The sequence below is a fragment of the Schistosoma haematobium genome, chromosome 6 (genome assembly GCF_000699445.3).
Source record: "Schistosoma haematobium chromosome 6, whole genome shotgun sequence".
Lineage (NCBI taxonomy): Eukaryota > Metazoa > Platyhelminthes > Trematoda > Strigeidida > Schistosomatidae > Schistosoma > Schistosoma haematobium.
This window is the reverse complement of record NC_067201.1, coordinates 25,123,023-25,267,201: the sequence shown is the minus strand read 5'-3', so window position 1 is coordinate 25,267,201 and position 144,179 is coordinate 25,123,023. Positions and strand designations below refer to the sequence as shown.

The window sequence follows — 144,179 nt, the reverse complement described above, 5'->3', positions numbered from 1 at the left end:
TAAATCACACCATTCACGCTCAACGGTATTATTCGAGCTTATTTTGGTAATTTAATGTTTTATACAAACTTGTAAGTTATTAAAACCTGAACGCGATAAAGGGTTTTCAATGTTTACAGATTATGTTATGCCAGGTATTTCGTCCTATTATCAAATGTGGTATTGCAAACTGAGTTTGACCAGTTCACATTTACATATGAAATCTTTGTATAGGTGATTCAGCAATAGATATAACCGTAAGCTATTAATGTTTCACATGGTAAATGTTTATCCAATTATTGACGCTAATACACTTGTATCTGCATATAATAGTCATTGTACAAGGAACCACTATTAGAACATCAAAATACTTACGGTCCTGCCACAGACAATTGTCTAACAAAATAATAATTATATTTGTTAATTGAGAAATAAATTATGAATTGAATTTGATGGCAGATACAAAAGGTGAACTCAAAAACAAGATACTAAATTCCTCAGTCATGTATGACTGCGAATATTAGTGTAATTCGAAAGCTGATGTTTGGTCTGAAATGGATAACTGAAGGAAATTTTGTGACAAATCCACAACTCATGATGAGTAATTTTAAAGAAACTCTGTAACATTCGAGTGTAGGTAACAGTAAAAGAAGTGACATAATTTTCCAACATTCTATTCCTCTAATATTAGTTCTCCCTTTCTAATATGGAGAACTCATTTACCCATCTTTAAATGGGAGTTGATCATTAACTAAGCATTTATGGTACATTTATGGTTCAACACTGATCCCAGAAACAATTATGTGACAAAGTCATGAACAATCAGTCACAGCTGAACATTTGTACAGAAATTGTAGGATGATTCAGACGAATGGCACTGACAATTTACACAACTGATGGAAAACAATATTAGACGAATGGATTTCGAAATAACTTTCAAGTCAAACATCCAATCAAATTTTGTACAACTAACTCACATTAAACCGAAACATACTCCAACTATCTTATAATAAATAATACATTTTGTGTGACATTTTAGTACAAATAGATGTTTTCGTATTGCATGATGAAATGTAGATCGGACTAGATATAGTCTATTCCTAATTTGATGGTACCGGTAATATTTCTTTTCAATGGATATTTTGAAATGAATTTTATACATACTTTATTATGCACACGATGTATGAATGAGTTAGTTTACCGGTGTAGTTTTAAATACTAAGGTGAGCCATTTTGTGGATGACCTCCTGAGGTTAATCATAATTGCTGAAATGAAAGTAATGTCTTCTTATCTCTTCATTGAAACATTGACGATGATTGTACTTTGTAATTTCTCTATTGGAAAACAAATTACAGCTTCATTCTGCGACTAATTTTGTGAGAATATGTGAGTGAATTTATTACAGATTACACGTAGTTGCATATAACCCAACAAACAAGAACAAATTTGAGCTTAAAATTAATACGCACATAAATGGTAGTTATTTCGGAAATCAACTGACATGAACTACTTACCCATGAACCTCTAAAAATAATTTGTAGATTAATGATTGAAGATGGTTTATTCAACCTTTATTATGGTGGAACTGTTAACCTCACATTCTATAGCTATTCATATTATACTAATACAAATACGTTATATTCTACTAATATTTGCATATTTGTGGCTGATTTTCACTTTTACTGTACACTATAGATGTGACAAAATATATGTTGTTCGATTGTGGTTCTATATTCTCATGAAGGGAAAGTAATATATTCATGAGAATCGACATACGACGTGGGTAGTTGGTAAAGAAATCCTGACATAGTGAACAGTTTCATCACTGAAATGTTTCTTCAATTAAGTTAACATCAAACTTATCAAGATCAACCTGTTTACATTTTGTAATAATAAAAAGGAATTTTTCAGAGCTAATTCGAAATTATTCATGTTCACTTCATTATTTCTTTCTCTATCTAATATTACTAGTAATTCAGTACGTTCGTTTGCCAAAAGAACGAGACAACTAGTTACTATCAGTCTGAGACTTACCCACATATGAATTTTGCAAAAATGAACAAAGAACTATCATCAATGCAATGAACAGAAACATTTTTGTAGAAATTAAAGTAGTTAGAATAACTGTGTTTATATACACTGTTAAAAGTCAGATTTAGTTAGCGATAGCACGTATACTGTGAATCTTGTGACAAACTAAACGTCTCATTTTAGTAAGCTTTCTTCATAATTTAATCTCACACAATGCTTTGATTGACAGATACCATTGAGAGTACAGTGATGTTGTACTCTCATATTTGAATAAAACAGATATTCACCTCTGCAATATGTTGACAATAGACTATGAGTACTGAGTTTTGTCAAAACACACCTAAATTTATTATTTCATGAATGATTTCACTTCAGATACTGTCATCCATGTTACCCATACAATCATTTAAATTCTGAATCATATTTTCATAAATCCACATTCCACACGTTTATCAAAAATCATAATAATGATATAATTCTCAATGTTTAAGCGTTCACGCGCCAGACTAATAATCCAGTGGTTCGAGTCTCGCTGGAAACAGGATCGTGGATGCGTACTGCTGAGGAGTCCCATATTAAGAGGAAATGGCCGTCCAGTGCTTCCAGGTTTACCATGGTGATCTAGCTCCAATTCACTCATGTTTCGTCAATTTTTGTTATTGTTTACAAATAAAATTGACTGATCACCATTGAAAATAGAGTGGTCGATAAAATCACTGAATTAGCCGTTATATGAATTATTGTATAAATTTTAGTTGAAAATATTTTGATATACCTCTATAGACGAAATCTTATAAATGATAGTGCTTTATTGATTCTGTGGTGTGCTATTGATGTCTACAGATATAAGTAGTATGTATCATCAATCGGAAGCGAAACGCCTGGTGGCAGAACGTCAAAAAGATTGAAGACAAGTGAAGGAGAACAGAGAATGACTGGAATGAAAATGAAGGAACAATGAAGTCTGAGACGATTGATTGGAATTTTGCAACTAAAGTATTTACTGTGTGGATCTCAGATTTTACTTAGACGTTCGATAAATGACTACAGATAAATGAAAAAACCTAGTCCCGTACATACGTGATTAATATAGTTAATATTTCCTTAAATATCAGTATCATGTACCTTGTCTTTCAATCTACTTTATTTAGGTCTAGTGATGACTATCGGTATCTCATTCAGAGCATAATAATACTGATTGTTAAATCTGTAAACCCTTCAAACTATTATGTTATCATTGAGTAAAACTTCACCATGTTAGATTTATCAACATTTAAATATTTTAATCATGTGATGATATATCCTTTGATATGCGTGTGATAATAGTTGTAAGAATTGTATTTGAGAGATAATCGCTTATCCAAACACGTCCAAATGTTGCTGGTGAGTAGCGTAAGATAATGAAGCGTGATAAATCAATTAAACCATATTGATAGTAGGCCCAGTAAATCGGTGCCGCAGACTCGAAATTTTGACGGAGAGTTTGGTACAGGCTGCAGGAAAGAATAAACTGGCACGGTGAGCAGAATCACCGCAAGAACGACTGCTCAAATGTGTGGAAGTGTGTGGTGTGGGTTGCTGATGTCGACAGATGTAATTAGTATGAATCATCAATCGAGAGTGGAATTCCTGGAAACAGAAGGTTTAGAAGATCGAATAGAGCTAGAATGGAGAACGTTTGGTGTGGAAATAAGGAAATAAAATGATTCATATCTCAGAGGCTGAGACTTGCGTTCTGGACCCAACTGACTGGGCTAGACAGGGAAGCAGGGCCAATCATATGAAAATGTATTCACCTTAGAAGATTTGCAAACAGCAGTCTTTGAGTCTTTATTACGAACATCAAAACAGTTCTACTATGCGGAGTTGAAAATCCCAAAACTACTTTATAAAAAAATTGTCTGTGCAAAACGATCAGTGTTCAATGAACGAATACCATCAGTAACAGTGTGCTGAATGAATCACCAGACCGCATCATGAAGCAAACGTCAAATCGGAATCCTGAAGGGAAACGGAAAATAGAATGACCAAGGGATACATTATGACGGAGATTCGAAGCAGATATGAAAAGAATGAGCTGCTACTAGAAACAATTAAAAAAAGAATTGCCTGGGAGAGATGTTGTTGGAGATTCCTGATGGACGGTTAATGCTTCTTCAACAGGGGCAGCTGGTGTGGGTAAGTAATTATCAGGAAATGAAAGTAAAATTCATGCGGACCGAAGATGAGAATGTATTGAAGAAAAAAAGAAAACTTCAACCAGTTTAAACAGCGACAGGAATAGAAGAACAATGGCGTTTGCAAATGACAACCAAAGGAAGATGGGGAAATAAGCTATATAATGTATGGCCTACATGTTTGATAAATAGTATGTGACTTTGCATAATACAATAAAGTGGTTTTCTCTCAGCATGACTCCATTCAGTACACTAGTATCATTTTGTTATCAACTCATTGTCAATCAAGTTATTGAAATATCGACATACATTCATCGATGTAAATTATAAACGATAATATTCATGTTATTGAAATTCACATGTGATTGTAGCAAAACCACTTGAGTATATTTTATCCAGATGGCTCATTAATATTTAGTTATATAATTTACTGTTTTACAGGCAGAAGTGCGGAAAATGCTACTAAGGTTGCAGACATATTTCGCCTTGTATTAAATTGTTAAAGGAGTACTACTTTACTTATTGGAAGAAAATAATTAAAAATTCAATTCTCCTGAACTAATCTAAATCCCAAAAAATCATCATCGGATGATGCACACGTATTTAGCTGGCAGTTTAACGGATTAAACAATTAAACCACAAAGCTCAAGTAAAGATTATTCATATGGCCTTCTTTATCATCTACTCCGATTGAGACATTTGATTTCTGATTTTGCAGGTATTTCGCATATGTTCAGTCACTCCAATGTGGCAATCACAATAATTACCAATATTTACCAGCAATTCAAATATCACAAGCTTGAAGAAGCGTTTTGATAAAATATTACCGCACATTTTATATCTACTCGCTTATTGTATTATTTACAACAAGGAAGCTTCAATGTGTACTGTAGTATCAGTAATAGTGGTAAACAAGGATATTCAAAACAGGTGACCCGAATATCCAGTTCCTATAGAACATAGAATAAGTTAGTTCTATCGAGATTGTTAACACACCTCAATGCAGTTTTAAGACCATATCCAGAGTTCCGAAAGAACAAAGAAAAATGACAATTACTCAGTGTTATCTGTCAAACAAGTGAAATTCAAAGATGTTTACGTGAAAAAAAGTGTGCAGTATATTCTGTATGACGTTAGTTATCTGTTCTAAAACATGCACATTCCCAAGTTCATCGGTTCAGTTCTTTTGTTTATTTTTAGCATACCTTACTCGATCCATCTAAAATATACTATTATTTGAGTGCATCAGAAATATATAAGTGAATTATAACCATTTGTTTGGTATATAAGGGTGACATTAAACATCAAACATTTATAGTGACTTACTTTTATCAAGAGAACGCGATTGGTATAATGGAAACAATTATTATTATAACCAACTGTACCAGGGATTGTTTTACCGTACTTGTTTGTTGAACTGTACCAAAATAAATATATTCTTCCTTTGATTGTGACCTTGCAGGAATTCGGTTACGCTCAATAACCACACTTGTTCTCCTTTCGCCCGAACTCGGTATTTTTTCGATACCACGAGATTGCCAACAAACACATCTCGACTACAGCCATCAACTGCCTTCTGATATTTGGCTTACAGGAGAGCTTATCAGTTAACTGGCACGTAGTCTTCATGTAGTGGTGATCATAGTCAACCACGACTCGACGCCAAACTACACATTTAGTGCAAACCTCTTTTCAATGTTTGTCTATTCTAGAAGTTCTTTATATATGTAGATGTGTCCTCTTAATCTTTCATCCAGAAATGTACGTTTACAAAATAAAATAACAAGAAAACTATTATAGTCGCATTTCAATAAGAAACACACAATCCACTATCTCTATTCATTGCTAATTATGAGTTTATGGTTAACTGTCAGCACATATTACTGACATACATTGTGTTGTGCCGATCGACAACACTGTCAACATTTTGCAAACTATAACTTCTTATCCAAAAATTAATTACTCTAACACACATTATTCAAGTAGTTTGCAAATTCTGTTGAATATTACGTTTAGGTTTATTTTACATTCGATGTTATAAACACTTTGAACGATTGCAATTAATGCAAATATTGCATGTTTCTTTCGACCGTCAGTCATAGCAAGCTATAAATTACAATGACAGAACTGTTCATAGTATAATTCACTCATTATACTACTCCAGGGTATACTCCACTAAGTAAAATGAAAACATAATACACATCGAACCACTAAATATTTACTGATACCACTGTTTTTATTATCTAACTGACAGTGGTAATTATATCAAAAGTCTCACTACAAAGGTTTGCTCTTTAATCTATGTTTATTAGATGAAAATGATATACAGTTGATTGATTCTATATATCACAAAGTCCATAAGCGCCTTGGCAACTATATATGGTCTTAAACCATAACATTAATAAATGTGCTCCATAAGTCAGAATTCATTTTAATCAAAGTCACGTACTAAAATTAAAGTTATCAAACACTTTGTGATATTTAAAATGTCATCAATGAAACGATCTCTCAACCGTTATGTTATTGTCAATCAGTTTCTATTACAAAAGTTGGTTTATTACATAAGGTTCATTAATGACAAAATTATATTTCTCGGTGGGATTCAGGTCAGATACAAAGTGATCTGCAATGAAATATCGGCATATTAACGATACAATATAATTTGTTGAACAATGTTATGAAGTTGAAGTAAATTAATGAGTAAAGTTAACTACGTTAACTATTGCATGTCAGGTCGGATGGACATGTTGCGTTCAAGAAAAGTGGTCCAAGTCAGTGGCATTCAAAATATGACATGACATAAACTGTAGTTTCACAATATCCACTGATCATATTTAGGCGAACCAACTGTTGTATGTGAAACGTATCAGCTATATCCAGCATGACGTCTAGATATGTCTAACTCAGCGATTAAATGGATGTTTCTCAAGGCCGATAATCTGAAATTATGTGTTTTATACTTTCGGTTAACACAACCTAATTCTGCTTGTGTATTAAAAGATATTGTAGTTGGATTCTAATTTGTTCGTAGATGTACAACGTTGCATAATTTTAAATTCATTTGGTATTGTTTGACTTGTATTTTCTTATTGAGGTTTGAGACTTCAATTGATCAGTCTGTTATTGGCATATGTGCATACAAGCATTTTGTAAGCAATGAGTGCACAGCAACTCTGAGATATAGGTACATCTAACTGACGAGTCCCAAATAGGACGGAACGTGCGTCCTGGATTCCACTGCTAGTCACTATTCATGATTGCTTACAAAAATTTGCGTAGTTTTGTTCACTTAAATTCTGTCTGACATTTATATAATGATGAAAGAACAGTAGTTTACTTCTTAGTTTTCACAGCAATTCTATCGCCTTATTTATTCATGAAACGTCCTGATTACAAAATTGAGTTGTTGAATGTGGTTTTCTGTATTATCATTTGCTATTCTGAGGAACGATGTTATTGGAATAATTTTCATGACATTGATGAACGACCGTTTCATTCTATTCTGCGCATCCATGGCCTCGCCCCTGCGAGATCCCAACCCAGAACCTACTGGTCTCGCGTGCGAGCGCCTAACCACTAAACCACTGAGCCGGCACGGGGCGATGTGGTGGATGCGCATTGCTGAAAAGTCACAAAATAGGATGGAACGGACGTCCAGTGCTTCCAGGTTTTCCATGGTGGTCTAGCTTCAACTGACTCATGATCTTAACCATTTAAACTATATTTATTAACGAATGCATTCAATTAAAACATCCCAACTAGGACCTCCATTCCAGACACACAATGGCATACACTGCGCAGCACCCTACCCCCACCCAATGGCTGGCAGCGACACCAAATGTAGTGAAGAAGAACACAGGTGAGGACAGCCGATTATATTTAGCACGAAATTACAGTGTTACATGATAAAATAGAAAAACCATACTCCAATACTTCATTTGCAAAATGTTCATTAATTCTCTCAGACTTCGTTATTCCTCTTCTTCCCTCCTTGATCTTCTTATTCTCCTGTTCCCAGACATTCTATATCTGACTCGCATTATATACTAATTATGATTTGATAATCACCTTATCACTCACATTAAAACTTGAGATTTTCTGATTTTGTTTGCATTCATCCGATGGTTTATGTGGCAACACGACTCTGAATATAGTCCTAGCAATTCTTTCTTTCATAAATTTAGCTGGGAATTTCTCATCTAGAACGATAGGATTAAATGTAGTTCTGTAAGCCGTTAAGAATTTCGTGACTACCTGATTTATCTTTTCGTTCCCCACTTCACTAATGCTCTTTTAAATATGTCAACAAAACGCTCCTCCTGTCCACTTGATTGAGAGTGATAAAATGGAGAGCGTAAATGTGTAATTCTATTATTGCTGCAGAAGAACTTGAATGATTCTGTAGAGAATCAAGAAGCGTTTACGAACACAAAGGTTTCCTGAATAACAGATCAGCTAAGCGGTTCAAATGACTTGCTGGTTTGTTCACTGGCTGTGGAATTTACCATGGCATAGATAAATGGAAATTTCGTGAGTGCGTCCTCCACGACAAAAACATTCTTCCGCGAACTCTGCCGGCGAAATCTGCGTGCAGCGTTACGCAGGGACTATTAAGCTTTTTATATTGCTGTGGTTCATATTTCCCTGGATTTTTGGTTGACTGTAGGCATTGTGAAAATACTTGTCACATAGTTTTGATATCTTGAAACTTTGTTTGCCAGTAAGCATAGATTCTTTCAAACGATTTCACTGTATTAACTTCGGGATGGCAGCTGTGGAATTGTTTTAAAACGTTAGGTGTGTTGTTTCTGGAACAACGATTCTGACACTCAGTGGCTGTGTAGAGAACGTGAAGGCACTTTAGTGAATAACTGGATAGTATATTGTAATGTCATTTTAAAGTGAACAGAAGCGTAAACTTTGCCTACTGTCCATATAGCTTAATTCACGTATCACGCTTCATTATCTTACGCTACTCACCAGCAACATTTGGACGTGTTTGGATAAGCGATTATCTCTCAAATACAATTCTTACAACTATTATCACACGCATATCAAAGGATATATCATCACATGATTAAAATATTTAAATGTTGATAAATCTAACATGGTGAAGTTTTACTCAATGATAACATAATAGTTTGAAGGGTTTACAGATTTAACAATCAGTATTATTATGCTCTGAATGAGATACCGATAGTCATCACTAGACCTAAATAAAGTAGATTGAAAGACAAGGTACATGATACTGATATTTAAGGAAATATTAACTATATTAATCACGTATGTACGGGACTAGGTTTTTTCATTTATCTGTAGTCATTTATCGAACGTCTAAGTAAAATCTGAGATCCACACAGTAAATACTTTAGTTGCAAAATTCCAATCAATCGTCTCAGACTTCATTGTTCCTTCATTTTCATTCCAGTCATTCTCTGTTCTCCTTCACTTGTCTTCAATCTTTTTGACGTTCTGCCACCAGGCGTTTCGCTTCCGATTGATGATACATACTACTTATATCTGTAGACATCAATAGCACACCACAGAATCAATAAAGCACTATCATTTATAAGATTTCGTCTATAGAGGTATATCAAAATATTTTCAACTAAAATTTATACAATAATTCATATAACGGCTAATTCAGTGATTTTATCGACCACTCTATTTTCAATGGTGATCAGTCAATTTTATTTGTAAACAATAACAAAAATTGACGAAACATGAGTGAATTGGAGCTAGATCACCATGGTAAACCTGGAAGCACTGGACGGCCATTTCCTCTTAATATGGGACTCCTCAGCAGTACGCATCCACGATCCTGTTTCCAGCGAGACTCGAACCACTGGATTATTAGTCTGGCGCGTGAACGCTTAAACATTGAGAATTATATCATTATTATGATTTTTGATAAACGTGTGGAATGTGGATTTATGAAAATATGATTCAGAATTTAAATGATTGTATGGGTAACATGGATGACAGTATCTGAAGTGAAATCATTCATGAAATAATAAATTTAGGTGTGTTTTGACAAAACTCAGTACTCATAGTCTATTGTCAACATATTGCAGAGGTGAATATCTGTTTTATTCAAATATGAGAGTACAACATCACTGTACTCTCAATGGTATCTGTCAATCAAAGCATTGTGTGAGATTAAATTATGAAGAAAGCTTACTAAAATGAGACGTTTAGTTTGTCACAAGATTCACAGTATACGTGCTATCGCTAACTAAATCTGACTTTTAACAGTGTATATAAACACAGTTATTCTAACTACTTTAATTTCTACAAAAAATGTTTCTGTTCATTGCATTGATGATAGTTCTTTGTTCATTTTTGCAAAATTCATATGTGGGTAAGTCTCAGACTGATAGTAACTAGTTGTCTCGTTCTTTTGGCAAACGAACGTACTGAATTACTAGTAATATTAGATAGAGAAAGAAATAATGAAGTGAACATGAATAATTTCGAATTAGCTCTGAAAAATTCCTTTTTATTATTACAAAATGTAAACAGGTTGATCTTGATAAGTTTGATGTTAACTTAATTGAAGAAACATTTCAGTGATGAAACTGTTCACTATGTCAGGATTTCTTTACCAACTACCCACGTCGTATGTCGATTCTCATGAATATATTACTTTCCCTTCATGAGAATATAGAACCACAATCGAACAACATATATTTTGTCACATCTATAGTGTACAGTAAAAGTGAAAATCAGCCACAAATATGCAAATATTAGTAGAATATAACGTATTTGTATTAGTATAATATGAATAGCTATAGAATGTGAGGTTAACAGTTCCACCATAATAAAGGTTGAATAAACCATCTTCAATCATTAATCTACAAATTATTTTTAGAGGTTCATGGGTAAGTAGTTCATGTCAGTTGATTTCCGAAATAACTACCATTTATGTGCGTATTAATTTTAAGCTCAAATTTGTTCTTGTTTGTTGGGTTATATGCAACTACGTGTAATCTGTAATAAATTCACTCACATATTCTCACAAAATTAGTCGCAGAATGAAGCTGTAATTTGTTTTCCAATAGAGAAATTACAAAGTACAATCATCGTCAATGTTTCAATGAAGAGATAAGAAGACATTACTTTCATTTCAGCAATTATGATTAACCTCAGGAGGTCATCCACAAAATGGCTCACCTTAGTATTTAAAACTACACCGGTAAACTAACTCATTCACGTATTGTGTGCGTGATAAAGTATGTAGAAAATACATCTGAAAATATCCACTGAAATGAAATATCACCGGTACCATCAAATTAGGAATAGACTATATCTAGTCCGATCTACATTTCATCATGCAATACGAAAACATCTATTTGTACTAAAATGTCAGACAAAATGTATTATTTATTATAAGATAGTTGGAGTATGTTTCGGCCTAATGTGAGGTAGTTGTACAAAATTTGATTGGATGTTTGACTTGAAAGTTATTTCGAAATCCATTCGTCTAATATTGTTTTCCATCAGTTGTGTAAATTGTCAGTGCCATTCGTCTGAATCATCCTACAATTTCTGTACAAATGTTCAGCTGTGACTGATTGTTCATGACTTTGTCACATAATTGTTTCTGGGATCAGTGTTGAACCATAAATGTACCATAAATGCTTAGTTAATGATCAACTCCCATTTAAAGATGGGTAAATGAGTTCTCCATATTAGAAAGGGAGAACTAATATTAGAGGAATAGAATGTTGGAAAATTATGTCACTTCTTTTACTGTTACCTACACTCGAATGTTACAGAGTTTCTTTAAAATTACTCATCATGAGTTGTGGATTTGTCACAAAATTTCCTTCAGTTATCCATTTCAGACCAAACATCAGCTTTCGAATTACACTAATATTCGCAATCATACATGACTGAGGAATTTAGTATCTTGTTTTTGAGTTCACCTTTTGTATCTGCCATCAAATTCAATTCATAATTTATTTCTCAATTAACAAATATAATTATTATTTTGTTAGACAATTGTCTGTGGCAGGACCGTAAGTATTTTGATGTTCTAATAGTGGTTCCTTGTACAATGACTATTATATGCAGATACAAGTGTATTAGCGTCAATAATTGGATAAACATTTACCATGTGAAACATTAATAGCTTACGGTTATATCTATTGCTGAATCACCTATACAAAGATTTCATATGTAAATGTGAACTGGTCAAACTCAGTTTGCAATACCACATTTGATAATAGGACGAAATACCTGGCATAACATAATCTGTAAACATTGAAAACCCTTTATCGCGTTCAGGTTTTAATAACTTACAAGTTTGTATAAAACATTAAATTACCAAAATAAGCTCGAATAATACCGTTGAGCGTGAATGGTGTGATTTATTTTGGATTGTTTAGTCACTTCATGAATGAATGGTCACTATGACTGCAATTTTATTTTCAACAACGTTTACTATTTATTTTAGTCAAAGGCTGTTTGAACAAGTGGTAAGTTTGTATAGTAGAATTTTATTGTGTTAATTTAAATCATGAAATGCTTTAGTACAGAAAACTCTGAAATACAAGAACACAATATTTCATTACCATTGTAAAACATTCATTTTACTCATTTGCTTCTTAGTACATTTCAGAATTGATTTCAACCCCTTATCATTAATCAATTTATTAAACGACTAGATGTCATTCAATCGAAATGCCGTCAGACACGGTTTAGGTGAATTTAATCAACACTGAATACAAAACGGCTAATTGGGTGTTTTATTCAAATAAATTGGAGAAAACATGTAACTTATAATGGAGAAAATTGTAATTGTGAGAATCTCAATTAGGAAAACACTTCACTCGATCGTGTGATTTAAGCGTTTTCAAGGGAAATGAGTGAGGAACAATATCATCTATCATGAATAAATAGTTCATAAATTATCCATGTGCTAGACAAACCGTCCAGACTTTTAATTTATATCCGATTGTCAAGATACTTGATTATTTCCATTGAAGAAGCTTAAATCAGACTCCTGATTTAAATGTTCATTCATTGAATGTTTTGCAAATATGAACTCAGAGACCAACTATTTTGAATGTGTTAGTTCGAATTCGGACGAACATTCATATTTAAGTTACGTAATGTCTCGTTTAAATTTAATTTATTTCCTGTTCAGTATAATGCATCAGTAGATCAAGCGAAAGAGGTACGTTCTCTGTCATTTCATACGATCAATCTTGTTTTTCATTGTTTCGAACGATAATTTATATCAATTTGTCGAGATAAATAATTTCTCATATTGAAAAATTTTATCTGTTTAATATTCTGTGTTAAGTACTGCAGCCTCACACGTATCACCTTTCATGATCACGTTCCTGGTACACATCACTTTTATTGAACACCTAATTTTGCTTCAGTATTCCATCTAGTACATACTTAAATTCTGATTAGACTGGTCAATCTTACAATCAGCAGTATCATATGTTCAGATAATGTGGTTTTACAAAACATCGGCAGGTTCTTATTACTGATGATTGAAATCGAAACTTCTAGTATAAGTTTGAACTTTAAGGAGACATTAATCTTAATAAAAAATAATCGACTACAACTCAAAATCCAAGATAATAATACAAGAAATACGTTGATGAAAAATAATCCAAATACAGACAAACAGTAAACATGGAGTCGTTGACTTCTTATCCAAAATCAACGTTATCAATAAAGTGAAGAGCAGATCAGTTTTATAATTAGAGCCTTAAGCGAAATCTAATATTTAAGAGTACAGTTATATTGATTCTCCATATTTCATGAATTTCATCATTTGAAGAGATTCTAAGGTTCTTCTGGATTCACTTGAACGTAATTTACACTTCTAATTGATTTTGATGAATATCTACTTTTGTAATGTATATTTCTATTATAGAAAAGTGATCCAAATAAGGTAAATTGAATTTCATGTTGTTTTGACATTTTGTTGAGATGCTCATAGACACCTTTACAATGATATATGAATACATGAATGGATAAGAAATTATGATTTATGTTTAATTTTCCCTCAGTAACTTTTATATTCAGTCACCAAATAAGTACAACAGCACGTGTGAGAACATCATCCGTGGTGTAAAAATCTACGAAAATTTCATATGAGAATAAATTCCTTGCAAATTTCAAAGATACTTCATCGTTAAGAAATGTGCCTTATCAAGCTTAATCGTTGAATTCATTTGGTTGAACATTTTCTACTTTTGATGCAAATCATCTAAAATCGTTCTTTTACAACATTTTATTCATCACTAGGTGATGGTAAGTTGCTTACATTTTAATGACTCTTGACACTCTTCATGATTTTGCTCCAACTAACAAACAAATTGATCTCAGGTTTAATTTGAGCATATTCAATAGCTGTTAATCATGTTTCAGTATTCAAACCGTAATCACAAGTTTTAGGACTGGAAAACAAGATATTGTATAAATTTCCCTAAATATGTCCCCAAAACTGACGAATTCTAATGACCGAAATCTTAGAAATATATGAAATGATAAACTAGAGTTAACCGATAAACGTCTATGATATTATTTAAAAATCTCACCTAGTCTTTCTTATACTCAAATGGATAGTTCTTTCCTTCCTGAGTGTAGTTCCAGCTTGATTTTAGTGCAATTTGCAAATCTTACGTGGAAATTTCAAATTGTTCAGTGTTGAAGCTCTGGGATACATATATCTAATAGGATTTCTAGGGGGCTGGAATAAGAATACTTTCGAAATGTTGTTCAGACTACTGCATAATTTCAACAGACTGGAAAGTTGGTTCTCTCACTATTACGTTGGTTTCAGATATTATAGTTAAATAGTTTTACTGACAGCCTAATGTGACTGTGTAATTAAATTCCAGTCTCCGAACAAAAATTTAGACCCAATTCTTTATGTGTACTTTCATGAAAATTGAGGCATCTTATACAAACAGGTTTTAACAAACCCCTTATTCTCCACTGAATCACACTTTTCCAATGTTTATAAACATAATCGAGTTAATTTACATTATTTTTCATTGTATTTAGGCGTATGGAAGGCGTTGAATATACAGAATAACTATTCATTGTTTGACCCAACATTCACCAAAATGACAACTAAGAACACAGCATCATTTCACTTTTAAAAATTTTTTAAAGTAAAGATTTTGCAACAATAACAGACTTCTTTCTGTGGCCTACTGAAATATAATGACAAGAAAATAAAGGTAACATACGTTATTTAGTTGAACCTAAGGATTTCGGAATCTTTCCTTGACTTCAGTGATACGAAATTGTGGTAGATAAAATTGCACGATGGAAATTTACTCGGCAAGTTCACTGTTACCTCATAACATCATAAACTCGTTTTTTTGAGAAAGACGTTTAATTAGCCTAATTGCCAAAATGAATCTGATTGGAGAAGTGAACTGGTTTGGGTATTGATTTGCACACACATGATTAATAATTAGGGTAAGTTCACATATATGAAAAATACTTACGGTAATAAATCACATTCTAAATGTCATGATGAGTATAGTTCGTGTTAACTTAGTACAGGAATATGGTATGTTATACAGAACAAAATACCACAATGGGAAACAGAAACAGAAATCGCATTGGGTAGTCATCAAATTGAATTAAAAAACATCAGTTAGCTACATCGTAGGACCACGCATATATATGTAGCGGTTCAAGTTGCCATACCACATTAGCACAAAACTGGAATGATAATGAAAAAGTCATAATGAGTAATTCAATCTCATTTTAACTTTCCTTCCCGTAATTTCAATCGTCCCATTCTTTACTAGTCCATAGAGGAAATCTCTTTTGTTGCCAAATATCTCGACACTTCTGATGAAGCATTTCAATAATAAGTAACTTACTGTCTAAATAACTTATATGTAACTTCAAATACTGAAATATTTAAATATTTTTGTTCCCTTCATTTAAACCATTCATAGATTGGTTTACCTATTTCGTGTTTGTATACCTGTCGGATCCTTGTAAATTTAATTCAATTAAGTATATCTCAGCGAAGCAGGATTATGTACCCAAGTTTCGGGGACGTTAGATCCCCAGAACGCATTTGGTAAAGGACCTAATTTTGTAATTTTATTTAGAAAACTTGAATTTTTTTGTTTTCGCGCCAAAGGTGCTCTTGTCACCTTCATGTCGTATTTCCCATTTGAAATATCTTAAATGCTATTGGTCCGTTGTGTTTTTTAGTATGCTATTTGGCAACTCTCCCCAAGGACGGTTTTGCACTGTATATATACGTTTTGAATTATGTTTGTTGTTGTCGCTTGTTTCTTGCTGTTTTGCAGAATATACTTCCCATTCCAAGCTTGGACTTCTCCCTCTAGTTAGCGGGGCTGGGACGCATCAATAGCTAGCTTACTGGTCTTTGGGCACCGAGTCTTGTTTCTCGTTCACAGATTAAGTGAACTCGTGATAGCTTCAAACCTAGCACCAAGTCTTGTTATTTGATTAGCTCATAGGGAATATGAGCAACAGTTAGATGACATAAAATTTTGTAATCACATCTAGAAGAGGTGGTGATAGCATTTGCTGATGTAGATATAAAATGTTAATTGTGATAATCTCAACAGACTTCACAAATATCCTTCGATTATTATTGCAATTAATGTTTTATTAAATTAAATTCTATTTTACAATAGAACACTATGTATCTGTAATGAATACTAATCAAAATAACACGAATTAAGATTTGGCATTCATCACGCTGACTTGAGTCCAGCCATCCATTTCATATTACATCATAATACCTGCACCGCTTCATCAAGCTGTTCACTGTAGTCCATAAAAATGAGTGGTAAAATTTCAGCAAACGAATGAGAATGAAAATATAATACTGATAAACGAATATCCAAGGTTATCTTCAGTGATGAATGTTGTTCATTCGTCAAACTACAACAAATGAAGGCAATGACAGTCGTAAACTCTTTTTCTATGTTTAAGTATTAATGTTCTCCTTTGAGTAAAGTAACCCCAACCATAAATGTAACGTCGTTGTTGTGTATTTTGTTCATTTTTGTTTCCAAATAAGACAATTACTACGCATCCAAATCACCGTTCCGGTTTTCTTAAATGGTCAAATTATTCTTTGGAATTTCATTCGCCGTCATCAATTTGCTATGCTTGACCATCGGACTCGATGGCAGTCACCTTCACACCACTGATTATTCTCATAATCTGACATTTGATAACACGTTTGTTCCTAAAGCGAAGTGGTTCTAGTTAATCATTTTAATTTCATGTGAATTACAATTGACAAGACCGAAGGAAAGAAGTCGGTGAAAATTACTTGATTTATGTTTGAAGGGTTGATTTTCAGGTGGAAGAAATAAGCAGGAAATAAACATGTTAGGTAATCAGCTCAAATGTAATTTATTTGCGAGAGAATTCAAATCGCTTTCAAATGCTATTGTATTGAACAAGGTTACAAACTGAAACCATTGATATTTCAACCATCAGGTGATTGACCGACAATGTAAAACAGACTAGTTTATGATTTGTTTTCTTTAAAATTTCCGAAACTTGGATGCGAAAATTGTCTATATGAAAGACGTACAAGTCTTCACATTGGCGAAGTGTGAGTAGAACCTACTATTGTCAGCTGTGAACGATTAGGTCAATCGTAAAAGAATCTTTGCATCCCCACACGTAACTTTCATTGACCAGTGTGTATGCAATAATTTATGTATTAAAAATAGTACTTATTTACGATAACAGCGTGTAATAAATTCATTACGATGAACCAACATTCCACCAATTCCTGTTTCCTTAGCAGTTTGTAATTACGTATTCAAAAAAGATGTGCTGAATTGCCTGGTCTATTTCAACATTCGACACAATGATTACAAATTTTATCTTTCAGTTTTTCGGTGAAATAATCTAATTTCCTCGAACATTTGTATGATTAACTTGTACTGAATACTGGTTATTCAACACTTATTAATGCCATTTAATATTATTCAATGATGCTGCGCCAATTCATATGACATAAAATATTCATCACTTGTTTCATTTCGTTCTGCTATCTGAGATTTCTAAACCAAAACAGACTGAAAATAGATGATTCAGCTAATCACGTTTTTCAGTTATGATAACACTGAAGTACTATGCACTGATAACTGTATTGCATGTTAATATGTGATTGTTTAATGTCAACAAAATGAACTATCATTTGTCAGTTACTTTTATATGTATTTCACTCATTAGTTAGTGACTTGAGTCAATATGATGATCTGTAAGTGATCTATAAATATTTGATGTTACTATTGCTTTTAAGCTTACGTTGTGTTTATATCAGCACTTCTGTTTAGTTGAAATAGTTTTAAATGGTTTAGTGCAAACGCTAGGGCATAAAGTTTGGTATGACCCAGTGATTTCGTTTACGGGTATCCAACATAAACAGAGTACGGAAATATTGTTTTTTTCTCGACCGCTAATCAAAACAAGCTATACATTACGATGAAAGAACTTTTCTTGGTATAATTCATTCAATATACTACTCCAAGGTATATTCCAGTAACTACAATGAGAACATATTACACATCAAACCACCAAATATTTACTGATACTACTTTTTTATTATGTAACTGACAATAATAATTATACAAAATGCCTCACCATAACATTTGCTCTTAAATCTATTTTTATTAGAAGAAAATGATATCCAGTGGATTGATCCTATTTATCACAAAGTTCATAAGATTTTAGTAATAGAACAATAACATAGTTATGGGATCCCCTCTTGGCCGGTTACTAGCAGATTGGTTCAGGGACAGTTTAGAAAACAACCAACTTAAAACGATTAAAGGAAACACCCACTTGTATAAAAGGTACGTAGATGATATCTCTATTATTTGTGACAACAAATATGACTTGAGTCATATTCTAAAGACATTTAATGAATGTCACCGAGCAATAAAATTCACACTAGAAGTTGAAAATAAACAAAAAAATTCACTTCTTTGATGTGGAAATGAAAAGAAAACAAGATGGTACCTCTAAAAGATTTATCTACAGGAAACATATGTGGAATGGCCAACTATCAAGTTTCCACAGCTGGGTCACCATCAGTCGAAAAAGAAACTAAATAATAACATTCACTACAAGAATACAGAGAATCTGTAGTCCCGAATTCATAAATGAAGAATTGGGACTCTTGAAGGAGAGACTCGATATTCATTGATAAGAACATAAAACCCAAAACACAAATAATTACAGTAGAAAAGAAAACATTATACATGAATATCGACCTTTAGGGTGACAGTGCCATATACATCTTAGAGAGGAGAATTTCTGATTCTTTAAAACGAACATTCTTCTCAGCAACATCGCGAATAGTATTCTCTAATAGTATTCACCAATAATCTCAAAGATAAATTATCGCATCTGACCAACTCAATGTGCATTTACCAATTTACCTGCTAATGTGGAGATAGGTATATAGGTCGTTTGATGCGTACTTTATCCAAAAGAATTCAAGAACATTATCCAGCATGACTAAAAAGATGAGGCAAGGGCTCAATAAGAAGTTCAATAATCGAACACTTTGTGAACACAGGTCACTCAATCAAGACAGTCTCTGAGTTCAAATTAATCTACAACGTAGGTAGAAGTCTTTCAAAGACAATTAGATTGCATTATCTTTGCATTGTTCAAGCAATAGGCGTAAATCTGGAAAAATCGAAATTGTGTGTGCGAAATAGATTGGTACAACCTCTTCTTCCATCTTCCTCCTAATGTCTCATTTTTTTTCTTTTTTCTCCCTGTCTTCATACTCTTCTTCCTTTATAACCATCTGCTTCACCTTCCATCTTCCCCTTATATCCTCTAACCCCAACTGGTTTATTTTGTTTCCACCATCATTCTGGTTATATTTAATCTTAATTTCAACATTCTATCTTATCATGCCGAGTCATCCTTTCCCAATGATTATTTCTTTATCTATCCTTTGATGAATACTTACACCATTGTTAATCAAACGATTAATAAACTTTCCTTGTTTTTTAAAAAAATGTTTTTAATACCTTTGTTTATTTAACCTCGCTGTCACTATGTTTAACAGAAGTTCATTATCAGTATTATTCTAATTATTATCATCCTGTAAAATAAGTGTCTATATTTGCTGTTGTACAGCGTTCAATATGAATTCGCCGAGAAGTGAACTGAAGACGAAACAGGTATTCAGTGTTTGATAACGCTTCTACCAGTAACACCTTCCAATATGATTCGTTCCCACCCAGAGAAATCAAAAGACAGAGTCGAGGAGATCGGAAGAGCATATTTGGCGATAACCAATATATCGGAATTCTCTGATCTAATCTGGCTAGCGATTGCGGTAGATGTTGAGCACGGCGTTACCACACGTGATCTGGTGCGGATGCCTGCCCGAGCGCCTTTAGCTAGATGAGTCCACTAAAACATATGGTCAGCATCCAATGTCGAAAGCTTACAGAGCTATTTATTTTGGGGATTTATTTACCGCTACAGAACGTTTCGCTGAACTAATCTTTCTTATTTATTGAGGAATAACCAGGTTAGTAACGAATTATAACGCGAATGTAGAAGGATGATAAAAATGTTTTTGTTATTAAAATTAATGGCTGTGGGGATAGGCACGCCAAATTTATTTTGTAAAAGGTTTTCAATATAATTTGCCTTCATTTTGTCAATTCCCATAGTTTGTACATTTAGATATAGTTGGATCTCTTCCATCATTAACCTCCTTCACACATATCCTTACTGCAGGAGACAGATTTACCAGGTGGGCGATAGCATGCCCTATCAAAGACATATCTGCAGAAACTGTCGCATAAGTATTTCTGGATCGCTGGATATGAAATTATGGAGTACCATCAATTATCACTACAGACTATGGTCTCAATTTCCAATCCGTCCTATTTCAGGAATTTTTAGACTCCTGGGTGTGCACAAGATCAAAACAACAGCTTATCATCCAGTAGCGAATGTTCTGGTTGAATGATTTCACCGCCAACTGAAAAGCTCACTAATGTCACAGGCTGATACAACGAGGTGGAGCGACGCAATATCACTTGTGCTCCTTGGAATACGTTCAACAATCAAAGAAGTTATCGGTTGCATATCAGCTGAACTAGTTTATGATGCAAACTTAAGATTACCGGGACAACCAGTCAACTCACACACAACATTGCCAACCGACCCAAGTCATTTTGCTAGTCGCTTATTGAAAACAATGCAACAACTGAAACCAATGCCTCCACGTAAGCATAGCAGGAAGAAAACAATTTCTGTAGATAGAATCAAAACCGGTTTCTGCAACGATCAGCTAGACAACAAAAATACTAACATGAACAAACAATCTCTACCATTAATTACTACGAAATCAAGGGAAGATACAAACTCAATAAGTACTGCGTCATGTTTAACACCGCTCAGACAGAATTGTTGAAGAGCCTAAGCATTCTATTCATTTTGCACAATAACAAACCAAAACAATCAACCATTTATATACATGATACTAATAAATTTATTCAGTTTTTTAATAATAAAACCAAAACTGTTTTCATACACAATGTGTATACAATTAGTTAGATTTCTCCAGAAATACTCGTTTTACCATTTCTTTTTTGTATAAACGAAATTGTTACAATAATAAACGACAACTCACTTTATTTGCGTATGTCGGTTCATCAATAGTTTTGCACCTTACTATTATTAGCAAACTAAGACATTTTATTTTGACCGCATTTTCATCTTTTTGTTGTTGTTGTCGTCGTTGTGTTTGACAACATCCGTATAACTCTATACACAAACACATGGTGTATTAATAATGTGCATGTCTAGTTTACATTTAAAAAGAAGTGATTTTCATTTTTTTTCTGTAAAATGTCATTACATACCCATTTTATGTTCCGTTCGTTGTTATTTTCACATGCATGTAGAATACTTTTCTCACATTTTTGTTACAACCCAGTATTACCTCCGGATACTCTGGGGTGGGGGAGCTATGTGGAGATAGGCACGACCAATTGATTTTTTAGTCCGTTTTTGATATTATTTGCATTTATTATGTTAATTCTCATAGTTTTTACATTTACCATGAATGTTTGTAAACTTTGTTTCTGTGCATAACCTTGAACTCACTCTCTCTATCTTTTGTTTCGAATCGCTCATAGCATGATACACACTGCTAACTGCTCGTCAATGCACTGCTACTCGCACATCTTCCGTTTTCAATTATTTTTTGTTATGATATCTGAACTCTGATATATCTATTATCCACATTTATAGACTACAGCCATATTGCCATTATATAATACATCTGATTATATTGCTGGAATCACATCAGTCTCATTGGAATTATTAGTTATCTATAATTGTGGATTATGGTATCAAATGAAACTCGAACACGCCAAAGCCTGTTGATTTAAATTACGTCCCATAAGTTTCCTTTGTGTTTATTAATTGTAATTCGTATATTATAACACTGATTTTATTGTCAATTTTGAGTTGATATAAATTTTGGTGCACCATAAGGTCACAGAGATGTTAAAATAAAGTGATATCATGAGCAATTATGAATAATGAAATAAGAATATCAAAAATAAGTAAAATGAGAAATGCAGTAATAATAATATTAGTAAAAATTAAGGCCAATGTGACGATAACGATAGGTAGTAATTCTTTTGTACGAATATTTCTTGTTTGAACTCATGAATGGTGTTAGATTTATCGAGGCGTCCAAGTCACTCGATTGAGATAAGCGCAAAACCGAAGTTTCCAAAACAACGATTTGTCTACAATAGTGGTTCTTTATTGAATAATACATAAAATTTAGTTACAAACCTCAACTTGTGAGGCGTCTGCTGCGTTTAAACGCGTCCTTCAAGTATGAAAATAAAAAGGCATCCTGTAACAGTAACATAAAGAATAATTATGACATACGATAGTACAAAAGACAGCTGATAGCTGTGTCTATATTTGACAACAGTTTATGAACAACCGAAAGCCGAATCAAGAGCAATACTATATGGAAAATGTTGCGTTTAAACAAATGCACAAAACGGTGGATAACCACTACAGCGATCAAGGTACAGTGATTATAATGATAAATACAATGATAAGTACAATAAACATTATAAGTATATGTGAACATTTCAGAATATTGGATTACAACATAGGTGTAAAAATTGTTGGTAATACTACTACTGCTTACTGAATGTAAATAAGTAGTACAAAACAATATACAAAAGAGTGGATAGGGAGCAAGTAGGAACAATGTATGACACACTTAACAGGTGGTAAGTGCTTTGCCTGTGTTTATGTTATATCTCGACAAGAATAATAAATGGTAATTTTTGGATCCATTTGTGGACCAATACTTTATGTATATTTTTATCGTATAATTGTTATCACTGGAAAATTCCCATTATATTAAAACACAATCGTATGAACGAAGAGTATTCTTTTCAATAATTTTTCATCACTTATTCTACAATTATCATATCCAAATAAATCATTCATAACATTGGCCAGATTTAAGGCAGAGTACATCATTTGGAAATTGTATTATGTGAATTGAGAATTGCTGTTTGTTATATAAAATCAATTCAGATCGTTAATATTGGGGCTGTTTAATATAAAGTGCAATAATCTATCGTGTTAACAGCAGTCTACCTAATTCCGTCAGACTGTGAATCCTATCGACGGCTGAAACAGCTGCTTTTCGGATCAAAAAGCCAGCGCTTTGTATCCAAAAGAAGTATGTTCAACCACTCCTTTTACCCTGGCCAACTTTGGGGCCAACTAGTTAATAATTAATTTTATAATATGGTGACAAAATCAAAGTAATGATCATTTTATGCCCCAAACTTATTATTATCATTATCTTTACACTTGATAACCTTTTGAGGAATTTATTCAATATCCACCCTTAAATCTACTATATCTGACCTAATTCATATTATTTTACAGATTACGTAATTTCTGATTTTTATTCCGAATGATGTACTCTCTGCCTTAAATCTGGCCAATTTCATGGATTATTAGTTTGGATTTATAATTGTAGAATACGTGATGAGAAATTATTGAAAAGAATATTCTTCGTTCATACAACTGGTTTAATTGGTAATTAACTAAACTATTCACATTCATATCTCTCTTATTATAAGCTTTATTTTGACCCCTAAACTATTATTGTACGTTTTACCATTCTTGAGTTATACCCAGTATATTGATTACCTCCCTCATTCAAAGCCACATCTGGCTAATTTTTGTACAAATGTTCTTTCATATTTTATTGGTACGTTGTGGTCTGTTTGATTGGTATATAAACTCAGCATGTTTGAAATATGATGATTCATATTGCAGAGGCCGAGATTGGTGTTCTGGACTTAACTAGCTGGACTAGGCGGAAGGCAGAACCAATCAGAGCTCTAGGCTGCTTGCACGTGTTTTACGCGACCTTTGTCCGATCAATAAGTCGCTGTTGGTTACAATGAAGTCTAGGTAGATTTGGACTAATCGTATGTACAACCTTAAAATCAAACTGTGGATTGATAGAATGATTACAGTCGATTAGATGTTCAAGTATGGAACTCATGACTGCTTTCCTCTCTCACTTGTAGAACCACAATGGAACATGTTCCCAGGGATTATTAAGTTTTTCCGATTGTTGTATTTTCACACTTCCTCGGAATTTTAGCCACTTGCAGGCTGCTTGCAGGCTCGGTGAAGAATTGCAGCATCTAGTTTCGATATCCTGATGCATTGTAGACCAATAAGCATAGCTTCGAGCCAAAGATTTCCTCTTGCTGATGGCGCGATGGCCAGTATGGAATTGTCTTGAAACGTTGGTGTAATGTTTCTGGAACAACGATTCCGTCACAGAACATAATGTATTAATTGACAATCATGAGTGACTTAAGATGGCGGAAATATTGTGGCAGTTATTCTTGAATACGACAGTTCGTCGATGTGATGAGAAGACAACCCCTCATTCCTCTTAACATCTTATCATCTTCCGTATCTTCTTTGATGGCTCTGGAGGTAACTGGTAGACCATAAACTGCGTCTTCCAATACTCCGTTTACTAATGTTTCCGTTTCAATCGCTGCAACCAATGTATCTTCTACCCATTTCACTTGTGAATCCACTGAGTTTTTCCTCAACTTTCGTCGTACTGACGTTATCTCAGATCGGGGTTATGGGACTGATGTGTGGGCGAGAATGATGATGGTTGGTTATCTCCTTAGTCAGACATGTAGATAGTCTGAAAGGCTTCAGGTGAGTTATATATTCCCTAATCCTTCTTCTTTTTATTATTGGTTGTTCATTGTTGTTGGATTGTGTCGAGTTTGGTGTGGAAATATATTTACGTTCTAGTCAGTCTAATCACGTGTTCTTGATCTGAGTTGTGTTGAGGTCCTGCAGAATAGACACTGTGAGGGAATCTAGTGTAGATATTCGTCTTAGTTGAATTAACGCCCTATACGTGTATGCAACAGTAAACCAACCGTTTTAACAGGGACAGTTTGTTATGTTCAGATTATCTATCCAGTCATGTCCTAATAGGTCAAGTGATGGATGTACTCTCAAAAATATTACTCCCTTCTCTTTGACTGTGATCTCACAATGTATCTCACTAGCAATGTTTAATATTCCCCCAGATACACTGTGAGTCACCCAATTTTCTCCCACGTTCTTCTACTTATCAGTGTTATATCGGAAGCTGTGTCTAACTGCATGCAGGCATCATAACCATTAATCTTGAGAGAAACATATTTTCTACGGTTACAGAAGACGGTTCTGTTAAAAGCTATTGTTACTTTGGCTGTTTGCGGCTTCAATATTTTAGAATATATTTTCGGTTGTTAACGATGTTTTCAGATTTTATGTTTACTTTCTTTATGCTTTATTCCATCACATGATATATAAATGGAATTCTCACTGAACTCATTTTTGTATATTGTTTTATACTACTACTTGTTAATATTAAGTAAACAGTTTCGTTTTTAATAATATTGGAAAGTATGATGTTATACATTTATTTGTTGTGTAATATATGAGATTAACTCTATTTGTTATAGTAATTACAATCTTTCAGATTGTGTCCCAGTTATTTTCAGCTTTGGTGAACTGACTGAATCTATGTTTAAGCGCAAGTTATCACATATTTGTATATTCTTATTTCGATTGTTCGATTATTCGATAGTTAGAAGTCAGCATAAACATTCCGCACTGTCACATAATGTGATCAATTTTGGTATTGTCATTGTAGGTAGCCCATTTCATTTTAGAGATATGGACTTGTTAATCGCGACATTGATTTCACGATTGTGGTTTGCAACTAATCTAAATGATTATGTGGTAGAACACTACACTTGGAACTCAATAAGCAACTGAATAAATTTCATGTTCAGTATATAAACAGATCACTAAATGAAGCACCGAATGTCTTAATTATTTTTGTTATTGTCAGAATGTGTGCATTTGAAAATATTCTCCAACTGATTATAAGATTAGTCTAGTGGAAGTGATAAATACATTTCAATAAATCAGTCCACATTATGAGATCTCGAATAAGATATAGTGGGTTGGTTCCCTCAAATATAATATTTTGGCTTGAAGTTGATGTCTTTGGCTTTCTGAAAAGAAAAATCAATCAATATATCTAAACATATTTACATAATATTCACGAGTTTGTGAATATTCTTGCAAAGAATCGATATTTACGTAGTGTAATTTATAATGTAGTCTGTCTAACCAAGAGATTGTATTTGAAACCATCAGAGGGCTTTCAATTATCTGTTTATATACTGATTTATTAGAGCACATCAACAAACGAACATCTCTCCTGACAATTTTCACAATTCTGATAGATTTTGTCAATGCTTCATATTGATAATAATAATAATAATAATAATAATAATAATAATAATAATAATAATAATAATAATAATGTGCTTGGTACAGTAAGCGACAATAAACATTAGGTTTAATAAAGTGTTTTTCGATATACATTTATTTCCATAAGTTTTTATACTTTACTTACTTACTTACGCCTGTTAATCCCAATGGAGCATAGGCCGCCGACCAGCACTCTCCAACCCACTCTGTCCTGGGCCTTCTTTTCTAGTTCCATCCAATTCTTGTTCATTTTTCTCATGTCTATTTCCATTTCTCGAAGTAATGTGTTCTGTAGTCTTCCTCTTTTCCTTTGGCCTTGAGGATTCCATGTGAGGGCTTTGTCTTGTGACGCAGTTGGGTGCTTTCCTCAAAGTGTGTCCTATCCACTTCCACCACTTCTTCCTGATTTCTTCCTCCACTGGGATCTGGTTTGTTCTTTCACACTGTTGGTTGTTGCTAATAGTGTCCGGCCAACGGATCTGAAGTATTTTGCGTAGACAACTGTTAATAAACACCTGTATCTTCTGGATGATGGCTTTCGTAGTTCTCAGGGTTTCTGTCCCATACAGTAGAACTATCTTGACATTTGTATTGAAAATCCTGACCTTGGTGTTGGCTTGAGAACAGTTGTTTTGAGTTCCTGATGTTCTTCAATTGTAAATATGCTGCTCTTGCCTTTCCGATCCGCGCCTTCACATCTGCATCAGATCCACCGTGTTCATCAATGATGCCTGACAAATATGTAAAGGTTTCTGCATCTTCCGAAGCTTCTCCATCAAGTGTGATTGGATTGGTGCATGCTGTGTTGTATCGGAGAATCTTGCTTTTCCCTTTGAGTATATTCAGACCTACTGCTGCTGAGGCTGCTGCTACACCGGTCTTCTTCTCTCGCACTTGTTATTGCGTGTGCGATAGAAGAGCCAGATCATCTGCGAAGTCTACATCGTCCAACTGCATCCTAGATGTCCACTGTATCCCATGCTTCCCTTCAGATGTTGACGACTTTATGATCCAGTCGGTCACCAGGAGAAAGAGAAAGGGTGAGAGTAAGCAACCTTACCTGACACCGGTCTTTACTTCGAACGAGTCTGTCAACTGTCCTCCATGCACGATTTTGCAGTGTAGTCCATCATAGGAATTCCGTATGATATTGACTATCTTCTGAGGCACGCCATAGTGTCAAAGAATCTTTCATAGTGTTGTTCTGTCCACGCTATCAACTGCGTTTTCGTAGTCAATGAAGTTGATGTAGAGTGATGAATTCCATTCAAGTAATTGTTCCACAATGATCCGTAGAGCTGCGATTTGGTCTGTACACGATCTATCCTTACGGAATCCTGCCTGTTGGTCACGAAGTTGGGCGTCTATGGAGTCCTTCATCCTGTTTAACAATACCATGTTGAAGACGTTTCCCGGTATTGAGAGAAGAGTGATGCCCCTGTAGTTATCACACTTGCTGAGATTTCCTTTCTTCGGTATTTTGATCAGAAGTCCTTCTTTCCAGTTTGTTAGTACTTGTTCCTCATCCCAAATCGAATTGAAGAGAATGTGGAGTATCATTGCACTTGCCGCTACGTCTGTTTTCAGTGCCTCTGTTGGAATGTTGTCTGGTCCTGCTGCTTTGCCACTCTTGATTTGCCTGATGGCCATGCTTATCTCTTCAATTGTTGGTGGGCCAAAATTGATTGGGAGGTTCGTGGGTGCTGCTTCGATGTTGGGTGGGTTCAGTGGAGCTGGTCGATTCAAGAGTTCCTTGAATTGTTCTACCCACCTGCTTCGTTGCTCTTCAATGTTTCTATACATCGCTTTTTTTACATCAGATACATCAAGATAAATAGATTCTTAGCGACACATTCGTAAAATTTAATTTCAGTGAATATAGAATGAAACATTTGCGGTTATGTCTCAACCATACATAAACCGATTTCTGCCTTTCTTCAGTACTGCATGCAATCGACTGTAATTTCTAATATACATCACTTTTATGCATAACAATATATCAACTGATAATATAGTAGTACATGCTATGAATGTCGGTAGACATGAGTAATATGTATCACCAATCGAATGTGGAATGCCTGAAGGCAGATGGTTGAGAAAATCATAGAGAATAGAACGACAACTGAGAATGATTGATGTGCTAACAAATGAACAGTCAAGTCTGATAAAATTGATTGACATTTTTCAACTGAAGTATTTACTGTATTGTTCTTGGATTTTAAGCAAATACGCAAAATTGTGTATGATTGAGATAAAGTAATTATAATGATAAATACAATCAATGTTATGTAAATTTATTACACAACAAACTATAGTAACAACGTAAACTTAAAATTTGACAGAAATGTAACTTTTTACTGAAAATAAATAAGTAGTATAAAACAATATACAAAAGAGTCGAGGAGAAGACAAGAAGAATAGAGAATGTTAAACAGACTTAACTCAAAAATAAAAGGTCAACTACACTGGAAATGGTGTAAGAGAAGACAAGGATTATAAAAGGAGTATAAATAATAGTGTGAACACAGTTTGAAACCTAGTCACTCTGGAATATAATCCAATATTACCAGTGTAGGTTTAAGGTGAGAACAAAGTGTTTTTGAATACACAAAGGGGATTTGAATTTTCGTGATCCGATTGTTCGAAATGTATTGTGCTAATATATCACATAGTTCTGATAATCTTCGTTATCATTCAAATTTATCAAAGGTACTAATTGCTTTGTACGAAATTCACAATGAATTATAACATCAATCTCCAATGTTTGACATACTCTTGTTTGTGAAGTTTAAAAAATTTTCCAAACTTAACCAACATCATAATATTTTGCACAACATGACACAAATTGCATGAATAGACAGAGTTAAGGGCAGTGTGTATGTGTCTTGAAATGTAGTAAGTGTTATGTTTCTTTATTGCTTGAATGCGATTACTGATGCGTCTTACTCGAACGAACGAAGGATCAATGATTCAGCGACTCGATAGCTATTCTGGTTCGTTGTCCCCAACTCTGCTAACTCGATCAAGAAGTCTGGGTAAGATGTAGAAAGTGTATTCTACAGACAAACAGCAGATAACAAGTCAAATCAAACACACAAATCAAGCGTATTTATACAATTATTTACAATCGATATTGTCATAGAAAATTTTTAAACATTAATCAACGAGTTCATTAATTGACCTATTTGCGCATTTAATCGATAGTTCATCAATTGACCTATTTGCGCATTTACTCGATAGTTCATCAATTGACCCCAATAAAAATCTCTAGCATTTAATCGATAAGATGATCGATAAGATAAAATTTAAATATATGAGTCTGGGGATCTATCGTCCCCAACACTCCTCCCCTTTTTAATAGTGGGCTTTCCTGGGGTCAACCTGCATCCTGACTGTTGCTCGCCGTTCTCGGATAGGCCACCGTCTGGGACGTGTTTCAGCCTGTTGTTGAGGTTTTTCTTTTGGTGGAGTTGCCGGTAAGTTGAATGTGTCTAGCAGGATGTCAAGAGGGATATTTGATTCTGTTGATGGGCGGTCTGGGGCTAACCGTTTGCGTAACTGATTCCGATGGCGTTGCCACCTGTCACTGCCTACCTCAACTTCGTACATGACTCGGCCAACTCTTCTGACCACTCGCGCTTCTGTCCATGGACTATGGGTCGGTCTGTAATCACGGGCAAACACCGGACATCCCACTTAGTACGTGGATTGCTTTTCAAACTTTGTCCGTACTGGTGTAGTTGCATTACTTGGATGCATCAGGCTGTGGATCGTCTTCAGTCTTCTTCCCATTAGGATCTCTGCTGGGGACTTTCGCTCAGGCAACGTCTCATTTGGCGTTGTTCGATACACGTATAAGAAATTTTGCAACGCGTCTGCTGGCGTCCCCTCCCCTTTTGACTTAGCCAAGGCTCTTTTAAACGTATCCACAAACCTTTCTGCTTGCCTATTCGACTGCGAGTGGTATGGTGGCGAGCGTAAGTACTTTATGGCTAGTCGTTGACATAATGACTGGAATTGGCTGGCGGTGAACTGTGAACCGTTGTCAGATGCAATAGCGTCTGGTATACCATTTCGGGAGAAAATTTCTGTGAGGATCTCTATTGTTTTAGTTGTCGTTGGCGGTATGATAGGGTTGATTTCAGGCCATTTCGAAAGGGCGTCGACTACAACTAGATACATGGTTCCGTTAATCGGGCCTGCAAAGTCGACGTGTATTCTGGACCAAGGATGATCAGGTTGTGGCCATGAAACTGGTGGAACTTTGGCGTTCATTTTTGCCGCTTGCTGACACTGCATACATTTCCCAACCAATTCTGTTATATGTTGATCCATTAGCGGCCAATACGCATGACTCCTGGCTATGGATTTCATTCGTCTAACCCCCGGATGACCAAGGTGGAACTGTTTCAGTACTTTTGCACGAAGGGACTCTGGCACAACCACTCTCTCTTCGAACATCAAGCAGTCGTTCACAATGCATAGAGAATCCCACCGCCGATACAGCTGTTTTATATCACCATCAAACTTCTTAGTCGGCCAACCGTTGGTGACATAGCTCATAGTTCTCTTGATGATGGGGTCGCTCTTAGAAGCATTTTGTATGTCCGTTGCAGATACCGGCAAAGTTCGTATTGCGGTCGTCAGATAACATTCGGTGTGGTCTTCCGCTAGCAGAGATGCAATTACCGTGTCTTCCTCAGCCTCCAACTGGTCACTAGTGAGTCGTGATAAGGCATCCGCCTGACCGAATTGTTGGGTGCGTCGGTACTGGATCTCGAAATCATACCCCAAGAGTGCTAAAGCTCATCTCTGAAGACGATTTGCTGAATGAGCTGGAATGCCAGATTTCGACCCGAATATTGCGAGTAAAGGCTTGTGATCTGTGAGAAGCGTGAATCTCCGACCGTACAGGAACTTGTGGAAACGGCGCACAGCAAACACAAGTGCAAGCGCTTCTTTTTCTATCTGGCTGCACTTTTTTTCTGCTGGGGTTAGTGTACGGGCTGCATGCATAATGGCTTTTTCCGACGCATCCGGAAACTGATGGGAGATAACAGCGCCTAGGCCATTCGCTGAAGCGTCTGCAGCTACGATGATCGGCATGGCTGGATCGTAGTGTGTCAACAGCAATTCAGAACAAATAATAATGGACTTCAGTTTACAAAAGGCAGTGTCACACTGTTTAGTCCAGTTCCAAGAGCTGTTCTTCTGCAATAAGCTATTGAGTGGAGCGCGAATATCATGCATCGATGGAACGAACGCTGAGTAATAGCTGACAAGTCCCAGGAAGGAACGTAGTGCCGAGACATTAGTGGGAGTGGGCATCAGTTTGATAGCTCGGATATTCTCAGGATCCGGCCTGCGGCCGTCGGCATCGAAAATGAACCCCAAGTATTTTACCGACTGCAAATAAAACTGGCATTTCTCTGGGCGTAACCGGAACCCGTTGTCACTGATGCGTTGCAGTACCAATGTCGTGCGTTCTCGTAGCTGTTCTAATGTCGTTGCTACAATTAAAATGTCATCCAAATAAGCCGCGACTCCCGAGATACCTGATAGGATGGTATCCATTAGTTGTTGGAAAATAGATGGTGCAGTTTTGACTCCGAAAGGTAGACGGTTATACTGGAACAAACCACGATGAGTATTGATAGTTAACAGCTCTCTTGATGCTTCGTCTACTTCCACTTGCAAATAAGCATCAGCTAGATTCAGCTTAGCGAAAAATCTTCCCCCATTCAGCATGGTAAATAGGTCTGCGGAAACAGGCAAGGGATAATGATGTTGTTCCAGAGCTGCATTGAGACCTGTTGAAAAGTCAGCACATATACGTATCGTGCCATTGGCTTTCTTAATAACCACGATAGGTGCTGCCCATACAGAGTAGGAAACGGGAGTAATAACTCCTTGTTGTTGAAGGCGGTTCAATTCTTCATCTACTGTTTGTAATGTTGCATAAGAGACAGGTCTCTTTGGGCGAAAAACAGGCTTAGCCCCAGTTTTCAATCGAAGTGTTGCCTTCATGACAGAGCAGCGACCCAATCCAGGTTGGAAAATAGTTGAAAACTGCGTCATTAGGGTCCTCGTATATGATTCGAAGTCATGTGGTTGTTGTCGCAGTTGGGGTTGTGATACCAGGTTGCATATGGTATTCAACGGGACATCAGCTAAATTTAAGTGATCAAACCAATCTAACCCGAGCAAATTTAGATCAGCTGGCGTTATGTAGCATACCCCAACAAATGCCAAATCACGGAAAGTAACTGTACATTCCATTTTTCCTAGCAGGTGAAGGTAATTACCACACGCAGTACGAGGCTTTTGCGTTGTATGCTGCAAGTTTGGGCCGCCCATTTTGATCCAAGTCTTACGAGAGAGGATAGTGACATCTGATGCTGTATCTATTTGCAATTTAGATGAATGCCCATTAATGTTAACAGTAACAAATTTTCTCTGACTTGGTGATGAGCTTTGACACGAAGATACTAAGCTCAATGAACTGGTGCGGGATCTAGGACGGGTCTTTTTCGTATTTCTGGATTGACTTGGAGTCTTCTTCCTCAGACAAAACCCATCCTTATGACCGATAACCTTACACTTCTTTCATCGATGTTGCTTAAATGGGCAGTTTCGAACGTAGTGCCATGCACCATATTCCCAGCAAGGAGCAGGAGGAGTTGCTATTTGCGATGCCATCTACTGATGGTGCCGTGGTTGAACTAGACGTGCTTGGCTGTAAGGGAGGCGTAACCTTGGTCTCCATTAACATTTCATCAATTTTAGCTGCTGCTCAACTAACAGTTCAAGTTTGGCAGGGTCCATAATCGAAAAACCACCGTCGCCAATTTGTTATGTTTCGTTATTGCTTGAATGCGATTACTGATGCGTCTTACTCGAACGAACGAAGGATCAATGATTCAGCGACTCGATAGCTATTCTGGTTCGTTGTCCCCAACTCTGCTAACTCGATCAAGAAGTCTGGGTAAGATGTAGAAAGTGTATTCTACAGACAAACAGCAGATAACAAGTCAAATCAAACACACAAATCAAGCGTATTTATACAATTATTTACAATCGATATTGTCATAGAAAATTTTTAAACATTAATCAACGAGTTCATTAATTGACCTATTTGCGCATTTAATCGATAGTTCATCAATTGACCTATTTGCGCATTTACTCGATAGTTCATCAATTGACCCCAATAAAAATCTCTAGCATTTAATCGATAAGATGATCGATAAGATAAAATTTAAATATATGAGTCTGGGGATCTATCGTCCCCAACAGTAAGGCAGAGGCAACTATTTGAATTACTAAGCAAAGTTGGTTGGTGGCTGGTAGTGAAATCCAGAACGCGCGTTTCGTCCTATTTGAGACTCGTCAGCTAGATGTACTTTCATCCCAGAGTTGATTTTCGAGTCATGGAGTGAAAATAAACTATCGGAAGCAGGTAAATTGTTAGACACAATCCATCTTTGTTAGTAATGCTTGTAAATTAGGCAATATCGAGGCAATACGCACATTATGTACATACACCGATAAGACACTGATCCATTGCAGTCCTAAATATCAATGTGAAGATTTAAACAAACTATATAAACTGTAATTAACTTCTTTTATTTAACTGGATTGAGTAGACTTGAACGTTAACACAATTGAAGTGCTGTAGTAAATGAGTTCAAAAATAGTGATCGCTTACCACTTATACTCGAAAACAAGGAACCACTGAAATTCCCACGACGCGAAAATAAGATGACAAAGACTGATACAAGTGAAGATTTATTAAGGACCAAAACATTACGACGACCGCCCTAGTCGAAAAGACACTCATTTATATATTGACTGTATACTCATTTTTTTAATAATTAGGAAAAAATCACATATATGAAAAATACTTAGTTATAACAAATCACATGCTGAGTGTAGTTCATGTTAACTTAATACAATAATATCGTATGTTATACAGGATAAAATATCACACTGGGAAGAACAAACAAATACTACACTGAGTAATCATCACATTGAATTAAAAAAACGTCAGTCAGCAACAACGTAGTAGTAGGCATATATATGTAGCGGTCCAAGTTGCCGTACCTCATTAGCATAAAACGAAATTAATGTTGAACAAAAATCATGATGAGTAAATCAATCTTATTATAACTTTTCATCCCGTCACATCAATCACTTCTTGTTATGTGACTGTCATTTCATATTACAAATTAGGTTTAGCAGGTGATTAATCACTGATTCATGACATGACTATTCTGTAATTTCCAAGAATTCTCCAAAGACATGCATCCAATCAGCACCAACAAACGTGTGAATCACTTGAGCTACAATCTCTTTTGAAATTAATTTTATCAAACTAATTTAGATTCACAATTAACATATCTCATATTTTGCGACTGAATATTGTTCTCAATATTGGACTTAATTGGTGAGTATGGATGACAAGACTTAAAGACAAAATAGTGATTGCTCTCTCACCAAGTGATTATACCGTCGTTTTCAAGGATAACTGCCACTATATTTTCACTGGCATGACTCACTCATGTATTATGTATTATGTAATGTTATCAAAACAACATGACAAAAATTTTCACAATGCTTACAAGAAGCCGAAAATCCAGAGAAATATGAACCAGATGTGCATGCAGATGATGTCGGCCCAGTACGAGGAAGAATGTTTTTAGTCATGGTGGACACACTCACGAAATGGTCACAAATTTATACTATGGTAATTTGCACAGCCAGTGAAACAATCAGCAAGTTATCTGAACCGCTTAGCTACTTCGTAGTTCCGGAATCATTATTGATCGACAACTGCTCACAATTCACTTCAGAATCATTCAAGCACTTCTGTAGCATTAATAGAGTAACAGATTTATAATCTCCACTTATCACCCTCAATCAAATGAAGAGAAGGAGCGGTTTGCTGACATACTTAAAAGAGCATTAGTGAAAGAGTGGACGAAAGAACAAATCTGGTAATCACGAAATTCTTAACAGCTTATAGAACTACACCTAACTCTATTGTTCCAGATAGGAAGACTTAGCTGAATTTATATATGGAAGAAGTACTAGGACTACATTCAGCGCCATGTTGTCACCTAGAGTAATGGATATGTGCGGACAAATTCAGAATATGCGAAGTTCTAACGTAGGTGATAAGGTCACCATTAAGTCATACAATTGGGAAAATCGATGAGGATCTGGAATTTTCGAAGAGAGAATATGAAACGTTTTGTAGAAAGTGCATGTGACATTCAGAACATGGATTAGATACATCAACCAAACACATTGAGTAAAAAGGACATTGAACAGGGCTGACAGGTAAGTGAGTCTTCTACGGGAGATAATCACAAATGTTCCAAGTATAGGAACTTCGGAGGACACAATGAAGAACAATAGGGGGGAAGTTCGAAGTCGAGGACACTAAGGAGTTTGGATTGCCGTCCAAAACCGTTCATGGGGCTGAATGTAGTCCCGAAGATATCTTGTTTTTTGAAAGGACGGTGCTGGGGAAACCGTCATGGAATACCTGAAAGCACTGGATGGTCGACTCATCCCATTTTGGGATTGCTCAGCAGCGCGCATTTACGATCCCGCCTCGCGAGATTCAAACTCAGACCTATCAAACTGATAGATAATTTTATAATAAAAGATTACGTCCGTATGTTGTAACTTTTAGAGAACATATACACAGTACTGAGGATTTCAGTTCGTTAATAGTTGAGATCATGAGTCAATTGAAGCTAGATTATAATGGAAAACCTGGAGGTATTTCTTAGAGTTCTAGTGAGAAGCAGTGTCCAATCGAGTTTAACCGCGTATGTTGTGAGATAGTAACTAACTCAAGACAATGGTGGATGTATTGCTCAATTTCGTGGATTGGCTGAAGTTAGATATAACCATATTTGGATGCAGGCTCAGTGGTGTAGAGTTTGATCGCACGCGCGCGCGACTCATAGGTACTGTGTCGGAGTCTCGTGAGGCGGGGTCGTAGACGCGCACCGCTGAGGAGTCCCACAATAGGATGAAACGGCCGCTCAATTGACACATGATCTCAACTATTGAAATTACTATAATATCCACAAAAATCCCTTCTGGTATATGTAATTGTGAGATTGTAAAGCAAATATATAAATAGTTACTTTATTGACATTATGAACTTCACGACGCATCGCAACTATCAATAATTGTCATCAGTTATACCTCAATACGATTAAAATGCAACAGTAAATCATGTATACATAATTCTCGATAATATTTTTTTCTGTGTATTATATAATCAATTAAGTACATCAGTAATTATTATCGGCTTGTGGAATTCATTGAAAATCACTTTCAAATGTGGACATCAATATTGCAGCATCAGAATAACTTCAAACCTATGGGATAGTCCTTTATTTGTGATGGTTGAATCTCATTTTCTACAGTTGTATATGTATGCACAAATAAACTTTAGTGAGACTTCGTTTTGTCTCCCAATATCAACACTTTTCTGCTACGATCAGTGATTACTTTTGTCGATAAAATGAGAGATAGAGATGCTCTGAGTACTGAACAATTGACATTACAATGATATTTCATCAATGATCACTGAAATAATCATGCTTAAATGGATGGACATTACAATACACTATTTATGAAAAGATTTATCACGATTTATCTTGATGTAATAATAATAATAACTTGAGACGAAAAGGCGAACTAAGAACTTTTTTCCCAAAGTCAGCGTGATCGTTGTTGAATATCACTGAAGTGAATAAATGTTCACTTGAATCAGTCTTTGATGTTGTTACTTTGAGTCTTGTGAATTGTAGTGGTTCTTTGATTTTGGGTATAAGTAGTATGGCTACAAGGATATAATACTACTTAATAGTAGTCGAGTAAAAAAAAATGTACATTCTTCGTCAGATAAACCATATAAGCGTGAACTACTGTATTATAACGGCTGATAAAAGTATTATATTTATGCGCATATGCTATTAATACATGCTGAGCAATCCACAAATGTATTGATTCTCGTATCTCGTCGATAAAACTAAGGAATCAACTGGCATTCTAATTTGAACACGTAACAGTAAATGTCTTCACGAAATATGTAAATATAGGTTGAAGAAAACATCTATTGTGTCGTGGCTGTTAGTTACATATTATCCCTATTTGAATTACACTTTTCCTTGAAAACACGATATTATAACTCTGTGTTCCGATACAACTGAGTTGTATTTGAGAAATTCGACCTAAGTGATTGAGTAAATTCAAGACATTGTTTACTTAATTGGTGATTCATTCAGGAATGAATTTACTCAACGTAATGTAAGAAATATGCACTATAATCTGTAGATTATATGAAGATATTCACGAATGTGCTTGTCTCTCACTCCTTTCGCTTAATCTTCCTATTTGTTCACCTACATTTATAAGAGACTTGATTCATACTAATGTGAATAAATCGTTTGTTCAGGTAGTAAGATTGTTTAATATTTTACGTGATTGTTATATACTACTGATTAATTCAACAGTAGCTGGTGTAAAAACATAAAATTCACAGAAATGATTTTGTTCAGCGTATAATTTATTACAGATGGAATAAAATCGAACAGATTGGAAATGTCTGAGTGAGAAATCTCATTGCAAATCCATTTGTACTTGAACACAAATTCAGTCTCAAAAGGGTCACAGTTATCTCCTTATAAACAGTAAAACTACCAACACGGCGTGCTATTCGTCTCGTTGATGGTATTGATGAAATCTACCATGCCTACCAAATATAAATTATTTGATAAATCGATGTAAAAGAGAGTATACAGTACTAATACTGCTAACGTCCAATGTGGAAAGAAGACCCGCACTTCTGATTTTCCAACAGTAAATTGACTGAAACAGATTGTTATCTGTTAGGAGAAATTCAAAAATATACGTGTCACGAATTTCGATTAATGCAAAAGCTGAATGTTATGATACTCCACAAATAACACATGCATATATTAACACTAAAAATATTACATTGCTGAAATGGGTCATTGAAACACAGATCTACATCCATATGCAACCATATAAGTAGTATTTTTAGTTTTGCAAGTAAATGCAAATATATGTAATGGTAATTCATTTTTACGTTTAAGAAAACAATGTCTCTTACTTAAAACTAGAAGAAAGAGCGAAGCATGATATTAGGTGAATGAATTTACTACTCACATTCACACTTCAACAAACCGCTACTATGTGCATACAGTAGCGAATTCTCTTATCATTCTAAACGACTGATTGTACAGTTGACCAATTAGGAAGACTAGTTTTGCTGTGTATATAAATACATAAGTGCATGTTACTCACAAGAAATAATAATATGTCAGCACCTACATCGAGAGCGATCAGTGCAACCTAAAATCCAAAGAGAAGTTAACATTTAACAAATGGATATGATGTAGACATTTATCAATATCAAAATGTGACTGAATCAAACGAATTGAACTGCCTATTTAGGTAGAACTCATCTTTAAATTTCTGTAAACTCACACGTTTACTGTTTAAAAGAAGAATAATGCATCTCATGTAATGGAGAGAATTGATTTCAGTCCGCCTGATTTATATTGTTCTACACATTATGGTGTGCGGTAGTAGTAAACATTAATCACAACTAATTTCCATTTACTGATGGAGGAAAGACGTTTAGATGACGACCGTGATTCAATCGTGTACATGTATCATTTGCAATGTGTTATGGTCACGTCAGTGAAAATTGAAGGAGTTTGTTGATTGAATATGTGAATGGAGGAAGTATTATTGAGCAGTCCTTGTTAGTGAAAAATGTATATCTTATACACAGAACTATATTTGTAAAATCTTTTATACATTCATGGAAATCAATGTGCATAATAAAGTTTAAGTTCAAATGAATTGATGTGTGATTACGTAACGCATTCTGCTGTAATCGAGAAACGTATTACACGTTGAGAATTATCAGAATTGGTTGAACGTAATCGATAATTCCTAAAAAAATTCTATCGAATCAATTCTTTGTTCGTTATTTTCCCAAAACTGATTACTGACCTACCTGAGATAAGTATTATATAAGTATGTCAGTTAGAAAACTTCTATAATTCTATGTACATAGTTAAGTAAATTAATACAAATGCCTTCTGAAAACAAACCAGCTTCATAGGCGTTTACTTAAATTGAAAACTTGTGAGTAGACTCAGTATTCAATTGTCATCTACTGTGTATTGGGAGTATTGTCCAAGCCATCTGTGTTTGAAGTGTGTGTTTATTTTTCATGGATTTGCATGAAACAAGTGTTTATATTAATAATAAGTAGTTTGTTAATAAAACAGTTTCATTCATCGACATACCCAAAGCTTTAAAACATAAAATACAATCGCAGCTGCCACAAAAGCAGTGGAAAGAATCATAATGTGACGACGGACCACCGGTGAACTCGAGGAAGCTGTAAGAGGCTCAGAAGGAGCCGAAGACGTTCCACCCAATCACCTTTCGGAAGAATGTTCTAGAATTTCAACGTGTAGCTTCCCGATTGGATAATGCTAATAACCCCCTGTACGCGGATTGAAAGACCGTAATGATGATTTTGTTCTCACTAAAAACTATAAATACCTGACAATTTTGTCCTATGTTTGACACTGTTTGGAATAATATTCCTTTCGTTAGTCTTTTGTCTTCTTATTGCGACTTGGAAGGGTTTGGTGTTCTAGTGCTCGGTTATACGCGGTAGTATCAAGAAAAATCAGCTTTTTCAAGTTATAACACATAATATATATTAGAATTAACAGGAACTGATCAGCTAATCGTGTTCGGATTGCAGCTCCAATGAATATGGAACAAATAAAAGATATCAATGTGATTGCGATGGCAATAACTTTCAAGTACATGCATAGTTTTAAAACCGAAATTCCAATCGCTGTACCGATCCATATCGACTGAAATGTAACACAATTCAATAAAAGTTAAATCATTGATCAACGTTTAGTTAACTCCATACAGAAAGGTTCTTGTACAATATCTATCGACATACATCATGTGTTTACTAGATTATGGTGAGGAAATGTTTACAAGACAGATGATATTTATTTCCTAATCTCAAATAGATTGCTTTAATTTTCATGATATCATTTTCCTGAAAACAATAATGACTTCCCTAATTCAAAAGTCGTTCCATATCTAAACAACATAGAAAGACACGGACGTGTGTTCTTCCCACCTGAACATACATTTCAACAATAGTATTCAGGAAATACATTATGTAAAGTCATCCACCTTGTGACAACGTATGAACAGTCACTCTTGAAGTTTATATATGTATATATTATCATTGTACGGTGTATCTCAACTGATATTTTCGTAATGAGAAAGATACGAACCTACAAATTAAATCTCTATTCCACTTACATCATACTACAGTGGGAAAGTGTATGCATTTATAAAACTGTAAGTCCAGGAGTAACGTCAGTCGTTAATGTTGAGTGGGCAATCTCCATAAAGAAACACTATTCAATATTCCTAGATTGTGCTTAAGTATAAAGGCAAATAAATATGCAATTTTTCAAACATTCTTGTTTGTGAAGTGCAAAATCGATGGTTTGAATGATTTTTACAAGACAAATATAGATGAATGAAACAATGTGAGCCACTTCAATTGATGAGCACTTGGGAGTTACATTATAAATAATTTTTAATACAGTTTTTCTCAAATCATATGTACATCATTGCCTAATGAAAAGTTTAAGTGTTAAAGTAGGTGTATAGATATGGATTCATCTTGAAATATTTGTCCTGAGGATCATCGTTTAATGCATATTTGCTTTTTAATATCGGTAAAAATGTGAGTGGAACTGAGTTCTCTCATATTTTGTTGCCTGACTTGTTTGATGTTTATAGATCAAAGAAAGATTGTTCTTGAGATCAATAAGTAAGTTAGCTTTATTTACATACACTATATCATAATAAGGAATCATATTATATTCATGAGTGTAATCACATTCCTAGTTAAACACAAATTTTCATCAAAGAAGGGTTGGGGAGTTTATTAAGTTATTGATTGAGATCATGAATCGGTTGAAAGACCGTTTAGTATTATTGTGGGACTCCTCAGCAGTGCGCACACATGATCCCGCTCGCAGGATTCGAACCTACGCCCTTCAGTCTCCCGCGCGAACGCTCAACCTAATAGACCACTGAGCCGGCATCCAACGGTGATAATGTTTAACTTCAAACAATCCACAAAATTTAACGACCATCTTCGATTGTACTGAGGTAGAAACCTGTCTCTACCTAACACGGATTAGCTCCACTGGTCACGGCTATCTCACTAGAACTCCGAGAATTCCCTCATGATTTCAATCAATAACAAATTTTCATGTATTCAAAAAGTTCAACAACTGGTAAAGTAAATACAAAAATTGACAGTTCTTACGTAAATAACCAGAAGATAAATATTCAATGGATGTTCATCTCTAATTTTTCGATAGAATATAATCAACATTGCTAATGCAAAAGCAGACCAACTACAAAATAGATCAAAATGAATTAGTGTAATATTTAAATGTCATTGTCATATGAATGTACTTCTAAACACAAGTCAATCATACTAAATAAAACCACTTATTATTACAATATGAGCGAATAGTTGAGATAAAGCTATTCAGATGATTCATTGTTCATGCGTGATATTAGACGAGAATATATAATGTTATCTTGGTCAATTATGAATGTTCCAGATATAGTTTGATTACTATCTTGTGTTTCTAAGTAGCTGTTCTATTCAATCTAAATGGCCTGATTGAATATGACTTTGACTAAGGGGTGATGACAACACTGAATAAAATGAGGCTTTTAGTTCAAAAATAACATGTAGATTAAAAATTAAGACAAGCACCACACAGTATAGAAAAGGTGAACTATGGTTTATTATGAATTGTAATATAGGTTATAAGATTTTTTGAATGGCAAGGCTTATACGAATGGTAAAGTTATCGTTATTCAGATAGTATGCATGTCCGACTGTATATTTGACAATGAGTGACTGACAGCTAACAATAGTCTCCAAAACTCATTATCCGTGGATATTTCAATATTTCGATTCAACACCAATCAAATTTTCATCAATGTCTTTGAAATACTTGAATTAAAGTAATAATAAGTTGATAATTTGAAACCAAATGACTGGCCAAAACATCATTTAAGTGTGTCATGCTGCCTAATTATGAGAATAAGAAGCGATTACAACCATACTAGGTCATATCATTCTACAGTTCAAAGAAAGATTTTATACAAACTCTGGATTGATATGATGAGTTAATTCTAAATCTGTGTTAATGAAATAATTAACGAAGTGTTCTCTTTCCTTATTTTATGTCTGAATGGGTATATTCCGTTTCATGAAATAGTTGTCTCTGCTTTACAAGCTCTTCTTCATTATAAATGTCAACCCGCATCGAACTTGATTCGATATCACTAAATAAAATGCGTCAAACAAATCTTATAATAAAAATCATGTAATACGTTTACACAACTCAAAGCCTAATTGTCAAGTTATGTAACACTTAGACAATTCAATGACATTCATACATAAGATGAAGGAACTCACTCTTACTAACGTAACAATGACAGATTAATGTTTAATATTAAACATTTGATTGGAATATAAAATGAGAAATGACATGAAAGTGTTCAGTACTACATCATTGAATGGTTTTATGAGATGACCATGCTATGAAATGTGAGTATAATGCTTTTTAACGTTAGTTCAATTTCAGATGTGCATTACTCCATATTTTACTGATCACCCACATCCGCCTACAAATGTAATGTGGGATTCAAAACGTGCGTTTTGTTCTATTTGAGACTCGTCAGCTTGATGAACTTGCTTGTGATGTAAGTTAGTATCGAGGCGATCCACATATCTGAATAAAAGACTGATCGATCACAGTCCTGAACATATGATGATATACGTTTATGACCTTATAGCTGGGTACACAGACGAATGCAATGAGCAAACTTTCGGAAAATTTGATTAGAATTTGTTTTATTACATTTAACTCAACAGTTGATGATAATGATAAGATTACAATAATAGAAAACGTACGCCAATACCCAAAGAAAAACTGTCCATGAATTCCATAGATATCCAGCTATGAATCTACAAAATATTTACTCTCATATGGCTTATCGAATAACTTACAGGATTGATAAGATCATTATAATCAACAGAGGAACAGCTATCTCAATTGAGAGAAATATGAAAACCTGAAATCAATAAAGAACTAAAAGTAATCATTGTACCTGTTTCGTATAATATGGTATAATAGAACTATTACTGATGTTATATATATTTGTAATTTTACTTCTTGATTTGTACTTCCATGAACTATTGGAGACATCAGGAAGCATTTTGCGTCAGTGTATCTAATAATAGGAATAATATGATACCATTTTTTTAAAAACATGTTCAAAGATATAAATATAATATCAGATGTGTTTTGTGGATATTATAGTATTTTCAATGGTGGAGTTCGACCAGATATGTTGTGAGATAGTAACTCACTAAAGATAACGGTGGATGTGTCGCTCAATTTCGTGGAGTAGTTGAAGTTAGACATTAACACTGTTGGATGCCGGTTAAGTGCTCGAACGCGAAACCAATAGGTCCTGGGTTGGAAACTCGCGGGGCCGGGGTCATGTGTGCGCACTGCTGAGGAGCCCCACGATAGGACGGAACGGCCGTTCAGTGCTTCCAGGTTTTCCATGGTGATCTAGCTTCAAATGACTCATCATCTTAACCATTGAAATTAATATAAATATAAGACGATATGGTATAAAACATTAAATCATTTGTGTGTGATCACTATGTATCATACGACGCAGTCGGAGTTCCAATACATGTATTATATATGATTAGGTCTATGTTCTTAAGTTGCATTTATAATTAGTTTATATCGTAAAAGTTTATGATTATTTGGTAATAACTGATCACTGTAAATTTTTCTTTGTTGAAAAAATGGTTATCATAGGTCCTTAAGAATTCGACTTTCTTGATTGATAATCATAAGTAATACGAGCTCCTTTGCATGCTTCTATTGTAACAATGATTGGTCATTAAAGTTCTATTTCTCACAAATTTTAAACTGGAAATAATAACCAAAAAAACAAACGGTAAAGCCATAAAGAAGAATATCTAGTTACAATTGTATGATATGAACTACTAATATACTCAGAGTATATTCCCCATACTGTAGGATTCTTTTATACATGTGGAAATAATCTCTTACATATGAATCGGTAACAAATAATTTAACGCACATAATGTTGAATGGTAAGAAAATTCTAAGTATAAGCACATCTAAATGTATTCTTTAGTTGATATGTTAAATACCACTAACATAACTGCACCTGGAACCCCTCTGGAGCTACTGCCGGCTCCAAGCCTGAATAAAGGAGGAGGCTTGAGCATGAGGTTACCGACCCAATCCTGTAGAAAATTAACTCGCTAAAAATACGATAACCAGAAATGAAATACTGCTAACACTAGTATTTTTTCGTTTCCCGAATCGCAGTAAGAGCACGAAGAGAAGACTGAATAAAATTTGATATTTGGCTTGTTCATTGTTTGTATTGAAGTATGTTAATTTAATAGAAAAAACATTGAATAATTAACTGATATTAGTAGTTGAGATTATGAGTCAATTGATGCTAGATCACCAAGGAAAACCTGAAAGCACTGTACGATCGTTTCGTCCTATTGTGGAACTCCTCAGCAGTATGCATCTACGATCCATAATCACGAGATTCGAACCCAAGACCTATCAGTATCGTGTGCGAGTCCAGTAAATATTTATTCATCTATCATTATATAATATTCATTCAATCATTATAGATTAAGATGACAACGACTGAAACGTTTTCGAGTTTTTGATTTACATTCCCATTGCTAATGATGCATGATTTCTTCTCTATGAAAACATGAAAAATTGTGGTTCATGGAATTTAGGAAAAGTAATTTAAAGTAGATGTGATCCATCATTACTTGCTTGACAAATTACAGAAATGTTTATATACATCACAGTCCTACTTGGTTTGTTTATGCTACCACGTATATTAGATTATTCAAACAGATGGAAACAAAATCTTCTTAGAATTCTATTGAGTAATGAAACATTAAACTGCAAATTGGTTAATTTGATAAGACTAACCGTTTGTTTGTGTGTGTGTGTGTTTGTATATTTTTTTGTGAATGGATGATAAACATTATATCTCTTATTGGTATCTCTTATATACAAGATTCCATCAGCAATCTAGTTTAACTGGTGATTAGGAAGAACTATGAACTGTTTAATTGTTTTTTTTTTTGTGTTTTAGTAATCATTGTAATCTAATTTACATAGTTCATCCTATTTATGATTATTGTTTTCTATTTGATGTGTAATAAACCTTTCCGGTAATCTTCAATGAATGTGCTATTCATGTCTTAGTCAACCATGAATTGAGTTTTTCATAGATCATTTTGTAGTTTATTTTGATTTTTTTATTATAGACTTTATGCATAATTCTACCATAAGGATTTAGGTCTTAGGTGGATCCGATGATTATGAATCATTAGTTCTACTACATTATGCCTATTAGTCTCATAATCTATTCAGATGCATTTGTGAGAAGTTTTTGCAACATTTCTCTATACATTTTACAAAAACGCTCATTCAAAGACATCGTAGTTGTTGGCAATATTCATCGAAAAGAATATACATTAGTCAGTTATCTATTTCTGGATCGTTAACATTTAACTGACAGCCACTTAATGTTTATCGCAAAGATCGATCAAGAAATGAAAAAAAGGAATTTCTTAAAATACTTTGTGATGATAATTGAATAATAACAACAACAACAACAACTGAGGTACAATACAATGAGTGGTTTTATTATCAGCTGCTAACAACCATATTTATATTCAAGTGTAATATTAAGATATGATACAACATGATGTAATAAACACTGATGACCAAGAGAATTTGAACAATAATTATTATGAATTGTAACTGTAAATAACATTGAGTAAACAATTCAAGATCATTTAGAGATAGAATTTGTAAAAAGAAAACAGTGATTGAGGCAGTATTTAAATGATGTCCGGGAACTGATAAGAATACAGTTATAAGGCTGTTTCGGATCAATATCTATAGTTCCCAGGAACTATTCATGAACGGTCTTAACAAATGTATTCTTACTGCATAACTACTAAGTGTCTAGATTATGTATATACACATTTCTCTTATCATAAGCTTTCATTTAATCTATTCACTGCTGGTCAAACATTGATACTGAAATCGAAGAATATTTTGTATAGTGTCCTGCATGTGCAAAAGCCGTCAAAACCCCCTTGAAAGACGGAAATACAACTTTGGAGACCTCCGACAAATGCATGGTCAAGAAGGTACGTAAATTTTGCCAGCCTCAGAAAAGAGGAAACAGTTCTTAGTAATTGTTAATGCTTTCTCCGAATGGCCAGGAGTTCACTTCGTGAAGTCTGTATCAATGAAAGCTACTGTGGGAAAATTGGCACAGGTATTCAGCTGTTTTGCGTGTTTGGATGTATTTGTACGGGAGAACGGATCATAGCCTATCTTTGAGGAATTTTCCAAGATTTGCATCATCAATACCGTTAAGCATATCGAAACACCATATGCCATCCGCAGTCTAACGTGTTAGTTAAAAGGTTTGAGGAAACATTTAAAAAAACTCTACGTCAAACTGAAAAGGAATGAGAAAGAATGTAGCGTAACGACGTTTGCTAATCTATGGCGCAACGCCGAACCCAGTAACAATTATTCAATAAAGCGCAGTAGAAACAATGTTTCAAAGGGAAAGTTGAATACTAACAGAACAAATAAAACCAAAATCTAAAAGTAGACTCTACATTAACAAATGAGTGCAAGTGTATGTAATATTAGGAAAAAAAGAAGACATTTCTACCAGGTTATCAAGGATGGAAAACAAAAATGTACGGCGGCACTATAATCTATGGACGAACCAATCAGAAGCGTTTGAGAGATTTCACGATCACGGCGCCAATTTCAGTACCTGATGTTCACGTACGATCAGTTCACAACGGATTTTAGAAAAGACATAATAAATGAGCGGCAACAACAAATAGGACTACTAAGAAGTTACTTTATTTATGACTGGGGTAATCAAATAACTTATGGATCTTGTGCAAAATACAGTGATGATGTTATCTTTCGATGGAATATATGTTGGAGGAGGTCTGCTAGAAGAAGAACTTTTTTCCCTCGATCCAGACTGAGACAAATTATGATATTGGTCGCGAAACGAATAATAAAAGCACCACTAACACTGACTGCAACATTTTTAGATGTTACTGAAGCTTCGGCCGTTATGTGGTATGAGCATTGTAGAGATATATGCGTAATAAAAAATGACAAGTTTACACAACCGGTGTGCACACAAACAATACTAAAGCTATGTAGTCGAGGCTGAAAGAGCTTTTGCGACCTTATCATGGCTACAGAGGCCAACTATTATAGATTCATATGGATGAGTGTCACTACCGTATGCGTCACGATTTTAAAACCTCAGAACTTTTTCCTAACCATGACAAGATTTTGAACCATGTAAAAGAAGTGTAGCCACTTTTATTCTTTGGTTTTGTATAATGTATTATTACTCTATACTAACTGTTCCTTAATTGGCTAATATTTCTCAAGTTCACTTAAAATTCGTTCAAAGGTCTCGCCTACAATCGGATCATCTGTAAATCATATATACTTTGAGCTAATTACTATAATGAACGAGATTTGAGTGGTTATAACCTATTTATTATTTCATACAAAACTGCAGAAAATCTTCGTGAAATATGAGAACCATACATTAACTGTTTCATTTGCAAACCTCCAATCAGTTGTCTCTCAGATTCTGTATGATTCTTCCACTTCACAATTCCCTTCTATTTCAATCCCTGTTTTCTTAAACTCAAGCTTCTTAGCCTTCCGTTACCAGGCATTCCTCTTCTGATTGATCTTACATGCAATTTATGTTGAAAGATATATGTAGCATACACCACAATACTAGCGCTGTCCGGATAAATAAGAATCATACTTTTCCATTAGTATACTTTATTGTGTGAAGACTGAGTGGGTATGAATACTTCTCCAACTAATATTTTTTGAGAAATGTAGGGAACAGAAATGACCTGTATACATCGATTCGAACCGAGAAGTTATCTGATTGATATTCTCAGTATATTTGATCAATTTTTATCATTAGACAGTGGTGTAAATTTGATTAAACGACTGAATAATCGACTATTGATCTTGTTTATTCCACCCAGTATTTAAATAATGCAAAGTAACATCGGCATATTTGATTGAAACAACGAAATAATGATTTTGAACGGTTTTGCCTGATAAGAAATATATTTAGGCTACGATGGATTGAACATATCGAAAAAGGTCAATGGTAAACTTTTATTTAAATAACTAATTGACTCGAGATGGTGGAGATTTGTAGCTCGGTTGAATGATTTCGACAGAGTTTTGTTCTTTGATCTGGATTGTTTATTTGCGGAGCTTTCATCTTTCTTCTAGACGGCATCATCAGCACAAACTTCAGGTAGTAGAAGACTTTTATAAGGACAGATAGATCAACTTACAATTTGTCGAGTGTTATGACTTCAAAAAATAAAAAAATAAAATTGACAAATGTACCATTAAGATATTGATTGTAAGGTGTCATTTATTGCAATAATCTTCTAAAGAAATTCGATCAAGCAGTACGCACAAGTGATATATTTGTCTGTTAGCTTTTCTAGCAACAAATTGTTTGAAATACATCAGAGGAATCATCATCATTACCAAACCATTAAACGTAAGTCGTGCAATTACAATAATGGAATATAGAACAACACTTGATCTTAAAACACTAAGATAGGTCCCACAAGTTGCTTCGTCATTTAAATCTAGGGAATGGTGTATATGAAATAATGTAACTTGTTATTAGCTAAATCCAAAGGCTACAGAAGATACTCAATTAGACAATAGTTAAATGTATTTGAAAATAATGCTGTCAATATTTGGTGTAGATTATTTATAGTGTAACGTTACCCTCCACTGTTTACGAACAGAGATCAGCGTCTTAATTTTGTTGGAACCTCCAGTGTTTACAAATTCACAAATACTTCATAATGTTCATGTCGTTTTAAATGCTTTTTGATTATGACATTGTAGGTTATGTATTTCTCATTCTAATACGGTGTCTAATACAGTCTTTTGATCTATAAAATTTAAAAGAAACAGGCATTTCCAAAAACAAAATGATTGATAAATATTGCTATAAAGGAGATAACGGAGGAGGTAAAATCAGTAAGTCAGCAACAACGTAGAAATTCGTGCATACGTATGTACATCGGTTAAAGTTGACATACCACATTAGCGAAGCGATACAATTGTCGATTTAAATCCCATAGAGGTCGAGGTAGTAAAAGTATAAACATTAGGGTTTGAAGATGTTATTCAATGAACATAAACCAGTGAAATAGCTATGGGAAGAGAAAAAAGGGACGTGAAGAATTTAGAAGATTAGAATTTGAGAGAACACAAATAGTTGATGCACTTGCGCCATTTCAAACGATTTAGAGCCATGTCACATTCAAGGTCTCTAACCATCGGCTGCTACTGTCTCGTGGATCCCAACCAGGTAGTCTACCCCCACGAACATAGCTCAGTCCGCTTATCAGTGACATAATGGATTTGTGCCATGTTTTGAACTGACCGCCCCTAGCTTTCTTCTAACCTACTCCTACACCACAAAACATCACTCATCAAGGCATTCAGTGGTTAAGAGTGACAAAATACGAACATTTCTATCACTGTTTTAAATATCATGTATGTAACTGCTCTGTCATTGTTTCACGACTGATGATGTTGGAAGTGAACAGGTTTATACTGTAAACAAAAGTCTAGTATTCGTCATAATCTGTTGTCAATGTGAATGATGGATTAGTAAATTCATAATAAAAACTAGTGTAGTACGTTTCAAAAGTCACTAACTTGACTTTATGCTTCATCAATGTCATGAAAATTATTCCAATAACATTGTTCCTCAGAATAGCAAATGATAATACAGAAAACCACATTCAACAACTCAATTTTGTAATCAGGACATTTCATGAATAAATAAGGCGATAGAATTGCTGTGAAAACTAAAAAGAAAACTATATTGTTCTTTCATCATTATGTAAATGTCAGACAGAAATCAAGTGAACAAAATTATGCAACTTTTTGTAAGCAATGATGGATAGTAGCTAGCAATGGAATCCAGGACGCGCGTTCCGTCCTACTGGGGACTCGTCAGCTGGATGTACCTGCATCTCAGAGTTGATGTTCACTCATTGCTTTCAAAAAGCTTATGAATTAAGGCAATATCGAGGCAATCCGCACAGTATGCACATATGCTAATAACAGACTGATCAAATGCAGTCTTAAACCTCAATGGGAAGATACAAGCCAAACAATATCAAGTGAATTTAAAACTATGCAACGTTGTACATCTACTTACAAATTAGAATCCAACTACAATATCTTTTAATACACAAGCTGACTAAGTGAAAATTACTCAATTTGCACGTTACTGTGTTTCAGTGGAGTTATATTATCAGATATATGATACACACATTTTGTTGTTTTTCAACTTCACTACCTACAAATAATGTAACAAAAACTGACAAAACGATTTCTACATGATGGGTGTTATGATTTCACTGACAACTCTCATATTGTTGAAGTACATTAGATATAGATTCGGGCTTTTCTTAAAATATTAGTATTAATATGGAAACTTGTTCCATTGTGGTTCTACATGGGCTAGAGGAAAGCTGTTAAGAGTTCCATATTTGAACATCTGATCGACTGTGATCTTTCTATTGATTAACAGTTTGATTTTAAAATTGTATATACAATTCATTCAAATCTATCTAGATTTCTTGGTATCCAACTCCTAAAAATAGCCGATGCTGTAACTGCCTATGAGTTCGAGCAAGAACTATGCGTCCAAAAGAAGTAAATCCTATTGTCATCGTTACCTTCACCTTAATTTTTATCATTATTTTTACTGCATTCCACTTTACTTATGTCTCATATTCTCATTATTTTATTCATAACTGTTCACGACATCCCTTTATTTTTCACACCTCTATGACATTTATTAATTATAACAAAATCGGTTTAATCATTTTACTACATTCACGTTATAAATCGTCATAATTTCTTAAGTCTATTGTTATTATTCGTATGACGTGATCTACTAGTATAATCTTTCTATCACGCCATCTCAGTTATTCCTTGTTCATATTTCCTCAAGGAACTAGTACTTTAACAAAACGTTTCGTATATATATATATATATATATATATATATATATATATGCGATTGTACAATTTGATAATCAATTCGCTGAGAAGAGATCCCTTCTCCGCACTTCGTACCTTTTTAAGTTGAATCACAGTTTGGCCGAGCAAAGAAAACATGTTGAAGAAATTGCTGGATCCCATTCGTATGTGTCTATTTGATTATTCTCTGAATTATACTTTTGAACTAGTCGATTATTTGCATGATATTAATATTAACGAAAGGCTTATGTGTTCTTTTGACGTAGATACCGTGTTCACAATTTTCCCTTTAAAAAAGACAATTGATGTTTTATGTGGCTATATGTCCTCAAACAACACTATATTACCTATCAGTTTCAACAAATTCTTAATGGTTTGTCAGTGTTATGTAGTGACCAATTCTCTCGTTCTTCAACTTCACCACATATAAATTATGTGACAAAAGCTGACAAAACGATATCTATATGGTGGAGAGTATGATTTCACTGACTAATTTCACATTGTTGGAGTTAATTAGATACAGATTCAGGATTTTCTGAATGTATTAGCCTACAAAATATAATATACCAGTTAGTTGATAGTAAAAGGTAAGTTTGAATTAACACAACCTAAAGTATAAAACATATAATTTCAGCTTATGGGTCTTGAGAAACATCCAATTAATCGTTGAGTTAGACATATCTAGACGTCATGCTGGATATAACTGATACGTTTCACATACAACAATCGGTTCGGCTTAAAATGATCGGTAGATATTATGAAACTAGAGTTAATGTCATGTCATATTTGAATGTCACTGACATGGACCATCTTTGTTGAACGTAACATGTCCATCCAATCTGACATGCAGTAATTAACGTAGATAACTTAACTCATTAATTTAATTCAACTTCTTAACATTGTTCAACAAATTCCACCGTATTGCTAACACGCCAATCTTTCATTGCAGATCACTTTGTATCTGGTCTGAATCCCACCGACAAATATGATTTTGTCATTAATGAACCTTATGTAATAAACCAACTTTTGTAATAGAAACTGATTGACAATAACATAACGGTTGAGAGATCGTTTCATTGATGACATTTTAAATATCACAAAGTGTTTGATAACTTTAATTTTAGTACGTGACTTTGATTAAAATGAATTCTGACTTATGGAGCACATTTATTAATGTTATGGTTTAAGACCATATACAGTTGCTAAGGTGCTTATGGACTTTGTGATATATAGAATCAATCAACTGTATATCATTTTCATCTAATAAACATAGATTAAAGAGCAAACCTTTGTAGTGAGACTTTTGATATAATTACCACTGTCAGTTAGATAATAAAAACAGTGGTATCAGTAAATATTTAGTGGTTCGATGTGTATTATGTTTTCATTTTACTTAGTGGAATATACCCTGGAGTAGTATAATGAGTGAATTATACTATGAACAGTTCTGTCATTGTAATTTATAGCTTGCTATGACTGACGGTCGAAAGAAACATGCAATATTTCCAGTAATTGGAATTGTTCAAAGTGTTTATAATATCGAATGTAAAATAAACCTAAACGTAATATTCAACAGAATTTGCAAACTACTTGAATAATGTGTGTTAGAGTAATTAATTTTTGGATAAGAAGTTATAGTTTGCAAAATGTTGACAGTGTTGTCGATCGGCACAACACAATGTATGTCAGTAATATGTGCTGACAGTTAACCATAAACTCATAATTAGCAATGAATAGAGATAGTGGATTGTGTGTTTCTTATTGAATTGCGACTATAATTGTTTTCTTGGCAATTTATTTTTTAAACGTACATCTCTGAATGTAATTTTAAGAGGACACATCTACATATATAAAGAACTTCTAGAATAGACAAACATTGAAAAGAGGTTTACACTAAATGTGTAGTTTGGCGTCGAGTCGTGGTTGACTATGATCACCACTACATGAAGACTACGTGCCAGTTAACTGATAAGCTCTCCTGTAAGCCAAATATCAGAAGGCAGTTGATGGCTGTAGTCGAGATGTGTTTGTTGGCAATCTCGTGGTATCGAAAAAATACCGAGATCGGGCGAAACGAGAACAAGTGTGGTTATTGAGCGTAACCGAATTCCTGCAAGGTCACAATCAAAGGAAGAATATATTTATTTTGGTACAGTTCAACAAACAAGTACGGTAAAACAATCCCTGGTACAGTTGGTTATAATAATAATTGTTTCCATTATACCAATCGCGTTCTCTTGATAAAAGTAAGTCACTATAAATGTTTGATGTTTAATGTCACCCTTATATACCAAATAAATGGTTATAATTCACTTATATATTTCTGATGCACTCAAGTAATGCTATATTTTAGATGGATCGAGTAAGGTATGCTAAAAATAAACAAAAGAACTGAACCGATGAACTTGGGAATGTGCATGTTTTAGAACAGATAACTAACGTCATACAGAATATACTGCACACTTTTTTTCACGTAAACATCTTTGAATTTCACTTGTTTGACAGATAACACTGAGTAATTGTCATTATTCTTTGTTCTTTAGGAACTCTGGATATGGTCTTAAAGCTGCATTGAGGTGTGTTAACCATCTCGATAGAACTAACTTATTCTATGTTCTATAGGAACTGGATATTCGGGTTACCTGTTTTGAATATCCTTGTTTACACTATTACTGATACTACAGTACACATTGAAGCTTCCTTGTTGTAAATAATACAATAAGCGAGTAGATATAAAATGTGTGCTAATATTTTATCAAAACGCATCTTCAAGCTATCGACATTTAAATTCCTGTTGAATAGCGGTAATTATTGTGGTTATCACATTGAAGTGATTGAACATGTGCAAAATAGCTGCAAAATCAGAAGTAGGAAGTTTCAGTCGGAGTAGACGATAAAGGAGGCCATAAGACTAATCTTTACTCGAACTTTGTGGTTCAGTTGTTTAGTCTGTTAAACTGTTAGCTAAATAAGTGTGCATCATCCGATGATGATTTTCCAGGATTTAAAACATTCCAGGAGATTTGAATTTTTAATTATTTTCTTCCAATAAGTAAAGTAGTACTCCTTTAACAATTTAATACAAGGCGAAATATGTCTGCAACCTTAGTAGCATTTTCCGCACTTCTGCCTGTAAAACAGTAAATTATATAACTAAATATTAATGAGCCATCTGGATAAAATATACTCAAGTGGTTTTGCTACAATCACATGTGAATTTCAATAACATGAATATTATCGTTTATAATTTACATCGATGAATGTATGTCGATATTTCAATAATTTTATTGACAATGAGTTGATAACAAAATGATACTAGTGTACTGAATGAAGTCATGCTGAGAGTAAACCTATTTATTGCATTATGCGAAGTCACATACCTCTTATGAAACATGAAAACAAAACATTATATAAGCAGTGATGGATAGTGACCAACAGTGGAATCCAGGACGCTCGTTTCGTCCTATTTGGGACTCGTCAGCTGGGTGTACCTGCATCTCAGAGTTGATGTTCACTCTGAAACTCGCACCCAGTACCATTCGCTTCAGATGCTATCGTGTTATCCACTCAGCTACCGAGTCCTGATAGCCACTTGCTTGTGCAATGGGGTGAATTTAAATTCACTTGATATTGTTTGGCTTGTATCTTCTCATTGAGGTTTAAGTCTGCAATTGATCAGTTTATTATTGGCATATGTTCATCCTGTCCATTACTGCTTACAAAAGCTTGTGAATTAAGGCAATATCGAGGCAATCCGCACAGTATGCACATATGCCAATAACAGACTGATCAAATGCAGTCTTAAACCTCAATGGAAAGATAAAAGCCAAGCAATACCAAGTGAATACATTATATAGCTAATTTTCCCACCTTCCTTGTGCTGTCTTTTGTAAACTCAATTGTTCTTTTATTCCTGTCGCTGTTGCATTTTCTCTTCACTACCTTCCCATCTTCGGTTCGCATGAATTTTACTTTCATTTCCTGATATTTACTTTCTTACGCCAGCTGTTCCTTTATGAGGAAGCGTTAGCGTCATAAGGATTCTTCAACGATATCTTTTCCGAGCGATTCTTTCTTAATTGTTTCCAGTAGCTACTCATTCTTTTCATATCTGCTTCAAATGTCCGTCATAATGTATTCTTTGGTCATCCTCTTTCCTGTTTCCCTTTAGGATTCCCATTTGAACTTTTACTTCGTGATACAGTCTGGTGATTCATTCAGCACACTGTTACTGATGATATTCGGTCATTGAACATTGATAATCATGCGTAGACAATTTTTTTAGAAATATCTTTGATTTTTTTATGATGGTTGTAGTAGTTTTGGGAGTTTCACATCCGAATAGTAGAACTGTTTTAATGTTCGTAATAAAGACTTAAACACTGCTGTTTGCGAATCTTCTAAGGTGAATACATTTTCATGGTCATGAAGCAATTATGATACAAATCTACTGTCGATGTTTTTCAGTGATTATTATACTATATCTCTCGATTAAAACATCGTGTGCAGTTTCTTCTAAGTTTGGTAATAAGTAATGCAAAATGTATACCTCACAATCTACAATCAGATAACATTAACATCAATGTTCTCTTTAAAAAGGTAGTCCTACTATCAATAATTGTGTATGAAGGATGAATTACTTGTTCACCAACATACGAACATATGTGATATAATACGGATAACACATAAAACAATAATGCTGATAAGCAATGTAATTGATGGTTGTTCAAATCTGTCAGGAAATTCTTTGAGAGAAATATCAAATATATATGCTTAGCCAATTATAAATGTTTTCGAACGGATCCGACCATTGTACTTAATTAGTATTCACTTATTCACAAAACATAAGAAAATGAAGTCTACTTACAATACTTCTTAGTAGTATGTTTATTTCAAAGTAAAATCTCTGTTCCGAATAAAGTATAATTGAGTTTGAAGTTATATAGGCAAGTTAAATTCACTCCGTAATATATCTATCTATCTATAGCAAACTGGGATGCAAATTGCTGATAGTTTCACAATGTACTTTAACCATCATAAAGCTAGAATAGGATAGTGGATTTATTTCTTTTGTTCCTTAAATTTACACATTATGGACTGTATAAATGTATAGCTGAAAGTAAAACTACGCTTTAATATTAAAATTTAGTTGAAGCACTAATAATCCACATTTTTAAAGTTCTTAGTTCTTTATGATCAATTATTTGAGACTCGATCTTTTGGTCAACCGGTTGTACTCAGATTAATTGATCTTAACTGAATATTAACATTCGATCACTACACTTTCCATTTAATAACCACTTTAAATAACTAAACAGACAGACAAATTGGCTTCAAAACTGTTTGAATTTTACAGACTTAATTTTAGCAATGTTGAAACAATAAACAAGAGTGTCAATCGACGTGGTTATCAATAAGCGTCTGCAGGTTGTATATAAACTCATAACAAAAACGTATATTCGGACTAATATATTGTGTGAGTTATAACAAAAGGATCTCATAGTTTTCTGCATCAGTTTAATCTTATTCATTATACTGATTTGTAGTCACTGACATTTGTACATGATTTTTGTATTTCGAAAGTCTTATCCTAATTGTATCTAGTGCTAATCAAAACTGATTGAATGTTTCCCCCCCCGTGCATTACCGCGGAAAAAATAAAATAGAAGTAAGATGTAGGTAGTAGTGTTAAGTGCGGATCGGTAAAGCAAGAGCAGTATATTTACAACTGAAGGACATCTAGAACTCAGAACAACTGTCAACCAACACCAAGGTCAGGATTTTCAATACAAATGTCAAGACAGTTCTACTGTATGGGGCGGAAACCTAGAGAACTACGAAAGTCATCATCCAGAAAATACAGGTGTTTATTAACAGTTGTCTACGCAAAATACTTCAGATCCGTTGGCCGGACACTATTAACAACAACGTACTGTGGGACAGAACAAACCACATCCCAGCGGAGGAAGAAATTAGGAAGAAGTGGTGGAAGTGGATAGGACACACATTGAGGAAAGCACCCAACTGCGTCACAAGACAAGCCCTCACATAGAATCCTGAAGGTCAAAGGAAAAGAAGAAGACCAAAGAACACATTACTTCGAGAAATGGAGATAGACATGAGAAAAATGAACAAGAATTGGGTGGAACTAGAAAAGAAGGCCCAGGACAGAGTTGGTTGGAGAATGCTGGTCGGCGGCCTATGCTGTATTAGGAGTAAAAGGCGTAAGTAAGTAAGAGTTAACAGATGAAGACGTGGATGTAATTACTGAAATACTTAACTGGTTTCGTTCGGAACAGTGAATTATTAGTATTATTATATCATTCACATCCTATTAAACAAACATAATCAGTTTTCGAATTTCATTACGAATCGTTTAACAACACAGCTCAGTAGGACCTTCAGTATATGGTGTAAAATCAACCAACAGACTATTGTGAAATCTTAGTAGGAAGGCAAGAACTTACAGTGTTTTTAATAGCTCTCACACTATCCTGATTGAATGTTTCTCTTTATTGCATGTCAAAGAAACCTGATTATTGGACATTGAGGTTGTAATCAGTTTTTGGTGTGTAAAGTCATCATCTACTCTCTTATTTCCTTAAATGAAATCACATGAATTTAATAATATGGTTGGTTTTACTATTTCACAATCACATCATCATAATGAACGTGATTATATATGGTCTATTGAGGCTTTCAGATTATGGTGGTAAACCCAGAGAGTAATATATGAATTTAATAGTTTAGATTAGGTTTACACGTAGGGATTTGACCATTCTTAAAATTAAAACAAGTCACAGAAACCGGGTTACATTGGAAGCCATATTCATGAAATCTGGATAGTAATATATACGGAGTGTTTGTATTTTGTTAAGAAAATAGAGTTACACACACAGATGGACATGGGAGATGATGATTTAGTTACAAGACTAATTCACCTACTCTTTCGAACTCATTTATACTTGAACTTCATTTACCACATAGCCATTAAATCAGTCAATTTGTTTGACAAGAATATTAGTGTTTCAGCATTGAGTTCGACTCTCGCGGGGCAGGATCGTGAATGGGCAGTGCTGAGGAAGCTCACAATAGGACAAAACAGATATTCAGTGCTTTCAGGTTTTCTATGATGGTCTATCTTCAATTGACTCATGATCTCAAGTATTAAATTACTATAATATCTACAAAAAGCCCTTTCTGATAGTAGCATTATGTAATTTATGTGAATGGTTTCAAATAAAATGAATTGATTTCGTCAACGTTCATTAATACACAAGCTTTCGTACTTACTTTTTTCTACAATCTAGAGATGACTAAATTACGAACAAGCGCTTACTCGTCTTCAGGACAACTATTTACAAATACTCGTGACATTCTGTGATGGATCTTCAAGCGAACAACAGTCAACATAAATGTCTTAAATGCTCAGATTTGCCACAAATCTTTTGATCAAGGAAGTGATGAAATATATTGCACAAGAAGCATCCACTATTCCGATCAATCAACATTACTAAACAAGCATTTTATTTTGAGGATTTCGAGAAATCGAAGTTTCAACACTAATTAGAATTAACACATCTACATTGAGTGTCAAATAGTCCAATCATAAAATGTAAACTCTGTTCATAGTTCCATCTATTTCACCGATAAACTAACGATTTTCACACTATTTCTTATCAAATGATAAAGCTACTTTAAAACTTAGTAACAGATATTTTCTTATAGAATGCTACTTACGCGCGAACACTTAAACTCTAGACCACTTAGCCGGCATCCAAATGTGTTAATGTCTAATCTCAGCCAATCCATGAAATTGAGTGACACATCCACCATTGTTATCAGTGAGTTGCAATCTCACAAAAGACCCGGTCGAACTTCATTGGTTACTGCTTCTCACCAGAACTCTTGGATATACCTCTTGAAGTCAGTCACAAGTGAGCATATATTGATCAGTAACCTAACGAAATCTAATCAATAAGATGATGGTTGGAGGTAGTCAATAGGAAATTCTGGACCCATGTTTCGTGCTACTTGGCACTCGTCAGCAAAGTGTACCTGTAATCTTGAGGGAACTGATACTTCCTGAAGGATTTAATCCCGTGTCACCCAGCTTCATATTCAGAGACGTTACCGCTGGGCTATTCGGGCCACGACTAACCTCCTGTAGGACTGAGATGTAATCACAATTGATTGATCACTGGGTGTTGATCATTGTCATGTGTGTCAATTCATATTATTCTTCATTTATGTTTGTTCTGGCTTCATTTAATTTCATTCAAAGTATGTAAATTAATTTTCATTTTATTTTTATGAGTAGTATCATCCATTTATGGACAAAATTGTATGATTTTAATTAAATTATATATTTGTAGAGTTTGGTAAATATATCATGCACATTTATCATTTATATTCATGTATACTCATTAATGTGGCAAGAATATAATGTTTGGCCATTAATCAGTTCATTTAATTCACGTATCTATATACATATATATATATATATATATAGAGAGAGAGAAAGCAATCAACATATTCTATTTCTTGTACAATGAGTTTCTATGTTACATTATTTATGATTCTGGCTCTATGCTTTCAAATTTCAGATATCGGTAAGAAACCTATAAGCTGTTTACGCTTTTCATATTTGAATATACATCATGTACTGACAGGATTCTTTTTGGTATTCAAGCAAAGTAGTTGTCAACATTGTAATGAGTCTCTAGCCTCCAAACCCTTTGGTACAACAGAAAGTGGAGAGAGTTATCTCTACCTATCAAAATGCTCTCACACGGCCACGTGCATACAACCACTGACAGGAAAGTCCTACTCCCTGTCTTCTCGCACCATGTGTGTTGTCTACGAAATTGAGAGGACGAAAAGTGAACGTCCAACACTTTGACCGGCTTGGTGGACACGCAGAGTATACATAGGGCAGTTGGAAAACCCTGATTAAAAAGTATTGAGATACATAGGCTCCAGGATACTGAAGGAACAAATGATGTATGAACCAATCGTTGATCACTGGCTACCATGGAAATGCATCTCCAGACGTTGCTCTACGGCCTTATGGATCAGACGTTTAGGTTATTGGCTCTGAGTGTGCCTCACTAAGTAAAACCACCTGCCTTGATTTCGGCACCCGAGTAGTATCATAGCGTTCAGACAAATCGAATGATTTATGTGCATATATCTATTTGGTGTCTTCTTGTACCAATGTTTATGTGTTTAAGTAAGTCAAAATGATGAGTCTCTTATTTGAGAAATAGTTTAATCTTTAATTATTATTGAAAATAATTAATCTGAATAGATTTTTTGTCATCAGCATAATAATAATTTCCATCAAAATTGAAAGTATTAACTCTCACCTCGCCATGGACTATCGAATATACTTTACCGAAAAAAAAATTATCTTCAGACGGAAAGAATTGGTATAGTAACAATTTTACTGATGTAGTCAATCGTATAAGATTTAAAATATTCTAAGAATCTTAAGAATCCGCCAGTAGCCCCTCTGGATCTACCGCCGGTCACAAGCCCAGACAAAAGATGAGAGTCGAGCATGGGGTTAGCGACCCCATACAGTAGAAAACTAACTCGTTAAAAAAGACGCTAACCAGAACTAATCGATTAATACTTACGTGAAACACAACAGAATAACTGTCCACTTTTCATAACCTTTCTATTATTTTCAATGTTGTGATATCATATTTGTCTTTTCCTCAAAAAAGTTTTAAATTTTTATTTGATACAAAGCTATCGCTATGCAAGTTCTCCGCTTCTTATCCATTTGCTTTTAAAATTCATTTGTTTAGTGACTGAATTGTTTTAATGATTTAGTTCAGAATATACAGTAATAAACTAGCCGGTTACTTAGTAGGCAATATTACACTGTTTGTCTAGCACGGTAGTATTCATTGAATTTCGTCAATAATGCTACAGCACATTCACTGCGCTGCTATGTCAGGTGGTTGGAGGAGGTTTTAAGTAAACCCTGGAAATTTATCAGAGTAAAGTATTCGTAGTCCCAAAAGAACTGATCCTTTCATTTTGACTCAAACTGTTGTCATTCGGATTTGGGTTCTGAAACTAATCTTAGGCTATTCTGGTGGTAAATGAACTCATATACGTTTGAAATATATACAGTCGAGTAAGCAGTGGATGGTCACTAATGCTCTGAGTAAATAATTAAAGTTCGAACCCTGCAAAGAAGAACAATTACTTCACAATTGCAAGTTTGGGTTTCTGTCGAGCCTCAACAAGCACGAGATTTCAGTCGAGGGTTTTTCTTCAGACATACTAAACAACAAAGCAAAGTATTGAAGTCACGTATATTATTTTTTCTTACCATACTTTTGTAAAGATCTGTTTAAAGTAAAAGTCACTCAACAGTAAAAACTTCACTATAACCTAATTTTCTTATCAGTGGAATATCCGCACATTCAGTTAGTCAACTAGAAATAAGCAAAATAAAATGTTCCACAAACATGCATTAGCTCGATTTGGCATCTTTTCAATTAACATGCTTTTCAGAGAAATACTACCAGATCCCTTCTTGAAATATACGTGTTGACTTGCAATATACCCCATACTGAGAGGTTGATTAGCTAAGGAATTATCTATGATTATTGTGTGAAAAATAATTCTTCTAACGACAAACATTATGCCGGTATGCAATTTTGTACTTTTCTCGAACACAGAGGTTATCAGTTTGTTTGAACGGTGGACACTGTTTTTCATAAACTCTAAAAAATGACCGAAATGACTCTGAGATAGAAATGCCATAATAAATGTGCTTTCTAACGTTGACTGTCTTACATGATATGTATTCATTACTATTGTGGTGTATGCTATTGATGTCGACAGATATAAGCAATATGCATCATCAATCGAAAGTGCAAGGCTTGGAGGCAGAAGGTTAAGATCGAAGAGAATAGAAGGAGAACAGAGAATGATTACTGTGGAAACGAAAGAACAATGAAGTCTAAGACGATTGATTTACATTTTGCAAATGAAGTGTTTACTATAGAGTTCTCAGATTTTACTGAGATGTTCCATAATTTAGTATTCTGACACGTTCGTCTTTGTTGAGAACAAAGTGTATATACATCTTGTTTAGTAGAATGTTCAGTTTCCGTAGGGTTACTTATACTAAAAAATCCCATTCTAAACATATCATCTTGAACACTAATACAGACATGATAATAATCATAAAATGAAGTAGTGTAAATGTAACTATATTTTTAAAATGAATGCAAAGTCACTAATGACTTTAATAATGAATTCTCGATATTAATATGTAAAAATTTAGACGAATGTACGTGCAGTGTAGGTAAGTGCCTAATTGAACAACAAATGAATAAATCATTCAAAGTAATTTTATTTGTATCAGAAGGGGTTTCGTGGAGATTGTAGTAATTTCAATAGTTGAGATCATGAGTCAATTGAAACTAGACCACCATGGAAAGCCTGAAAGCACTGGACGGCAGTTTCGTCCTATTATGGGACTCCTCAGTTGTGCACACTTACGATAACGCCTCGCAAGACTCGAACTCAGGACCTATCGGTCTTGCCGGCATCCATCGGTGTTAATATCCAACTTCAACTAATCCGGGAAATTGAGTGGTACATCCACCATTGTTATCATTGAGTTACTATCTCACAACGGACCCGGTTTAACTCCACTAATCACTGCTTCTCACTTGTGAGCAGATGTTGGAATCCTGCGAGGCGGGGTCGTGGATACGCACTGCTGAATAGTCCCATGATAGAACAAAACAGTTGTCCAGTTCATCCAGGCTTTCTATAGTGGTCTAGCTTCAAATGGCTCATGATCTCAACTATTGTAATTTTATTTGTTAACCGGAAATATATAAGAAGGAATGTTTGATTTTATTGAATACAATTTGGTCATTCAAAACAAATTGATGTACAAAACTTTAAATTAGAACTACTTTAAGTGAAGACTGAAGATTGTGTGGAACAATTTAGGTAAGGAATAAAGTCTGAAGATTAATGGTTACAAAGTATTCGTCCAAATTGTAAACCAATCACATTATGTCTGATTGAAATAGGTTTTATATTTGATTCAAATCAGCTGATTTATAAGTGGATAAACTTCATAATTCTATCAAATTCTATCAAAGTAAACTTTTTCCAGGTAACTTAACTTCTCGCTTATCTACCACAGTATTTGGTAAATGGACTGTTACTACAGTATTTTCATTATTGATCATATGAATACAATAATCATCGTTATCACTCTGTGCTTTTAGTAGCATAACTGTTAACAATCAAAAAGTAGTGAACACAGATCCAGATACAAATGTATTGACAGTATTCAAAAGTTGATCAATCGCAGATCTCAATATACGTAAAAAATAAAACTACAAATCTTTCTAATGCATTTATACTCGTTGTAAAGGTTATTGGCTCCTTGGAGTGAGGAGCTCAGTCGGTGAAGGGTTTTTGTTTTGAAGTGTAAAGTTGAGGGCTTCGAGTTTTAGTGTATACGTCAACAAAAATATTTACACCCGTTGACAAATCCGAAAAACCGAATGGATTACCTGAATTCTACTGGTAGCTATACGACATATATTCTTAATACTGATCCATTATCACAAATCTAGTCAAATCATCAACGATCGGTTTCTGCATCCAACTCCATTGTTATTGAACTACCGACCAATTTTATCAATGCCGAATTTTTTGACTCTATAAACATTAAAGCTAGTGCACTGTAAATTGTTGATATATAAGCATCAGATCAGAAGATATCATATACATTTTAACTTCATTTGAAAGTCCATGTTGTATAACAGAAACACGATTAACTTCCATGAGATGATCAAAGGTAAATAAATATGTACTTACTTACGCCTGTTACATCCGGTGATGAATCATAGGCCGCTCACCAGCATTCTACATCCAACGCCGTCCTGGGAAATCCTTTCCAGCTCCTTCCAGTTGTTATTCATCCTTTTCATATCTGCTTCTATTATCCGACGTCATGTGTTCTTTGGCCTTTCTCTTCTACGCTTCCCTTGAGAATTCCAAGTTAGAGCTTGCCTGGTGATGCAGTTTGATGTTTACCATGATGTATGTCCTATCCATTTCCATCGTCTTTTCCTAATTTCTTATTCAGCTGGAAGCTGGTTTAATTTCTCCCATGGTAGGCTGTTGGTGATGGTATCCGGCCAATGGATGTTCAGTATCTTGCGAAGACAGCTATTTATAAATACTTGTACCTTCTTGATGGTGGTTGTTGTAGTTCTCCAAGTTTCAGCTCCGTACAGTAGAACTGCCTTGACGTTCGTACTGAAGATTCTGACTTTGATATTGGTTGAAAGTTGTTTTGAGTTCCACATGTTGTTCAATTCTAGGAATGCTGTCTTTGCTTTACCAGTCCTCGCCTTCACGTCTGCATCTGAACCTCCTCGTTCATCGACGATTCTACATCTTCCAGAGTTTCGCCATCAAGAGTGATTGGACTGCTGTTCTCCGTTTTGAATTTGAGGGCCTTGGTTTTCCCCTTGTGTATGTTGAGGTCTACTGATGCAGAGACTACTGCTACATTGGCTGTCTTTATCTGCATATAAATCTAATATATACAAACGTATTTGGAAATTTTCCCTTAACTATAAAAAGTCATGCACTATTTTTGTGTAATTTCACTATTTTAGTTCTCGAGATGCAGGCACTACAGTAAGTTTACTAAAAGAATATATGGATGATTTCTCATAGCCTATACTTTTTATTCATTGATCTTATGACTGAAACTATTTTCCTCTGATAGTGTATGAACTCACTTAAAATGTAACTTCATTATAACTGAACTTTTACCAGTTGATTATATGTTCTAGATTTCTTAACCCAAGAGATAATATGTGTAGCGAGTTAAAAATTTTTCTGTGATGATGGTTAAAATGTAACAAATATGTTAGCAGAAGATTGAAATAAATTATCTATATTTTCCTCTAAGTTACTTTGTGATTTATTTGAGTATAGTCAATTTTCTGTCCTGGTAACTACTGTACTTTATGCTGTCAAAATAGCCGATTAAATGCAATGTTACTGTATTCGAAAACCATTTTCTTTGTTAGGAATTATCTATGAAGGATTACATAGTTAATTAAACTAACAAGCTAGATTAGTTGAAGAGTACTGTACAATCTTTTTCTCAAGATAGAAACTTGTTTTAGTCAATATAACAGTCACAGACAAAACCAACGAGCTCTTTGAACTCATGTTAACCAGTATAATGATGAAACACTAAATATTAAAGCTATCACATTACCCCAGTCTTTATAATTTGTAGAATTCTATCAATTATGATTATTACTAATAAATTATAGAATATAAAAGTATTTTAAGAGGTATATGAATCCCTTGTCAGAAATGCGTATTGAAACAATTATTTTATACTTAATAGTCGAGTTCATGAGTCAACTGAAGCTAGATCAACATGAAAAACTTGGAAGCATTGAACGGCCGTTTCGTTCTATTGTATGACTCCTCAGCAGTGCCCATCCACGGTCCCGCCTTGCGAGATTCAAAATCGAGACTTAACGGTCTCGAACGCGAATGCCTAACCTAAAGACCACTAATCCGGCATCCAATTGTGTTAATGTCTAACTTCCACCAACCCACGATATATCTATCATTGACTTCAGTGAGTTACTATCTCAATTGACTCATGATCTCAACTAATAAAAATTACTATAATATCCATAAAACACCTTCTGATATTGAGATAGTGGAGAAGATTTGTAGCTCAGGTGGATGATTTTGGTGGAGTTTTGTTCTCTGAGCTGGATGGTTTGATCGTGGAGCTTTCATCGTTCTCTGAACGACATCATCAGCACAAACTTCAGATAGACTTCTATCTGAAGTTTGTGCTGATGATGTCGTTCAGAGAACGATGAAAGCTCCACGATCAAACCATCCAGCTCAGAGAACAAAACTCCACCAAAAACCTTCTGATATTATTTTATTGTTGATTATTTATATTGATTCTAACAGATAGACATTTCTGAAAAAGGTCAAACTACTGTGAGTTTACTGAAAATATCGATACTGTTTTCATTTTACTACTGAAATTTCAAATAGGCCTCTAGTTATTAGAATCAACTTATGTTAATAAACTAGTAATTTGTTGGTCAAAATAACAACCTAAACCATAAACAAACAAAAGACAAAACCACTGGTTACCATGCATAAAATAGTATAAGTAACTTTTATTGTATACTATAACGCATTAACGAGTTAATGCCGTTTGTTTCAATGTTAATAAGGAATAAACAAGTATAAATCGTATTGTAAATAATATTGCCTTGCTTTTGATCTTCATACTTACTTTCAACGCTCGATTTAGTGTTTACCTTAATAGGGCTTCTAAAACGGTATTATTTAGTTGATATGGATATTAAGGGCTTTATTTCTCAAAAAAATTCTTTGATCCAAACGTATATTTAGTTACCTACTGTTCATACAATAGATGGTATTTGATTTATTGACTGTTAAAGACATACTACCAATGAAAACTTAACAGTTCGCATGTGAGAATTATTGGATTCTTATTTAGAGTAATGTTTAACATGTATGGAATTTCCAAAGGAGAGAATCAACTGACGACCAACTCCATGTATTACTGAAATAGTTACACTAATTGATCACTCAGTTGTTACTACATCGTCCTCATTGATGACAAAATTTTATCATTTACTTTGTACTACTGTTATCAGTTTAAGTAGTATATTATCGCGAAACAGTTTATTTGTGGTTGGAGTCAACAATCAAGATTTATTATCTATGGAATTAAAATTATCTGCATTTTATCTAAGTAATTGAGATAAGTATGAAGAAGGATAAACCATGAGCTGGTTTATTCTTCAAATACCCGCAATAACGTGTGGCATTTAGAGAAAATTAACTCCGTATTATGTACATTAATCCATCTATTTACTTCAATTTAATTTCCACCAATAACATTTATTTATTTTATTTAAACACATAAATATGTACAAGAAGGCACCAAATAGATATACGCACATAAATCATTCGATTAGTGTGAAGGCTATGATACTACCCGGGTGCCAAAATCGAAGCAGGCAGTTTTCTTAGGGAGACATCCAGAGCCTTCGATCTAAAGGTCTGATCCACAAGGCAGTGGATCAACGTCAGGAGATGCAGTTCCATGGTGACTGGTGGCCAACAATTGGTTCATATATCATTTGTTCCTTCAGTATCCTTGAGCATATTTACCTCAATAATTTGTAATCAGGGTATTCCAACTGCCCTATGTGGATCCTCCGTGTCCACCAAGCTGGTTAAAGTATCAAAAGTTCACTTTCCGTCTTTTTAATTTCGTAAACGAGACCGATGGTGCGAGAAGACAGTGAGAAGAACATCACTGGCAGTTGTTGTATACACGTGGACATGTGAGAATATTTCGAGATTGAGAAATGACACTCACCACTCTCAGCTGTACCAGGGCATTTGGAGGCTGCCAATAACATATTGTATCATTGAATAACGAAAACTGATTTGATTTTTTTTAGTTTCCATATTAATTCATCAGATTACTATTAGTAAGATACCAACAACACATTGTATCAATTGAATCAATTACAAAATATAAATCAGTTTTCTATAATCAAACCTTTGAATTTTAAGTGAGTTTTAACGTCAGAAATCTGTTTTCCTGCAAATTTATGTCATCAAATGTGTTTTATTAAATTAAATCTTATAGAAACAAGTTTCTGAAACAACTAACACACCCGTAAGTTTTTTTTTGTCTTAAACGTCTTGTGTAAACAAAATAGTTAATTTATTTTATTCGTCTTCATGTTTAGTCTGGTAAACTTTCGATAATGCTTCATTTTAGCAACCTCAGTAGTTGTCAAATCTTTCATGATATTGACACTACTAATATGTTCAAGACTACTAAATGATCTTGCTGTGCTACAAAAACGGGGGACAGAATTTCGGATTGTATTGATGCTCAAGTTCTAAGGTCATTTTCACGGAATTAACTGTACTTTCCGGTCCAAATATAATCTTATTTATCCATACTTTCTGTATGGTTGATGACATGGTGATGTGAATCGTGGATACGCACTGCTGAGGAGTCCTAAAATAGAACGAAACGACCATTAAGTGCTTTCAAATGTTCAATGGTGGCATAACATAAATCGGTTCATGATCTCAATCAAAAACATATTAATTTCCACAACTGCATACTGATAATAACAATTATGCCTAAATTTAATCAAATAGTTTCACAGTATTTAAGTAACGAGTTGATGCGTGATACTAGGGAAGAAGAATGTATTTGTGAAATCTCAGCAAATAAATTCGAAGTAAATTCAACATTTTGCCTAGCAATCTGGTTCAAGATTTTTCAAGAAAATATAATCAAACTTCAAAATTATCAAATACAAATACAAGAATATTAGTGTTTCAGCATTGAGTCAGAATCCCGCGGGTCAGGATCGTGAATGGGCACTGTTGATAAATCTCACAATAGGACGAAGCGTCCGTCCACTTCTTCCAGGTTTTCAATAGTGGTCTAACATCAAGTAGTTCATGATCTCAATCAATGGTCGTAATGAGTATGGTAGTAAATATTTCAGTAGTAAAGTATTACCAAAACGTTTGTGGAATACAAATTTCGCTGGTTATCTAATATTACTGTTATATTATACTTCTATTTACGTTTAAATAAACAGTTTGTTGAAAGATTGGAGATAATGTTTAAAAACTATATGAATCTAAGATTTGTCTAAGTACTAAATAATAACCATTGTTTAAATGGATCCTGGTTTCAAGAGAACCTTGTGATGATGATGATGATGATGATGATGATGATGATGATGATGATGATGATGATGATGATGATGATGATGATGATGATGATGATGATGATGATGATGATGATGATGATGATGATGATGATGATGATGATGATGATGATGATGATGATGATGATGATGATGATGATGATGATGATGATGATGATGATGATGATGATGATGATGATGATGATGATGATGATGATGATGATGATGATGATGATGATGATGATGATGATGATGATGATGATGATGATGATGATGATGATGATGATGATGATGATGATGATGATGATGATGATGATGATGATGATGATGATGATGATGATGATGATGATGATGATGATGATGATGATGATGATGATGATGATGATGATGATGATGATGATGATGATGATGATGATGATGATGATGATGATGATGATGATGATGATGATGATGATGATGATGATGATGATGATGATGATGATGATGATGATGATGATGATGATGATGATGATGATGATGATGATGATGATGATGATGATGATGATGATGATGATGATGATGATGATGATGATGATGATGATGATGATGATGATGATGATGATGATGATGATGATGATGATGATGATGATGATGATGATGATGATGATGATGATGATGATGATGATGATGATGATGATGATGATGATGATGATGATGATGATGATGATGATGATGATGATGATGATGATGATGATGATGATGATGATGATGATGATGATGATGATGATGATGATGATGATGATGATGATGATGATGATGATGATGATGATGATGATGATGATGATGATGATGATGATGATGATGATGATGATGATGATGATGATGATGATGATGATGATGATGATGATGATGATGATGATGATGATGATGATGATGATGATGATGATGATGATGATGATGATGATGATGATGATGATGATGATGATGATGATGATGATGATGATGATGATGATGATGATGATGATGATGATGATGATGATGATGATGATGATGATGATGATGATGATGATGATGATGATGATGATGATGATGATGATGATGATGATGATGATGATGATGATGATGATGATGATGATGATGATGATGATGATGATGATGATGATGATGATGATGATGATGATGATGATGATGATGATGATGATGATGATGATGATGATGATGATGATGATGATGATGATGATGATGATGATGATGATGATGATGATGATGATGATGATGATGATGATGATGATGATGATGATGATGATGATGATGATGATGATGATGATGATGATGATGATGATGATGATGATGATGATGATGATGATGATGATGATGATGATGATGATGATGATGATGATGATGATGATGATGATGATGATGATGATGATGATGATGATGATGATGATGATGATGATGATGATGATGATGATGATGATGATGATGATGATGATGATGATGATGATGATGATGATGATGATGATGATGATGATGATGATGATGATGATGATGATGATGATGATGATGATGATGATGATGATGATGATGATGATGATGATGATGATGATGATGATGATGATGATGATGATGATGATGATGATGATGATGATGATGATGATGATGATGATGATGATGATGATGATGATGATGATGATGATGATGATGATGATGATGATGATGATGATGATGATGATGATGATGATGATGATGATGATGATGATGATGATGATGATGATGATGATGATGATGATGATGATGATGATGATGATGATGATGATGATGATGATGATGATGATGATGATGATGATGATGATGATGATGATGATGATGATGATGATGATGATGATGATGATGATGATGATGATGATGATGATGATGATGATGATGGTTAACTCAGTTGAATAACGACAAACCTCTCAAACTAAACACTCTAACTGATCATTCAACCAAAGTTTACATTAAATGAGTTTCTATTTATTTAAGAGTATTGTAATATTAAAACATTTTGCTGAACAATTAAATTATCCAATGTAAATCTGTATAACTATTATGTTAGATCATATCATTCACCTTATTGAACGTCCAACTATTAGTTGTCAGAAGTCTACAAGATGTAATATAGATTATTCGTTTTGACAGTATATTTCCGGCTATTGGGATTAAAGACAAGCTTAATAATTGTTTATAAGTGGATATGATAGTGTGGTGTATACTATTTAAATTAACATAAGTAGTATATGTCGCTAGTCAAGAAGAGAATGTTTGGCAGCAGAAGCTCAAGAAGATCGAGGAGGAATGAACGGGAACATAAAGCAATATGTATGGAAATGCAGTAACAATGAAATTTGAGATGATTCACTGATATTTGCAAAAGAAATTGTCAATTTTGAGACAATTAATTGACATTTTGCAAATGCAGTATTTACCCTATGGTTGTCCCCATGTTTTACAATTTCACCAATTAACCTTGTTCTAGTTTGCCAAATGTTAAAACAATGTACTCACATTTTGTTTTTTAGATTAAATGAATACAAAATAGATCAATCTGTTATTACTTCATTACTTAATAATAACACTATGATAATAATAATAATAATAATAATAATATATCATCGTATAAATGCAATTGTACGACATTGTTTGACACTTATGGAACATTTTCAAGTTGTCTAGTCTTAGCCATGTTGGTAGATGCAAATTACTTGATTTGGGGTCCGCGTGACTATCGTAACCAATGGTTTGAGACTCTGGGTGACATGGCTTAGAATCGATCACAATGGTGTAGGTGTATACACTCTTTGTCTTCCCTTAAACTATGAGATCAAAATCAATTTATATCTTTCTTTCTGTCAACTAATCCTTTCTTTCTGGACTATATCCTTATATACAATCTTTCCTTTATATATAACCAACATTGAATTAACTACTTCTATGAATTTGGTGTTCATCTTGTCGTGCTAATGCGGTACGGCAACTTGAACCAATGCATTTATGTGTCAGGTCCTACGTTGTAGCAGTTTGACCGACTAACAAGTTTTCTGTTTTTTGATTTTCAGAAATTTCTGCTAAAAATACGATCACAGCTTCTGTCATATTAACAGATTTACTTATAATGAACGCTTCTTTTTATGATGTTAATAGGATTATAGAGGATCAGAATAATAAGTGGGAGTAGGTAATTTGATTCAAAAAATGACGGAAAAAATGTGGATAACACAGAGAAATACATTTATGTCTGTGGTGGAAGGTATTTCGCAAGTAGATAGGAGAGCCGTGACTAAATATATTTGAAAGTATCTTTGTTTACCTGATAGTATTATGGTGGCTGTTGTAACATGAAGAAAACTGAAAATCATTATAAAGTGAATTATTGTACAATATTATTATTCCTTCATACACTCATCCTTTCTTTAATCATAACTTTTATTCAGTAATCCTACAATTCTGATTTTCATTATCCATGCCATTATTACTGGATTTTGATAAATCTATATCTCCATTATATAGTTCGGTTGTTGGATTATGACAAGTCATCAGAATTAAGATCATGTTTGGTTGAACTCAAGAATAAGGCGTGGTTTGGCGGATGATTGTTGACCACTGACTGCTGCAAACAGTTACTCGAATACTTGCAGATAAGTATTGGATCCTATCTTGTTGCGGTTATTGATTTTCAGACGCCATATATATATATATATATATATATATATATATATATATATATATATATATATATATATATATATACCTTCATATGCTTTATGACTCATAAGCAAAAACATTGAAACCACTGAAAATATCCGACGGATAAATGCTTAAAGCTTTATAAGTCTTTGTATTCAAATATGTTAATATGATTGCTCGTAGGGATATTCTGCTTTTAGATCTTTCACGTTGTTAATTCTATCGAAGCGTCCAAGTAACCCCGATTGAGATACGCGCAAAATCGGAGTTCCAAAACAACGATTTGTGTACAAAAGCGGTCCTCTATTAAATAATACACAAAATTTAGTTACAAACCTCAACTTGTGAGGTGTCTAGGCGTTTAAACGCGTCGTTCAAGAATGAAAATAGCAAAGGCTTCGATAATACAAAGACAGCCGATAGCTGTGTCTAAATTTGATAACAGTTTATGAACAACCGAAACTCGAACCAAGAGCAAACAATATGGAAACTGTTGCGTTTAAACAGGTGCATAAAACTGTGGATAACCGTAACAGTAATTAAATTACAGTGATTATAATGATACGTACAATGATAAGTAAAATAAACGTTAAAGATATATGTGAACATTTCAGAATGTTACAACTTGACTTACAACATAAGTGTGAAAATTGTTGGGCTACAACTGCTTACTGAATATAAATAAGTAGTATAAAACAATATACAAAAGAGAGGAAAGGGAACGAGTAGGAACAACGTAAGACAAACTTAACACACGTACTCCCGCTCGTTAAATCTAATGCTCCACTTCACATTATACGTATTTCGTCTGTGCAATAATGGAGAGTCGAGCAGTTTAAAATGTCTTCAATATTATCTTCTTTATATGCCTGGTTATTCAGCTGACATTTAAGTCATATCACAATGTATTCTTAGCAAGTTAATCTAAAAATTATCACACGCAACTGAAAAGGCTTAATCTGGTATGCGCATGAATGATGATTTTAATAATTACTATTTTTTACTAAAGTGTTTGTTCAGTTGTATCACTGCTACTGTAGTGAACAGAACACAGGATGGGGACAATCGAATGTATTTAACACAAAATTACAGGACTTGTTAATAAAATCTAACAATCATAAAGTAAATGCTTAATTCTCAAAATGTCCGCCAATTGTCTCAAAATGACTCAAACTTCATTGTTTGTGTATTTATCATACAAATTGCATTCTGTTTCCATTCTTTACTGTTCGATCCTCTTGTCTCTCTGCTGCCAGACATTCTGTTCGCAAATAACATAATATACTACTTATGTCAATATAAGTAGCACGCACCACACTACCACTCTTCATTACATAAATCTAGTAATGATAATCAGTATTCTATTCAATGTTTTATCGTAATTACTATTACTTCGGTAATAAACAAAATCAGAATAACACATGTAAGCGAACAATTGTTTTCAATTAGATCGTCATTAGAATTTACTCTAATATACATGAATATTTATACGGTTATGTTGAACCAATCAAGTCGATTTGAGTCATTAATCACAATGAGAAACAGATTACGTCACAGCACATAATAGGTAAAAGTAAAAGTTGATAGTAAGAAGATATATGTACTGATAGTAGCAATAATAATAAAATATGATAACAAAAGTTTTATCAATACACTTGGTATTGTTTTGATTGTATCTTCTCATTGTTATTTAGGACTGCGGTTGATCAGTCTCATATGTGCATCCTGTGCGGATTGCCTCAACATTGCCTTAATTCACAAGCCTTTTAAGCAAATATGGATAGTGGCTAACAGTAGAATCCAGGAATTTTTATTTCGCCATCGCGATGGCGTTCGAAGCGAACGGTACTGGGTTCAAGTCCCATAGTGAACATCAACAAGTCTGGGATGTAGTTACGTCCAGCTGACGAGTTCCAAATAGGACGAAACGCGTCCTGGATTCCACTGCTAGCCACCATCCATCTTTACTTTAAAAATTTATATTTCAAATATTATCAATAATATTTAAACAATAATTTATAAGATTACATCGGATCTGTACACAATTACATTTAGACAAATAAACAATACAAACTTCGGTATGATCTCGATCAGATGATATTTTTGTTTACATTTAAAACAATCAATCCATATATACGAACATAACAGGATTGTGTATATTTCATGCACTAAAATTTCAACTTCAAAACATCATTATGTTTGTTTATTTACATTCATGGAATGAAATTCGTCAACTTAACTATTTACACCGCGCTATTTGTGATTGGTCAGTTCATGATATACATTTAAATAGTATTAAACTATGATGTAATCATATACGTAACTGAACTCCTAGTGAAAATGTTATTAGATTTATTAAATGGTTTACATTTTATTCTAACAGAAATTATATTATTGTTACTTACGGTAAGTTGAACTGTTATCAATATTTTTGTAAATATGCCGCGCGAGAACGATAGGTTTTGGGTTCGAATCTTGCGAAATGAGATCGTGGATGCGCATTGCTGAAGTGTCCTACAGTAGGACAAAACAGTCGTCCAGTGCTTTTAGATCTCTCATGGTGGTCTAGCTTCAATTGACTCATGATCTCAACTATTGAAATTACTATAATATACATGAAAACCCATCTGATACAAATACACTATACGTTTAATAACGCTAAACGTTATATATTGTGATTATAAATATGATCATTGCTTTAAAATATAAAACTTATATGAAATCGTGTGTATTAGATAATGATCCACTTAAAAAACACTTTTGTCAATGTATCATGTTGTAGTGAACGCGAACACAAATGTGGACAATCGAATGCTTTTGAACACAAAATTACAGAATATCATAGTAAAATCAGACGCGAAAGTGACTTTGATAGTGTCCACCTAATTACTAGGATCAAATGAGGGTTATAAACCAGTGTGAGAAATTAAAATTATGATTTACAGTTGGTGGTTAAGGTTAGGAATTAGATTTAGGGTTATCTTATATCCTATTGGTTCGTCCATAAATTATAGTCTCGCCGAAATATCAATACTACTTGCTTTAGTAGAACCTTAATTTATTTTCATTTCATACACGTTTATTAATAGCTAACCAATGTTAACATGAGTTATGGAAACAGAATAATGTTATGCAATGAATCCGAATATTTTCAATTTTTTGACTGACTGACTGATAAACATTTCATCTTCATTTCAATTTCAGTCTCATGATGAAGAAAAGTAAGTTCATATGCATGAAAACAGTTTCTGTAATGTCCAATTGGACTTATAATCGTTGAAATTATTATTTAGCATTCATTAATTCCTACTTACTTACATATGCCTGATACCCCTAGTGGAGGAGCATAGACCACTCACCAACATTTTACATCCAACTTTGTCTTGAACAATCCTTTCCAGTTGTTATTCATCATTTTGATGTTTGCTCCCAATTCTCAACGCAGTGTGTTCTTTCACCTTCTTTTCCATTTATATTTAATAATAATTCAGTGTAATACTAATTCTAAATTCGAAAATGTATCTTTATTTTCAAAAATTGATTCCCACCGTTGAGTGAATATTCAATCAAGGTAGTCGTTTATACCATAGAAAATATTTTGAATATCTACTTGAATATTTAAATACTAGAAATACTTGAGTTAAAATGGCTATGAGTAAATTCATCAGAATTCATGTTGACAAATCCATGATTAATATTTTATCACAAACGAAATAAGGAATACATTATCGATTTGATTAGATAATATTATATGTCAGAACAGTGAAATTGAAACTAATCCGCGTCTGGTAGAGACAGGTATCTACTTCAGTACAATAGAAGGTGGTCGCGCAATTTAGTGGATTGTTTGGGGTTGGACATTAACACTGTTGGATGCCAGCAAGTTCAGTGGTATAGAGTTCAAGCGTTCGCGAGGGAGACTAGAGGCCCTGAGTTCAAATCCGGCAAAGGGGATAGTGGATACGCACTGCTGAGGAGTCACACAAATGGACGAAACGGTCATCCAGTGCCTCCAGGTTTTCAATGATGGTCTAACATCAATCGTCTCGTTATCTCAATCAAAAACTTAATAACCTCCACAACCCATAGTGAAAATTGGTAACAGAGTTCATTTCTTCACAATATAAATTATGATTGAATGGAATGCAATTATCCAATGAAAATTATATATTGACATCATAAAAAGTAGATTGTTTGATCCTTAGTAGTCCGGGACCTGACTCCAGTTTGATCGTTTCTGATTACTATTAAGACATACGTATCGTCAATCCTCATATATAGTCATCGACATAAATCGCGTTAGTGAATATCGGAATTAAATAAGTCAAATACGAGAATGGATTTTTCAATGCGTATATTTTGTACACTCATAGATCTGGGCTGGAAATCAGAGGCATGAAGCGAATCGAGGAGAGCGAAGGTAAATGACGCGCAGTAGAAATGGAGGGTAAGCCAACTCCATTTAACCAAACATTAATCAACGGTAAACATATATTGCACGGCCATTTTTCTATTTTTTTTTTGAGTGAAATTTTTTTTCATCCCCATCTTCCAATAATTTTCATTCTGTTTCGTCCAATCAAATAACTAGTTTTGAGTTCGTTATAATTGGTCGTTTATTTCTTAAAATCGATATAAAATACCAGGACGACGACAGAGCACATTTTCCTACAATTGTGGGTGGTAGTAACATGCGGAGCGCGAGCTCCGTCGTTCCTCATGTTGTCACAGAAACCGATAACCTGTTCGTTCTTGAGCACATTGTATGTCGTAACGTCTCAATCACTTGACGAGCTCCATAAGAACTTATGAAACAGCTGCGTACTGCCATTATGTGGTGAGGGATTCTCATTTACATAGAGATCGGAAGCCGTATATTAGATTGGTTTGTTGGAGAAATGGTCGTAGAACATCTAGCGGTTCTTCACAGCCGAGTAGACGAACGAGGTAATTTGATTTGTGTTATTATAATTTTTCATTAAGGACTACCGTGAACACTCAATGTCCTTCCTTCATATTTTGTAAGTTACCGACTATCAAAATAACGCCAATATGGATACAACGTTAAGCAATGAAGAGGAAGAAATTGTTTCGATTAGCTCAGAGGAGTTCACTGAACGAGACGACGACAATGACGAAGACGCGTATGACAACAGACTTTATGATATTTGCAATCTTGCGCAACCGCCACATGAAACTGCTGATGGAAGTACCTGGATTTTTTGTCCATGCGAAGCCATGCTTCATTTATTTTGTGCCTACGACCCATCAACACACGTCCATGGAATCCACTGTCCCATGTACGGAGCTATAATGGAATAATAGCAACGCCTTTGTTCATGAAACTCGGAACTGTTAAGAGAACGAGTAAAGGCCCTTTTCAGGGCCACCCACAATTTGATTTAAATTCTTTTGTTTCAATTCCTTATTTCCATAGCAAAGGTCAAGTGATCAAACCATCAAAATCCATTTAAGATTAATAGTCATTATGTGATTAGCACCTACGTATTCGTAAACGCTTTTTAAGCATTGTCAAATATACGGTTTAAGTAAACGATTTCGTATAGGAAATGTCATCTAATGAACACTAATCTGTCTAACAATAGTACATGCAAAACTTATTCAGAACGTTTCAGTGTTTTGTCATAAAGTTAGTTACTATAGGCGAATGTAGTACTACCAGTTTACTAGTACAACGACATCATTTCTATAGGAAAGGTCAACTGAACCAACATCGATGAATTCTAACTAAGCCTTAGTGATTAAGCAATATAATCAATTGAGATTTATAGAAATTTCGTGGATTAGATCATTAAAAGAGAATTTTGGAAAAAACTTATAACTGGTTTTAATAGTTGATGATAGTAATAACTGACGTTGAAAGGTGGTCAAATGTTTAATACACAATTAGTAAAGAAATTATTCATCGAAGTATTTCCATTAGTTTTTTCTTAACACATCGTATGTTATTTTAATAAACGTTATATGCGTAGCAACATATCCATAAATCATCATGATAAAATAATGAATACGGCATGCATAAATCACGCTAACCGTTAACGATCGGTAAATGAAGTAAAATAGTAATAACTTCTCTCAGAAAATAGCAAATAATATTTATGATTGGGCACTTTTCCAAACAGTAATTCTTAGTCGAAAAGAATGGTGTCATAAATAAATGCAAGATTGTCAATTGTGTTATTTTGCTAATCCATTAAAAGCGTTACTTGTTTTTAACTGTACATTCTTTGCAGTTGAGCTGTTTAAAATTATGACAAAAAGTACTTGTCTATGTAAGTAGTCATGTGAATAGTTAGCTGTGCTCGTCAATTAGGCTTGATATTTTTTGCACGTAATGTCAACAGCATATTTGCAGTTTAAAAAAATCTCCATAGAATATTCTATGTTGTTGAATAACAAGTTTTGACAGGTATTTGAAATATTGGTTACATTAAGTGTAAAAGTACAAGCCTACGTCTGACAAAATAAATATCTATCTCAATTATACAGCTTAATACGAACAAAGTCAATTTTATCAAGTGACATTTGGGTATACGTACGTTTAATGTTAATGTAATAAATAAAAGCCTACCATTTATGTACCAAACGTCAAAATGATCCATTTCACTATATTGAAACATGGTGCTCCAGCTTCAATTCACTCATGATCTCAACTATTCAAATAAAAAATGTGACTACCTTTCACGTGATGGTAATACATTTATACGTTTTATAAAATGTCTATATCATTTAATGTGGCAATTATCTGTAACAATGTTACATGCAAAATGTAATAAGAGATTTTTTTAAACTACAAATATGCTGTTGACATTACGTGCAAAAAATATCAAGCCTAATTGACGAGCACAGCTAACTATTCACATGACTACTTACATAGACAAGTACTTTTTGTCATAATTTTAAACAGCTCAACTGCAAAGAATGTACAGTTAAAAACAAGTAACGCTTTTAATGGATTAGCAAAATAACACAATTGACAATCTTGCATTTATTTATGACACCATTCTTTTCGACTAAGAATTACTGTTTGGAAAAGTGCCCAATCATAAATATTATTTGCTATTTTCTGAGAGAAGTTATTACTATTTTACTTCATTTACCGATCGTTAACGGTTAGCGTGATTTATGCATGCCGTATTCATTATTTTATCATGATGATTTATGGATATGTTGCTACGCATATAACGTTTATTAAAATAACATACGATGTGTTAAGTAAAAAACTAATGGAAATACTTCGATGAATAATTTCTTTACTAATTGTGTATTAAACATTTGACCACCTTTCAACGTCAGTTATTACTATCATCAACTATTAAAACCAGTTATAAGTTTTTTCCAAAATTCTCTTTTAATGATCTAATCCACGAAATTTCTATAAATCTCAATTGATTATATTGCTTAATCACTAAGGCTTAGTTAGAATTCATCGATGTTGGTTCAGTTGACCTTTCCTATAGAAATGATGTCGTTGTACTAGTAAACTGGTAGTACTACATTCGCCTATAGTAACTAACTTTATGACAAAACACTGAAACGTTCTGAATAAGTTTTGCATGTACTATTGTTAGACAGATTAGTGTTCATTAGATGACATTTCCTATACGAAATCGTTTACTTAAACCGTATATTTGACAATGCTTAAAAAGCGTTTACGAATACGTAGGTGCTAATCACATAATGACTATTAATCTTAAATGGATTTTGATGGTTTGATCACTTGACCTTTGCTATGGAAATAAGGAATTGAAACAAAAGAATTTAAATCAAATTGTGGGTGGCCCTGAAAAGGGCCTTTACTCGTTCTCTTAACAGTTCCGAGTTTCATGAACAAAGGCGTTGCTATTATTCCATTATAGCTCCGTACATGGGACAGTGGATTCCATGGACGTGTGTTGATGGGTCGTAGGCACAAAATAAATGAAGCATGGCTTCGCATGGACAAAAAATCCAGGTACTTCCATCAGCAGTTTCATGTGGCGGTTGCGCAAGATTGCAAATATCATAAAGTCTGTTGTCATACGCGTCTTCGTCATTGTCGTCGTCTCGTTCAGTGAACTCCTCTGAGCTAATCGAAACAATTTCTTCCTCTTCATTGCTTAACGTTGTATCCATATTGGCGTTATTTTGATAGTCGGTAACTTACAAAATATGAAGGAAGGACATTGAGTGTTCACGGTAGTCCTTAATGAAAAATTATAATAACACAAATCAAATTACCTCGTTCGTCTACTCGGCTGTGAAGAACCGCTAGGTGTTCTACGACCATTTCTCCAACAAACCAATCTAATATACGGCTTCCGATCTCTATGTAAATGAGAATCCCTCACCACATAATGGCAGTACGCAGCTGTTTCATAAGTTCTTATGGAGCTCGTCAAGTGATTGAGACGTTACGACATACAATGTGCTCAAGAACGAACAGGTTATCGGTTTCTGTGACAACATGAGGAGCGACGGAGCTCGCGCTCCGCATGTTACTACCACCCACAATTGTAGGAAAATGTGCTCTGTCGTCGTCCTGGTATTTTATATCGATTTTAAGAAATAAACGACCAATTATAACGAACTCAAAACTAGTTATTTGATTGGACGAAACAGAATGAAAATTATTGGAAGATGGGGATGAAAAAAAATTTCACTCGAAAAAAAATGTTTACGGAATAGATTGTCTTGTCCGGAAGCTAGAATAAATTATATGGGCTCAACTTAACAACCGACACTACGGCTGAAAATCATCGATAGTTTGTTCCGATTTGTAGAACCTAACAAATTAACTACAATTTCGTTTACTTTACATATATGAATATGTTGTTTCGACTAATGTACTAAATCAGATTGTGTAGTGTCCTTTTAAAATGTTATTAGCCTTCTAATTATAACCTAAACTTCGATAACTTCTCTCATAATGTGACTGGCTAGTGTTTCTATAGCCAGGCAATGAGTAATATATTTATCTTCACACTATAAATACCAAATTAGAGATAAAAACAATTACGAAAGCTTTTAAACATGTATCTTCACTTATGATGTCATCGTTGATCGAGTACTTGAAGAATTGGAGATTTTTTGAAATGAATATTTATGACTTTATATTTTTAGCTGACAAACAGTTGTTATTTAACGTCGTTAGGTCTTTGTTCTGTCAGATACTTGAACAATATCAAACGATTTTAATGCAATCTGATTTGTAATGAGAGACCTGTAAATCTGTTCAAAATACAAAATGGTGATGAATAATCTTCAATTAATTGATCACTGGGTGGTGATCAGGTCCTTGTTAGTGCAAATTGAATCCTATAGACCAAGTTACAATGTGGCCATTAGTCTTGATGACTCAGCATTGCATGCATTATGTCGTTATAAGATGGTTGTCGGAGGTAGTCAACTGGAAACCCTGAATCCAGGTTTCGTGTTATTTTGCACTCGTCAGTAAGATGTACCTGTTGTCTTGAGGGAACCGATACTCTCTGACGGGTTCGTTCCCGTGTCAACCAGCTTCACAGTCAAAGACGTTACCACTGATCAATATCATGTATGTCTTGTCCTTCTTAGTGCGGATCGAATCGTACCAATGGATAATGTTACCCTAAACCTTACACATATTGCTTGTTAAGTAATATAGAGGTCTATGATAAAATGCTTACTATGAACATATAAAGATGAGACAGTAAATCATTTCAAAGTCACTAAGTGCTAATCATAGTTTTTTGCAAAACAGGACCGATCATTTCCTTACAAATCTAATCAGAACCGGATCACTGTCAATTCATGGAAACGTTTTTTAAAAAACTGTTTATATATTATTTGAAATGTTTATTTTGAATCTACTTCAAGTTCTGTCACTGACAACTAGAAGATGACTGAACAATGAAATACACTTTTAACACTGAAACAAATGATCTTTCAACTGTAATATGAGAATCATAATATTCTGTTGAGGGTTTAATTTAAAACTGTTAAGTTATCACTAGGATCCAAAAAGTAAATCTTTCATAGAAGGCTCAACGATGTAGCCTAGACATGCTTATAATCTTAATTTTATACATTGATAAACCTAAATCCTGTCGATTGTGTGTCAATAAATGATATTACAAGAAATAGTTATAACTTTTAACTTTGGTTAACTAGCTTTCTTTCGTGTCCCCGCGTTTTAAAACTTTTATATATTTATCTATTTAAGCACATAAACATTAGTACAAGGAGGCAACAAATAGATGCGCGCCACACAAATCATTCGATTTTTGTAAGGGCTAGGATACTGACAGTGTGCCCAAACCAAAGCAGGTGGTTTTCTTAAGGGACCACAACTGGAGACTTTGACCTAAAAGTCTAATCCACAAATAAGTAGAACGACGTCAGAAGATGCAGTCCCTTGGTAGCTGGTGAACAACGATTGGTTCATACGCCATTTGTTCCTCCAGGATACTGGAGCTCGGGTGCACCACGAGTTTGGAATCAGGGTTTTCCAACTCTCTTAGTTGAATCTTCCATATGCACCAAACCGGTTTAAGCGCCTGCCGGACATCAACTTCTCGTCCTCTCAATTTCGTAAACAACACACATGATGCGAGAAGACAGGTAGTAGGACTTTCCTGTCAGTGGTTGTATGCAAGTAGTCATTTGAGTGAGAGTTGACTCTCCCCACTCTCGGCTGTACAGGAGCATTTGGGAACACTCAATCTGGAATATGTTATTATTAAAGGGATAGATTTTAAATTGGATTTTGTCTTTTGAATTTTAAAAACAGTACAGTTTTCTATCATTTTAGACCACCATACATCCGTTCACCTCTTCATCACGTTAATATAAATGGAATTCTTTATAAACCAAAGGTATTTAGTTATGGTACATCGGCTGATGAAGACGTCTACAGAATAGGAAATACTACCAAAGGTAAATGGATATTATCATTTATGCTAATCAAAAGTAAATGTTTTATGTTAAAATGTTACAATAAGTTAATATTGATAAAATCTAGGTTTGTTGGTGTAATACAGTATAGTTGAGATTGTTAATATTCAAATTACAAGTGAACAATCTTTTCATGATTCGACCTACGAGTCAGGTGATGTCATAAGACTACTAATAATATGCATAAATGTAAATAATATTTCCATATAAATTGCATTCTGTTTCCATTCTTTACTGTTTGATCCTCTTGTCTCTCTGCTGCCAGACCTTCTTTCGACAACTAACATCATATACTACTTATGTCAATATAAGTAGCACATACTACAATACCTATCCTTAAACCTACTGGGATGTGATTTTGAGCACAACAGTACGAGTTCCTAGAACAGTTGTCTATGTAACTTGATCTAGAGCGGTAGATGAACTGATAAATACAGAAAAAGATGGACAACCTAAGTAATTTATCTTCTACTCTAGTAGCTACTGTCGGATGCATTGAATAGATGGATTAAAGCTATACCGCACTAAAATTTCTGTGAAATTCATTGTACGACTTAAGCATTATCATCTCATTGAATGCGTCACCTCTAAATGGTAGGCTCATAAACCTGAGGCATATTTCCTACAAATAATGCTTAATTTTGTTCTATTTTCTCGACTAAGTATTAATTTATCAATCTTTCGATGTACTGGTTTTCTGTTAAGCAATACGTACTGCATTTGTTTTTCCAGCGACTGTATTTATGTTGTCTAAATAGCAGTCTTTAATATTGTATAGGGACATCACCGTTTGTCAACTAATGTTTACATTTCCGATGATGTTGACGAACTGGCATATATCTAGGGCGGTGTGAACATAAACCGAGTTTTTAAATGAGACCAATTCTGGCTATAAATAATGGTTGGAGATCATTTTAAAATCACTTCGCAAATATCCGATGAAGTTTGGCAACACTGATGTGAGATAGCTACCAACCACATTTAGCATAAGATAGTTGCGCAGTATAATGAATTAATTGAAGTTATACGTGTTCAAGACTGGATATCAGCCAAGTGATCATAAGACCAGGTGTTGGAAGGTAAGACTACAAATCAAGAGTTATGCTCACCGTGTCAAGATCGTGGATTTGAACTACAGAGGGTATAAATTCATGGACGAAACAGATGTTCATTATTTTCTGAATTCAAATGGATGTAATTTAAGTTGTGAAAGTTCTGTAACCTCGACAAAAACCTATACTTATATTAAGCCTTGGTTTCATAAACTGTGGCTTCTACAATGTTCTCCTTGAACTTGAATTCATCATTCGGAACAATAGTTTATATTTATAACCTTAGGACATAATGAACACTCGCTTATAAGAAAGACTTTCGTTCATATATCTGTGTCTACAATTTGATGAATGTAATAAAGCATTATTCTTTGATACTCCACAGATCAGCAAACAGAGATGATTATGGAAATTCTATCGTCAAGACCAAATGCAGAACGACAAAATATTGTGCATCGGTACAACAGGATTTTTAAAAAAGTTTGTGTCTGTTGTCTTTTTTAAATACTGTGTAGTAATGTTTTGTACTCAGATCGTTGTTAAATGTATTTCAGAAGAAGCTGTAAAACGTTAAGCGCTAACTCTTTATTATCGTAGAATGTTAAGCTGATTCTTGATTCTATAATTTTAATGTCAAGCATTTTAAAGCCAAGCAAATACTTTAATTAAGGTTTAACGTAAATAGACTGTACACGTCGTTAGTAGGTATTCATCTATTATCTAACCTATATCCTTGCATAAGTTATTCATTCTTTAAAATGGAATTCCTACCTCTCTTTGGGTAGTTAAATCAAGTATGCTGATTATAGATTGTTCACTTGCTGATCGATAACATTTGAAAACAATTACAAGAAATATGGATAGTGGCTAGCACCGGAATCCAGGAGTCGCGTTTCGTCCTATCTGGGACTCGTCGGCTGGATGAGCCTGCATATCATAGATGATGTTCACTCTGAGACTCGAACCCAGTTCTGTTCGCGTTTCCTGGATTCCGCTGCTAGCCGCTATCCAACCTTGCTTATAATGATTGTGAATTAAGGAAATATCGAGGCAATACGCACAGTATGCACATACGCCAATAAGAGACTGATCAATTACAGTCCCAAACATCAATGAGAAGATTCAAGTAAACAATATCAAGTGAATTATGGGAAATAATCTGAAGTTCCAAGTAGGTGCTATTTATGTCTAGATAATTGGTCCGTTAGTGATAAACCTATCTTTACTAATACCGAATTAATATATATATATTTTGCTCATATTGGTGTAAGTGTCAGACCATAAAATCAATGGTAAGATTTAAACAACTAACGTAAATTGACCACAGCTTGTTCCATATTCTGTTACTCGAGTAAGCAGTTTATCTGTTGCTTTACTTGTATTCTCATTCACTAAATTCAAACAAAATTCCCCTGAGGCGAATACTCTAAGTAGACTTGTAACTTGACAACACGTTTAAAGAATTGTTTTCAACATTTCTCATACATGGACATTAATAAAACCCTTTTCAGAAGAGGTATATATTTACTCATCATACAATTTTTGATTGGTACTTTGTCACGAATTACTTTTGAATCTATGTATATATATGTGTATATATAACGATAGATAATTTATTAAGTTCCTATGACGAAAATCAATGATACCTATCAACGGACCTCAACAATTCCTCAAGAATGACTTCAGAAGCTTGAAAAACTAAAAAACTGTTTCGTCAAATGAATGCTAATTTGAAATGTCCAAGTAGATTGTAGATAACGACGGATAAATGCTTCATTACTTACATCGAAATTAAGTAAACGTAACTGCTTAAGACATCTTTGTAAAAAGCTTGCATAATCTCAAATGATGCAAATGGTCTTGTTAAAAACGGTTATTTTCTTCACTTCAACTTACTGAATTCATAATTGATAAACTAATTTCTAACTAATTAAGATGCAAAGATTGTGATTCCTAGCTGAAATTCATATTGCTTTCTACATGTACGAATATCAAATGAAAGCTATAATAGAACACAGTAACTCTTTCTCATTTCTTTATGTGATTATCTGTAATCAACTACGACAAAAAAGACAGAGGTTTATCCATACCTACTAATTTTTTGGAATCACGGAGTGAAACGCCTGTTGAATGATCTGTCTAACAGGAAGTTTCTGAGCAGTCATTGGTCACCCTAGTTTAAAATATCACTAAAGCTCTTGTTTTCTTTACTATTTAGTCTCTACTAGACGAAAGAGAAAACTTTAAATCGGGATTAATGAAACAGTTATTTGAAGATCTACTAACAGACACATCTATATTATTAGCTGATGAGCTGTACACTGCAATAAATGCTTCCAATTTACAAAAAACGACAAGTATACTGATTGATTTCTGGGGTGATGAATTTGATCAAGTGGAAACTGCTTATAAAATAAGTTAGTAAATTTTAGAGGTTTATTTTCTTATTATTTGATTTCTTACCATTACATGTTATATAAAAGTGGAATAGAGAGCACTGTTCTGGATTAAGTCGGCTAGTTAAGTGAAACGTTTTATCACTTACATTGGCAACCTATTGAACTCAGTATCCAATCGAAATATAGGTAAGTGTTCCAACTGATAGTTAATGTGTTCAATTGTGAACTATAGCAAAAATGTTCAGGTGCATCTAGATGATTACTTACTTACTTACGCCTGTTACTCCTCGTGGAGGAGCTTAGGTCACACATCAGCACTCTCCACCCAACCCCGTCCTGTGCAATCCTCTCCAGCTTTTTCCACTTGTTATTCTTTTCATATGTGCTTCTATTCCCCGTCGTAATGTGTTTTTTGGTTTTCAACGTTTCCGCTTCTCTTCAAGATTTAAAGTTAGAGCTTGCCTCGTGGTGCGGTTTGGTGATTTCTCTAATGTGTGTCCATCGTCTTTTCCTAATTTCCTCTTCATCTGGAAGCTGCTGTATTTTCTCCCACAGTAGACTGTTGCTGATGGTCTCCGGCCAATGGATGTTGAGTATCTTGCGTAGACAGTTAATTATAAACACTTGTACCTTCTTGATGATGGCTGGAGTAGTTCGTCAAGTTTCTGCTTCATACGAAAGAGCTGTCTTGATGTTCATATTGAAGATTCTGACTTTGGTATTTGTTGACGGTTCTTTTGAGTTCCATATGTTCTCCAATTATATGAATGTGGCACTTGCTTTACTAATCCTCGACTTTACGTCTAGATGATTAGGGCGAATTAAAATGAATTATGTATCTTATGTCTCATCACTAACCGTAGCCAAAATAAATAACAAACCTTATGACAGAAAAGAATTGCTGATGTTAAACAACAACTAATAGAAATGAACCGAAAATTCTGATTGAATGATAGCACTAGCTTATGAATACCTGTTAGGCGTACATGAATTCTTTTAATCTAACTACTTTTCTCATGAAATTTATCCTCAAATGTTATTAATGTATTGTAGTGCGTTTGTTTTGAAAGTTCATTCTCTGTACTGTTTAAACGTTGAACCTCTATTTAGCCTCAAAACAGCTGATATCATTTATTATAATCTGAACACTTTGTAATTTAATTATTAAAAATTGTAAACAAACTCTCTTATTAATTTCAGATTGGTTGTGTTGACATTTGTATTCGGAAATTTTATTTATCTAATTTAAACATATAAACAGTGGTTCAAGAAGGCACCAAATAGATATACACGCATAAATCATTCGATATGTTTGAGTGCTGGGATACTACCCGGGTGCTCGAACCGAAGTAGGTGGTTTACTTAGGAGGCTACACTCAGAGCCTTTGACCTAAAGGTCTGATCCATAAGGCAGCAGTTACAACACCATGGTAGCTAGTGACCAACGATTGGTTCATACGCCATTTATTCCTTCAGGATACTGGAGACCATGTACACTACTGGTTTGGAATCAGGGTTTTCTAACTCTCTTAGTTGAATCTTCCATATGCACCAAACCGGTTTAAGCGCCTGCCAGACATCGGCTTTTCGCCCTCTCAATTTCGTAAACAACACTCCGGTAGCGAGAAGGCAGTGAGTAGGACTTTCCTGTCAGTGGTTGTATGCAAGTGGCCATGTTAGAGCCGCATCGTAAGGGAGAGTTAAGTCTCCTCACTCTCGACCATATCAAGGCATTTGAAGGCTTTATTCGAAAAACAAAATAGGATACAATGAAAAATATTAAAAAAGTAATCTACCCTCAAATACTATGTTTATATTCATTATTCAATAAATAAAGTGAGTTCTACAAATCCTACCTATTACATTACAGATTCTACAGAATCAATCTGGAAGACTATAGAGAAAAAATTTGGAAATTCTGTAAAATCTATTTTACATTGCATAGTTGAAACAAGAAAATATGAAACTAAACAAGAATATCCAATAAAAGGTCGAGGTGGTAAGCCGATAGTTAACAACACAGTAGTGATTGAGGTATTTTATGACTTGATGAACGTGTTGGATTCGAAGTACGTCCATATTTGGGAGAAAATTGAAAAATAGTTTTATGATTTTATACATCATTTAAGCGTTTTTGGTTTTTAGTATTATTTGCATTGTAATATATTCCAATTAAGATGCTTAAATATTCATAACCTTCATCGAGTCTGCTTGGCATGTTGTTGTTTCATAAATGATGACTGGGATTCGGAAGAAAATGTGCTTTCACCTGCTATAAAATATTCTAATCTTAATGTTATTGTTCGGCAAGACTATAATTTATGGACGAAGCAATTAGATATAAGATAACAAGTCTTGGATTTTAACGCTAAATTAATTTATCCATTTGGTCAAGTAGCGTTTTGGTATTATAGCTGTTGTTAGTTCGTGATGAAAACCCGAAATCTAATTCCTAACCTTAACCATCAATTGTAAATCATAATTCGAATTCCTCACACTGGTTTATAACGCTCATTTAGTCTTAGTTATTAGATAGACACTCTCAAGGTCACTTTGGTGTCGCCCGAAGGTCGTCTATAATATATAGTCGCACGGCAAACTCTACTTAAGCCGTCAGCTGACATATATGCTGTTCAAAAGTACCATTAATTCTTTCAGATAATGATCTTTTGAGAGATTTCGTATTGTCGTAAACAGTCACTTAAAAATGTCTATAACAACGAATATATTCTTTGTGTGTACTCTCAAAGTGATCGTTAGGATTCCATAGAACAATAGAGAAACTATGTTCGATTACTCAGTCCATTACACACAACAGTCTGTGTTTTAGTTGTAGAAACAAAGATTTTATGGTGGCTTTCTTTTACAAATGCACACTTTTATAAAACCTTACTTTATTATGTATTTCTAATCATTTACTGACAACTGATGAGTGAATATACATTAATTCCAAAATTTCTCTACTAGTAACAAGTTTTTTCCGGTTAAGTTATTGATGCTTAAGACGATAATCGTGATCATGAATGCTCACTGTTGAGGAGTCCCATAACAGAACGAGACGGCCAAACAGTGCTTCGAGATTTTTAATGGTGATCTAACATCAATAGGTTTATGATCTCAATCGAAGTCGAAATATGTTTGGGAATTTCTTATGTCAGCCTATTGTTTGTCAAAACATTGAATCCTCTGATAATATATAATTTCTATCAACCACTTGTAAATAATTCTGTGAAGAATGTTGCTTTGAATTTTTTCTTCTTGATTTCAGCAACGATGTGGGACAGCAACTTGGTGAACGTCTATGTAAACTTGATTCATTTCAATTTCAAAAACTAAACATGATTTATAGAAAAGTACGTCTGTTAACTGGTACTTTAAAGTTGATTCATAAATGTCATTTTCTTAACTTCGTGATTATTTGGATGCCGGCTCTGTGGTCTAAATGTTAAGCGCTTGAGAGCGAGACTGATAGGTCCTGGGTTCGAATCTCGCGAGGCAGGATCGTGGATGCGCACTGCTGTACCAGGACAAAACAGCCGTCCAGTACTTCGAAATTTCCCATGATGGTTTAGCTTTAACTGACTGATGATCTGAACTATTGAATTGACTACAATCTCCACAGAAACCCTTCCGATATTTCAAAATATAACCATCTTTAGAGACAGATTGTAAATCTTTGAATATTTTCTGATTTTTTAATTAATTTCTTTCTTTCTATCCATATATAATTTCAAAGAAACCCGTTAGACAATTTGGTGAAGTTCTTGAAAGCAGGACGTCGGGTCAACTCCACGATATTTTATTAGCAATGTGTAAGTATTATCAATCTAGTACGCCTTTTTTTATTGAATCAACCTCATTTTACCTGTATATACCAACGAATAAGTGTAATTTATGATTATCATTTAACTCATTTTGAATACTTAAAAACATACCTCCAAAATAACTATAGAATAACCCATGAACATCCACCTCATCCAAATAAGTTGTTAAACATGTTTAACAATTATGCTCCGCCTGGAGTTCCTCTGCAGCTATTACCAGCCCCAAGCCCGGATAAACGAGGAGGGTTGTGTACGGTGTTATTGACACCGTCTCGTAGAAAAACTAACTCTAAAAAACGTTAACCAGCAAAAATATATACTGTTATAAAGATCACGTAAGAATTATTCAGAATACTACGTAGATCATCTAAAATTAACGAAGGAAAAAAGATTTTTAAAAAATCGATTAACAAATTTTAAATTTGTGATCAGAATACGGAAGGAGAACGAGTATGAAATCGTGGAGATCTGTAGCACAGGTGAATGATTTTGATGGAGTTTTACTCTCTGAGCTGATAGACGTTTGTGCTGATGATGTCGCTCAGAAGAACGACGACCAAACCATCCAGCTCAGCGAACAAAACTCCATCAAAAAGAGAACGAGTATATTTCTTTTCAAGTAACAGTTTCAGAAATGATTTGTATATAAAAGATGTGTGATCGAGTGAAAATGAAAACACAATACTTTTTGTTAACAACGTCTATGAAATCTTCGTTCTCATAAGCTTCTGATTATGTTCCGCATAGACAAATACGAGAGACTATAGATTTAATCACAATTGATTGATCAATGTGATTTGTGTCAAGTCCTTCTTAGTGCAGATCGAATGCTATCGACCAAGTGGTAACGTCTCTGACTGTGAAGTTGGGTGACACGAGATCAAATCCGTCAGGTAACACTAATTCCCACAAGATTACAGGTACACCTTGCTGAAGAGTGCCAAGTTACATGAAACCTGGGTTCAGGGTTTCCTATTGGCTACCTCCAACCACCATCTAGAGTATAGAATTGTTGGTGAGATTTTCGAAAAAACAAACTATCGCTTTCCATAACTCTTCATAAAACTGGAATCACTAATAGTTTCTATCTTTCACCTGTTATCATTTCTCTCTCAGTATCAAATGTCTATCAACTGTCAGATCTTGTGTTAACTTCTGTATTAGCATATTTTTACAATTTTCCGAATTCTCATGGTTTCCTTTACTGATTCTCTATATGTAGATGTTCAGTTGTTTTTATAGGTTGGAAAACATCTTTTAAGTTAATTTAACTTTGTAAAATTATGATGGATTTATATTTTAAAACCAATAATTCCAACGAAGACAATTAAAAATTGTCTTCAAGAAGTATTTTATTCTGATTAAACATAAACGTTTAAGCCAGTTAAACATTTGTGAACCGGTTGATGCTAGATCACCATTCAAAATCTGGAAGCACTGGAAGGCCGTTCCGTTCTATTGTGAGGCTCCTCAGCAGTGCTCATCCATGATGCTGCTCGCTGGAATCAAACATAAGGCCTTTGGTCTCACGCATGGACAGCTATCCTCCAGACCACTGAGCCAGCATCTCAATCAAAACTATGATAGTCTCCATAACCCTATACTTACAAAACGTTTGGCTTATTTTCCGTATTTAGTAAACACTAACTGAGTGAACAAACTATATCACCATTTGTCATCAATAGTATAAATCAGGTTGGCATAGTAAATACGATTGTAAAAACCGTTTATCTATAGCAGTTCCTGAAAATCTTGGAATACTAAAAAAAGATATTGAACTATCATCATACAATTTTGCTTCTGAAATTTTATAAAGTACAGAATACCATGGTTACTAGGTTGATCCTCATGTCTCTCAGCTGTCAGACCTTTTGTTCACGACTAACATCACATACTACTTATGCCAATATAAGTAGCACACACCACAGTATCACACTAATCAAATTATATTAATCGTTGGTGTAATATTTTATTGAGTACCGTTATGTAGTTCAGTAAAACTTCTATCCATGTATATTTAATTTTAGATAATTATTCCATTAATAAACCAATGTATTTTGCTACGTTAATCCACGATGAGCTTCATAAAGAACTTATTGATAGCTTGAGTGTTCAACGTTTATTTATTTTTCGTTCTGAGGTAAGCTTATGCAGAATACATAAAATATTTTCAATGTTTACATTTATTCAATGTAATTAGATGGAAGAATAAAGCTTGCAGAACTGTTGTATATGTGCCAACAAGAGACTGATCAATAGCAGTCATAAACAAAAATAGGAAAATACAAGCAAACAACACCAAATGAATTTAAACTTCACCCCATTGCACAAGCAGGTAGCTAACAGGATTCAGTAGCTAAGTGGACAACGCGGAAACGATTGAAGCGAACAGTACTTGATTCGATTCCCAGAGAGGATCTAAACTCGGATGCAGATACATCCAGTGAATGAGTCCCAAATAGGACGAAACGCGTATCATGGATTCCACTGATAACCACTATCGATTTTTGCTTAAAAAATCATTTGCTTACGTATGTTATAACTCTAAGAATGAGATTTCATTTGTCTCAACTTTCACTGTTTCTCAGTCAGATATGTGTCATTCAAATTAATTTTGAATAATTTTTTCTGGTTAGCGTTTTTTTAGCGAGTTAGTTTTCTACGGGATGGGGACGCTAACCCCATGCCCAACCCTCCTCCTTTATCCGGGCTTGGGACCGGCATTAGCCCCCGGAGGGACTCCAGGCGGAGTTCATTCAAATTAAAGACTGTGTTTAATAAGCTGATAATCAGATTAGATTACGTTTTGTACCTGATAGTGGTTATTTTATTGAAAATTGTTATAAACTACCGATTATCTACTTTTCTAAAGAGCAAGAACGAAGATTAGTGCAGAATAGCATAAATTCATTTTATTTCATTAGGTTATCATAAGTTGTTTAAAACCTAAAAATATTTGAAAATCAACGTTATTACAGATATTGGCATAATGTGATGTGAGCTACTTGTATCCAGATAAGTAGTATATAACGATGGTCAGTCGTAGAATGTATTTCAGTAGAAGATCGGGAAGAAAAGAATGGAAACTGAAAACATTTGGTATGAAAATGCATGAACAAAGCAATCTAAGGTGATGGACTGATATTTACAAAGTAGTAGTTAAGATTTAGACAATTGATTGATATTTTGCAAATTAACTATTTACTGTATGGTTCTCAGATTTAGTGACATACTCTGGAATTTTGTGTCCAGATATATTTGATTCTTCCCACTCGTGTTTTTGTTTACTACAATTCTTGTACATTAGGGGGTGATTAAGAATGAATATATGTATCATGATGTAGCGAAGATCCCGATAGAGTTAATGAAGGAAAGTTCCAGAACATTGAAATAGTGATTCAACTTATGAAGTTAACAACCATTAGATGATTATGTAATGAAGGTACTAAAAGTAGATTAATGGTAATAAAGAAAGATATGAATTGAAATCAGTCAGTTATGAGTTGAAGAAAAATGACAATGATTTAATTCAAACTTCAGAAAGAGTTGAAATAATGAATGATGTAATAAATAAAAAGGAAGTTTAATGTTACCACAGCAAAGAAAGATTTATTACTGTCTCTTTTTGGTTACATCGATCTGGTCTTCGACGTTCGATTGCGATCGCTTCGTTCTCTCTCTCTTATTAAAATAATAAAGGGAACTGTTAGTAGTTTATGTCCGGCTTTTTATCACGTGATTTATCCACCAATCAAAATACGACTTATACAATCTTCGCACTGTGCCAAACCAATGACGTTCGACCGCTATTAGCAGTCTAGCGTCCTTATTGGTCCTATGTCCGTCTGGCCCGTCCACTTGAGTTTAGAACACAGTACCAGCTCCCAATATTCGAATCGAATCATTTATTTCAGACATACTGGGTTTATATATCAACCAAACAGATCGCAACGCACCATAAAATAGGAAATAACATTTGTACACAATAAAGCCAAAAAGTGACTGTGAACGTGGGAGACAGTAGTCAATAAACTGAACATAACTTAAGAACCGTAAATCGTACAATACTTAATTATAGGTCAAAATAAAGTTTATAATAAGAGGAATATAAATATACATAATCTAATTATTATGTCTCAGAAGTTACTCGTGATTTAATCTGCGCTCGGATATAACATAAACTATGTGTATGAAATATCTACATTTTGTCCTGTATTTTTTGTCGTAATTACATTTACATCACAAGTAATAAGTTTTATTTCTAACTCTTACTTTATCATATTACAGATCGATTTACATACAATAGATAAGTTATATAAAGTAATCTATGGAATAGATCTGTCAGAAGATGTCAAACAAAAGTATCATGGTGAATATGGTAATACCTTGTTAAAACTTTTGAAAAAAAGAGAAATCCCAGATATATTTCAACATTCAATATCAATATTACCACCATTAGTTCCTTTGATTAAAGTCTGAAATGATGTTCATTCTGTTTATGGATCTTGTTTCATTCACTTGTATGATAATGAATGGATATGTTCTTGGAGTTTTTTGATGTTGCTTGTAAAATGTCAATGGTAAAGTTGTGTAAACGAGTTATTCTGTTGATGTTAACTTTTGATAAAAAAAACTAAATATAAGTCAGTTTGAAGAAAAGTTGTTTAAACTGTAAAAAACCTCTGAACTAGATAATTTGGTCGTGGAGATTTCATCGTTCTTCTGAATGATATCATCAGTATAAACTTCAGATAGAAGTGAAGTGTTCAAATTCCTGCACATATGATTCACAGGTTGTCCTGTAGACCTCGTTGTTGATTGGTTCCTGGTGACCTTAAATCTATCAATGTTTACTTCTTTATTTTGGTTGTATCTACCAGTGGTTTGATTTTTGGTCTTATGTTTGTTCATAAATTAGTAAAAAACTATTTATTTAATACTAGGAATGATGATTTGTGGGTTCACTATCGAGTCAATTATTTCATTATTATAAGATGATGTCCTTCAATGTTTAGATCGTCCCTTACAATCTGCTGGTATATCGCTCACAGTATGTGAACATGCATATCAGGCTAAGAACAGTGCCTTACTTTGAACATACAGAATTTGAAAGATGTTAAGGAAGCAACCCTAGAACCTTGAATTCGTTGTAGCATTTTATAAACAAACTCTTGAAATTTCAATCTTCAGATTGCCCTGAAGGTGATGAAACTATTCAAGTGTTTTTGTGTTTCCTGGTTACATAACAGTCATATAATATATTTAAGTATCCATTGTAATAAGTGGTTGACAATGTCTTCGATGACAAAATTTATGATAAAAAAGAAGTCAAACAACAAAATATCATTCTTAGACGTACTAGACATCAGAACCCTCACAGGAAAACTGGTGACTTAAGTACATCAGAAGCCGATTCACACAGATTAAATTCTCAATTACAGTAGCAAGAACCGAAGAACACAAAAAAGCAACTGCGTACAAACCTTATACAAGCGGTAAAGAAAACACTGCAGCACACTTGCAGCACTGAAAAACAAGGATATTGTTCAGAAAAACACTAAAAACTCCAGGACCAAACTATCCAGCTCAGTGAACGAAACTCCACTGAGGAAATAAAGTTGTTTTAGTAACCTCTATGTGAACTTAAGGAGCAGCTAACTGCAGAAATATATTCACAGTATGTGTAAATAAAATATTTTACAGTCAGTAATAAAGATGAAAATTCAAAGTGAAGAATTTATGAATGAATCATTAAAAGTGACATTTTTAACTTCCCCTCACCGTCTACAAAAATGACCGCAGTAAGCACAACATAACATGCTGTATGAATAAAACTAAATGAAGTCCAGGATATATATGCTTTCATTGAAATCATAAACTGATCAATGTTAGACCACCAATGAAAACCAGGAAGTACTGGACGGCTTTCCTTTAAATTGAGCATATGATGAAATTAATTTGTTTTAATGGTTTCTGTTAAAGTGGTGTCTCATAAAACATTGTTTACTTTTGACAATGAACAAAAATCAATCATCTTACTATAAATGCCCTGATATGGCCGGGGGTTAAAAGAGTCCACTTTCCCTCTTGAAAAGCTCTCTCATGACTACGTGCCAGGGAAGCATGACTGACTGTTATCTCTCTAAAGGGGTGTTGTTTACGAAATTGAGAGGACGAGAAGCCAATGTCCGGCGCTTTACCCGGGTTAATAGATATAGAGGATCCACTTAAAGCGGTTGGAAAACCCTGATTTCCAACCAATTGTGTACATGAGCTCTAGTATCCTGAACGAACAAATGACGTATGAACCAATTATTGCTTACTGGATACCATGGGATTGCATCGCCTCACTTTGTTGCACTGCATTGTGGATCAGACCTTTAGTTCAAAGGCTCGGGGTGTGGCCCTATAAAAAAACCACCCACTTCGGTTCGGGCATCAAGGTAGTATCTTAGCCCACACACAAATCAAGTGACTGGTGTGTCTCATATGTATTCCATGCCTCGTTGTACTAGTATTTTTGTGTTCAAATAAATATTAAGTAACCTACAATGAACTAACATTTAGTGCGAGCATATATAATCCCTAAAGTATGGAAAATAAGCATTCCCTAACAGCAAAAATATTGTTCCTTTGGATATACAGAACCTCTGAGGACATTTACAGAAAAACTAACTTTTAAGAATAATGGTTTTAGTAATCGAAGTTATTGTTGAACTCTTAATAATCAAAAGACGAAAATACCAACAGAAAAAATATTTGTAAAACAATAAGAAAAATTAGTTTTCTGTCTCCAACCATGTGGCCAACATCTTTGTCCTAGTCATACTTAGTGTTTTGAATCATATCATCTGTTGGCAATAAAGTATGAGTATGAGAATTCCTTCAACAGATAATGGCGAGTTATTGTCTTCGAAAACATCTGCTATGTGTTCTGCCGAACCAGATTTCCCTAATGTCTATGCTGAGGTTTCTGACGTGAACGATAATACTAACTCTGTGGCACTACCATACGAGTCATCACTTGGTGTCAAAGCAACAACAACTCAGTTCTCTGCAAATACGAAACTTATATCTTCTGTAGTGGCGTCTGCTAAGAGTTCTATCGACATCAAGTGTGAAACAGAGAGTCAGAAAGATGATTGTTTTATTCAGTCTGCTGATGACGATAAGAAGTTTAAGACAGCTACATCTGTGTTCCCTTTAGTTGGGTTAGAGAAGGAGATATAACATCTATTACCAGACTTTAAGGATAATAGAGTAGCTAAAAAAATGATTCATCGGAACATAGAATGGCACCACAATACTCCCTACGCAAGTCATCATGGATGAATATGGGAAAGATTAATAAGAAACACACGTATAATTTTGAGCTCCGTATCTAGTGAGCAAACTATGTCCTACGAGACACTCACCACCTATTTGACTGAAGTAGAAAGAATACTTAATGATAGACCTTTAGTTCCAGTTTACGGCAACCCAGAACAACTCGAAACACTGTCACCCGATAATTTACTTTTGTTAAGAAAACCTCACATTTATCAGATTGAAATAAACCTACGCGAGCGTTATTCCCGACAATGGCGACAAGCGCAACTGTTGGCGACTACAATTTGGCGTCGGTGGATAAAGGAGTATTTACCACTCTTACAGACGCGAACAAAATGAACACAAAGAAGACGAGATTTACAAGTTGGCGATCTAGTCTTGATTATTGGAGACAATTATGCACGAAATAATTAGCCTAAAGACCTAGTGGTAAGTATCGACGCAGGAGAAGATGGTCTAGGGAGACAAGCGAAGATCAGAACGTCGAAAGGTATAATTATTAGAGACATACGTAAAATTTGTTTATTAAATGGAGCAGACGACCGAACAGTAGAAGATAAAGAGACCTTTCAGAGTGACTGTGGCCAGAGTAAATCGTACCACTGTCACTTCAGAACGCTTTTACGTTAATATCTAATCAGCGAAAGTGAGGAAAGACATGCTGTCTTTGGGGGGCGGTGTTAAGTTTGTCTTTGGTTGTTCCTACTCGTTCCCTTTCCACTCTTTTGTATATTGTTTTATACTACTTATTTACATTCAGTAAGCAGTTGTATTTCTACCAATTTTCACACTTATCTTGTAACGTAAGTTGTACTGTAATATTCTGAAATGTTCACATATACTTATAATGTTTATTGTACTTACGATTGTATTTGTCATTTTAATTACTGTACCTTAATCACTGTAGTTGTTATCCACATTAGTGTGCATTTGTTTAAACGCAGCAGTTTCCATAATGCTTTGCTCTTGGTTTGGGTTTTGGTTGTTCGTAAATTGCACGCTTCGATAGATCTAACACTAGGTGACTTACTGATCACGAATAAAATGAAAAGAATTGCCTAAACGCTATTAATGCAACAATTCACGCTCAATTATAGGCAGTTAAACTTGATCTTTTCTATGCTGTATGTGATTTACACTTAGTACAACATTGGTATTTACGTAGTAATTACGTTCTCATTGAATACTTGTTGACATCTATGATGAAAAGTATTATTAAATGTGATATCCACTTACAAAACCCATGACGACATATCATAACGGTAACACTTTCTACACAGCAGGTCACTCACAGCGGTCCTTGCAGGGAAGACAAGATGAATGAATGAGTTGCATCTCAAACGTCTAACCTTTGAATCAGAATCTTTTTTAGTAACTGGCATGATTTCGGACTGATACGGCTTCTTATCTTCATTGATTCGACACTGCTGTTGAGCATGACTTTTCTAGCCACCTCTTTCCTTAGTTCATGAGGTCCAACTAGAAGCCAGTAGCCATCCAATACGACACCATGCATCTACGATTGATGCCGTACGTTTTAACTGTTTCTACATTAAATACATAACTCATGGTCTGAACACTCTTGTCAACTTTTGTATGAGAAACGATATGTTGTAAATAGTCGAAAGTGTTGAACTTTACACTTGAATAGCATTTAAGTATGAAAGATTTCATAATTATGAGACTTACTTTATTAAAACATCTTAGATAAAGACTTTTTCATATCAAGCTATCAAAATAAATCAACCATATAGTTTTTAAATAATTCATGGCTTTACTTCCAGGTCTCGTGTGATTAAAGGGAACCTTTAACACTAACGAACCCTAAATATGAATAGGATCAATACACTACCAGAATTCTCTAAGAACGGTATAAAGCTACTGATTATTTAAATCTAATTGTGGTCATTATCCAAGTATATGTACACCCTAACCACAGTGTTCTTGAGTGCTGTTAGTTCGGTGATAATCAGTTCGACTGGAAGTATGTTTATATATATATATCTGTTTGGTAAGGATACATTGTTATTAGTAGATGATAAGAAACGTTTGCAGTTTGAGTGTATTGAGCGTTTCAATAAAATGCTAAGTGATGATGCTTTCCAGGTACGTTGAAAAGTTCCACATCTTCCAGAGTTTAGCCATCAAGTGTGATTAGATTGGTGTTCTCCGTGTTGCGTTTGGGGGTCATGCTTTTTCCTTTGTGTATGTTAAGGTCTACTGATGCTGAGGCTGCTGCAACACTAGTTGCCTTCATCTGCATTATTATTAACATTAATGTTGTTGTTGTTGTTATTGGATGTTTTGAATATCAATAATTAGGACCAATGTAACATGGTTTATATGATTGACAGTAGTTGTGTTGATTTATTCGATGAACTGAAATGACACATATCATTTGGGAATATGTAGTTGGCATAAAGAAAGAAGCAAATATTTCCATGTCAAGTTGATCGGTAGATCTGAGCTAATGTTTACTGATAAATACACAGTGTGTCCATTGTCCATAGAAATGTCAGTGAGTAAGCAACGGTTGACAGACGTTACAGAAACGTGTTATGTGAGGTTTAGAAGTGAAATAAGTTTTGTGTAAGTGTGTGTACTTGAAGTCCGAGTCAGCATTCTCAGAACGTCAGTAATTTTAGAATACCTTCACTAGCAAAATTACTCATAACATCACCAACCAGAATGTATAAACTTCTATCTTCGAAGCATTTTTCTTCACTAAAATGTTTCGAAAACAGCTTGACATATCTGATGTTCCTAGAATCACTAATCCTTAGAGTATTAAGCATGATTAAATAAGAATGTTAATAGTAAGGGAATGGAAAAGTTGACACTGTAGCAGTAGTTTGCACTAATGTAAGTATATCATATATGTACATCGGTAACTCTTTCAAACAATTTTACTTTTTACATTCTTCGTCTTCATCTTACATCCTTAAACGATTGTACATTCAGTGTGATTTGTAAATGTGTTTTGTTCATACATTTACTGACTACTGTACTGTACTTCACTATGTCTGACATTGTGTAACTAAATGTAACTAAACTATTCATTTGTTGTTGACCAAGTGTTGTTCTTTCAACAAAACTACTGAACACTAAACGTAGATTTTTTCTAGTCAAAATGACAATCCTATGCATTTTAATTGATAAGGCGATTGGAACTTGTTTTCTTTCATGGATAATATGGAAACATATGAACAAAATGAAGAGAAACTTACACGAAAATGTAGTTGATTGTAGAACGTGTACGTGATCCGGTGCGATTATTTTGTGAATGACACCAGTTGACTGATTTCTTGAACCGGAACATTCAAATTAACGAATCAACTAGTCCTTCTTGAGAAACCGATCTTGAATAAGTAATAGTTTTTAGAAGAAAACTATTGATTATTCAATTGTACTTCATTTATATTTGTTTCTTTGAATTAAGTAGCTATCAAGACTCAGTAGCTAAGTGGAAAATACGATGGCATTTGAAGCGAACAGTACTGGGTTCGAGTCCTAGGGTGAACATCAACTCAGGTGCAAGCACATCCAACTGACGAGATTCAGATAGGACGAAACGCGTGTCCTGAATTCCACCGCTAGTCTTTATCCATCTTTGCATATAAGTAGAATATACTTTTTTTTGTTTACATTTGAGTCTGTACTCATTTCTGACGAATTATTTTAATAGTTAACTCTAAATAGGTAAACAATAGTCTATACTTTGTTTATCAACTTATAACTTACTTTATAAAATTACATCAAAAATGATCCCACTCAAGTAAATAAACAATACAGAATTAGTTTTTTTGGATTCTTTATGTTTACTTAATGAAGAAGTAACAGATCAGTAAACACTAACGTGTAAGTACAATTACCATTATTCTTATTATGTTAATGATAAATACAACATTTAGTTCATCCTAGACATTAAATTCCCTCTATTTATAAATGATCAGTGTATAGTATAAATTTACATAATACTATTACAGTAATATGCATGTTTGAAAGAAGAAAAAAGACCCATCTGAACATTAAAAATGTTTTTCGATGTAGCGAACCGTTTGATTTTCATTCTGCTTGGAACCATATGGATGATATATCAGGTAACTTAAATCGTTATCGTTTCATTAAAATATGCCATACTTATAACAACTATTCATAATTATATTATTATTGACAATACGACTAAGTCGAATAATTGGTTGATAATTACTTACTGTACCTATTTACGCCTGTTACATCTCATGGAGAATCATAAACCGCCCACCAGCACTCTCCATAAAACCCTGTCCTGGATAATCCTTTCCAGTTCTTTGCAGTTGTTATTCATCCTTTTCATATCTGCTTCCAATTCTCGACGCAGTGTATTCTTTGGCCTTTCAGTTTACCGTTTCTCTTTAGGATTCCAAGTTAGGGCTTGTCTCATCATGCTGATTGGTGATTTCCGTAATATGTGTCCTATCAACATCCAACGTCTTTTCCCAATTTCCTCTTCACCTGAAAACTGGTTTGTTCTCTCCAACAGAAGGTTGTTGCTGATTGTATCCGGCCAATGGATGTTGAGTATCTTGAGTAGATAACTGTTTATAAATACTTGATGATGTTTGTAGTAGTTCTCCAAGTTTGATTTCCGTGCCGTAAAACTTTCTTGATGTTCTTACTAGTTATATGAGTCTATTATTTGTGATTAAACAAATCATTAAATTAAGACAATATTTGAAAACCAGACAGTGATTGTTCTTGTCTTACAGATATTTATCACAGAGAAAGATTGTATGACCTTTTTTAGTGTTATCGGTAACTAGAATTAGAATGAGGACAAGACTTTATGGTAGTGTATGAAATCGACACACCAATAATTTGATAAGTTATCTTATTTTTCTAAATTTGTCTTTAAAGTTAATTGGTAGTGAGTACGGTTTGTAATACGAACACATAAAATTTTGTGTATGTAAACCCTGATCTCATTTTCTATATCGAACCAAAAGCATATGGATCATTTGTTTTCTAGATACTATTCAATGTTTTTTTGTTTTCAAAGTGTCTGGCAAAAGAAAAACTATTCATTTCTAAACTACTTGTAGATATATTTTGATTGAGATCATGAACCGATTGATGTTAGACCACCATTGAAAACCTAGAAGCACTGGACGGCCGTTTCGTCCTATTGTGTGACTCCTCAGCAGTGCACATCCACGATCCTGCCCTCAGGATTCGAACCCAGGGCCTTCAGTCTTGCGCAGTTAGACATTAACACCATTGGATGCCGGCTCAGTGGTCCAGTAAGTCAAGCGTTCGCCCTAAACTGATACTTGTAGATAGTTGATGTGTCTTGATATACATGAAGCTTCGTTTCAATAATTCAAACCTCATCTACTAATTTAAAATACAGAAACAACAATACAACATAACATATAACTTCAATCTGTACAATATCAGTAGTTGATTTAAGATTACATTGTTTATTGAAGCATGATACAGACTTCTTTTTTGAAATATGTCTTATTAAGATCAAAATTATCATGGATTGATACCATGAATCGTATGATTTCCATTACATATATAGTTGAATTTCTTTATGGAACATTAATGAGATTATCGTACTTAACCTTAACTATTCATTAAGTAAAACATTTTTATAATAAAAAGATTTCCAACACATTTGATATTTTCTATGGCAACTATTCTTTCTTATATTCAGCCATAAAAGTAATATTCATTATATATTGTGTACACCCCATTAAAGTTAATGAACTGATTCAAAAGCACAATGATTTTCTGAAGTCCATATTGCGCTCTATTCCAAACAGGTAAACTAACATTCATTTTTTTATTGAGATCATGAACCGATTGATGTTAGACCTCCATTGAAAATCTGGAAGCCCTGGACGGCCGTTTCGTCCTATTGTAGGATTCCTCAGCAGTACATCCATGATCACACTAGCAGGATTCGAACCCACGGCCTTCAGTCTCGCGCGCGAACACTTAGCCTAGTGGACCATGCGAGCGGGATCGTGGATGAGCACTGCTGAGAAGTCACACAATAGGACGAAACGGCCGTCCAGTGCTTCCAGGTTTTCAATGGAGGTCTAACATCAATCGGCTCATCATCTGAATCAAAAACTTAACAATCTCCACAACCCCTAAACTGATAGCATTCATTTATTCGGCTTTTGACGGTTTTGCATATGAAGAAGTGTTATTAAGCCGCTTGATCATGGTTTGAAATACCTATTTCATTGCTAAAACCAATCAGGTATAAGTATTGAAAAATGAATAGCTTAATAGAGCATTCTATAATGGTGGAATTAATCGGTCAGTTGTTCCGGAATCAACTTTTTTTCTTAATTTGTTCTATGATTTATTACCGACTGTATTCATACGTTTATTTATCCTAATTTCTATTAACAGTTATACAATAAACAAACGTAAGTCTAATTCAATCAAATGTGTCCATAATAAATCTTTATACACAAATGGATAGACGATGACTGAAATAGTTTAATTAGTTAAATTTCTTGAAGGCAAACATTCATAATTTTTCACTCTTCAATGCATACAATCACTTCCTTCTTGCGATGGGTGTGTTGTTTAAGGAAAGCCAATATCCGGCGCTTTGAACGGGTTGGTAGACACGGAGAGTTCACCTAGGGGAGTTGAAAAACCCTGATTACAAACTAATGGTTCACATGGGCCCCAGTATCCTGAAGGAATAAATGGTGGAGGAACCAATCGTTGGTCACCAACTACTGTGGGACTTCATCTCTGACGTTGCTCCACTACCTTGTGGATTAGATATTTAGGTCAAATGCCCCGGGTTTGGCCTCCTTAGAAAACGACCTGCTTCGGTTTGGGCACCCAGGTAGTATCTCAGCACTCACACAAATTGAATAATTTAAGTGTCGCATATCTATTTGGTACTTGTGAAAATATTTATATGTTTAAATAAATAAATAATGAATTTAGCTTAACAAGGGCAAAAGGGAACGAAAATCATAGTCCAAATGACATGCTTTCACATAAAGTATATGTTCATTCATTTTTAATGGCACTTTCAAACTTCTTATTGATGTCTATGATTTTAAAATTTCAGTCTCATTTGACCATTGTAGATCCTATTCAGATAAGCTTGATAATGCATATAAGTCTATAATACAGTCGTAAAAAGATGTATATTCCTTCAGAATTAATGTACTATCTATGACTTCAACATATTACCAAACTATTACATCAGGAAACTTAGCAAAAGCTGAAATTAGACGAAGAGATATCATCGTTCTGTAATTCATGTGCGTAAAAAAATTCTGAAAAAACAGATAAAAATTGATTTAGGTCAGTAGGTGATGGGAACCATAAATATTATTTCTAACAATAAACATCAAAAGTCGATCAATGTTTCGAATTACTCACACAGGTATATAAACCAAATTAGCTCCAACATATTTGACAGAGACTGTCAACTTAATTAATGATTAAGGAAAAATCTTCAAATTACATTATATTCATTGCATTCTGACTGTTTGTATTTGTCTCTGATTGTGAGGTTAGTAAATTATATGGATTGATATATTCAAAAGATGCTCAATACACTAGTCGGAATTAGAAATCACAATAATATGTACACTATTCGCTCAATGGGAGAAACCATCAAAGTTAAAGTCTGTAAACACAAACGTTTAGCTCTAGCGACGTTCCGGACAATTTATCACAATACTTAGATAAAAATGATGAACAAAATCTATGATTTACAACCCTAAACAACAAAGAATTTCAAGACCATTTCATATACAAAGCAAATGAAATAGTGTATTATTTATGTGTGGCTTTAGCCAACTAATTTATTTCGGTTGGTATATGACACATTTCAGTAGTATTATTTACTATCAAGTATAAAAAGATGCTTTGAATATGTTTGATTACACAAATGGTTTGACTTTGCTTCGTTTCAGACCACAGATCACTCATTCACCAACTGATCATATCAGTACTGAACGAATTGTTAGTAAGACAGAGAATGTCACTCACCCAATATTCACTGTAGAAGACGTTCACAGAATATTAAATGAAACAAGAAGTAAGCTGACCTATTGGTATTACTGGATGAGAATAAGATTTTTTTTATCTATAGAAACCTTATAAGTAAATGTTTAAACCTCTGCGAATACTGAGGTGTTGAGAGTATTTGTAGAGCTTGTTAACTGAATGAATATCCATTTGTCAAACTGATGATATTAGATAAACTACTAAATGAATGAATGAATGCATAATAGGGCGAGACTATAATTCATGGACGAAGCAATGAGGTTTAAGATAAGAGATGAAGGATTTTGGCGCAAAATTCACTCATCAATTTTTTGGCTAAATTATGTTTTGGCATTATAGCTGATGTGAGTTCGTGATGAAAACCCCAGATCTAATTCCTAGCCTTAATCATCAACTGTAAATCATAATTCTCATTTCTCACACTGGTTTATAAGCTCATTTGTTCCTAATTATGAGGTGGGCACTCTCAATGTCCCTCTAGCGCCGGTCAAACGTCGTCAGTAAATTATAGTCTCACTCATAATATTTTCGACATTTAACATGCTGATTATTTTCATTATTGTAGAAACCACATTGAAGATAGTTCAGGTAAACTAAATTGTTTTTATCAGATTTTAATATGTTTCACGTATGATTGTTGTAAAACTGAACATACTTCAGTCGGAAATCTAGTTTGACTGCCAAACGTGCAGGTCAGCTATAATCAACAATTCTGTCTGTTTGTCTAACAATTTGAACAGTGCGCGCAATGTTGAGTCAGCTAGACTGGTTGCCAAATTACAACTTGGTCGATATGTTTCGATCGGCACAAAGGCGGATCTGACTTGCGTGACATTGGTCACCAACCAGTGATCAATCAATTGTACACTTTACAAAGCTTATCTGTGAGAGTTAATAGTATGTTGTCTGTAGATATTTGTTGACAGAATTTAATGCTAGAATATCATGATTTTGATTGACGAATCAATAATTTGGATTAGGTATGTGCTATTGCAAGATTAATGTTAGACGTGACATTCACTGAAAACAAACATAGATACTGACTGATAAGCAAATATACCTTGGTGATAATTTCTATGCTGAACTAAACAACAGTATTTCTCCTCTTATCTATAGAAGCTTTTAATAATGCAAACAGAATACAACGGTGTTCAGTTTCACTTGGTGATGAAGAGATGTAGTTGTAAACTGATCAAAGTTTGACGATTGGTCTTGATAAATCCGAATCCTTATTTCATCATTTCACAATGCATATTTATTATTTATTTGAGCACATGAACATTGGTAGGAGGAAGCACGGAATGGATATGTGACACACAATTCGTTCGATTTATGTGATGGCTCGGTCAGTGATTGAGTGTGGAAGCCGAATTAGGTGGATTTCTTAGTGGAGCACACTCGTCGCCGTTGACCTAAATGTATTATCCACAAGGTAGTGGAGTAACGTCAATAGATGCTGTTACATGGTAGCCAGTTACGAACATTTGTTTCACATGGCCTTTGTTCCTTCAATATATTGGAGCCAATGTGCACCAATAATTTGGAATCAGTGTTAGTCAACTCCCCTAGGTGAATTCTCCGTATTTACCAACCCTATTAGTGCGCAGGTCATTGACATTTCCTCCTCTCCATTTCGTTATTAACAGTATTGCCGCGAGCAGGCAGTGTGTGGGACTTCCCTGTCAGTGGTTGCTTGCACGTGACCATGTGAGAGTATATCGAGAGAGAGAGAGAGAGAGTTGACTCTCCCAACTCTCTGCCATACCACGGCATTTGCAGATACGTATTGGTAAATAAAGTTGAAGAATCAGTAGTTAAGATTATCGATTAGGAGATTAGTTCAGTTTCAACGTGGATAACGTAATTCATCAACTCATGTAAATATTTTGTTATTGATGAATAATTTATGCAGTGAATCCATATATTTATTTATATTTATTCATTGACAATCAAATATTCCACCATATTTTTCATTCACAGTCATCTGATAAACAACGGTAAGTATAACTTTATCAAACAAAACAAAGATGTCCTGACGAACGTTTACGTCCAGTCAATGAACTGATTAGTAGTATGTAGCTTCAAGATTGTTAAATTATATTGAGATCACAAATGGAGATTTAACGGACAACAACTGGAGAAATGGAATCAGTGGAAGGTCGTTTTGTCTTAGAATAGAACTTCTCAGCAGGGTTAATCCATAATCCTGCAAAAGAGATTCGAGCCTAAAACGTACGATGTTGAATGTGAAAGCTCTGTTCTGTACCACCTGATCACCATTAGATGACATGCAATTCTTAATATCACCGATCCACAATGTTGTGTGATTGTGATGATTAGGAGAATTTGAATGATAGTAAGAACTAAACATCACAGAACTAACTTAATCAGATCAAGAAGTAGTAGATATGCACGAACGAATGTACTGTATTTGGAATTTGAAATCAAGCATTCAACAATTACAAAGGAATCATTAGTTCATTCAAATACCACATCTGCCACAGCTTGAATTAGAATCTAAGTGTTTGTAATCGATTGTACGTCTTCTTAAGTTCATCCTGTGTCTGTCCGACATTGCATTGGATAAAACTCTGTATTATCTATAATGTGCTCATTAGTATTGGAATTAACAACCGAAATCGGAACAGATTCACTTGGTTCCTGAGATTGTATACAATCGCCGTTTCGGTTGTGTACCGAAACCATTATCTAGAATTTAGACAACAGATTTCCCAACACTATCCTCCCCCACGAAATAATGTTGGATCTTCGCGTTCTCATGTTATGAATGACGCGGTTTCATTTAAAACATATTTCTCACATTGACTAGAGTAAACATTAGAAGTGACTTCGTGATAAGGATAAAAGCAATTGATATGAGATCATCCGAATTGTAATCAAACTCCAGCATATTTAGTACTTGTGCTCTGCACTGAACAAGATTCCCACAAGAAACAAATGCATTATGAGGACACATAATATTTGATAGAACATCAAGATTTAATTCTTCTGAAATAGCTTCCACAAATTTAATAAGAATGTGATTGCAGAGTAAAAGGATCATTAGAAAAATCAGCATCTATTAAAACTACATCGGGTTTTCGATCATGACTAGGTTCATTCAACATACTTTCCTCAGATTTGCTAGGAATTTCGTCAGAAATATGTGAATCATTAGGGAAAACTATATTTGGTACAATAACATGAGAAATCTGATAAGTCGATTGATTAGAAACTGTCGTCTCGCAAGAATTCTGAGTTTCATTTAACTCTGAACTGCTATATAACTCTACACTGTCTTTTGAAATCGTTGATAAAGATAAATGATCATTATAAATACTCGACTTAGTAGAATCAGAACTACATGACTTAATATTAGTTGCAATAAGATGAACTGTAGTACTACAAACTGACTGAATATGTCCAATATCACCACATTTGAATAACTTAGAATTACAAAATTTACACGAATTAAAAGAGTGGAACCTGTCACAGGACAAACATTGACCAAACTTGTGCCCATCTTCGTGAACTGTATCGCAACTTGTCAATGAATTGTTATCTGCATAACATTCAGTATGCACTGGGTTGGGATGACGTAATGCAGCAGAATTTTTTATGTGCTCGGGAATCATTTTACGAAATTTTCCTCCTCTACTACATTCGAAATTTGTATACTTAACATAGTCTAGCAGTACATCCTTGAGAGTTGTATAAGAAAGCGAAATGGGCCTATCCAGTAAATCCAGAGTTTTAAATAAGCTATATGCTTCTTTTTCGATGAATGTGAGGAAATGTGCAACAGTATTAACATCCTCACCATGTTCCTTATTCATAGGCCAAATTTCGAAACATTCAAAGTAATTTTCAAAAGCATCATAATCTGAATGAACGTCCAACCGTTCAATCACAGGCCAAACACGAAGTCAATAAGATGATTAGGAGTATATGAAATATAGTACCAGCTAAGAATCCCAGAAATAACGAATTCAGTTCAAGAAGTACAAGATACACGAACTAAATGAAATCGTGTATTATGTATGTGTGGCTTTAGCCAACTAATTTATTTCGGTTGGTATATGACACATTTCAGTAGTATTATTTACTATCAAGTATAAAAAGATGCTTTGAATATGTTTGATTACACAAATGGTTTGACTTTGCTTCGTTTCAGACCACAGATCACTCATTCACCAACTGATCATATCAGTACTGAACGAATTGTTAGTAAGACAGAGAATGTCACTCACCCAATATTCACTGTAGAAGACGTTCACAGAATATTAAATGAAACAAGAAGTAAGCTGACCTATTGGTATTACTGGATGAGAATAAGATTTTTTTTATCTATAGAAACCTTATAAGTAAATGTTTAAACCTCTGCGAATACTGAGGTGTTGAGAGTATTTGTAGAGCTTGTTAACTGAATGAATATCCATTTGTCAAACTGATGATATTAGATAAACTACTAAATGAATGAATGAATGCATAATAGGGCGAGACTATAATTCATGGACGAAGCAATGAGGTTTAAGATAAGAGATGAAGGATTTTGGCGCAAAATTCACTCATCAATTTTTTGGCTAAATTATGTTTTGGCATTATAGCTGATGTGAGTTCGTGATGAAAACCCCAGATCTAATTCCTAGCCTTAATCATCAACTGTAAATCATAATTCTCATTTCTCACACTGGTTTATAAGCTCATTTGTTCCTAATTATGAGGTGGGCACTCTCAATGTCCCTCTAGCGCCGGTCAAACGTCGTCAGTAAATTATAGTCTCACTCATAATATTTTCGACATTTAACATGCTGATTATTTTCATTATTGTAGAAACCACATTGAAGATAGTTCAGGTAAACTAAATTGTTTTTATCAGATTTTAATATGTTTCACGTATGATTGTTGTAAAACTGAACATACTTCAGTCGGAAATCTAGTTTGACTGCCAAACGTGCAGGTCAGCTATAATCAACAATTCTGTCTGTTTGTCTAACAATTTGAACAGTGCGCGCAATGTTGAGTCAGCTAGACTGGTTGCCAAATTACAACTTGGTCGATATGTTTCGATCGGCACAAAGGCGGATCTGACTTGCGTGACATTGGTCACCAACCAGTGATCAATCAATTGTACACTTTACAAAGCTTATCTGTGAGAGTTAATAGTATGTTGTCTGTAGATATTTGTTGACAGAATTTAATGCTAGAATATCATGATTTTGATTGACGAATCAATAATTTGGATTAGGTATGTGCTATTGCAAGATTAATGTTAGACGTGACATTCACTGAAAACAAACATAGATACTGACTGATAAGCAAATATACCTTGGTGATAATTTCTATGCTGAACTAAACAACAGTATTTCTCCTCTTATCTATAGAAGCTTTTAATAATGCAAACAGAATACAACGGTGTTCAGTTTCACTTGGTGATGAAGAGATGTAGTTGTAAACTGATCAAAGTTTGACGATTGGTCTTGATAAATCCGAATCCTTATTTCATCATTTCACAATGCATATTTATTATTTATTTGAGCACATGAACATTGGTAGGAGGAAGCACGGAATGGATATGTGACACACAATTCGTTCGATTTATGTGATGGCTCGGTCAGTGATTGAGTGTGGAAGCCGAATTAGGTGGATTTCTTAGTGGAGCACACTCGTCGTCGTTGACCTAAATATGTTATGGAAGGTGAAGGAACCTAACCGAATGCGACGCATTCTCAAGGTACATTCTGACGAACCTTATTTTCATACTCCATTTGTTTCCATAGAATCCTGGTGCTTTTTTGCAACATATTTCGTAATGTGGACTGTCCAATTCTTCTAGCTGTACGTCTGTGTTCATCAACCTGTTGAATGTACCGTGCACTAGCTTTTCGTCCATTCAATTTCGTGAGCAGTCAGTTAGTGGGTGAAAGGGTTAAAACTATCACGAGTTCACTTAGTCTGTGAACGAGAATCATTACTTGGTGACCAAAGACCAGTAAGCTAGTTTTTGATGCGTTCTAGCCCCGCTAACTAGAGTGAGAAGTCTTAGCTTGGAATGGAAAAGTATATTCTGCAAACAGCCAGAAACGAGCGATAACAACAACCACAATTTAAAACATATATACAGTACAAAACAGTCCGTGGGGAACGTTACCAAATAGCCTACTAAAAGACGCGACGGATCAATAGCATTTAAGATATTTCCCAGTGCGAAATACGACATGAAAGTGACAAGAGCGCCTTTGGCCTGAAAATAAAGAAATTCAAATTTTCTAAATAAAATTACAAAATTAGATTTTTTCTCAAGTGAGTTCTGGGGATTGAACGTATTCAACAGTGGGACTACCCTGTCAGTGGTTGTTTGCACGTGGCCTTGTAAGAGCATTTCGAGAGGGAGGGCTGACTCTTCCCACTCTCTGCCGTACCACGGCATTTGCAGATACGTATTGGTAAATAAAGTTGAAGAATCAGTAGTTAAGATTATCGATTAGGAGATTAGTTCAGTTTCAATATGAATAACGTGTTTCATCAAATTATGTGAATATTCTATTATCAATGAATAATTTATGCAGTGAATTCATATATTTCTTTATATTTATTCATTGAAAATCAAATGTTCCATCATAATTTCGATTCACAGTCATCCGATAAACAACTGTAAGTATAACTAGATCAAACAAAGATGTCTTGAATTATGTTTATGTTTATTAAATGACATGATTATTAGTATGTGACACACCTGATTTATTCGCTCTTGACAAACTTTTAAAGTAAACGTCTTTAATTCTGGTGGGAAGCCGTGGCTACACAGTCTAGCTCTGTCAGGTGTGAGATAAATATTCGTCGAAGATAAAGAGATATGGTTAGTCGGTATAGTGAATTGGTTGCCGTTAGACTTTGATATCATGTGATGTTAGCTCAATGGTTTAGGGGCTGAGCATTCTCATTCTCGATCGACTATCCTCACTTCGACTCTCTTTGGCAGAATCGTGGATACACACCTCTGAGGATTTTTTACTAGAATAAGTCAGCCTTCTAGCGCACTACCTTTATCAGTTGTTTTTTTTTAAGACAGATCGTTTCGTGATCTCATTATGAATGAATGACTACGGATATCATTATATTATCTGCGATAATTCGAAACATATTCAGAAGCATCCATAATTTTCAAATTTAATTCTATAAACTAATTTATGCAGACATAAGAGAATGTTTCGTAAATTGAAATCCATCTGTGTATATGTAACAGCTTAGGTTGGTTGGTTAAGAGTTGACCTCAAACAAGCAAACATATGCCAAAACAGTCTAGTTCAAGTATTCATTCACTTCCTTATTTTGCTTAGTCGCTATATTTCCTATTATCTTATATTGAATGTTGAGAAGCTTTATTTGTCTGAACAAATTATCCCACGCTCTACTGTGACTGCGCGAAGATCTAAATAAAGACCTATTCACTACTTGTCTGGTTTCTTCTATCAATATCACGTTGGGCTCACCAGTATCATGTCTACAGGTAACTCTCGTGCTATGTATATGTATATTCAGATTGTTCAATTGTTGTGATTACGTAACGTACGTTTGTCACTGGATCAGTAATGTAAAATATGTTTACACAACTTAAATGCAACTTATCAAAATCCGTAACAATCTAATCGGTAAGACTGTCTTCGAATAAAAATCTTTAAACCTTAATAAATGATTATATAACCCATCAAAATTAAGAAAACATCAGTCACTACTATAAATACCAATACGTCCACATGGTTAACAAAATACATTAGCTAATTATTACTTACTATCAGAATACTCACAGACGTCTGCTAAACTTTTACACATTGACATTATACATCTGAGTTTGGTTCGTAAATGCTACGGTTGTGATTCAACTTAGAAGGTTTTGAAATGTTATGGACCAAAAAAATATTTGTAAAACTTTCTTTATGATATCTTATATGTGCGTTAGTTTCCGGAATAGTCATCATTAAACAATAAATTTTTGATAGTTGAGATCATGAGTCAGTTGAAGCTAGACCACCATGGAAAACCTAGAAGCAATGGACGGCCATTCGGACCTATTGTGGGGCTTCCCAACAGTGCACACCCACAATCCCGCCTCGCGAGATTTCAACACAGTGCCTATCGGTCACGCGCGCGAACGCTTAACCTCTAAACCATTGAACTTGCCGGAATCCAACAGTGTTAATGTCTAACTTCAACTAATCCATGAAATAAATTCTTGTTTAAAAATGTTGATTATCACTATTTGATTTATGTATATGTCACGCAACTGAAAAAAATATTACTCATTGGTTTCCTTCGTACTTTAAAAATCAGTTCTTATGGAGATTCCTTACAGTTTTTAAATATCGAATAAACAAAGACTGGATATGCAAGTAGTTGACTCAAGATCAACATCACAGTCTCTTATAGATATTACCTACTACCATCGAAGTAACTACATCTATGAATTTGATGTTCATCTTGCTATGTTAATGTGGTGAGGTAACTTGAACAGATGCATATATGTACCTGGTCCCACGTTGTAGCTGACTGACCGACTACCTACGAACTAGAAAAATTTTCAAAAATCTTATAAACTATGATTTTTATTGACGACCATGTCTGATAAGATAATTAAGGGATCTTAAATGAAGCCAGCAAAGAGTACAAGAAATTACACAAGCGCGAATCTATGTTAATACTACAAATTGTAATTTATACTGTACAGTAGGTAGATAGTGTGAAGACTTAAGATACGCATAATAGGACATTGCTTCATCAACATTTATAATAATAGTCAAACTTAGCGCCAAATCAGTATGTTATAATAAGTCTTGCAACTTTCAATTTCCATAATCTTACTTCTTTCTTATTGAACATTCGGCTACATTCATCACATGTTCATAAATTTTGACAGATATTTCTTATCAGTATAGGGATGTGGAGATTATTAGGTTTTTGATTGTGATCATAAACCTAATGATGTTAGACCACCATTGAAGACCTGGAAGGACTGGACAGTCGTTTCGTCCTACTGCGGGACTCCTCAGCAGCGCTCATCCGCGATACCGCTTGCGGGATCCAAACCCAGAACCTTCGGAATCGTGCGCGAAAGCTTAACCTCTAGACAGCTGACACGGTGTCCAACGGTGTTTAATCAAGATGTTTATTCAAATGAACTCATTGTTTCAGTTAATTTTAACAGACTTATCTTCATAGTGGAGATTACTTGTAGTTCATGTGACTGATTTTGATGGATTTTTGTTCTCTGAGCTGGATGGTTTGATCGTGGAGCTTTCATCGTTCTTCTGAACGACATCATCAGCACAAACTTCAGGTAAACTGATGATATCGTTCAGAAGAACGATTAAAGCTCCACGACCAAACCATCCGATTCGGAGAACAAAACTACGTCAATATTTATCTTTACATACAATCCATTTTTGCATGATTTCAGACCAATATTTATTCGTTCACCATTAAATAAAATTGATTCACAAGGATATGTTTTTCAACCGAAAATAGACACCCGTAACAACTTTTCTGTTGATAATGATGTCCATAACATAAAAAATAAGACTAAAGGTGAGTTTTCTTTCCAATGCTTTGATAAAATAACCTAAATCATTAGTAAACCAGTCTTTATCCAAGTTTATACACCATTAGATTGATTGTAAAAAAGTTTTTAAAAAAATTGTTTAATAGTCGAATTTACGAGTCAATTGAAGCTAGATCACTATGGAAAACCTGGAAGGACTGGATGGCCTTTGAATGCCTACTCAATGGTCTAGAGATTAAGCGTTCGCGCACGTGAACGATAGGTCTTGGTTTCAAATCGTGGATGTACTTTGATGAGGAGTCCCGAAATAGGAAGAAACGGCCGTCCAGTGCCTCCAGATTTTCCATGGTGGTCTAGCTTCAGTTGACTCATGAATTCAACTATTAAATTACTACAATCTCCGCAAAACCACTATCTAAAAAAATTTTTGCTTGTTTTACATTTTTCCAAATAAAGATTTCAGATAAAACTTGATTATCGGAATGCGTTTTGTGGAGATGTTAGAAATTTCACAGACTGAACTCATGAGTCAATTGTAGCTAGACCATCATGGAAAACCTGGAAGCACTGGACAGCCGTTTCGTTCTAGTATGGGGCTCCTCAGCAGTGCGCATCCACGAAACCGCACCACACGAGACTCGAACCCAGGACCTATCGGTGTTGCGCCAGGCACTTAACCAACTGAACCATCGCCTTCAAATGCCCTGGTGTGGCCGAGAGTGGGGTGGGCCCGCTCTCCCTCTCAAAATGCTTTCACACGGCCACGCGTATACAGCCTCTGCCAGGGAAGTCCTACTCACTGCCTTCTCGTGGCAGGGGTGTTGTTCACGAAATCGAGAGGACGAAAAGCGAGTGTCCGACGCTTTAACCGGGTTGGTGGATATGGAAAGTCCACCTAGGGGAGTTGGAAAACCCTCATTCTAAACCAATGGTGCACATGGGCTTCAGGATCCCGAGGGAACGAATGGCGTATGAACCAATTGTTGGTCACCGGCTACCATGGGACTGCATCTCCTCACGATGCTCTACTGCCCTGTGGGTCGGACCTTTAGATCAAAGGCTCGGGGTGTGGCCTCCTAAGAAAACCACCTGCTTCGGTTTGGGCACCCGGGCAGTATCACAGCCCTCACACAAATCGAATGATTTATGTGGCGCATATCTACTTGGTGCTTCCTTGTATCAATGTTTGTGTTTAAATAAATAAATAAACTGTACCATCGAGCCGGCACCCAACGGTGTTAATGTCTAACTTCAACTAATCCACTAAGTTGCGCCACCGTACACCATTGTCTTCAGTGAGTTGATATCTCACAACAGACCTGGATGAACTCCACTGGTAACGGCTTCTCACTAGAACTCCAGGAGTATCTCTTGGATGCTCACTGCTGAGAAGTCCCATACTCGGACGAAACGGCCGTCCAGTGCTTCCAGGTTTTCCATGGTGGTCTAGCTTCAATTGACTCATGATTTCAATCTGTGAAAACCTGATTAGGTCAAAAACAAAAGGATTACATATCCAGACGATAAATCTGTAAATAATGAAAATCACGAGTAACCAATCTGAGAACCATTTGACAATCAGTTATGTTCATGAAATAATTGCAAACTTTAGTTTCATCTTGTTATAACATGTGACATTGTGTCCTTATCAATATAGAGCGTAATGATACCACCAATTAGAGAACAGTGAATTATCAACCACAAAAATGACCCATAAACCTCGTAGTCTAGAGACTATATCGGTCCTACGTGTTGCCTAGACCTTCCTGTTAAGTCCAGAACACCATTCTCAGCCGTGAACGAGAACACAGGTGGTGATAATCGAACGTATATGAACAAATTACAAAATATCTTAGTAAAATCTGAGAGTCATACAGTGAATACTTCATTTGCAAAATATCAATCTTCTCAAAATTGAAATTATTTTGAAAATATCATTCAGTCATCTCAAACTTCATTGTTACTGCATTTTTATATCAATTGGTTTCTGTTCGCGTTCTTTTCCCGTTGATCTTCATGACCTTCTGCTACCAGACATTCTATTCCTGACTACTTATGTCAATATAAATAGCATACATCACAATATGAATCATGTACATCAAACAAACTGGGTTTATATACAAAGCAAACAGTCCGTATCATACTATAAAATAGAAAATACACATTCGTACAAGATCTAGCCAAAAGTGTCTGTGAATGTGGGAGACTGTAATTAATAGACTGGACATAAATCAAGAATGGTAAATCATATAATAATAGTTCATAGGTCAAAACAAAGCTTATAACAAGAGGAATATGAATATGCATAGTTTAGTTACCTAATAACTATACAATAAGAATATATATATATATAGTATTAGTCCATAAATGGATACTAACAGTTGTCATCGTTGATCGTGATCAACATAGATCATAGATATCTATGATCTATTTTCATAGATTTTATGGAAGATCTATAACTTTATACTAAAGACGACATAAATTAACTATCTTTATATGTTTTTAACGTAATTCATCAACTCATAATTAATGACGATTATATTCACCTAATAGATCCATTTCAAATCGTTTCCTTTTTGATACTTCATAGAACAAAAATATGATATGGTTTTAGAAATTTTATTAACACGAACAAATGCTCAACGCCAACAAATCGCATTTCATTATAACAAAATCTTTAAAACTGTAAGTTTTAAAATATTTGTCCACCCTTTTTTTATTAAATGTTTTGTACTCACACCTCCTTTTCTATGTTTCTCAAGAGAAATGAAGTACTATTTAATCGGCCATGGTACAGTCAAGATCGGGGAGGGTCAGCTGTATTTCTTGATATGCTCTCAAATTGCCACGTGCAGACAGCCACTGACAAGGAAGTCCTACTTACTGCCTTCTCGCACCATGGATGTTGTTTACGAAATTGAGAGAATGAAAAGCAAATGTCCGGCTGTTTAACCGGTTTAGTGGACACGGTGAGTCTATCTAGAGGAGTCGGAAAACCCTGACTGCAAACCAGTGGTGTCCAGTATCCTGAAGGAATAAATGGGGTATGAACCAATCATTAGTCAATGGCTACCATGTGACTGCATTTCCTTAAGTTGCTCCACTCCCTTGTGGATTAGACATTTAGATCGAAGGTTCCGGGTGTAACCCCCTAAGAAAACTACGTGCTTGAGTTCGGGCACCCAGAAAGTATCCCATCCCTCATAAAAATCGAAGGATTTATGTGTTGCATATCTACTTGGTGCCTCCTTGTATCAATGTTTATGCTTTTAAATAAATAAATACATAAATTTATGCATGCATTTCGAGAGTAGTAAGTAAATAGTTGTCAACCAAGATTTTCAAAGGCTTATATTTTTCACATTTATCAAGGTTAATATACATTTACTACATTAAGGACAATGTTTCAACTATACTCTTCGTAAACATACTATACCTTCTACTCGTATTATCGATTTTCATTAATGTATATCTGATATAAGATAAACATGTATTACATTATATACAAAGATGGATAGTGGATAACAGTGGAATCCAGGACGCGCGTTGCGTCTGATTTGAGACTCGTGAGGTGAATGATAGCAAGTGGCTATCAGGACTCAGTAGCTAAGTGGATAACGCGATGGTCTACTGGTTAAGCGCTCGCACGCAAGGCAAGGTCGTGGATGCACACTGCTGAGGAGCCCCATCCTAGGGCGAAACAGCTGTTCAGTGCTTCCAAGTTTTCCATGGTGGTCTAGCTTCAACTGACTCATGATCTCAACTACTGAAATAAATATTAATCTTGCTGAACTATGAACACCGGGGGGAGGTTTTTAATGAGCTTTACATATTTTATTCAATCTGAATGCACAAATTCAATACTTGATTTCATATTCGTTTTACATTAATATTCTTAACTTCACTTTGTTTTCTTTATTATTTAGTCATTAATGAATGAAATGAACAATGCGAAACCGAATAATTTGAAACTATTACTTCAAGATCTATTAACAGATACATCAATTTTATTTGCTGAAGAATTGTATAAGGCAATATATACATCAAATTTACAAATAACAACTGGTTTATTGATGGATTTCTGGGAAAATGAATTTAATCAAGTGGAAAATATTTATAAATTATGTTAGTAATACAGTAGAAATTATCATAATTACTTAATTACTTACGCCTGTTACTCCCAGTGGAGCATACAACGCAGACAAGCTTTCTACAACCCACTTTGTCCTGAGCCCTCTTTTCTAGTTCTATCCAATTGTTATTCATTCTTCTCATGTCTATCTCCATTTCTCGGCCTAATGTGTCCTTTGATCTTGCTCTCCTCCTTTGGCCTTGAGGATTCCAAGTGAGGGTTTGCTTCGTGACGGGTTGGGTGCTTTCCTCAATGCGTGTCCTGTCCACTTCCAGCACTTCTTCCTGATTTCTTCCTCCACTGGGATCTGGTTTGTTTTCTCCCATAGTAGGTTGTTGCTAATAGTGTCTGGTTAACAGATCTGAAATATTTTGCGTAAACAATTGTTAATAAACGCTTGTATCTTCTGGATGATGGCTTTCGTAGTTCTCCTGGTTTCCGCCCCATACAGTAGAACGGACTTGACATTTGTATTGAAGATGCTGACCTTGGTGTTGGTTGACATGTGTTTTGAGTTCCAAATGTTCTTCAATTGTGGATTTGCTGCATCAGACCCACTGTGTTCATCATTGATGCTGGCCAGATATGTAAAGGTTTTTGCATCTTAGAAAACTTCTCCGTCAAGTGTGATTCGATTGGTGCATGCTGTGATGTATCGGAGAATCTTGCTTTTCCCTTCGTGTATGTTGAGACCTACTGCTGCTGAGACTGCTGCTATACTGGTCGGCTTCTCCTGCATTTGTTGTTGTGTGCGCGATGAAAAAGCCAGGTCGTCTGCGAAGTCTAGACCGTCCAGTTGCATCCTAGCTGTCCACTGTATCGCATGCTTCCCTACGGATGTTGACATCACCAGCAGAAATAGGGTAGGTGAGAGTAAAAAATCTTGCCTGATACCGGTCTTTACTTCAAACGAGCTTGTGAGCTGTTCTCCATTCACGATTTTGCAGTTTAATCTATCATAGGGATTCCGTATTATATTGACTCTCTTCTCAGGCACGCCTAGTGTGAAAGAAGCCTCCATAGTGTTTTCTTCTCTACGTTATCAAATTCTTTCTCGTAGTCAGTGAAGTTGATTTAGAGTGATGAATTCCATTCAATTGATTGTTCCATATCACATATTTGTGCAATTCTTAGTAACAATGAAATCTATAACACAATTCTTTCATTTTTAGTTCATCTCAGGTAAATAAACTACGATTTCTGATATTTAAATTCATAAAGATCCTGGAGCATAGCTTAAAGTGAATAAACTCCGTAGCTTACTGAGTACAGAGTATAAACAAGAGATAGAAACAAAGTCGAATGAATCATATTCTTCTCTTAATTGATTAGTTTTGTCCATGTGTGTACATATTTCATATTAATTGCTTAGATTCGTTTTTAGATCTGATGTATGACTTCACTTCTTTAGTCTATTACAGTTTATATTGCCTAATTAAATATGATAAGAATTCACTGCAAGCTACGAAGTACAAGATGGTTTTCAAATAATGCAACTCTTTTTGCTATGTATTCTTGAAAATTGATAAGATGGGATAGATAATTGAAGTGTATCAACTTGATATCACATTAGCTACTGAGTCCTGATAGCCACTCGCTTGTTGAACAACTACTGTTTTCAAATTACTTTATAATTGTTTTATTCATAATTTGACTACAGTTGAATTAAATACTGGCCATCTGGACTCAGCAAATAAGAGGATAACGTGTTGTCTTTTGAAGCCAAACGTACCAGGTACGAGTCACAGAATGGGCTTACATATCCAGGTACACTCAGCTGATGAGTCCTAAGACGTCTGGTGTATTCTTGAAAAGTATAGGTCTTAAAAACAAAGAAATGATAGATTTAACTAAATGGACAATCAATACATTATCTTTCCGGTCAACAACATTTTCACTTATTATCATTTTGTTCTGATACTGTAGTTTTAATGATTCAAAACCGATAAATTCAAAAGCCACAGTTCGAAACATTCAATTCTAGTTGATTTCTCAACTGTTTTATGATTAGACTGAATGAATAACCTTCTAGTTTAAGTATTCGCCAAAGGAACTTCGTTGAAACATAATGAAAATTTTGTCACTTCAAGTCACATTTGGAACAATGAAAGACTATCATGGTATTCAATTCGTTCTACAGATCTCTCATTTTATTGATAATCATAGTCCAATATAGTGTCATTTTTGATGGAGTTTTGTCCTTTGAGCTGGATGGTTTGGTAGACGTTTGCACTGATGATTTCGTTCAGAAGAACGACAAAAGCTCTACGATCAAACCATCCAGCTCAAAGAACAAAACTATCAAAATCATCCACCTGAGCTACAAATCTCCACCATTTCAAAATCATATGAGCGTAGTACGCTTTTAGTTGTTCAAAAAATGGGAGAAATTTGCCAAAAGACAGGCTTTTACTGGAGAACAACTGTATTTTCTCCACGAGTGTCCTCATCAGCATGTTCTACCAGTAATGTCGTTTCCCCGATATTCAAATTCCTTTGTTATATTGAAACACATGATAAAAAAACTTAGAATAGACTGCTTGACTTTTGACTACATTACAATCTAATGATAACTCATAAATGAGACTAATTTCATTGTTATACTCGGCAATTATAGTCACTTTTAGATAATGTTCGACAGGAGTTCCTCTTTTGTTTAGATAATAAATGGCGCTCCTCCTCGAGCAGTAACAGGCCTAAGTAAGTAAGTAAGAAGGAAAAAGAAGTTGACATTCTATTTTTCACTGTCTTTTAACATTACAGATTCGAATGAATCAATTTGGAAGACTATAGAAAAACGATTTGGGAAATCTACACAAGAATTTATACAATGTGTAGTTGAAACAAGAAAAGTTAAAATTGAACAACAACTAACGGAAGATGATGTTTTTAAGCCGGTAGTTAATATGAATGAAGTTAGTAAAACATTTCATGTTTTGTTGAAACAAACGAATTCAGTGTAAGTCCATCCTTGTTTCAATATACATGTTAAAGGAATGTATTCACTGTACTAATTTCTTTCCAATTAGTTTAACATCGTGACTTTACATTAATATATATTATCAGAGAGGAGTTTTGTGGATATTACAGTGATTTAATTGTTGAATTCATGAGTCAGCTGAAGCTAGACCACCATGGAAAACCTTGGGGGCACCAGACGGCCATTTCGTCCTAATACAGGACTCCTCACGATCCCGCCCAGCGAGACTCGAACCCAGGACCTATCAGTCTCGCACGCGAGCGCTTAACCAGTGGGCCACTGAGCCGGCACCCAACGGTGTTAATCTCTAACTTCAACCAATCCACGAAGTGAAGCCGCCGCTCGCGAGACTGATAGGTCCTGGGTTCGACTCTCGCGAGGCGGGATCGTGGATGTGCATTGCTGAAGAGTTCCATACTAAAGCGAAAACGCCGTCCAGTGCTTTCAGGTTTTCCATGGTGGTCTAGCTTCAATTGACTCATGATTTCAATCTGTGAAAACCTGATTATTTCAACAATTAAATTAATATGAGTATGATTTACAATAATAAAGTAATACTCATTGAGTGGATAGGATTAATGATATTGGAAGCATTTATTTGAAAATCAAGAAGTTGCTACGTTGCATAATATATAAAAACGAGAAAGAACTAATAGGATATTTTTGATGAATGGTCAGTAGTACGGTAGTTATGTAAGAATCAAGAGACCAATGTTGAGAATAAGTAAAATACAAAAAATGGAAGAAATACGAAATTAGTTTATCAAAGTTCTGCTACAAACTCCCTTATACCAATGGCCAAGGTAGTGAGAGTGATTGTACACACTTATTATAAATGCAAAGGTTAGGTTTGTGATCATTCGTAAACCATGTGGCGAATTTGTTGGAATATGGTGGATAACCTTCAAAGCTTTATTCATTTCAACTTGATGACCTGTGTCCATCAAGTGAGCTAGAATAGTACTCTTAATCACTCTTACCTGTCCTTTGCTTAAACATGACGCATGGTGTTCTGTTATACGATGATGAACTTGCCGAATTGTACGCCCTATATAACTGGCTCCACAGGAGCAGTTGAATCGATAAATACACATGGATTTGGCGAATTCAGGCAATCTGTTTTTATTAGCCGATTTTATTGTGGGGTGGTTGTAAAAGATAACACTCAGTCTGGCTGCATTAAATATTTTTGTACCGCCCTTCTTAATCTCTGAGTCACAATTTCTTCAGTAGTATCATTTAGGTGTTATAATTTTAAAAACAACAATTTCTTTAGAACGGTAGGTACCCTCATTCTACTTTTCATCTCCTTCATATGGTTGTCAATGAATTTCGTTGGGTATCCATTTCTACCAAGGAAGTTACGAATGTTAACTAGTTCATCTACAGTGATGTCATCCGAGCAAATCATTCTAGCACGAGGAGTCAGGGTCTTTATCGTGTTTCTTTTGTATCTGACTGGTGCTGTACTATAGTGCGATCCTGAACTCGCCACATGCTCCTGTTGAGCCAATTGTATAGGGCGTACAATTCTGCAAGTTCGTCATTCTATAACAGAACACCATCCGTCGTGGTTGATTTATGTTTGCTTTATAAATGAATAAATCAGAAAAGTTTGGTAGCTACCAAATAACCGCTAAATGGATATAGTTCGTGATGCGATACAATAAAATTTAGCTCTCCTTTAATCAGATTAGTTACATTGAACGTTTCTTAGAAATTCATTAATCTAAAAATCTAACCAACTATACTAACTATTCAACTGTATGACTAAATCTTACGTAATTCAACTACTATCAGTAAGACTGGATTACCATATAGAGAATGTATATTTCAAGTACATAAATCCTGTATCTAATTGTGAACGTCTTGGATATCTAGTTGACAACCATAATTTCGGTACAATGCCTGGGAGTGGCTAGCAGTAGAATCCAGGACGCGCGTTTCGTCCTATTTGGGGCTCATCAGTTGAATATACCTGCATCTTACAGCTCAAAGTCACTTTTGGATTCGAACCTAGTACCGTTGGCTTCAAACGCTATCGCGTTATCCACTTAGCTACTGAGTCCTGATAGTCACTCGCTTTTGCAATGGGGTGAAGTTTTAAATTCACTTGATGGTATTTACTTGTATCTTTTCATTGTTATTTAGCAATGCAATTGATTAGTAAGTTCTCTGATGCGAAGTCAATAATACTCAGGACGATAGTCTTCATAGTCATCATTATCTTAGATTGATAACATGTATTTTAACTTCGAAGTAAAACTAAACTGTACATGATAAATTGTATTGTATATGTGAATTTTAGATTATTCATTACATTTTTACTTAGTTTTATAGCAACTCTTTTTTTCTGCTTTACAATTTTGATTTTCTAACTTTATCCTGAATTTTATTGATTTTAGGGAAGATAATCAACAACAGTTAAGTAATCTTCTCTGTAAACTTAATCCATTTCAAATAGACGAATTAGATATGATGTACCAACGAGTGAGTAAATTAACTGATATTATTAACTATATTAACATATATATTAGGAACGTTGTAACAGCTTTGTAAACAACGATGGATAGTCGTTAGCAGTGAAATCCAGGACGTGGCTTTCGTCCTATTTGGGACTCGTCAGCTAGATGTACCTGCAACACAGAGTTGATGTTGACTCTGGGAGTCGAACTCACTACCGTCCGCTTCAAACGTCATCACGTTATCCTTTTAGCTACTGAGTCCTGATAGTCACCTGTTTGTGCAATGGGGTGAAGTTATATCCACCTGGTATCGTTTTTTACTTATATCTTCCCATTGTTATTTAGGACTGCAGTTATTCAGTCTCTTATTGATATATGTACACGCTGTGCGGACTCTCTCGATATTGCCTGAAGTCACAATCTTCATAAGCAAAGATGGATAGTGGCTAGCAGATAAGAGACTGATCATTTGCAGTCCTAAATAACAATGGTAAGATACAAGTAAACAACACCAAGTTATAACAGCTCCTATATATGATTGTATGTAAGAATTCTGAATTGAATATTTGGAAATAGTATTATTTGTAGTTGATGTGAGATTAAAATCGAATTGTTTTTCTCAATGACGGTGATCTGATTTTGATCTTGGCTTTATTTTATTAAAAGGATTTCAGAAGAGTGTCCTCTGAATTGATTCAACGTGGATCATCTGGTGAAATGCATGATTTATTAATGTCATTGTGTAAGTATTATTTATCTAGTTTTCTTTATGTTTAACCTCAATCTACTTAAATTGTGAATGTGATGAGGTCAATAAAACTGATATCGGTATACATGTATTAGTTCATTATCAGCTGATTAAACGAATAAAATTCCAACTCAACATTAACGTGTTTATAATTCTTGCTGTGTACCAATGGAAATAAGCAAATGCTGTAATCTCTTTTAGCCAATAAGAATATTTTTTAAAACGATTGTTTACAAGGTTGGAAGGCTAATACGATCATTCTCAGATTGTGCGATTATCCAGGTACCTGAATACTTATCAAGATTAATGTTTATATATATCACATGAAAGGAAATTTCCTACTATGTTTCTACTCGATGATATTCACGTTTTATAGTCGTCTGAAAACTTAAGAACGTTTAAGAAATTAGAGTCAACACAGCCCGAGCTCTCAAGTTTGGGGAAATTCTCGAAATCAAATGACCTTCACCAATGTTTTGGGAAATATTGGGGATTTCTCCAGGTCTGAGGAAATTTTAGGGTTTTTGTGCCATTTCCACAAAATTTCCCCAAAGTTTATTGTGAAGGCTTCCCCAATATGTACAGCACAAAACCGTCCTTGGGAAGGGTTACAAAATAGCATACTAAAACACACAACGAATCAACAGTGTTTAAGATTCTCCCAAGTGGGAAACACGATATGAAAGTGAAAAGAGTGATTTGTTGCGAAAACAAAGAAATTCAAATTTTCAAAATAAAATAACAAAATTAGGACCTTTTTCAAGTGAGTTCTAGGGATTTAACGTCCCCAACATTTCTTCATCCCAATGCATTACCTAATGAACATCTGGATTCAGTAGCCAAGTGTATTACGTGTCTATATTTGACCCAAGCGTTACTGAGTTCACGGCAATCCTCACAAGATTCTCATAGCCAAAACCGGACTGATCAATTCTGGTGCTCCAAATCAGTTTTGAATAATCTGGTCACACATGTACTTGTCAGCACATTTAATATAAAGATTAATAAAGGTCATTTAGATAGTATAATAAGAAGACGAATATTATCAGAACTATATGTATTTACATAGTTCTGACAATTTTCGTTTTTTGATGGAATTTTGTTCTCTGAGTTGAATGGTTTGGTCGTGAAGCTTTTATCGTTCTTCTGAACGACATCATCAGCTCAAACTTCAGATAGAAGTAAAGTGTTCGAATATCTCTACATGTGGTTCACAGCTTGTACTGTAGACCTCGATGTTGACTGCTTCTTGTTGACCTTAAACTTGTCATTGTTTACTTCTTTATTTTGGTTTTATCTTCTATTGGTTTGATTTTTGTTCCTATGTTTCCCTGCGGAAAGCTCCATGACCAAACCATTTAGCTCGAAAAACAAAACTGCATCAAAATCATCCACCTGGGCTACAGATCTCCACCATTTTAAAATCTTCGTCTTCTTATTATACTATCGAAATTTATCAAAGTGACTAATTGCTTTAAAGTTCATTTCATTTCTAGTAAGAATTGCTGATTATTAATCGACTGACTTTTCATCTACATCATTTCAGATAATTATTCTGTAACGAAACCAATGTATTTTGCTATCTTAATCCATGATGCACTTCATAAAGAACTTATCGATATGTTAACTGCTCAACATTTACTTATTTTCCGTTCAGAAGTACGTTTATGTGGAATAAATGAAATCTTTCCTCGTTATAGTTTATCCATTTTCACTTTAAATATGTTATAAGGCTATTCATAATATCTAGTCTGTTTTCGAATATGTATACGTAACAAACTCTACTTATTACTTACTTACTCCCAATGGAGCATAAGCCGCCTTACCAGCACTCTCCAACCTGCCTCAAGCCCCATTGGGTTACTGCTGGTCCCGGGCTCGGATAAAAGAGGAGGGTTGTGTATGGGGTTAACAACCCCATCCTGTAGAAAACTAACTCACCAAAAATCGCTAACCAAAAATGATTCAGACAATTTAAACCCTGCTTCAGGGAGTTAGAAGGTTATGACGCCTCATGATGAAAGTCGAGGCTGATACCTATTCTGACAACCAGAGCAACCATTAATTTAGGTACATGGGATGCTCGTACAATGTGGGAGACCGGCGCAAATCTGTCAGCACGGCAGTTCTAGGTGGGATCCATGAATAGTCGGATTCAACTACGTCTGGTGTAAGACAGTTATCCACATCAGGCAACGGGAGATAGAAGCACAATTCGGTGAACTGACTGAAGTTGAATATTCTGGCTGAGTGATCTACATGGATTAAAGATTTGTATGTGAAACCAAGGGTCCTGAGTTTTATTTCTTTTGACTAGCTTATGATTGGACAGTGCTGAGGAGTTCTGTACTCGCATGAAACAGCCTGAATGTGCTTCCGTGTTTCAAACGTTTATGATTCAGAAACTGCGGAAAATCTATGATCGTCACAGAACCTTATCAAGATGGAATTATTGAACAAGAAGGTAGTCAAAAATCAAATAATCATATATTCAATTGAATGAAAGCTTTTGAAAGATCTTTACAATGGAATTGTCTTTTACCAAGGTAGGAAAAATGTATCAACATATTTTCAGGTTACTGATGGCTGTGATTATTCTCTTTAGCAAATTTTAGAGAACCATAATTTATCTATACTTAGATATTTCAAGGTATCGACGCAATATCTTTTTTACAATGAGTGTTTACGGATTGCACTATACAAAGTCCTTTCTTCTCTCTAGACGAAGAAATAATCAAAACGTTTATCATTATTATGAGTTTCTCTCTGATTCATAAAGTGATCTTGGTAGGTGGATAACAACTGGCGGTCACCGAAGGAGGTACTTCAAAGATGGGAATTATCAACCCTAGACTGAGTAATTAATCACATTATTTCATTGAGGAATCATAGTTTGTTTGCAGGGTTTTATCTAAATATGAATCGACATGATGTATAGAATCTTTGTTTCTTTTTCTCACATTCCTTCCTCACTATCCATTTGACGAAAAGTCTAAAACGTATTCCTAAATTATAATTCATTATTAATGATATTTCAGATTGATTTACAAACAGTATGTGATCTATATGAAGCAGAATATGGAATCTATTTGGCAGATGATGTAAAACAGAAGTATTTCAATAAACAAGATAATGCTTTGACAAATCTTTTAAAGACAGAAAAATCAATTGTCTTTTAATCTTCAAAGTACTTGTCCCTTCAATGGAATTTTTGTTAAACATCATGCTGTTCTTTTTAAATCTCCATAATGATTTCTGAAAAACAGAATGATTTAAATAACTTAACAGTTATTCGCTTTAACTAACTTATTCATTCTGGAATCTTGTGTTGTTATGTTAAACAATCCAAATTATAATTAGAACAAGTGATTAACGACACTCAATGCTAACTTTTCATGTTTATTTGTTGTACGACATAGAATGATGCATAATATAACAGTTAAAGAAACTAGTTTGTTTTGTACAATGGATGTGCCTGACACTTTTCGTTTGAGATATATCTTTGTATGTTGATTACGGTTTCCATTTTGTCACACATAATCTACTAATGAATAAACTCTTTAAGTAAACTGTAGTTGGCTCTAATTACTGTAGGTAAGATAGGAACCATGAGCACAAGACATGTGGATTATGAACAAATTACTGTTGTGTATAATATTACTTCAGTTACTGGGGCAAAACTATATTTTATGGACGAACCAATCAGATATAAGATAAAAGGTCTTGGATTTTGGCGCAAAATTCATTCATCCATTTGGTCAAAGAGCGTTTTCGGTATTTTGGCTGATGTCAGTTCGTGATGAAAACCACAAATCTAGTTCATAACCCTTAACCATCAACAGTAAATCTTAGTTATAGTTCCTCACCATATTTTATAACCCTCGTTTGGTCCTAGTTAGTATGTGGTATTCTCAAGGTCACTTTGGAGTCGTTCAACGGTCGTCCAGAGATTAAAGTCTCACCTAGGATGGCAAAAAGAAATAATCAACGTACTGTAGTGATGCTTAACATTTTGTAATGCTTGTAGTCTCAAAAGCATTTGAATGGATTATAAAAACTCTGGTACTCTTGTCAAAAACTGATAAATATATCCATAAAAAGTACTGTTTTATACAATAAATTCCACAGTTGATAAATAAATGTTATGATCTCATATAAAATAGAAACTGTTGTGAAATGATTGAAATTGGATTTGAAGACAATCTGTTTTGAAGTCCAAATTTTACCACACTTTGAACATTTATATCAGATGTTTTAGTGTACGATAAATTAGCAAAACGAAACTGCAAAGTTGTTAAACAACGAATACAATTATTATATGAATGAGTTGAATGTTTATGTATATACTGTATTACTTACTTACACATGTTACTCCCAATGTAGCATAGAACGCAGACAAGCTTTCTACAACCCACTCTGTCCTGAGCCCTCTTTTCTAGTTCTATCCGACTGTTATTCATTCTTCTCATGTCTATCTCCATTTCTCGGCCTAATGTGTCCTTTGATCTTGCTCTCCTCCTTTGGCCTTGAGGATTCCAAGTGAGGGTTTGCCTTGTGACGCGGTTGGGTGCTTTCCTCAATGCGTGTCCTGTCCACTTCCAGCACTTCTTCCTGATTTCTTCCAGGTATCCTTCCTTACAGTTTGTTGGTACTTGTTCTTCATCCCAAATCATGCTGAAGAGAATGTGGGGTACCTCTGCAGTTACTGCTACATCTGCTTTGCTGGTCCCGCTGCTTTTCGACTGTAGATTTGACTGATGGTCATGCTGCATAAAGTATGAATAAATATTTAGATGTTAGGGTACATAATAATGTATCGTTAAGATGTTTCTTAAATAGTGATTATCAAACACTGAAAGTGATTTGACTTGAGTTTTGGAAGACCTTTTACAATTATCATAAGATCTGGAGATCTTTTATTATCACTGCCTCACAGTTACTGGTGACTTTACTGTCATGTATTATAATACTAATAGGAACGAAACTTTCTAAATTCTGACTTCTTAGCTGATCTCTAAACTTTAGAGACAGAACATTGTTGTAAACAGAAAGTCAGGTTTGGAAACTGGCTTGATTCAAAAGTTGATTAATCCTCCAGGAACAAAGAGTATTTACAAAATTATTAATGGTATCCTTAGACTTGCTGATATTCTTAGAAAACAAAGAGCATAAATAGTAATGTTTTTTGCATCTGACCAATCGAATTGTGATTCCTGTATTTTTTACTGAATTGAAAATAATAATTTAATAATGTTATGTGATCGTTTGTCAAATGAACTTTATCAGTTTGAAAGTTTCCACCATGCCGTATATGATTGGTAGGTTGCCAACATAAATTTAGACAGTATTGAATGGTCCTGTATTTAAATCCAGTTAGATCGTATGATGATTGTTGTCAGAATATGCACTACGGCTACTCACACACATAATTATCTGCTTAAGTCATGTTAGACAATAACGAAATAAGCCAATTGCGAGAATGAATTTCGAACACATGTTTTTCTGACGGTAGCTCTTCTAGGGTTACTACCGGTCCCCAGCCCGGGTAAAAGAGGAAGGCTGAGCATGAAGCCAGCAACTAAATCCCATAGAAAACAACCTTGCTGGAAAGACGTTATTCAGAATATATAATTTAAACCATTTAAAAACGATCCTCCGAATTGAATGATCTTCACTCATAAGAAATATGACACCTCGTGGTGGAAGCCAAGATTCTTCGGAAGTCATGATGACAATGCCCCTTCTAAAAACCAGAGCAATAATAACTATGCCTACATGAAACGTCCGGGAAATGTGGGACGCCGTGAGGACCAATCAAATAGCTACGGAAGTGAGGAGATAAAACTTGATGGTTCTCGGATTCAGTGAAACACATTGAACCTAATCTGAACAAAAAGTTAGGTTCGGGAGAGATGCTGTCGCACTATAGTCACGAAGTAGGGAATGTATAGCAGACTCGGAGCATCCATCGAAACAAAGAAGGAAGGAATCACAATGAATGTTATCCTCTGTTATGCACCCACCAATGACAACGAGGAAGACGATAAATTCAAAGAAAGGTTGCAGTCAATCATAGAGAAGTCCCAAGGAAAAATATGACCATCCTGATAGATGGTCTAAACACTAAAGTAAGAATGGACAGCAACGATTATAAAGGCATCATGTGACGAAATGAACTGGGAGAGAGTAACCATAATGGTGTCAGATTTGCAAGTTTATGTGCCTCAATATATTGGTTATATATGGTACAATATTTTCACACAAACACATACACAAAGCTACATGGGTCTGGCCGGATCACACTAAAGAGAACCAGGAAGATTATATATGCATCAGTAAAAACTTCAGAAGGATAATTGAAGAACTGGGAACCAGAAGAGGTGCTGACACAGTTTCAGATCACCACCTGGTGGTTTACAAACTGAAACATTAGCTGGCAAAGGATCAAATCAACGGAGATATAACGTCACAATGGTTTATTACCGCATTCATTCAAGATACTGACAAACCCAACGAATTTAAGATAGTTTTCAACCGCACGTTTCAAGCCTCACAACGTCTCAATGAGAAAGAAACTACTGTGTGTTATGCTCTTATGTCTTGTTGACTATCGAATGACTAAATCGCCAATTAAAACATCGACGTACATGACCTCGGCACTGTTCTTAATCAATGACACGTTAACTAATACCAGAAGCCTAGAGTCAACTCTGAGTACCTTTTGCCTCTTCTTGCCTTGACCTGCCCGTTATGTCCAGAACACAATCTCAGCTTCCACTGTATAAATCGTGAACTTCAGACGAGCGTGGCTTATATACAGGCAAACAGTATCACATCACGTCATAAAATAAAAGATAATAATTATACAAGATCAGGCTGAAAGTGGCCGTGATTGTGAGATTGTAATTAATACGTAAAGAATAACTTGTGAATAGTAAATCGTATATTAATAGTCAGTAGGTCAACCGAAAGCTTATGATGAAAGGAATATGAACATACATATAACACAGTTAATTAACAGTGGTCCAATAGTATTATATGTAATATTATTCCATAAATAATCCTTCACAGTTACCGTCCATTTATTCTTTGTTTGGATACAATGCTGTGGAGGATAACTGGAAGTGAATAAGAGAAGCACTTACTTCAGAATGACGAGAAGTGTCGGGACGCAAAAACATTATAATAAGGGATTGATCTTTACGGAATGGCCGGTCATCAAACAAATGAGGGGATACGTAAACAAAGATGAGATCCTCCATGAACCGAAACATGGGTTGGGAAAAGACGGGACGTGAGCATCCAATCTTCTCACAATATACGACAAATGTAGAGCATAATGGAGTCAGAGAGCACCGGTCCATGTAATTTTCCTTGAATTGGTGAAAGTGTTCGACAGGGTGTTGCACATAGTATTCGTTTAAAACATGACGAGTTTACGTTTAACTTATTCATTTCTGTCTTGGCTCTGTAGCTACCTAGTACACAGGATGTTGAATGCGTACCAGCTTTTTGCGCCTCAGGAATTGGAGTCCACAGAAGATCGTTTTAGGTCCACTCTTGATTCTGATCTCTATCCGCGCAAATTACGCGGAAATATGGAAGTTCATACAAGACGAAATGGGTTCCTTTGGAATCCTAAAAGGCCTAGTGGGATTGAGGCATTGGTCTATCCATGTAAAGATGCCACAAGTAATTGGAATTTGATAACGTGAAACCAAAAGTCGGAAGCGAAAAGGTCTGAAGGTATATTTGATAGGCTATCGATAAATCAAGAAGTGATCAATCTAAGCTGGCTAGCGGTCGTAGGAGATGTGAAGTAAGGTGTACCCAATCGTGATCTGGTGCGGATGCGTGACCAAGTGCCCCCAGCTAGGCGAGTTCATTAAAACTAATGTGGTCAGCAGAGCTATTGAGTTTGGGTATTCATCACTACACATCTGTGCTAACATCATAATAAACTGTACCAAAATTAGGAGCTTTCTATCATATGGTGTGTACCACTAATGTCAACAGATATAAACATTATTTAGCACTAACCAGGAGTAGAATTCTTGGTGCCAGAAAGTTAAGTGGATCGACTTAAATAAAACAGAAAGGAAAAAAGAAGAGTATTGTGAATTGGAAGAATCATACAAAATGCGAAGGAGATATGATGCAAATTTACAAATGAAGTATTCTATGTTCGGTTATCATATCCTATTAGGACATTCTGTAATTATGTATTAAATAATGCTATAATGTTTCTTGCGATAGTAATAACAGTTTGAGAGGTCTCGCCCGTTTATCAGTCACTGCTGTACTAAACGTTACAGAAAAGGGCATAAATGAAGCTATTAGTAAACCAGGAGACGCCATCAACAACTAAAAGTACATTCCAAAAGATTCACACAGCGAATAGGCAAAATAACAATAATACTTAACCTATCCGGCTCATATAACAGCTGAAAATGTTTTTCTGAAGACTAATCAGCCTGATGACCGCTAACAGCTTGATACAGCACCTGATATAACGCAAGATTGGGAGACTGCAACGGTTTCGAACTAAATGATCAGGCCTTGATGTGTCCGGTGGAATGTCAAACACTGAGCGTAAAGTGTGCTGCTAAAACAGTCAGAAAAAATCAAGGAACAGAACAAAATTTACGAAAGAACGTCCAAAACTTCATTTATTGCAACTTGACTTGATTGAGAGGCTGGAGTTATCAAGTTGCCCTATAAACGTGATTTACGATGGCAGCAATAAATTAGAAGTGGAAGATAAAAATTCGGTGAAGCATCATGGAAACGACATATTACTGTATTTAGTGACGGCCTAGTATGTGTTCAAATTATGAATCTACTCTCACTCTTCGGCAAGGATCAAAGCCGGTGTTCTGCCCGCAAACCATTATTTTAGACCTCTCTCCTAGCAGTTCAATAAAAATGCGAACGACTTCAAAAAATGAGTGCTATTGAATCAGTGAACTCAGAATGAAAGGTACTGATAGTGGCAGTTAAGAATTCCAGCATTAACTTCCGCGAATGTGCTGATTACTGAACTGGGCTAAATGAAGTACTGGAATCTCATCAGTATTCCTTACTATTGCCCAAAAATCCGTCTGCCCAGTCAAAAGAAAGTATGATTTTAGCAGATTTTGTTTTATCGGCTGATTTTCAAATTCCAGTTGCTGATAGGTGCATAGACTACCTCAACATCAATACACAGAGGTGTATTCTGATACAATCAACCCAATTTCTGGGTCCAGACTGCCTCAACTATATTTCGACAAGTGATGGCTATTATGCTATAGGACTTTCCGTAGTGAACCTGAGAGCTGACTTGGTGTTCCGGAAACTGCAGCACCTAAGAAGGGACACTTCTCCTGGCCCAGATATGGTCCATTCTGCCACACTGAAGGAAGTAGCCTCAGTCCTGGCAACACGACTTAGCGTGAAGTTCTCACACTCGCTAAGCCGAGGCAAACTACCGAAAAATTGGAAGCTGGCTATCATCCCACCAATTTTCAAAGAAGGTCGACGCAGCGAACCTTCAAGTTACCGACCAGTGGCTCTTCTCTCTATACCTCCAAAGATCATGGAGTCCCTGATATGAGATGGTATACATGACGATTTACTGTCCTTAAATTTCTTCTCACCCCAACAGCATGGTTTCAGGAAGGGTTACTCTTGTACAGCCAACCTGCTTACTGTGGTGGACAGATGGACAAGCATCCTTGATAGCAAAGGGGAAGGTTGATATCATTTACCTTGAATTCTCAAAAGCTTTTGATAGGATTAACCATATATATCTTATCAATAAGCTCAGACGATTGGGTTTCAGACCACCTCTCATTGATTGGCTCATTTCACATCTGAAAAATCGACATTTTAAGGTCAGGGTTAACCTCACTTTGTCTCAGGCTATGGAATGCCCTAGTGGGGTCCCCCAAGGTTCAGTACTAGGACCTCTTCTCTTCTTGATCTACATAAATGATCTTCCTCAACAGGTAACGTCAGACTTATTACTTTTTGCCGACGACGTGAAACTTTGGAGAGAGATACGCAACCAAGACGATACACAGGCACGTCAGGAGGATCTGACGCGACTTCAAAGTTGGGCAGACGATAACGGACTTACCTTTAACACTTCAAAGTGTAAAGTAGTACATCTGCGACATGTCGCAAACTACAGTTACAACTTAGGAAACTCCTCTCTAGTAGTATCCCAAGTCAAAAAAGATTTAGGAGTCCTGCTACTCTACGATTTGAAGTCTTACGCTAACTGCGACAAAAATGCCTTTTGAGCAAACCTTGTAATTGTGACATCGAAGCACATTTTTGGCCAGTTTGACGGAAGAACTTTCCACATAATCTTCAAAAGTCTCATTCATCCCAATTTAGAGTGCGGAAACAGTATTTTCTCCCTCACTCCAAAAGGATAGAAACACTCTGGAGTGTATCCAACGGCGATCCACGAAATCAGTTCGGAGAATCAGATTTAAAACTTATGAAGAGCGCCTCCAATCACTTAACCTTTACCCATTAGAGTATAGGCGCCTTAGAGTTGACCTTCTAATGGCTTACAGTATCCTTAACACTTCTGGACACCATCTTAAACACCTACATAGGCTTAGTCCCAATACTAACCTAAGGGGTAACACCAGGAATTGGAGATACAACATAGCAGGACGAACTGTAGACACAACTTCTACTCCTTAAGAGTTTTCAAATGCTGGAATTCGCTTCCGGCCGAGCTAGTCCAAGCGACTTCCCAGGAGTCCTTTAAGGGGCAACTTGATCTATTCTTAAGGACTAAGGATAGTATCTTACTGTGATTTACCAATATCTCTTTCCTCTTTTATCGGTAATATACCTAGGTTAGTGCCTGGAGGTATTGGTGATCCTGTAGCGGTAAATAAATCCCCAAAATAAATAGCACTGTACGTTTTCGACATTGGATGCTGACCATATGTTTTAGTGGACTCATCTAGCTGAAGGCGCTCGGTCAGGCATCCGCACCAGATCACGTGTGGTAACGCCATGCTCAACATCAACCGCAATCGCTAGCCAGATTAGATCAGAGAATTCCGATATATTGGTCATCGCCAAATATACTCTTCCGATCTCCTCGACTCCGTCTTTCGATTTCTCTGGGCGGGAACGAAATATATTAGAAGGTGTTACTGGTAGAAGCGTTGTCAAACACTGAATACCTGTGACATTATCATTGGTGAGACCGACGTGATCTGGTACACCTTATTGCAACTATGAGTCTGTTCCTTTTTGGGATTTTTATATATCATTGCCTTATTTTTTATTTTTTTTAAACATTGTGATTTTTTTTTCGTGTTTTTTCTTGGATATATATATATATTTTCCCCTCGTTCATTATCGTACTTCATACTTCATCATGACTGAACAGACATCTAAGGTACTCAAGCTTAAGACTTTGTCCCCACCTTCGTTTCAACTGATGCCTTTCTGGCCCGACAACATCGAAGCCTGGTTTTGCTACGCAGAAGCTGACTTCTCCGAACACGGCGTGATCGACACACGTGCACAATTCCTCGCAGTAGTCAAGGCACTACCGCGCGAATTCAACAGGTACGTAACACCTAGTATGTTTACTAGTGATGTTTCCGATCCTTACGAAATCTTAAAACGCTCGATTCTTAAACGAGGAGACCTAACCGATCGACAAAGGTTAGATCAACTCTTCAACAATATCGACCTGCAACACGGTTCTGCGACGGACATGTTGCAACGGCTGAGAGAGGTAATAGGCCCAAGAACTTTCGATGAAGGTCTATTCAAACAACTCTTCTTGTCAAAACTTCCCCAACAGGTGCAAGCAGTTCTGGTCTCGTTCCAGAACAACGCCTTAGACGAGCTAGCTGCATCTGCCGACCGCATTCTAGAAATTACGAAGCCTACTACCGAGGTATTTTCAGTCGAAGAAAAGCCTCACACGACTCAGAATGATATAACCGACTTATGTCACACACTCACGCGTTATCTTAGTCTTTGTACCGGCCGTAAGAGATCGCGCACACCACGTAGAAGCATTTCTCGTAAGCGATATGTCTCTAGACCACGAGAGACAGATAACCCCGACTGGTGCTGGTATCATAACCAGTATGGAAAGTTTTCCAGAAATTGCAGAAAACCCTGCAATTTTCCCAACACGAAACCGACTGATTCGAAAAGCAATTCGGGAAACTTCCAAGCCGGCACGCGTTAACGGCAACCGTAGCCGGCGAACAAAGCCGTCTGTCATTCGTCACAGATGTGACAACGAGAGTTCGCTACCTCGTCGACACTGGCGCAGAAGTTAGCGTTCTCCCAGCAAATCCTAACGACCGACTACACGAATCGACCCTAAACTTACAGGCGGCAAACGGAAAACCGATCGCTACGTATGGCAAAAGGTACGTTTACCTTAACGTGGGTTTACGCAAACCCATTCACTGGATCTTCGTTGTTGCAGATGTTTCTATGCCAATCATTGGTATGGATCTTCTACAACACCATAATCTGATCATCGACACGCGCAAACGGAGGCTAGTAGACGGAAACACTAATTTATCCGTTTGCGTAACTTCTTTTACTGGTTGCAAATTATCCCCAGTCACAATTAAACATATGATAGACCCACTCTATCAGCCACTTCTCGATAAGTATCCTGGGATACAACAAACGCAACCGAGATTACCGTGTGTAACCAGCAACGTCACACATCACATCACGACTACAGGACCACCTGTATTTTCTAAAGCACGACGACTAGCTCCCGAAAAGCTAAGGTTAGCGAAAAACGAATTCGATCACATGATGGACTTAGGAATCATACGACCGTCAAGTAGCCCATATGCATCTCCGTTGCACATGGTCCCTAAAAAGGACAGCAACGATTGGCGTCCAACTGGTGACTATCGGCGATTGAACGCGAAAACCATCCGCGATCGTTACCCGTTGCCTCACATTCACGATTTGACAGCTACCTTGAAAGGTACAACTGTCTTTTCGAAAATCGACTTGGTTAAAGCGTATAACCAAATCCCTATGGCTACTGACGACATACCGAAAACAGCTATCATAACTCCTTTCGGACTCTATGAATTTTTGCGAATGCCTTTCGGTCTAAGGAACGCTGCTCAAACATTCCAAAGATTCATAGACGACGTTTTTCGAGGTCTCAACTTCGTACACGCGTATGTTGACGACTGTCTAATCGCAAGTCCGGACAGAGAAACACATCTCAAGCATCTGGATCTTGTTTCCGAACGATTACAAAAACATGGCATAACTGTAAACGTTCAGAAATGCCAATTTGGAACCGACTCATTAGACTTTCTGGGACACACTATCGATGCTCAAGGTATCCGACCCCTTAGAACCAAAGTGGCGGCCATTCTGGATTACCCAGAACCGACCACCGTCAAGCAATTACACACGTTTAACGGCCTCGTAAGTTTCTATAGACGTTTCTTACCGAAATGCGCATTACTTATGAAACCTCTGACCGACCAACTTCGTGGAAATGCAAAATCCATCAATTTGGACGACACCGCACGAAAAGCATTCTCCACAGTTAAGGAACTGATTGCTGAAGCAACAATGCTCGCACATCAGGACACCGAAGCACCCATTAGTATCGCTGTAGACGCATCGGACTCGGCAATCGGTGGCGTCTTACAACAATGGGTTAACAACTCCTGGCAACCCTTGGCATTTTTCTCTAGAAGGTTGCTAGACACCGAGTCGAGGTACAGCACATTCGGTAGGGAACTCCTAGCTATGTATTGTGCTGTACGGCATTTCCAACACTATATCGAAGGCCGTGAATTCACTCTTTTCACGGACCATAAACCGCTCACCTTCTCTCTAAGCCCTCCTTCAGACAAGTACTCACCACGTGAGTCTCGACAACTGGACTACATTTCGCAGTTTACTTCAGATATTCAACACATCTCTGGAGCAAACAATGTAGTTGCAAACGCCTTGTCTCGCATAACTTCCTTGAACAGTTTCCAAGGAATCGACCTTCTTAAACTCGCCGAGCTTCAGAAAGAAGACACTGATCTTCAGCACAAGTTATCGTCTACAACCCTCAAACTACGCATCAAACAGATGGGAACAGGTAAGGAAACCTTACTTTGAGACACATCTACAGGTAGGGATCGCCCAATCGTGCCGAAACGTTATCGACACAACGTCTTCAATACGTTGCACAAACTTTCTCATCCAGGTGTTCGTGCAACCATCAAGCTTATAGCAGAACGGTTTTGCTGGTCTGGCATGAATAAAGACGTGAGGGAGTGGGCACGCTCCTGTGTAAGCTGCCAAAAATCTAAGGTTATCAAACACAATAAATGTCCGTTAGGCTTATTTAAAACTCCCGATGCTCATTTCGACCATGTTCATCTGGATTTGGTAGGATCTTCACCAGATTCAAATGGATACTATTACCTCTTGACCTGCGTAGACCGTTTCACTCGATGGCCAGAGGCAGCACCTACCAAGGACATCACTTTTGAAACAGTGGCCCGTGCTTTCGTCGAACGATGGGTAGCAAAGTTCGGCTGCCCTTCAACCATCACTACAGGTCGTGGACGCCATTTGGAATCTGAACTTTTCCGTTGTCTGACTGCACTATTAGGAATCATTCACTTGCGAATGACCGCCTACCATCCACAAGTAGACGGGTTGGTAGAAAGCTTTTGCCGACAACTAAACGCTTCACTATCAGCTGCAAACATTCCTCAGTAGACTGACGCTGTTCCAGTCATCTTACTAGGTACACGCAATGCAGTGAAAGCTGACATTGGATACACTGCGACTCAACTCGTTTATGGAACGACAATTCGGCTTCCAGGAGAATTCATGGATCCTTCATCTTCACCAATGGACATGGATGTAACCTTCTATACGAACAGGCTTACAAACGCAACGCATTCAGTTTAACCTGTTTCCGGTCGACCGCAATCAACTGATGTTTTCGTTCAATCTGACTTGCGATATATTACACACGTCTTTGTTCGTCGAGACTCACATCGACGACCTCTCGAATCAGCATACGAAGGATTCTTCAGAGTAGTTCAACGCGAACCCAAGTACTTTATAGTCGATAAGAACGGAACAAACGATAGCATCAGCATCGATCGCTTAAAAGCAGCGTATTTAGAAGGAAATCCCATTCACGTCGACTTTCCTTCGGTACAATCGCACAACACGACTCCTACACTCATAATTCCTCAACCGACAACCAACACTAGCGATGATACTCCGAATGTATCTGAAAATATACCTAAAACGACGCGTTCTGGAAGAAGAGTAAGATTTCCAGAACATTTAAACGACTACTGCACGTAAGGCACTACTCGACATTTTATATTATCTCGATCTTTCTTTTTAACGATATATAATTTTTTTTTAAAAAATAGACAATTTTATTATGCCTATATATTTATATTTTTATTAAGAAAAAAACAAAACATAAAAAACATTTTTTTAACGCTATTACGTGTGCTTGAGTATATTTTCCATTTTTTCGCCGACATTGTGTTTTTTACGCACATACGAGTGTATTTCGACATGCACTTACACTTCCTTTTTTCTTTTCCAGGACGACTGGAAAAGAACGATGCAGTTTACGAGGAGTCGAAATTTTCGTTGTAACTCTTTCTTTTTTACTATGTTGTACCTCGGTCCCATATAGTAAGGAAAGACGACCAGACGCTGCTACACTTAGTAAGCTATCAGAAGAGTGTTTACTAACGACAAACTCGTTGGGTTTAAACTTCTGGCTGGCCACGTCTTAGGGTCGTCACTGCCCCACTAGGGGGGGTGATGTGTGGCGGTTAATAAATCCCCAAAATAAATAGCACTGTACGTTTTCGACATTGGATGCTGACCATATGTTTTAGTGGACTCATCTAGCTGAAGGCGCTCGGTCAGGCATCCGCACCAGATCACGTGTGGTAACGCCATGCTCAACATCAACCGCAATCGCTAGCCAGATTAGATCAGAGAATTCCGATATATTGGTCATCGCCAAATATACTCTTCCGATCTCCTCGACTCCGTCTTTCGATTTCTCTGGGCGGGAACGAAATATATTAGAAGGTGTTACTGGTAGAAGCGTTGTCAAACACTGAATACCTGTGACATCATCAATCCACTGCTACTAGACACGAAAGCCTGTTAAGCGAAGGCTTCTTCTATTCTGTCAAGAACCATCTGAACCATTTGAGCCATTATCTAGATGGCATCACAATCATGAGAGTAGATTGAACGTACTTAGAGAAGAAAAATTAATACAGCTCTCGCGAGTAGCTTAAAACGGACTCCGGTTCCTTAAAATGTGACTTTTGCATGAAAAATATACGTTATCTCGGTCTTGTAATCGATAAAGGTGGTATACCACAAGACTCAGCGGTTTTCTTCGGAACTGACAACAGTAAATTATACCCAACACATAAAACCTTGACGGTTGGCACAGGAAGGAAATGGAATTGAAGGTTCAAATGGTTCAAATGGTTGTGGACGGAATAGAAGAAGCTTTCGCTTAACAGGCTTCCGTGTCTAGTAGCAGGGGATCACCAAATCCTCCAGGCAGGAACCTAGGTATGTTAACAATAAAAGAAGAAAAGAAATTGGTAAATCATAGTGTGATT

At 35.1% G+C, this 144,179-nt stretch overlaps 4 protein-coding genes across 7 annotated transcripts; 2 read left to right on the top strand and 2 right to left on the bottom strand.

Moving 5' to 3' along the window:
- Positions 1-29,376: 29,376 nt before the first annotated feature.
- On the bottom strand, positions 29,377-34,117 carry MS3_00008888 (uncharacterized protein). Its single transcript, XM_051217237.1, has one exon. It carries the CDS (start codon positions 33,451-33,453, stop codon positions 31,903-31,905), a length of 1,551 nt encoding a protein of 516 aa, XP_051065890.1. The 5' UTR covers positions 33,454-34,117; the 3' UTR covers positions 29,377-31,902.
- Positions 34,118-38,665: 4,548 nt separating this feature from the next.
- On the bottom strand, positions 38,666-46,385 carry MS3_00008887 (uncharacterized protein). 2 transcript variants are annotated; one of them, XM_051217236.1, is made up of 6 exons: positions 46,317-46,385; positions 44,410-44,532; positions 44,309-44,373; positions 44,213-44,266; positions 42,542-42,632; positions 38,666-41,048 (listed from the first exon to the last, which is right to left on the bottom strand). In XM_051217236.1, exons 2-6 carry the CDS (start codon positions 44,515-44,517, stop codon positions 40,776-40,778), a joined length of 591 nt encoding a protein of 196 aa, XP_051065889.1. In that variant the 5' UTR covers positions 44,518-44,532; positions 46,317-46,385; the 3' UTR covers positions 38,666-40,775. The 2 variants fall into 2 exon arrangements, with proteins under 2 accessions (XP_051065889.1, XP_051065888.1); XM_051217235.1 differs by having other exon boundaries at positions 38,666-40,168.
- Positions 46,386-76,309: 29,924 nt separating this feature from the next.
- MS3_00008886 (uncharacterized protein) lies at positions 76,310-97,768 on the top strand. 3 transcript variants are annotated; one of them, XM_051217234.1, is made up of 11 exons: positions 76,310-76,467; positions 77,266-77,282; positions 78,435-78,508; positions 84,854-84,978; positions 86,434-86,528; positions 88,267-88,465; positions 90,318-90,516; positions 91,716-91,800; positions 92,184-92,259; positions 94,299-94,411; positions 96,559-96,930. In XM_051217234.1, the coding sequence occupies exons 3-11, from the start codon at positions 78,486-78,488 to the stop codon at positions 96,748-96,750; spliced, it is 1,107 nt and encodes a 368-aa protein (XP_051065887.1). In that variant the 5' UTR covers positions 76,310-76,467; positions 77,266-77,282; positions 78,435-78,485; the 3' UTR covers positions 96,751-96,930. The 3 variants fall into 3 exon arrangements, with proteins under 3 accessions (XP_051065887.1, XP_051065885.1, XP_051065886.1); XM_051217232.1 differs by lacking the exon at positions 78,435-78,508 and having other exon boundaries at positions 96,559-97,768; XM_051217233.1 differs by lacking the exons at positions 77,266-77,282; positions 78,435-78,508 and having other exon boundaries at positions 90,318-91,800.
- A 5,773-nt stretch (positions 97,769-103,541) lies between these two features.
- Positions 103,542-130,969, top strand: MS3_00008884 (uncharacterized protein). The gene is made up of 13 exons (XM_051217231.1): positions 103,542-103,700; positions 107,547-107,671; positions 108,206-108,228; positions 111,815-111,939; positions 112,474-112,496; positions 117,095-117,222; positions 119,787-119,881; positions 121,123-121,321; positions 124,092-124,287; positions 126,714-126,798; positions 127,440-127,515; positions 129,068-129,180; positions 130,560-130,969. Exons 7-13 carry the CDS (start codon positions 119,801-119,803, stop codon positions 130,698-130,700), a joined length of 891 nt encoding a protein of 296 aa, XP_051065884.1. The 5' UTR covers positions 103,542-103,700; positions 107,547-107,671; positions 108,206-108,228; positions 111,815-111,939; positions 112,474-112,496; positions 117,095-117,222; positions 119,787-119,800; the 3' UTR covers positions 130,701-130,969.
- Positions 130,970-144,179: the final 13,210 nt, after the last annotated feature.

What these genes read in the sequence shown, in the direction of transcription:
- MS3_00008888 (XM_051217237.1), bottom strand. Translation starts at nt 33,453, where the DNA reads ATGGGCGGCCCAAACTTGCAGCATACAACGCAAAAGCCTCGTACTGCG.
- MS3_00008887 (XM_051217236.1), bottom strand. Translation starts at nt 44,517, where the DNA reads ATGCTTCCTGATGTCTCCAATAGTTCATGGAAGTACAAATCAAGAAGT. An exon ending in TACCATATTATACGAAACAG is followed by an intron (nt 44,374 to 44,409) that starts GTACAATGATTA and finishes TATTGATTTCAG; the next exon opens with GTTTTCATATTTCTCTCAAT. An exon ending in ATAATGATCTTATCAATCCT is followed by an intron (nt 44,267 to 44,308) that starts GTAAGTTATTCG and finishes AATATTTTGTAG; the next exon opens with ATTCATAGCTGGATATCTAT.
- MS3_00008886 (XM_051217232.1), top strand. Translation starts at nt 76,402, where the DNA reads ATGTTATTAGATTTATTAAATGGTTTACATTTTATTCTAACAGAAATT. An exon ending in AATAGGAAATACTACCAAAG is followed by an intron (nt 84,979 to 86,433) that starts GTAAATGGATAT and finishes GATACTCCACAG; the next exon opens with ATCAGCAAACAGAGATGATT. An exon ending in CGATATTTTATTAGCAATGT is followed by an intron (nt 92,260 to 94,298) that starts GTAAGTATTATC and finishes ATTTAATTTTAG; the next exon opens with ATAATTATTCCATTAATAAA.
- MS3_00008884 (XM_051217231.1), top strand. Translation starts at nt 119,801, where the DNA reads ATGGTTTTAGAAATTTTATTAACACGAACAAATGCTCAACGCCAACAA. An exon ending in TAGATATGATGTACCAACGA is followed by an intron (nt 126,799 to 127,439) that starts GTGAGTAAATTA and finishes TTTTATTAAAAG; the next exon opens with GATTTCAGAAGAGTGTCCTC. An exon ending in TGATTTATTAATGTCATTGT is followed by an intron (nt 127,516 to 129,067) that starts GTAAGTATTATT and finishes ACATCATTTCAG; the next exon opens with ATAATTATTCTGTAACGAAA.